This window comes from Clavelina lepadiformis, chromosome 5 (assembly GCF_947623445.1).
Source record: "Clavelina lepadiformis chromosome 5, kaClaLepa1.1, whole genome shotgun sequence".
Taxonomy (NCBI): Eukaryota; Metazoa; Chordata; class Ascidiacea; order Aplousobranchia; family Clavelinidae; genus Clavelina; species Clavelina lepadiformis.
The window spans coordinates 13,452,157-13,569,456 of record NC_135244.1 but is presented as its reverse complement, the minus strand read 5'-3'; the positions used below and the strand labels follow the sequence as shown (position 1 = coordinate 13,569,456).

Genomic DNA, 117,300 nt, shown 5'->3' with positions numbered 1-117,300 from the left:
GTTTTACGCATGCAACACAAAATCACTTTAGAATGACCCTATTTCTGCGTTTAGTTTGTTTATCTGGTCCAGTTAAAGATACCCTATGTTTAGACATCGTGGCCAGGCGCAAACTATCTGTCAGAGGTTCTGGTTTATGTTATGGTGACCATTCTTGGTGACTAATTGCAACTTGTTGGCGAAAACTGAGCCAATTTGAAATGCTAATGTGTTCTGTGATCACTGTGCGTCACTGTCACTCTCTGTATCGGAAACGCACCCTTTCTTGAGTTGATAAAACTCCGCCAATTGCGTACCCAACTGATAGGAGCGCACACGTTCCTTCATGCATTTAGACCTAAGTGAAACTTGTCAGAGTTCACTTAACCTTCAAGAGGCCGTGGCAGCATCTTGTCAGTTCATCTAAACTAAGCAGTACTTTCGTTTGTTCCCTTTTCTTTAACCGCAAACTTGACCTGCTCTTTAGTAATACTTGAACATAACCTTAAAACCAAAACTGGGTTAACTGTTCTGATTGGAAAATTTTAAGCTATTGAACACTTAAGTACGATATGTATATTTTTGTTTACTTTACCTTTGAGACATAATATATCTTTGCCCATGATGCTGGGAAAAGGTAGCTATGTCGCGCACAACCCAACCGTACAAATTAATTGAGCCATTGCGAGTAGCTGGCTAAAAGTTTTGTTAAGATGTGGTCAACGCTCTTTTTTCTACGCTTTTGGCTGGCGTCACTCATTACTGCAATAAAGAAAACAAACGTAATTACTGGCCTCCTACGGTTTCTTCGTCGCTTTTTTCGGCAATGTTATTCCAGTAAACAACAACAAGTGACCAGGACTGTTCGTATGATCAGCAATTAATGTGTTCCAGAGAAATACGACATCGTGCGTCATGAAAAACCTTAAATTTACGTATTTTTAACCAGCCAGTAACAAGTCGATTTGATGACACATTCAAGAAAATCATCATTTTTTGAAGCAAGGTAAACTTTCATTTTCTCAGGTTTTTCGTCTCACCTATAAAATGGCATGTTTTTATGTGGCGTCCAGCAAGAAATTAAAATGTATAGAAGGTATTGGCGACGATTTTAAAATGACAACGCGTTAATACAGTATTAAAAAAAAGTTAAATTTTCGACAGTCAAAGAAGCCGTGGAATACTCTTGTGGAATAAAACACCTTAAAATAATTTAGAAATGTTTTTATATTTTAATGATTAGGACAAAAAAGCTTAGGGATGTAATTTTAACTCTTACCGGAAAACCGTGACGAATTAAAATTTTTTATCCCGCTGTACGATATAGATTACAAGGAAGATGGGGTGATGGGTTAGGGTCGGGTGTGAAATTACAACTTGTATAAACGAACAAGGGTTTGAAGTGGTGCTTCGAGTGCCACGCTATTGTCTTGTCGGCGTGTGACAGCGCCAGGGTCTACCCAACCTGTCTTTTGGGTGTAGTTTAAATGTTGTTGAACAAAGGGGCCCATCTTATTGTGTATTTAAACGAATGACGTAGGCGCGTTGATGGGAAAGCTACTGGAGATTTTTGTATCCTTTAAGCGACTCCCTTTACCCCAATGGCAAACGCATGCCAGTACTTATGTTACTATGATAGCGTCAATTTTTCAGCGAAATCTTTCTCCTTTCGAAAACTTAAACACTGGCGCCGAAAAAATAACGCTTTGCTTTCTACGATGCGCTAAAATCCTCGCAAGCAGTGGAAAAAATCAATAAAATACTTTTTGAAACCTTAGAATGAACAAAACCTAAAGCTAGCCGCTACATTTAAACATGAATTTACCTCAACTGGGCTTTACAGAAATGGAAGAAAAAATGCGATGTTTTAAGCCATCGATACAATAAAACAATTTAACATTGTTAAAAAAATGCTTATAGCTTATTAATATTAATAATAGAATCAGAAAAGTTTTGGTTTGTTGGTAATCTCTTTGACTGAAAAGACATGACAGATGACTGAAGATATAGACGGAAATGGGAGAAATTGTTGCGTGCCAGACACATCAGTTGATCGACCCCAACGATCGCTAAAGTCTTTTGTATGTGAAAAAGCTGTTGATTAAATCTATGTTGTATAACGGATGAAGTAAACTGACTTGTCATCGTCCATTACTTGGTGTCATTTTAGATCAGGGTAGGACAATATGGAAAACATGACAAATATCAAATAAATATAGCATTGTTCTCGACAATGTTGAGAATGAAAAGAAATCGTTTTGATTTTAACATTAGTCGGATCCAGAAGTAATCCGGCAAAATAAACCCAAGTGGATTTAAGGTTCCCTTCATATTATTATAACATTGGACATGAATTCATTTTGCTTTATTTCACTTTTTGTAAATACAGCTTTTTATTAAATGCATAGCAAACGTATCTTTATTACAAATATTTAAGCTTTTGTATATACAGTAGGTTGTTTGCCCTGTCATTTATCAACTATCCTAAATACGGACTTGTTTGTATGAAATAAGGCATTATTGGCTTTATAGAGAATCTTTTACAACATAATTTTCTAATTACTGGAATAATGAGTTAATGACTTTCTTATACAGGTATGTCGTGCGAGCAATTACGAAACTTATTATAGGCTCGGAGTGAAAGCAATAACATTCCATCTTACTCGAGTCATTATTCCATTCCATTCCATTATTCATATCCAGCTGGGAGCAGCGAATTACTTTGTTTAATATAAATGTAGATATATTCTCTCCGTCGGTTTTAAGTTTAACCTACGAAATGTTTGCAAACATGTTTTATCTGGTAATCTGGCAATTTGTTTACTTATGTATTTCCAGTAAAATTTGATTATTTTGGGTAAAACGAGTTCAGTCGCTGCCGCATTTGACTCCTTTAATTATGTTTATGCTTACGCAGAATGGTGTATGAACGCGGCGGCAGTGGCAAGCACATTTTGCGGAGGACACGTTTTTTCTTTCCCGTGGGAAGGTGGGCTAATTCCAGACTTAAAGGCGCGCGCTGGATTCAATAGCAAATAAGTTTAAATAACTGTTGTGATTGTCCAATTGCTAGAATAACGTTGGGGGAGAAGACAAAACCATAGTAACAAATGCCATCTGTTTGATGATGGAATCTGTGGAATAATATGATATTTTCTTTCATGGTTTTAGATGAACTTGATATGCGGCCCAAGAGTTATTGAATGCGCAAGCTTTTTTCCAGCAGGTAGCTCAGCTATGAAATGATTTCACAAGAGATAGGATATACGGATGCGTTCTCTTGCGTTACCCAAGTTTTGTCAACATTTTAGATCTCTGAGAAAGGAACAGTTGCAGCATTTAATTCCGTTTGTCTAAGGATTATATCACTCTGAATGGTAGCCTAAATGTTTTTATAATGTCATCGATTTCGTTATGCGAGAGCAAAAGTTTGACATTTTATGGAAAGCCATTCCGTTTCGGCATTCTGCGTTAAATCACTCACGTCTCTAATCGTATCATTTGTTTAGCTCCGGATTACACTCAGATTGTATATTGTATACGACGTGTGTGGCAAACGTCACAGAACTCGAAAATATTAAAATGTTCTTGACTAAAGCCCGCATGTAATTTCTCTGTCCATTTCTATTTAACAAGCAATACGTAATTATCCGCGTAATTGGCAATTGTCATTCAGCAAATCTCATACTTTAATCGAACCTTGGAGTTCACTTGCTCTAATAGCGGCCTTTCAGCACCAGCTAATTTAACAGCGGTAAGACGACTGCGGATTGTGCTGGAATGGATATGCAAAACAAATTTATCATTTTAAAAAGTCGACCGCAATTGGTGTCAGTCACTGATTTCTCCAGTAATCTTCTCAAGAACACGGCATTAATTTTCAGTACCTGAGTAGCCACGACCTCTGGACTATTACAGCATTGTACGAGACAACTGACAGACAGAACAACCGCAGAAGGTGGGGCGCTATTCGTTGTGGGTGAATGCCGACCAAGCTTAAGACATATGGTTACTTTGTCAGCATGTTTTAATTTGGAATTCTTCTCAAAACATTTGAATCATATTATGAATTAAACGCAAATAATGCATCTATCTCACATGTTATCAAAGTCGCAGGTTTACATTTGCAGCAATAAACTATCAGATTTCGTGGAAGGTCTTGGAAAAGTTAATTCTATGTGGAATTAATCATAAATGGAAAAAACGGATGTTGCTGTGAAAAAATTACTGGAAATTGTAAACGATAAAGTATGGCGACTATGGACTAATTAACTCTAGCAAAGCCGCAGAAAAAGGCTTAATTTTCCTGTTGGACATTTCGAAGATGCGGTTTCAGAAATTAGCAAACTTTAGCAGATTTACTCACCTGTAAACAATTTAAATTGGCACTTTTTCCGTGTGCGCGCAAGACTGGTATAATTGCACGACGGTGTGAAACGAAAATAGAAGAAATCGAATTACTTCAATCGTCTCCCAACAATTTCATAACGAAGTTGCCCACTGAAGCACGCTACGAATTAAAATTTTTCATAAAAAGAACAACGTTTCAGCAGGTTACACACAAGCCGGTAATTCAGCGAGATTCGCCATTAATAAGTTGTCTATTTACAATGGTTTGTAATCGTAAATGACATTTGATTTTGATATTTTTAAACCCCGTAAATCGTACAAGCTTATGGAACATGTAAACAAATGTCACTTTATCCACTCGATTAGTTGAAAGGAGGTTGCTTGCATAATTGATGTGATATTTCTCACTGGTATTTACCAAATATGCAGATCATAATGACGACGCTTAGCCTGTGTCAGCATATTTCAATAAATCGCTTGAACGTAAACAAGAAGACATATATCTTTATTTCATCATTTGCACTAATCATGATACCTAATTAATTTAAATTTTCTGAGACAGAGACTTCTTAAACGATAGTTTATTGGTCCGGTCTTACACTTAGCAAAGTGCCGTTAAGGTGTAATTGACAAAAGGTGGCATAGGACATAGGGCTGCGCGAGAATGAAATACATATAAATCAAAGTGATATTCCTTTAATTATACTCCGGAACTTAAATAGGGACCCGGAATACTGACATGCACACACTCCACCGAAAACATCTTTTTTCAGCGACAAAGCAATGACATCAGCTTCGAATTTCCTAAACACACAATATGCAATTGTTTGTTGCGAGTTGTGAACAGTGGCGAGGTAAACGACTAGCCGTCTAGTCCGCGCTATTGGTACTAATATAGTTCAAAACACTTAGCACGATCTTAATTGCGTTCGGGTATACGCGTGGCGCGAGATTTTGGGGCTTGCTAGTATCCAATGACATGAAAAATTGTCAAGTTTAGTCAAGCGGAACCTCATCAGAGGAAGATCTTTGGTTTAAAACGTCTGGGTAGAAATCACGGCGACTGCTTAATTTGACTGACAGGCATTCATAGTGGTCATCGTGTAAAACAACTGGACAGTACAACGGTCAATGCAAGAAGGTGACTGCCACAGTGAGCAGAATAAACTGTGGTGAATAATAAACTAGGACCTTGTACCTTATCAATCAATTAATACCACATCGCCACTAACGTGAATTAAACACTGAGCTTCATTTTTAGCCAAACTTTCTTTCAAAACACAATGTGACGACTTGTATGATGTCAAAGCGTTGCCACCAAGCGCCACAACGTGGGCACGTATTAATGCATTTGTCTCCGTCAGAGAGCGCGAGACAAACCAGCTACAACCTGTCCCATGCGCCGGTTCAGCCGATGGGATCTCTTCATCAGAACCACGCACAGCCGTTGTTTCCCGGATTATAAACATATTGAGAACGCCAATATGGCGGACGGTAGCTCGGTCGCACATGTATGACATGGGGGTGATCTCAACCGGCTCTGATGCCTCGTTTAAATCTCGGTGGTCGATGTCCGAGATGCTGCTTCCCCCTTCACTAAAATGTCGGTTTCTCGCTGCTGTCTTACTCGCCCCGCTGGATGTTGAATCGTATCGGTTGCGACTTCCAACGGTATTTGTCCTCTTCAACTTCCGATAGAGCGGGGAGAGCGGCCTTGAAATGAAAGATGCCGAAAATTTCCTCGCATCCAGACCAAGGCTTAGCATGGCTCCTTCATCGTTTGATTCAACGTCATCTTCTTTTGCGAGATCCGGTTCTTGAAGCAATCCGCTCTTCGCTCTGACCGGAGCTGAATTTCTAAAAGATATTTTTTTGTTCGAATCTTTAGGAGCCTTGGTGTCCGGGATCAAGGCAGCGCCAGTGATCCAAATCTAAAAGCAAGAGAAGAAAGTTTTGTACCAACTTATTAATCTGTATAATCTCACAAAAACTTAATTAAACCTCTTTATTGTCGACTTAGCATGAATGTCTGCACGATTCTATTCATGTGGCAAGGACTTACTTACGGCTTTTTCAAGTCGTTGTGGGACAAAGGCTTTAATTTTGGTTTTGTAAATGCTTTTGAAATTACGATGTACTTTTTTCTCATTTTTATGAAATCTGCGTGATCATCAAATTACAAGCGACAACTGACAATTACTTTCTATAATAAGCGAACTTACTTGAAGTTCGTCATCATCAGCTAGAACGAGAAGAAACCTAGCCTTGGCGATGAAACAAACCGGATTGTTCCTGCGCAAACGAAACCACAGAGTCTTCATCGCTTGTTCGCAACATCTGGTCAAGCCTTCGTTAAGAGTTTTGTCATTTGCGTCATCGTCATAACGTACCCGCCACAACAGTGAAAACATCTGAGAAAATCACATCGGTGAGATATATGCACAATACAAAACTGTAACACTACCATACAAAATCACTATTACCTAGAACGAGTTACTTAGGGACTGGGGCCTGTAGGGCTCTTCATATTCAGGGCATGTTTAAAAAGTTTAAATTAAGTAGACTAATTTTATTCTGTATCAACAAAAACTAAACTTGCAAAAAAAATTTTTGAAAATTTTGGCTTTCCGACCCGGTTCATGAGCCCCAAAGTTTTCACTTAAAATATTTAAATCGCTATCGCTAAACTTCGGTATTCCCCCCAAATCGAAAATATTGAAAAACTTAGATTTATCACGCTGTGAGAAATTTAAAACAATTTTTAAAAATTCTTGTAAATGTGAAATCAGTGAACATCTTTAAAAGCATCTTAGTCGTATTTAGTTATAAAAGCATAATTGTACTTCAAAAAGAATTGCCCATTTTATAGCCAGTATACCAGATTTTGGATTTTGTTCATCATAAATGTACGGTTCTGAAGTCCAATTTGTTACTTTCATAATACTGAAAAATTGTATATACAGCACACGATGAACGTAAGAACACAGGGAGATAAGAAAATGGTGACACAGCTTTTGCCGCAAACTCATCCCGACAATACAATATACTGTATTTTACAGAAATGTGCCACGTGGACGAAATATTCGGGCTCGTGCGAATCCGAATGTCATAAAGCTCGACACGAGTAAATTCCGAATATATTCGTATCGGCACCAAATGATAAAATTTCGTCAAAAAGTTACGTGATATAATTGTTAAAAATTAATGATCAAAAGCCGATTTGAAAATCAAAATCCTTACGTAAATGACCTTCAGGAAGAAATGTTGACTCATCATTTTCTAACAAAGTCGAGAAATTTGTCAGTATTTTTGTGTTTAAGTTCGCCGTTGTCAGAATTTGTGTCCGCCCGATTTTTCCACAAAGGCGAGAATCCACGAATCTATTCGTGTTGGTTCGTATTGGCTCAACCCTAGTATTTTATAGTGGGAATGGTGACCTCAGTTCTGTTTTGGAAAACTTTGCAACTTCCGTTTCTGTTCCTCTACTACTTGAAGAAGATTCTCCCTTTGTCAAGGATTTTTAGTTAACCCATTGGGTGGGTTAGCCTGTCATTAGCTGCATTTATCTTTCCGTAGCATCAATAACAATTTTCACCAAGCAAACGGAAGAGTACCTAGGCTAAACGGACTGGTATGAAACAGCCTCATTCTGCCAATACTTTGCCCAACCGCTCATGCATCAGACTTGGGCAATAAAACTAAACCAGGAATCTGGCCCAATAAATTCTGCACATGTTGTTGTATTCCTTATTCTTTTTGCTGTGACAGTTATTTTTAGACTAAACTCATTCTGCTTCTGCAAAGAAAACAGTTGTCCTTCTATCTTTTGTTCCATGCAATCAGTAAAAAAGTCACTTAGATTTCAAAAAAAAACTTGCATATTTCTCTCTTAGGCACTACGCTAGTTGTGTTTACTCAGTTAACTAAAATCCTTACAAAAGGAGAATCTTCTACAAGCAGTAGAAATTCTCAAATTTAGCAATTTTTAAGTGAAAACTTGGGGCTCATGAGCGGGGTCAGAAAGATAAAATTTTCAAAACAATTCTTTGCAAATTCAGTTTTGGTTGATACAGAATGGGATTAATCTATTTAACTTGAAGTTTTTAAGCATGACCTGATTACGAAGAACCCTAGGAGCCAAGGAACAAATTAGATTCCTTCCCTTTACAAAAATATTTTTAGTTAAGTACAGTATTTCTTGCCCAGAAACCGTCATATAAGACAACGATAAACCTGCGTGAGGGTAAGCGATTCGTTTAAACCGGGACAAATGTCCATGTTGCTGATATAGCAGTGTGGAGGAGGGAGGGAATCATTCAACAACAAATCGTGGAATTCGTCGTCATCGTCGTGCGGAGAAAACTCATCGATCTAAATTTATAATGCGCTTTTGTGAAGAATGAAAATAAGCTATTTTGAGCAATGTTGTCAAAGGGCCTTTGGTAGGAATATGAAAAGTTGTTTTACCCCAATCACCAAGGAACGTTTGTCATCCATAGACAGACTAAGGGGGCTGCGTGGACTGGGAGATAGATGAGGGTGAGCGTTCGACGTTGGGTCGCATTCGGCTTCAGTCTGTGTAAAAGTGATAAAAAAATAAATAAATTGTTCAATAATTACCACTGTTTGTTATAGTTACTGTGCTTACAGTTTGCTTCAATTGAAATACTTCTACGCATTGTCTGGTAAAACTTGTGTAACGAGCTTCCAAAGAAGAAGTGGATGGTTCTTTGCTTTCTACTAAAATAAGAAACATTTCGTTAAACTTATTGTCACACACCTCTCTTCAAACTTATTATAACCTTGAAGATCAATTCTTATATTCGTCTTTACACTGACCCACACTTGTTATACGCGGAATCATTTAACAGACATCATTAGTCTTACCTGACGCAGACTGCTGACATAATTTAGGCAGAGCAGCCAAGCAAACGGCCGTGCCTGTGGCTACTCCCACAACGATATTTTCACCCAAAGTTATTTTGCTTTCTAGTCCAAAAAGTGCGTTCATGCCGCGAATCTGTAAAAACAGATAAGATTATGTAGCGGGAGAAATGCATTTCAGCAGAGATAGGCGAGATCATGAACTCACCTTTACTTTATTATAAAGACGCTTGTGAAGCTCATATTCTATGAAGGGAAGAAATTCACTGACAAGCGCCGCGTTTGGTTCACCTTGACCTTTCTTTTTGCTTCGGCAAAATCTAGTAAAGAAATACTCTGAAGCTGTTTCTTTATAGGAACACAATAACAACATTTTAAAAAAGTTTATGAACCTGGCCTGGACAACAGTTCCCTTCCCTATATACTGCACATCGTTCGGAAGATGCACAGTTGTAAAGAGCATGTCTGGCACTAGAATGTTGGGATTGAGCGGTGATGGTTGACATTTCATTGGACAGACTAACTCTGTTAATTCTTTGGGAACTTCAAATAACAAAAGAGAGTTTTCTTTGTCTTCGTCTAATGATCTAAAACAACATCATTCTTTGACACTATCAATGGACCTAAACTGATCCAGTTTTTAGAGGAATGAACAAAAACAATGATCAGGAAAAGAATACCAACATATGTTCAAAGTCAAAAGGCTTACTGTACAGTTGATTCTGAAAAAGTAGAATTTCGCTTCGACCCTGAAAAATTTACTTGCAAGAAGTGATCATCACAGTTTTCATCTTTGTCTGCTGTACAAAGAAAGCGACGCAATTATACTGTAGAAAGTGCTTACTTCACCATGCATGTGGGCTAGCACTACTTATCTTAGTATGAAATAATGGCTGGTAAATAATAACCATGTTGACCTACCTTGGGATACAGGACAAAATAAAGGATTGACTGTTGCAGCAGTACCTTGCGCTGATAAGATAACAACATCATCACTGGTAAAAATATAAGTGAAACGTTTTTTCTTTTTTAATACTGTAAATTATTTCTATGTTTATAATAGTATAAGATGGCATGTTACATGAATATTATACAAATTAAAATGTACAGAGAAGTGTCGATATTATGAAATAGTATTGGTAATTTAATTAGAAATATCAGTCTAATATGAAGCAAGTTTGATGTATGAAATTACAAAGTACATAATCTTAAGACCAAATGTAAAACGATTGTTAATCATTACCATATTGATGCATGCTCAGTATATCCAATCACAGCATTACAAGCAAGGGCATGACAGTGTCCTTTGATTTCTTGTCGCAATTCATTCCACCACGAATCACGCGTTTCTACATCCTCTGTCATGTTCAACATGACAGTTACCTCGGTAAAACAAATTCAAAAAGTTTCACACCAACTAAGTGCAAAAACAAACAGGTACCTGAATTTCCAGTATGAATTTTTTCTAATAGTTTAACTGAGTGAGCATTGACTGCGATAGATAATCTGGATAGAAATCTTGGGGGAAATGATTTCATTGTGTAAAATGGAAACTCCTGAAAAACCAATTTAAACAATTTATTTTCAGAACGCTTTCACTATAACTTCTTTAACCTAACAATTATTTCCTAGTTTTCCCAGCATTGCTTCATAACAGAAGTAGTACTAACCTTAGTAAGTTTATCTGGCGAAGAAGAAGCTGACCTAGGAAAGCAAAAAATCAAGTACCTTTAAATATCAAATCTCGATTATTCATCTTTTAATATTTGCTAACAAAAAAAATTGAGAAAAATTGGTTTTATTGCTGTTACAATTCAGGGAAAAGTTAGATAACTGATCAGTTGCACATAACGCATATACCTGATGGTTGATTTCTTTCTGGACTTTTTCCTGGTTTCTATAGTCACTGCAGTACCTATTCCTCTCACAACAATACCAGAATCTTCCTCAATATCAAACTGTTGCTGGTAACCTAAAACTGCATTTCCACCCATATTTTCCACCTTAAATCATAGAAAGGTATTTTTTGGAGAAAACTTATAAAAATAGGATTCCTAAAATCAACCTTTCTTCCAATTCTTCTTTGAAGTTCACCGGTCATTTTTGAAAAAAGACGCTGTCGAGCTTCATTTGTTGCTCTTGGTGTTCTTAATTTATCAATCCATTTGTACTCTGGGTCCTCATTAACCAAAAATTCGTGAACAAATCCATGAATATACTTTATTCTATAGCATTCTGGAACTGTCACACCTAAGTAACAGAGTTTCTGTCAACAATTTTCAAACAGAAATAGAACTCTAACTAATTAAAAAATGTTAATTTGCTAATTGCTGTGGGACTTACCACAAATAAATTTAAATCCACATGATGATTGTTTAAACTGATTTGCGTCTGCAAATAATTCCAGTTTGACGGTAAGCAGAATTTCACCACGAATTCCTGAAAAGTGTTGCGAAATGCAGGATGTAGCAGCTGTTGCAAAAGTATTCACCGCTAATGTATTTTACTTGTACAACTTTTTTCTTTTTCTACCAACCATGCATGGTGTCATATACTGGAAACCACCCACAAAGAACATGGGAAGATTCATCATCAAGAAGTGGATCAATATCAATATAAATTTTTCCTATTGCATCATGTGCACTGTAAGTATCATGATCAAGGACACGAATTTGCAATGGTTCATCTTGTAAATGTTCATCATCTACCTGCGTTAAAGTTAATTGAAAAGACTACGAAATTCCAAGTAAAAATCGTATAACAACATCTTCCATCATGCCAGGAAAAAGGAATGTCATATATACTTAGCTTATGGACTATATGACAAGCTTAAATACCATTGTATATAAATGTTTTAACAATACGTGATAACAGATTTTCAAACCTCAAACTTAAACCATTCAGAATTCCAAGTGGGATTCAGGGATTTTGGAAAAACCTCAGTTTTATAAGTAAGTGACCCAAACTTAACCTGCATACAGAATAATATAGTAAACCAAATTAACCTACAAATATATATATGCAACAAGTACACATATGTCAAAGACTAACAGATAACAATGAATTAATCACTAATAATAAGAAATTACACCAGATATAAATAATTGAAATTAAACCAATAAAATCAAATAACAACCACAAAAAATGCATACAATATAAATAGAGTATAACTAGTGTTATATATAAATTTGTCATTACTTCAACAAAGGCATCAGTTAACTCAGAAGCACGATCCATAACTGGCAAGTGTCTTCCAGCTATAATTCGAACCTTCAACCTTCCAGGCATTGCTGCAGCAGGTGTTCTGTGTCAGTTAGCTTCACCAGTTTAACACTACACTTAAATTTATAGGATATTACTATCAGCTTTCACTAAGTCACCTACAAGAATTGTGTATATGTTAGGCTGCCACTATTTCACCGGAAAAAAATCATGCAGTCAAAGCTCTTTCCAGAGTCTCTTGTTAATCTAACTCAAATGTTACAACATAGTCACTTAAACCTAACCTAAGTCTACTGTACCTACTAATCTAAATCCAACTCCAATAAAACCATATATAACTAAAATCAAATTTTTGCATACGCATACTCCTAACCTAACTGCCTATTTTTCATAACAGGCTGCGTGACCTACATAGGGTGAAATAGTCACTTCGTTATCATAATGATTAATTGGTGTATTTATTTGGAGGACAGAAAGAAAACTATCCCAAAAGGCACAAGATTGAACTGCATTTCCTATTAAATCGTACTCGAATATTTACGACGGATGATGTAGACCTATGGTATAGTATGATAATATAGTATAGTATAGTATAAACCTGGCGATGCTTCCTCATCACTGGAACCCTGGTTACCGAGTTAGACTTTGTGCAAGTTCTGATTGTCAGATATTTTTTTTTTGTTTCTTGACTTTTTTTATAGTATTGCCCGAATTTACAACTGCCCACCAGATCCACTGTGCAGTGCACATATCAACAGGAGCAAGTGTTGTTAAGGCCTTGCCATAGCCCAAGGGCATCACGATGATATGGTGCTGCTGGGTATCGAACACGGAACCTGAGCTGCATTTATTGCCAGGCCAGCGCTCGAACCACTCGCTTACTCAGCCGACATGTCTTTGAAAAATGCGTTACGAGCTTCCTGAGATGGACTCACCTCACCTCATGCACTCCCAAATCTGCAAACTGCTGATTGGTTCACACACCTGACATAAGCCTAAACAATTTAAGTACAGGAAGTAAAAGAAAGGATTGGTGCGTCCATCCAAAACTATCCATTAATGCTTAACTTTGAGGAAGCAGGCATCACCATATGAAAACCTTTCTTCAGACTGTCTTTCCGAATTTCTATTGACTGTGAGTCTGGTCACGGGAAGCAATAGTTTAATCCAAATCAATCACAAGCTACAATTGTAGAACTGTGTTACATTACTTTGCAATATTTACTTTGAAATTATTTACTTTGGATTATTTACTTTGAAAATAAACAATGCAAGCAATTTTTACATTGCTTGCCGTTATCGCACTATTCCAGGGAAATACCCCCACACAAAACCTAAAAAAATTGGAGAGCTGAATAGTTAGGGTTAGGGATAGACTGATGTGATGATAACTACCGGTATACTTACACCGCCCTACGTCCACACGTAATTTATGTGTTGTACTTTATTAACGCAAGTTATTGCTGCTTGTGTCATTCTGTTCAGACAGAAAATTTATTTATTTTTCTGAAATACCTATTTGAAACACTTCATTGAAGCAACCAACCCTTATATTTTCAGTTTGTCATCCGTCATCGGGATCTTCTTTAAAAAGTAGGTTTCAAGAATATAAGAAGAATGAAACCAAACAGTAGGTACGCCGAGAAACACTTTAAAACGGTTAGGTGGTACGGTATGTCTGTCTACCTGTCTTGTAATTAAGCTTTCTACTTATTCATGTTTCATAATAAATTGCAGTTAAAATCAGTTTGCTCACAGCTTTATAACTTTGATTTTTCAACTTCCTAGCTGTAAAAGTTGTACAGTATTGTATCACAATACCTCCTAGTTTGCTGAATTGCGGCCGCCGGAAATTTGCTTCCTTTTGTTGACAAGATCTTATTAACAATCTGCGGAGCCAGACAAAGAACCGAACATTACGTTCTTTTTGCTCCAGGAGTGTCACTTCGATTGCATATTAATTGGCATTCAAACACATTGTACATTTTTAGCCTATAAACCTATGTTTAGCCTATATACACAAATTGTGTACAAGGGTTTTTATCATCTACTTGCACCATTTGGATCGCATCACGATCACATATATCGCATGTCTTACCAAGCTAAGCCTATGCTTATACATCTTATTTATATATTACCATGATACGACGGCTTTTAGTCTTTGTTTTATCCCTGCCCTCAACTGAGTGTATAAGACATCAATATTTCTGCAATAATGTCGGAGGTGGTTTGTCAGTAAAAAATCGAAGTTTTTACCTTATCAGTCTGTTTTCTGATAATAAAATATTGATTTGACCACAAGACGACGCACAAGATACGAAAGTTAAATTCACAAAGAACAAGTTTTTTGATGTCATAAACAGAGAAAACTAAAATTCTCGGTCGTTCATGATTTATGGCTATAGGTTTATTGCATTAAAAAAGTTTTATTTTACTTTATCCTAATTGAACTATTTTCTGTCGCTCATATAACGATTAGTGTTAAACTATAGCTAATAACTTAGATTAAAAACAACTAAAGTAGGCATCAGGAAACAGTGGAGGAGCACCTGCAGAGCTCGAGGCCCCGAAAGCCGTCGATTCCACATCAAGGCTCCATCGGCAGCGTCGTCAAACACGATTTTATTCCGATGTTTAAAAACGAAAGCTCCCGAAGATGGAAGGCAGCTGGGAAGGGGATAGTGTGCAAAAATATTCAATTTTGATGTTAACATTTAACTTTATTTAATCTTTAATGCATTAATTAAAGCTTAAAAACAATTTATTTTGTTATTTAGGAATCACTGTGCATTTTTGATGTGCCCTATCGTGAGCATAGAGTTGTTCAACGTTTGTGTTTTTTACTGTGCATGTTTATGTGATTGAGTTCGATTGTTTGTTTATATATGGTGTGCGTGTATTTAGCAATTATGTTTCGGAAGTTGTGTGTTTGCCAATGCTGTAGCTTGTGTCGTGCCACTCGAACACTATGTTTGTGACATAACCCCCCGGGTTGTTGTATTGTCCAAGCTGCAGTGTTTTCCCTGTTTTTTTTTTTAATTATGACGTGTTACTTGTGTTTTCTCTACTGCTTTACGGTAACAACAGCATTCCAGATTTAGGCTGTGTACTGAACAGACGCTCTGTTGAGTTCACCGTTGGTGTTTTCGTTTTAGCTTTTCATTAAGATGTGCCTCCCATGTCAAGAATCGTTTTGATGTTTTATCTGCATCTCGCAGATTAAATGATAAGATTCGGCCAAGCGGTCTAGCTGTTAATTCAAGAACGAACCTGGCAGTTCTAAGTGATAAGAAACAACACGTCACATTATGACAGCATATTGAAAACATCACTTCATTTAGCTTTAGTCACTTTATAGGATACTTGTTTACAGTAGGTTCTAGTTGCTTTTTTTTCACATTGGTGTCAGATAAATTTGTTCATTTTTAACGATCAATACATTATTTCGAAATAATACTTTATACATCTATATAAATGCAAAAATCCCTTCAAATATATAATTTAAAGTTCGGAAATGACTAATCAAGCTTTAGGCTATGCTGTTCCTTCCTCCTCAATGTTTAAAACTGAAAGAATAAGATGAAAAATCAAGTATTACAGCGTAACGTAGTATGTAATAAAGTAAGGTAATATTAAGATCACTTTCTCGTGTTGATGTGATAAACAGATATGAACAACATATCTCCTGCACGAAGCTCTACTTATAAATAGATTCGACGAATGCATGTGCCCGTAAAAAGCAGATATTTAAGCAAAAGTCCTGCCAAACGAAATACAACAGTTTATAATAAGTTATACGGTTAACTTTACAGGTCAAAAACGTAAAAGTATAAATATCAAGTTTTAGCCGATAGTACATAAGTATAGATCAAAGTAAAACGAATTGTTTTTAGAACAGTGAATAAATGGGAGCATGCCGGTTATAATTATAAACGTAAACCTAATGTAACAATAAATTAGAGTTTTTATATATCCAGGCATTGTATATTTTCATGAGCACGCCGGCTTCATCTGTTTTGTCCGTTAGTCGAAAAACAAACTTTTAAAGGAGAAAATGTATCCATCGAAGGGCTTAAGTCCTGCTTTGAGTATAAATTTCTTGCCAAGAATTGAGGATTTATTGGTGTATGCTACGATATACGCCACGTTTAGGACAAGGTAACCTAAGTGCCAAACCTAGTCAAACTTGATGATTTGAGCTCATTGAAAAGTACAACTTTATCAATATAAGGTACAGGTATATGAGAAATATATAAACCCCGCCGGCCGCCACTATATAAACTATATACAAAGAAAGCTTTCTAAGACAAATGTTGTACTTGAGTCAGCACTTATTTGCATGCTATATAGTATACTGTACTTTCCATATTGACGTAGGCGGTAAATTGCGCAAAACTATAGTGATAGAAGTTTTAGAGAAGTATGTTGCTAAACGTGAGAAACGATTCGGAAGAAAAAGTTCTTTCAGGTACAAAAGTCAAAATTACAGGAAGTCATGATATGTCATGACATATAAGAAAGGTTAACAATAAAAATAGTTGTTTTATCATGTAAGGCAAAATTATACTGATCAACTCTATTTACGGCTTAGGCATGTTTTATTAAATAGAAATAGTGCAAAATTTTTAAAACATTTCGGAAATTATTGGTGGTTGTGTCTTGACGTCTAAAGCAAAGCATTTTGCACACCGATAAAGCACGCATGCATCAAGCATAAGGCTTGGAAGAAGTTTAAAAGTTTGACATTTCGTGAAATTTTGCTTGCGGCAGCGCGTTCTATATAGGAGAAAGTAATTAGCAGATGTTAAGTTTAGCTACAGACTCTAACGCTGTTTAATTCTGTTGATTTTTAGTGTTAGTTTGTGCATGGCATAACACATTGTCATATGTAAGTCGCCAAGTCCGTATTTTCTAAACACTAGTTAAAAGTGAAAATTTACATCCTGCCGTCTGTCTTGAAACTTTTTTATAGAAAGTGATTTTGTCTAAATTTTATAAAGACTTATGTAATATGAATAGAGTATTTTTTTTTTTTACATAACATATCGGCATCAGCTTCATTCTCCAAACATTTATTGAAAAGTTACTGTAACCAGTTTTAGTTAAGGCCAGTTACAAATCGCTAGTGGCATATGGCATACATGCTACAGAACTTACGTGTAACTTTGCCAGGTAGGGCCAAAATTAAAATATCCAGTATATGATGTCACATCAAGTCAACTAATTATAACATTAAGAATGTCACACTCGACCACTTAAAAGCAAAATTCGTCTTTAATATGCAATCGTTGAATGAGACCGTTTATGTGAATGCTTGTCAATGGAAGCTCTTTTTAACAGAAACGTTTGTATGATTTCAGAATAATGACGTTAAACTAAGGTAACGCGCCCAAGGCATTTGAAATTTAGTGATAAATTCCGATTCTCTTATTTCTACGGCGCGTTAACGTCAAAATGTTGTTTAACAAGATAAGACTAAATTTAGAAAAAGTAGCCTATAAAATGTCAATCCACTACGATACAAGCAAAGTCAATCTCGTATAATTCCCGATTATTGGAAAAATATAGCTTTAAGTACAACTGTAACTAACAACTAAATTTGAACTGTACAAATATCCTTCACTTCACTCATTCAAGTGAGACGCGCACTATTTCGCGAAATTCAGTGTTCCAGAGGACAGAAGCCCGACTGCTTTAGTAGCCTACTTCCAACCAGCAGCATTGCATAAATTCGGGATTATTGTGTAATTCTTTGTTTACAAGATAGTATCATGCGGGATATTGTGATCAATGAAAATCAGTTTTCGGGAAGGCTTTGTATATAGACCCGTCAAATGCTACTTCTTGACCTAAACCCGGAACAAAAAAGCAAAAACAGCTAGTTATATATGCTTAACAGCATTTATACCTACCTCTATGTTCAACTTGTCGAAAACTAAAGGTTTGGGATTATAATCTTTAACATAATAATAGCTTTGTATTTGCTGTAAGCAATTTTGTTTGTATATAATTCAATAATTATTTTGCTGTTTAACAATTTTATAAAATCCAGAGCTTCCATCGATAAAGTTTTCATTTCACATATTGGCCAATATATAAATGGCAATAAGAGAACCTATTAATTATGTCTGCTTCAAATTATGAAAATGTCGTTATTTGCGCCTGGCGTGCTTATTCGCATTTCAGTTACGTTCGTTCACATTATTTCTTACCTAAGATTTGTTAAGTTTTTCTCCACAACAGGTTAAAATGATTTGCCAAAAGTGTGTTTACTACTGCCTTATGGCAGTAAGCCTTGGCAGTTTACAAATAGCTATAGAGGAAATATTATTTTTCATGTTTGTACTTGAATTTAGGTTCATTCAAAAAATAGCGGCTTATCCTGTTGAAAGTGAAGTTAGATCCTGAAACTCGCAACTCCCGGGTTCCGTAAACTGCTGTAAGACACTGGCGCTACTGTTGAAAGTTTTCAAGAACTACAAAAACTTTGAAACAAAATAAAAATGCACAAAACAAACAACAGACCCAAAACGCTAGAGAAGATGTGCATTAAAAGCAGACATTTCAACTGCCACGAGTATCATTTTCAATGTGAGTCCTTACTCGTGTAAAGAGTTTGTTCCTAAACTTAAGATGCATTTATCGGAATACCAAATATGATAAGTTCAGTACATCCGGCAAAGTGGTGAGGAATCAATGGTGTGTTTGAGTCGTAGAAAAACTCAGTCCAGAAGCGTGCGTGCAACAAAGCTTGATTTGTTTTTAAAACTTGGAGGCAAAGTCTCCTGCAAAATTGCTGAAAATATATAAATACTTCGGCAGGCATTACGGTGACAACCTTTTGTAATTGATCAGCATCCGTTGGTGTCGCAAGTGTTTTATAATGTGTAAAGCAAAACATTAAGCACGACCGTCCGCATTCCTATTTTGCTTTCGCAATTGGACGGCAAATGATGCAGAAAATTTTCATAAGTATTAATGTTGTTTTATAGTGCTGCAAAGTTTTTGCTTAAGGAGCGTCAGGTAGGGATGACTTTTTGTCCAATTTCCACAAAAAGTATACGACATTATATGACAAACGATAGGGTTATCGCAATGTTCATCTTGCAATTTGTTATCAACAGGGCGCATCAAAGGGCGGGTGTATACTAAAAGCAGCTCTGCGAACAACTTGCATACAAATGGCATACTAGACTGTTTATTTATTTAATAGAGTTTGTTAACACATTGCTACCACGAAAAGAAAATTTATAGGTTAGTAACTTCTTATTACAAAGTCATCTATAAAGTGCAGCATTATTTTCTATCTGGCCCTTTCACAACCTGGCATTAGAGCGATTGAGCGTCCAGAAAAGACCAACTATCGGATCAAGGCCACGTACATGGAAACGTATGTTAGCGTCATACAAACGCACTAAAACCTAGTTAGATATTCTAATCTATAACATGCTTTCAGAACAGTTGAGTCGTTTGTCAAAATCCATTGTTAAAACATAAACTCGGAGGTAAAATGAAAATACTATTAATTAGGCAAGTTAATTGTTCAGTAATCAAAATTAATCTGGTAATGTAAAACTTAAAGTTAATGTATTGCATGATATAACGGTATTCATATAGGCTACTGGTTTTAACTTGTCCTTCACTTATAGTTTTCTACGCTTTATCTTTGAGTATAGTGGTGATATACCTGTGCAAGGTATTTCTAACATACAACAAATTACAAGGAGAAAAAAGTTCGACAAAACAATTTTATTGTTACACGGAAACTGTTAACGTTGTTTTGAAATGAAGCACATTGCGTTGCCTTTTTAGTGCTTGAGCAATAGCTTCCTCACGCATTGTTGAAAGTTGTTATTGGCTTAATTACGAAGGCAATAAAACCTTTGGCCTCATATCACAAGCCACTATAAATCGGTTGATTAGCTCTTAAACGCATGTTATAAATTATGCTTTGAAATATTGTTAAGGCCATGCTATACTTCTATTTAGAGCCTGGTGACTAGAGGCAACTGATTCATTACGCAAGGCCTATAGATAAGTAAGTCAACCAGAGCTAAAAACACTATACAGTACTATTGTGAATTTAAACATTAACTGAATTTACATTGAAGCTAAATGACGTCTTTGAAACCGCTCACCAAGGCTGATGTTGCTAACTTTGTAAAATAATAATCTCGGCAAATAACCATTTTATACACTATACTATGTTATTTATCCAATAGAATTCCTTGATTAATATGCAGACATTGTCATGTGTCAATGTGTCATTAAGTTGCGGTTTTAAGGTCTGCGTTAAACTTGATATTCGCGAACCCACAAGCTTCACAAGAAGTGGTTTAAGCGAGTTTTTTTCTTCTGGTCTCGTGCTGAAGAGATCAATACAAAGCAGGCAAGAACAAACTCGCTGTTTATCAAACTTTAGTTATACCTTCCTTCTAAGAAGAGTAACCGCCTATTTGACACGTCTTTTGAGAGCTTTTCTTATTGTAGGCTACTGCATGTGTTTTGAATTAAAGATAGGTATAAAAATAAATGAAAGTTCGTGTGTATTGGATAGTAAGCTATCGAGAAGTTTACGAGTATATAATGTTATAAGGTGGGTGAGATAAAATACATATAAATATACCTTGAAAATAATTTTTTTCTCTGTTTCACAGATACATATACGTACGGTTGCAACCCTTACGTTTAGGCATCAACAAATGGACGTTTCTGTTTTAGGGGAAACTCAAAATAGATAAGCAGGAAAAACAACAAGCAATTCTCGACTGCATTATAAGAGTAGGCTGAAAGAACCAAACATGGAAAAGAACATAAACATTAGTCAGCACCATGCGGGAAATTTTTTTTCAATATACATCAAGTCGAAGACCAGATTGGGAATGCTTTTGGCAGCGTTGTGTCTCATTAATGTATTGAGCATTCATGTTGAATCTTGTGTGGTTCCAGAAGCAAAAGCTAACTTCGGAGATTTTGCAAAAAAGTAAGTTTATTTCTTCATGTTTTATCATAAACAAAAAAGCTCCTTCAGGCGGGCGTGTCGTCGGTAATGAGTAAAGCCAAAGTGGTATGTTAATTGATGTAATTATTTCATTCATTTGACTAACATTTTATCGAACAGCTTGAAAGAGTGAAAACGATAAATTTGTATTTTTCATTGTGCACCTAATTAAAGTTATTTGAAATGACACTCCTTCACTTCAAAGGCGACAATGAAAGCTCTCAACATAAAACTTTGTACAAAAGTTTTTTTTAATCAACTGAATGTTTCAATTAGGCCTATAACAATGCCGCCAGCTAATTGCGTTGCTAGAGTGAATGATGATAAACTATGTTTCTTCAAAGAATTATTTGAAACGTATTAAAATAAGTAAATAAAGGAATGGACGAAGTAAATGAATTAAGTATATAAAGTACGATTGCGGAAATTAAACATCGGAATATATTTTCTGTACAAACAGCATATATAATTGCCATTTTAAGTTATTTCTTGCAAAAATTGCATTTTGGAAATAGCCGAAAGCAACCAACAATTTTGAAGCAAAACACCTTCGATGTATATGGAATAACGCAAAGACGGGAACTTTTGGCTATACATTTTTAATTTAATGTAAGTACTTCAACCTTGGAATTAAAAGGTCATATACATTTGCTAAAAGAGCTTTTAATGCTGAAATTGAAAAAAATACATCCCATATAAGTTAGTTCATACAGTACAGTATACAAAAATAATTTGAAATGTTGTTTGCTGCAGTATATGCCATGATTAAGACAAGGCCCTGCTTTGGACTAAGTTTTAAAAACATGTAATCAAGTTATCACATTAGTCAGTTGTAGTGTTGCTGAAGTAAACCGTTTCAAACTCGTCTACACTTTGACCTTCATTCTGCCGTGGCAATGTTTTGTATTATATTTAGCTGAAATGCACGCATTTTTACCCAACAACAAATGTTATAGCTGATGCTCAACATTAGTCAAATCCAGTATGCCGAGTTTGTCTTGGCAAGCAATATGATGATGAAGATTCATGCGTTTACGTATTATTAAGCAAAAATATATCAACAAATAGAGAAATATTAATGAAGGCATCAAGTGGACATGAAAATTCTTCCACTTTCATCAGTTACATACAGTATACATCGAGATACCAAAGTGAGAACGGAGTTTAGATTTTTGGTAACATTATGAAATACGTAATGCGTTAGTGTAAGTGATTTTGATTTAGATATCTCGGGAAAGATAATTTATGCGTTTATCCTTCTTCCCTGTCCATTGCAGTTTTGATTACAGCGTATAGGCCTAAAACGGTCATCTACAGTCTAATCGGAGAATACCAGCCTGAATCAAAAGAAACATGCAATATAACAACGACCTTAAAAAGTGTTATTACACTTCTGCAATTAACCTAGTAAACAAGATATAGCTTTTTGTTGGTATCACAAACTTAAACCTCGGACTCAGGAAAGTATTTGCATGATTTAAACTCGGCGATGATTTCTCACCGGGTTTAAGCCCCGGTTACCAAGCTTATCATCATGCACGTTCTGATTAAGACACTTTTTTATTGATTTGTTTATACCGTATTATCCAAGTGTGGAGCTCTTCATCAGATCTGGTGGTGGTGATTTATACTTTGTCCATGGTATTACAGCTGCAGCGCAACTGGGAGTCGAACCCTGTAAACCTGTTTTACATGTATTTTCAAGATAGCTTCTTCTATATCCGCTCAGTTATTAACTAATTGATTGTTCAGCATTTTCATTACAGGCAGTTCTTGGAACTTTCGATATAAGTTGTGCCCGCAATTGCCAAGTTGTAGGTCATTTGTATTCAAATGCCTTTGATAACCAGCACGCCATCACAAATTAGCAGTCAATCACCAATAAAATTACACCTTGAAACTTCGCCTAAAGCACATAATCTTATAAGGTCGGCCTATATATAATGACATGTGTGCCATCTGCTGGGAATAAGCAAACTTATAAAATAAAATTTCCAAGCATCAATAATACGACACTATCACAAAATCTCAATATGAAAACTATGAATTCCAATTTCAAGAAAGTGTGGTTTAACAATTATAGTGATTTTTTGCTTTATTTATCCACAGCGCTTTTCGGAAATTGTTTTTGTGCAATTAATAAGTTCTAAAACAGAAGATAGTAAACAATTAAAAGATAATTTTCAGCAAGTATACCGGAGAAACACTTTTTCTGTTATACTGTATGTAATGGTCATAAGCGCCAGCTTTTACCAAAAATATGTTGCAAATTTGTGTTTTATGACGTAAGCGGCGGCCATGGTGATGTCACAAGTTGTAAAAGCAACATGTCTGATGGCTGGTTCTTGAATCAACTCTGGTCGCACTGCGAGGCTAGCTAAACTGTTTGCTTGAAATACGACTTTGCAAAGATAGAGATTAGTTGATTAGATTAGATGGCGATTAGACAGTACATGTACTAGTGAAGGATTCGTGTCTTTACGGCAATCATGGCGGGCGCCATGGGCGATCTTGCTAGGGCAGCTGTCAATACTTTTAATGACACACCGTCGGCATCTATCTTTGCGTTTCATCTGCATTTACGTCAATTTTTTGACTAAAAATATATATGGAAACATATCGAAACAGTTGTTTTAATCAACGGTTTTTGATATATGGTAACAAATGATGATATTTTGAATATAAAATATCGGTGGTAGCGTAAATATGTTACCATGCAGTAAGTGGCTATTTAGCTGCCGGCACTCTAATTTATCGGCTCTTGCGAAAGCATCAAGTTGTCTGCATCATCGCGTTGTTGGTGTAGCGCCGTTCCTGACTGCAATTATAGATTACTGGTGCCAGCCTTACGGAGTAGGCTATGATACCAACAGTCGAGACTGAGCTCAGTGAACTTTAGCTCAGCATCTAAATTCCTTCACCAACACCAACTGTATAATGTAAGTTTAAGTGAGATCGAACTTACGCAAAATGTTCCTGTGACGCTCTTAACCATGCATAAGCTATTGCCAAACTATATCCTAGCTCTTGCACGAACCGTTCTTTTCTTACTGATCTAAACACCAGCGTCATACAGATGAATATTACAATGAGACCTTATAGTTACCACTGCATATGACATTCCTAGCGCTAAATTTAGCGTATTTTGACACGTATTTTCAACAATAATTGCTTAATCACTAAATATTATAAAAAAGTTTTTGTCAATGCTTGCTAACAAATCTTCTTTGACTTAAGGTTAACTTGTTCAATGTAGCCCGCGGTTCCAAAATAAGAAAAGGTTCCTCATTGTATGACTGCAAACTTGATATATGTAGGCATAATTGTTTAACAAATAGTTTTTGTTGTGAAACTGTACTTGTGTTACCAGTGCTGACGTGGTTCTTCGTACCGAAGTTGTATTGACAGGAGAACCGATCCTCCCACGAAGAAGATACTCTGCCACTTTCCGGGTGTCTGGATCCTTTTTGGCCAAGACTGGAAATTTTACCAGTGGGGACACAGTCACGTAAGTTGGGGTTTGACCTAGCCTAGCTGCTTGTATTTTTCTTTTATATTATCAAGAATTATGTCAGATTATATTAATTTTAGCCTTGGACGATTCGGGCCTTCACCACTTTGCGAGCCTGTTAAAGAGAAGTCGAAATATATTTTATTTCTGCGGAAGCATCAACCTGGTGACTCCCGTGGTCAGTACTCGCTGAGATATAACCCTGTTCCACTCTCTCACAGAAACCTTTTCTTTTTCGGTAGAGTGCTAGCAGGTATATAGCCTAGTAAAACAACAATACCGTATATGAATGATTTCATGGAAGTTTTTGTTTTAATCTCGATGCACTTTCGAAGGTATAATTTTTCTACTTGGACTTAGGTAAAATATCTGGTCGCCATACCATGAAGTCAGGATGCCGGCAAATGTTTCGGCCACGTCATGGAAAGATCCAATGCACTGCTAGAAGAGATCGATGCCGAATTATCTGCAAAGAAGGATACAAGTTGCCGGGAACCATATACAGGCGATGCGATATGGAAACAGGAAAATGGCTGCCAAAAGAAAATAATGCATGCAAACCGATCAAAAAGATAACTTTACAAGCCCCGGCAGCACGTGTCTGGAACCCAAATAGTTGGTTAAGAACAAATATTCAACCACCAGGTGAAGAAGAGGAGGAGGAGGAAGAGGAGGAGGAAGAAGAAGTAGAGGAGAACATTAATGAAAGTCTTCCGCCAAAAGGCAAGCCAACGCTTAAAAGTAAACCTCCTCCAAAAGCACCAAGCAATATTACCGTAAAGTCTCCGCCACAATCAAGCAATGAAGATGATTTAGCTTCTACTGTATCGACCTTAACACGTTCTTTTCGGATAGAAAATGCGACTAGGGAGAGTAAACCAGCGGAATCAAACACCGCAGAAGAGGAGGCGAAATTGTTAACATTAAACAACGTTGAAACCGATGGCAACGAAGAAGAAGGAGAAAGCGATGCTGATAAAGCAAACGTAGAAATCTGGGGAAAAGGAGAACCTGAAAAAACAGATGGAGCTAAACCTAATTCAACAGAATTTTCTTTGTCGACGAGAAACGTTTTTCCTCGTTCCACCACATCTACATCAGATCAAAACGACAACGAGGATGCTGATATCTTTTTCGATCCCACGTTTGAACTAAATGATGACGTGTTCACCAACAGAAATGTCGACCCAGACACATATCAGCCGCTCGCTGGGTTTGGTAACACCATGGGATGTCCAACCTTCAACGGTACTGTGAGCATAGACAGCGTCTGGCGAGGAGGATTCGGTGGACAAGCTTACTTTTCTCCACTGCCAGATGCAATAATGGGAGGTTGGATGGTGCGTGTCTTGTTCAGTGTTCCTGTTACATTGCTCGAAACATATACAGTAGAAGTTTTGGCCACATCACACAGTCAACGGGAATATTGTTTAATGCCCAAACCTTATGCAGCAAACCTCTACAACAAGCAAGTAGGCCTTTACTCTTTTATTAGCTTTACTACTTCACGTTTGTAAATCTTAAATTTATGTTAGATTTACGTACATACCAGGGATAATTCGCCAACACAACGTATATTTTTTGCTTCTTTCTATTAAATATTGTCACTCGTTTTATAACTGATAACAGGATTTGACAGTTAGCTTTGTCGGGACTGTTCCGTTCAAGGAAATCGTACCCATTGAGGGTCGAACCCAGTTATTAGGAGTATGCAGTAAATATGAACAGCAGGGGAAAATTGTCCCAGATCTTCTTCCGTATGATGACCCGTCCGGGAATTTTACCGAAGCATGGATAACAAATAAGTAATTTTAAGAAAATCGAAAGTGTAATAAGGCTGAAGAGAAACTCTTTGCTAAATAATCTTTCGATTTACCTTTCATTCTTACAGAACTGAATTTCGGACTTATTCTAACATTCCCTTTCCAATAATTGACTCTCAAGCACCTGTCCGAAATTCTCCGGAGCTCGTTACCTTTAATACCAACCCAACAAAGCCTCAGATGACGGCAACAACGCCAAGACATAACCGGACCACCACCGAGTCACCAACCAGTGAACCTCTGTATAGGTGCGATTTTGCAGCTCCAAATGGCATCGATGGCATTGGGGGAGAAACAGAGATCAACTGGATACCTTCGGAGGACAAAAGTTGGTTAAGGACTGAACCGTTTTCTAATGTAAAATATAGATATCGAACTCTAGTCTATACTGTCACCCAGGTTTAATTCTCAACCATTTAAGGATAATTATATTAGCTGAATGAATGTACTCGAACCATGTTATTTTAAAGGCATTATTTTTGATGTTTTTTTTAACAGCAAGCAGTTTTGACTACAACGAAGTATTGCACAAGTCTATTCTTTTTTATGAAGCTCAGCGATCTGGAAGATTACCAGAAGACAATCGGATTCCTTGGAGAGGCGATTCTGACCTAAAAGATGGTTGTCTTACAAACGACGACTTATCTGGTGGATGGTACAATGGTGAAATATATGATACGTTGATTGGACATGAAATTAAAGTTTGCTCAGTTGAGTGATGTGTCTATATTCTTTTTAAAGCTGGAGGCAATTTGAAAACGACGTTTTTAATTGCGTTTTCAACTACTTTACTGTCATGGGGAGCTATAGACTACAGAACAGCATATGAAGGTGCTGGAGAGATGGAGAACATGTTAGCGCAAATCAGATGGGCCACGGATTATCTTATAAAATGCCATACCGCAGAGCAAGAACTTGTAATTCAGGCAAGTTTAATCTGATTTATTACACATACTTTCTGCTTATCCAGCTTATATTTTAAAATTACACGTAGCAAGGCTTCGTTGATTTCGCTCGCTAGTGTACCGGGCAACTGATGAAATGCTGAAGGCTTGTTAATTATTTTGCAATTCGCATCTTTCATAAAACTATAAACTTGCCATTACTCGTAATTAAGAGTGTTTTGTTGCAACCTAACGGCTCTTGTGAAATTATTACAAGTGTATTGTGCGATCAAACAAACAGATCGTCCTCAAAACGAAGTAAACTAGCCGATAATAATGAAACCATTGCTAACATAAACTATAATAAACATCCACATGGACATCAAGGTAAAACGTAAATTCTTGTCAATCACCGCATAAGGTCTAAGATAGAAGGGCATTCACCCGCAGTTGATACTGAGGCTGTAAACAGTATTCTGTGGCATAGCTGAAAATAACTTCCCGTGCTTTGAGGTTTGAATTACGTTAAAGTGAAAATTCCGATTACTTACAAGTTATTACTGGAGGGCACAACACCAGTAACGTAGGTTAATGTAGCGAAGTATACTATTGACGTATTATTATGGAAAGCGAGTTTGTTTACCACTTTTTTGGCGTTTGTTGTTTGATTGTATTTCTGCATTTTCTAAGCTCCATACAATACTTCCTTAATCATGTAAGTTCCGTAATCTATATTTGTTCCCCTTTTCGTTTTACAATTAAGTACTAGCAGTAAAAATTACATACGCTATAAGTTCTATGCGTTTATATTTTTATTTATTATTTTCTGATACGTATGAGTGATATCACCTTGTTGGTTTAGATTTAGAACATAATGTGTGCAGAAGTTGGCGTTCTATTTGTCATTATCGAAAGACTAGTGTGTCTAAAGTATTTATTTCGCGCTCTATATCACATTCTGTTTATTTTATCCTTGATGTCAAATGTCTGCATATTGAATTTTAACCTTTAGCCGTCTCAAATTGCAGATTGGAAATTACATTTCATCTACTGCTGAATGGAAGAGACCTGAGGAATCAAATCCTTATGTTAGAAAAGTCTACAAGGCGAATAAAGACGACCCAGCTACGGATGCTACTGCTGAAGTTGCCGCAGCACTAGCAGCGGCAAGCATCTTGTTCAAAACTACAGGTTTGTAAATTAAAGTTCTTACATTCTGGATGTTCGCTTTTTTAATGAATTGCAAGTGATCGTGAACAGAATTGTCGAAAAGTGATTGGTCTTTTAAATCACGTTTCGGAATTCTATCTTAAAATAACAACTGACTTCAAATGTCATATTTATTAAACAGACCAAGCCTATTCAAGCCTTTGCCTCGAACATGCGGAAACACTTTTCAAATTTGCCGAACAGTACAGCGGGATTAATACGAAACTGGCTGACAGCGGAGACGTTGAACGTACTGGAGCAGAAGACGAATTGGTAATAGCCTACAACACTTCTGATTTCACATCACCACTATCAAACTCTACAGTTTTTTTATTATACAACCTCCAATATTTATCAAACTTGTAGAAAGCCGAAGTTGTAAAACATAATATATTTGTAGACTTGGGCTACCTTGTGGCTCTACAGGGCGACTGGGGAGGAAAAATATTTGTCTTTGTCGGAAGACTATTATGCAATCCTTGATCAAACTAAGAATTCTTTTTACTGGAATGATAAAGTTAGGGGTGTTACGGTAAGCTATGGCGTTAGGTTTGTTTATCACAATACGTTTGTCCAAACTTAATTTGCTTTACATAACAAGAGAAAAATGTAGTCAGTAAATTCTTTAACTGAATTGACTAACTGATTGTAGATTGTAGAAGTACGTTAAGCCGTTCGTACTACATTTTGACTTAAAAAAATCTGTTTTTGAACATGAAGCACGAATAGTTGTGCGTCTTCTAAAGGCGGCATAACTGGTAGATTAATTCAAACGGTTCCGATCTACGAAAACATATAATTCGTTAGAATTAAATCAGACTGAATTTTAGCTTCTAAGGGTAATCAAATATTCCTTTGATGAATGACAGCTTTTCAAAATATGTGATAAAACGCTACTATAGCCTACCTTGTCTAAGTATTTTGTTTTAATTGGATTACAAGCCTCTCACAAATTTAAGAATTTTCAGCGCTTTATCAGCAACAGTAAATTTGCTAATAGCTTAATCGCTTATGCTACACTATGTAATAAATATTCCACTTTCGCGTAGGTTTTACTTGCAAAGTTCAGTAAACGACCAGGTTTATACCGAAAAACAACAGCAGAGTACATGGAATGGCTCCGGGACTCTAATCATTTTACCGCATCTGGATTACTTTGGCTTGACCCGTGGGGTCCCACCATGCACGCAGGTCCGTTTTTGTCTTTGTTAAATTGGTTTATTAAAACTATACAGCTATTTTTGTATTTAAACAATACTGAAAACTTTTTTGTTAAAAAATGTTGCAGCCAATGCCGCTTTTCTCACTTTGCAAGCCATTGATTTTGAAGATGACACGAACACTTCGTTAGCATACTTCAAGTCGGCAAGAAATCAAATGGACATAATATTGGGAAAATCTGGGCAGGGTTATGTAGTTGGAGTTGGCCCCAACGCTCCTAAGCGGCCACACCATCGAGGAAGGTATCGTTGATATAAAACTTTATCAATGTTAGGAAAATATAGATAACTTTACCACGATTATCTTAAATCAATCTTAGCAACGCACTTTATTATATTAAGATACACGCAGTGAAAATAACATACTCGAGTGTTTATTTTAGCACATGCCCGAATCCACCAACGCCCTGCTCGAGGAACGTTCTTTTAGAAAATAGGATGAATAATCATGTCCTTTATGGTGCGCTTCTTAACGGGCCTAGCCTAAGGGGAAGGTTTGTTAACTATGACAGATAATTTAATCATCACATTTTCAAAAATATCATAGAAGCAATAAAACGTCTTCGTGGCATTAATACGTATTTTTAATCTATTTCTAAAGTAAATTTGTTTTGTCAACATATTGTCATAAATAAGTAGGACGCAACATCTTCCGGCCCTGCTGTGTCAAAATACATGTGCAGACTTCTTCTTTTCTTTATATACATACAAATTATTTTCTTCAAAACTGCAGTTACACGGATTCTGCAAATGATTTCATCCACAACAAAGTTGGAATCGACTTCAACGCTGGATTCCAGTCACTTGCAGCTGGTTTGAAGCAGTTTGAACTGAGAAAGTGGCTTTCAATTAACAACGCACCCGTTTCCTAAAACCTGAAGAAAAAACTTTTCTCATTTGTTTTGACTATATTTCATACATCCCTACAAAAAATCCATGAACCGAAACGGTATAACGAACATAATCAACCCACTGTGCTGGATACACTACATACAGTTATTTGGTGCGAGGCTTAAATCTTCTAATGCAGCATAACTGTGTGTTTGTAAGACAACGCTGCTATTCTAACCAGATCTAAGAGCATTTGGCTGTAATTTGGATAATCGTATACAGTATTGTGCAAGACATGTCAACATCGACTGTAGCGTTATTGTATTTTATGCAAACATCATGTAATATGCAAAATTGTGATCGGCTGCTGCATAGCACAATGAAACTTTGCATTTCCAGTAACCAATTTTTATAAGAATTAGAACTACAAGTGCAAGTTAGCGTCAGACTGGCACGTTATATGCATGGTTATGTTGTGAGTTAAACTTTTTCGTTTATTGCCGACATAGAGATTACTCTGACGATAAAGGCTATGCGCATTCCTATGAAACCCTCTTCTGCTGCTGTCGCATTTAATTCTAAAAGGTTACTAAAAAGGTCAAACCTAAAACATACAAAAATATGAAAAATTCATTTCTGAAAAAATTTAAACCGGTTTAACAATTTAAAAAAAATTTAAACCGGTTTCTAACATCTGAAGACTGCAAAACAAATTTTTTGCTCATAGCTAAACAGAACACTTTGCCGATTTATTTTAAACATTGGAAACGTTTGCTTTGCTGTTCGACTTGCACCAATCAGTTATAAGTCTGCCCTTTTCCTCGTACATTTGTACAAGCTTTATTTCGTTCCATTTTTGTGTGGTTTCTTGCGCATTTGGTGTATTTTTCAAGATACGCTATAAAGCTCTTTCAATCTTTCGTTACCTTTATTTTGCTGTAAAAGTTATACTGGATCGTACGCAAACACTGTAAAAGTGATAACTTTGTATATATATTTACAATAAATACTGACGGTACTTTGGGTTGTCACCAACAAAGTGAAATTTTTGTGATGATTTAAGAGATTAGATTTTGAGCAAAGTTTGAAATAGGAACCTATATGGGAGAAAATTTGAAAAAACAAGCAAATGGAAATGAAAACATAACATATGAAGTGATTTAGTCTTTTTAGCAGTTTTGCAGATGCTCCTTTTAAATTTTACAATACTTTTGTGGTCAGAATATAGAATATTACATACTTTCTCTTTTTTCATCCTGTAACTTTCCAGTTTTGAAGTAAATCATAATCACATTCAAGGCAAATGCAATACAGTACCTGCTAAGAAGCACAAAATCAAAAAGCGTGTAATCGTTATTGAATAATATCCTTGTTTCTGGCTAAGTCGACTTAATCCAGAATGACTGCACTAAATTCGTTTTGACCTTGAACGGAGAGCTACTAAACGTAGCCTACAGGTTTCCTATACTGCTGCTGGAACCGCAATAAAAGTCCGAAGAAGAAAATGCAACACAGATGCATATGTTATATCGCTTTTTTATCATAACTTAAAAGGTAACGACTATTCTGTTGGTTTTATATCATAAAAACATAAATATTTACAAACTACACCAATCTGAAGTAGAGAATAAGAGGGGGTGTATAAGATGATGCCGAAGAGCTTCGCCTAAATAGCCTAACCCAACAACCGCGGAATGTCGATTTAAGCGTCCCATAAACAAGCTTTTTTCCTATCAGGAAAAGAAAGAACACAGGCAGAGGACCGAATATGAAAATGTCATAAGTAAGCTATATTGATGTGAAACATTAAATTATAGGATAAGGGCGCTGACGTGACAAAGAACAGTTATAATGTGAAACAATGATCAAAGAATAGAAATTTTAGAAATTTATAGAAATGTTATAAAAAATCAGGTATTACAAAGAAAATGTTTACGCAACCAGTTAGATATAGAATATGTATAGGAATATAGTCGTTCATAATGATTTCACTTGCGAGCTTATATTATGGATGTTCAACTTGACTTTACAATATGTGTATGCATATAATCAGGCTAATAACTGTGCACAGCTTAAATGTGTAAGTGAGGCAACCAACATGCACTTCATACTCTTGTTAAGTTCAACTTGTTTCATGCACTTTCTTGCTGTGGATTTCGTGTCATCATGCGTCACGCCTGAAAGAGATGCAACATTTGGCGATTTTGCAACGAGGTAAGATTTTCGCCGCTTTCGATACAGTGGGTTTAAGTAGTTATTTTTAAAACTGAATCGCTATAACAAAATTCATAACGAAAATTGTTTTAGCCCCTATTTTAGTTGTTTTATTTTTACTGAAACTGTTTTTGTCCATATATCACTGGGTAAATAGAGGATACATTGTCTTTAATCTGTAAACTTACACATAGGTAGTTTGGTCAACACAAAGCAAGTTAAGTCGACCATATTCAATTTAGGCCTATTGTGTTTCCTATTTTCAAATTTATGGTTGATTTGCTTTCAGTTAAGTAAAAATGCGTATTGCGTGTATTGTGACCAAGTATGCGTTGGTTTAACCAGCGTTTAATTGATAAACGATTGCCACAATAAAACATATAGGCTACAGCCTGTTTAAAATACAGATTTGATATCCGTGTTCGAAACTGATTAACCTAAAACAATTCTAAATACCGAAACATTTGGACCATAAAATAAGCTATGCGTGGTTTAATTTTTCGTCATCATACACACTGAATATAGGCAGTCTAAGAAGCTAATAATCTGATATATGAAATTATACTTAACAAATGCTAGAATTTTAAGTTTTTATATGAGTAAGCAGATTAATTAGTTAAATTTTCATGTGGTAACTTTATCAGCAGAACATTGAAAGACCACAAGTTGATTTAAAAAAGTTCAACAAATCCTTTTATTGACGTAAATTAATGTGTGCATGCTTTGACGAATGAAAGTTTGTAAGACGCGCTTATGTAATGCCTGTTCGTTTGCGTTTAGTTTAAAATACAGATATAGGCTATATGCCAAAAATTACACTTAATACATATTTTTCAGCAAAAGTGATAATCTTAAATACGTAATGAAACTTAGCGTAAACTCTCAGAAATCCTTTTTAGAAAATGTGAGAAGGTGTTCAGAATTTCTCCAAAGCATGCTTTGAAATACAAGTTGATATGACGGCGAAAGCTTGTTTTTAAAAACTTCATACGATGGCTTGTCCTACTTACATGATATTTCATCAAACAACCCAAGTCTAACGTTTCGGAATTTTTTTAACTCAATACCTAAAATAACAGTAAAATATACTCTAAGCGTAATAGGCTACTTTCATTTTCATATCATTCAGACTTTCTCAAACGAATAGTATAATTAGTTTTTCAAACCTATAACTACTGCTTCAGTCTTTTTAAAAATAGACCTATACAGAAAGTAGTTTTAACAAAAATCGACTGGTCAGTCTTCAAAACATAAATGGCTTGAGTTGGCAAGTATAACTATCGGGTCAATGAAGATCAATAAATTTATATAAGCTATAAACTATAACCCTTGGCAAAACGTAAAGAAATTCAAATGATGATCGCCACTAATGCCTACTTTTAAATGTAGGAAGTGGAAATTCGAAAAGATTGACAAAAAATATCAGTATCAAGAAAAAACATTGAAATGTATTTCAAGTGTAAGTGTATAGGGTATATTTATAAGATTACCAGATTTAATTATACTTGCAGATCAGACGTCGTTCTCCAAGCAAAAGTGGTCAACGTAGGAGCAAGGATCAGTTCTAAAGGGATGTACGCTGCAAGGTTTCAAGTGACCGGTTTATTTTTAACTAAACGGGGAGATTATGCTGTGGGAGATTTTTTAAAGTAAGAAAAGCAATGATGTTTTGTACCTTTTGCAAACTACTCATATAACTAACACAGTTAAATCACACAAAATAAATTTGTTTTCTTTTCAGTCTGTGGCCTTTTGGAAATAACCCTAATTGCGTCGCTGTAAAAATAAACTCTCAACATATCTTATTTTTGAAAGAAGTTGAAGGAAAAATAAAAAACAAACCGTTATATAAATTACGTTACAATCCCGTCCCACTTATTAAAAGAAACCTGGTTTTCTTCAGCAGATTTTTGGAAGGTACGTACACGTTGGTTACATACATCCCAAATTAACATGCTTGTTGTACCACAACAGCTTTCCGATGGTTCTAGTTTGTAGCCTAGTGGTGGTATCGAGTTCAAAACTAATAAAGTCTGCTTAATAATTTGGTAAATTAACGTCTAGTTGGGCGGTTCATTTGCCATCATTCACTATATTACATGACATGGAATCATAAGATATAATGATCTTGAGATAAGCCGCTACCCAGATGAAAAGTTCACCGAGACGCCATATTTATACAAGATCCGCTTCCGCGTAATGACAAAAATTAAATTTTTTATCCATATGAATAAGGAAAAAGAGAAGCACTACTGGATGAAGAAAAGCTAATTTCGCATAATGAGCTCATAAATGGTTCTGAGAACTTTTCCCTAAAACAAGAAAAAGACATCCCGACGCCTCATGCATTCATATCAAGCACAGTTGGTCAACAGGTGACAACAACACAAGCTGCTCAGCAGCAGCAAGACATATCAGAAGAAAAAAAACTTCCTCTTTCATCAGATTTGTTATTGGGGTGTCCGATCTACAACGGGACAGTGTACATTAACAGCATCTGGCGTGGTGGGTTTGGAGGCTATGTATATTTTCCTTCGTCTTCGCAGACCATAAAAAATGGGTGGTTGGTGAAAATAGACTTCAATATCCCCGTTACTGACCTGAAAACATACACTGTACATGTCCGTGAGGCCGAAGAAAAATTTTTTGAATTTTGCTTAACACCAAAATATTACTCAAGGAACATTTATAAGCACCAGGTATAAAAATACTTTTCACTCGATATGTTTCCTAAATAATCTGCATGGATCTGTCTAAAGTGCACAGTGTTTTCTGTCCAGCTGCTTATCATTCGACTTTAATGCAGACAACAACGATCAGCTTTGTTGGAAAATATAAGTACACGGACTCACTGCCACAAATATCCGGCCAATCTAAACTTTTTGGCGTGTGCGACAGCGCTAAAACGTATGAAGTTTACAAAACAATGGGTTATAATCAAGCATATGTCATCGATAACGTGATGAAATCCTGCTTAGGCGCCAGGTAAATTTGTAATATGTCACTTTTTCATATTGTATATACATTCGTCACTTGTAATCTTCCTTGCAGTAAAATCATTAATCACTTAAAAACGTGAAATGTCAGTCGGCCACTTTACGCTTGGATAATTGTAGAATGACTTCGACACAAGTGCAGGAAGAAACAAAGACAACCACCAGTTACCTGAATAATAGTGATAAAACAACAGAAATTTTGACAACTGCATTCGTCCCTACACCTTCCAGTTCATTATCCACTACGGTCATGCTAACCACTGAACCAGAAACGGAAGTTTCACCAGAATTAGAAACGGAAGCTCCAATAGAGTTGCAAACGGAAGCTCTATCAAAGCTAGAAACGGAAGCTCCAATAGAGTTGCAAACGGAAGCTCCATCAAAGCTAGAAACGGAAGCTCCAATAGAGTTGCAAACGGAAGCTCCATCAAAGCTAGAAACGGAAGCTCCAATAGAGTTGCAAACGGAAGCTCCATCAAAGCTAGAAACGGAAGCTCCAATAGAGTTGCAAACGGAAGCTCCATCAAAGCTAGAAACGGAAGCTCCAATAGAGTTGCAAACGGAAGCTCCATCAAAGCTAGAAACGGAAGCTCCGTTAGAGTTACAAACGGAAGCTCCATCAAAGCTAGAAACGGAAGCTCCAATAGAGTTACAAACGGAAGCTCCATCAAAGCTAGAAACGGAAGCTCCAATAGAGTTACAAACGGAAGCTCCATCAAAGCTAGAAACGGAAGCTCCAATAGAGTTGCAAACGGAAGCTCCATCAAAGCTAGAAACGGAAGCTCCGTTAGAGTTACAAACGGAAGCTCCATCAAAGCTAGAAACGGAAGCTCCAATAGAGTTACAAACGGAAGCTCCATCAAAGCTAGAAACGGAAGCTCCAATAGAGTTACAAACGGAAGCTCCATCAAAGCTAGAAACGGAAGCTCCAATAGAGTTGCAAACGGAAGCTCCATCAAAGCTAGAAACGGAAGCTCCAATAGAGTTGCAAACGGAAGCTCCATCAAAGCTAGAAACGGAAGCTCCAATAGAGTTACAAACGGAAGCTCTATCAAAGCTTGAAACGGAAACTCCATTAGAGTTACAAACGGAAACTCCATCAAAGCTAGAAACGGAAACTCCGTTAGAGTTACAAACGGAAGCTCCATCAAAGCTAGAAACGGAAACTCCGTTAGAGTTACAAACGGAAGCTCCATCAAAGCTAGAAACGGAATTTTCATTAGATTTAAAGAGATGCAATGAATCATTCCCTAACGGCATCTCACCGGTTGGTGGTGAAACTCTGGTGAACTGGATTCCTTCAAAGGACAAAAGTAGTCAATACAACACATTAGTATTTAAAATAGTATAAAAACCTAAATTATCAAGAGCGATAACAATGTGAGCTACAATAATGTTCGCTTGTAAAGTTGTAACAGAAAGTCCAATTTAAATTGATTTTTTCAGAAAATGACTTTGACTACAACGAAGTTCTGCACAAATCAATTATTTTTTACGAAGCTCAGCGATCTGGAAGATTACCAGAAGACAATCGGATTCCTTGGAGAGGCGATTCTGACCTAAAAGATGGTTGTCTAACAAATGACGACTTATCTGGTGGATGGTACAATGGTAAACATTTATTGCAATACTAAAACGTTTTTCGCTTAACATTATAAATGAATTAAAATTATATATATAAAAGCATGGTAATTTTTCACTAATCAAAGTAAACGGACGGTTTGAAATCGACACGTCGTTTTCAATATATTTCGGTTTTGCTCCGCTCATGCAAACGTTCTTGAAATATAGCTGGGGGCAATGTGAAAACTACATTTTTAATCGCCTTTTCAACGACCATGTTGTCGTGGGGTGCGTTAGACTACAGCGCTGCTTATCAAGCTGCTGGTGAGATGGAAAACGTGCTTGCACAAATCCGATGGGCCACAGATTATCTCATGAAATGTCATCTAATGAAAAACACACTTGTGGTACAGGTAAATGGAGTGTATTCAATATAGGGCTATGACATAAAATAAACTTGAATCCTACGACTCTAATCTAATTATAAAAGGTAGGAAGATATATTCCAAATTCACTCAGCTGGCAACCTCCAGAATTATCGGATCCGGAAATGAGAACCATTATAAAATCAACACCAGAAACTCCAGATTGCAAAACTACAGCAGAGGTTGCAGCTGCTTTTGCAGCCGCGAGCCTTGTTTTTAAAACTCATGGTAAGTTTATTTGATTTAATTCTGTCGAACAACTCTCAATTCTTTCGAAAGCTACAAATTTTGTATCAACTATTCAATCATTACGATCAAAGGCTGAAAAATTCAAAGTGCGACAACGAGCTCCAAGGTCAAAACATTTTCGTGTACACAAGTTTCGTGCATGTAGTGTCAAAACCAATAACCGACTTTTAAAATATTGTATTGTATATACCATCTTTTTGTTCAAGCTACATAAACTCTATAACCATTCATGTTTCAGGACGATTTAAAACATTGCTCGAGCTTGGAAATACACTATACTTGTCCAATATACCTATTTCAGAATAATTAAACAAGCTTACCTAAAAAATAAATATATAATGCTTACAAGTACAGTAACGTTTAAAACGACTTAAAACTAAAGGTTTGTTAGGTTCCGCAAAAGATACAACTGGTTTGTTAGGTTCCGCAAAAGAAGTCACGTTACAAGCCAGCATCACTTTTACTTGACTTACCTGATCTTTTATCAGATTTTTGTAAAGTAAACCACTAAATGTGTATCTCGAAAATTCATATTCATATTATACTTCGATCATATTCATACTTCGATTAAGTGCAGTATATTACGACAGTGACGGTAAGCAAAGCCTTATAGGCTACATACGTTTTACGTAAAACAATATCAGAAAATTATTTCAAACACTGAAACGGACCAGGTATAGTTTGTTTTAAATAGGCTTAGGCTACACAAATATATCAGCCAGATATCTGAAATTTCTGAAGAACCGATTTCACATTAAAACCATAGAGTTTGTCCAAAGATGAAAAGAAATACAATTAAAATTGTGCACACGGTTTACTGGTCGATAATAAAACCAAATGTCTAATTCATTAGTAAACGGCTAAGTTAAAATGTTTTGACGTCATTGAGCAATATTAAGGGCTTATTCAAGCTTTTGTTTATTACACTATGAGTTATATGATTTATAGATTTGTCTTACTCAAGAGAATGCTTGAATCGTGCCAGAGAACTGTTTAACTTCTCCGAAAAATATAAAGAAATAAAAGAAACTCACAATATAAACACATTCTACAGAAAAAAAGAAAATGGGACTCTGAAAGTAATCGTAAGTTTCTGGTACTGATACTTGCAAACATGAAGTCAACAAACTTCATGAGATATCTGTGGTGACATTCCTTTGCCTTGCTTGTTTTTTAAAGCATACATTTAGGCATGGGCTGCAACATGGCTGCACAAAGCAACTGGAGATCAAAAGTATTTGGTTCGAGTAGAAGACCTCTATCGGACATTCCGAAAGCAATCTAATATATTTTCTTGGGATGATAAGTCACGTGGACTGGCGGTGAGTAAGAAAACATCATCTATATAATAATGGGAACGCATACTCAGAATAAACATTTTACAAAAAATAGTTGTGCATTTTAATGCTATGTTATCGATTGATTTTAATTGAGACCAATACCTGGAAATTCTGCAGGTGCTTCTCGGAAAGCTAAGCAATAAACCACAAAAATATAAAAGGATAATATCCAGGTACATTAAATGGGTACAAGATACGGCAAGAAAAACTCCCTCTGGCTTGCTGTGGATAATCAGGCGAACTCCTACAATGCACGCTGGTAAGCAGCCTACACAGAACATGCTCTGCTTTATTTTGTTACTTAACTGTTACATTAAGTCTAATAACAACGATTTTACAGCCAATGCAGCCTTTCTAACCCTGCAAGCAATAGAACTGAGCGAAAACCAAACAATAAAGCGTCAATACCATTCGTTTGCGGAGAAACAAATCAACTTGTTACTTGGGTTGAATCAAACAGGTTATGTAGTCGGCATAGGTTCCAATGCTCCGAAACGACCCCATCACAGAGCCAGGTGAAGCAAATTTTGATTTATATCTAAATTATGGCCTTTGAATACACAACACAAAAAGTATAAGCGCAATTCGTTTCCAGCACTTGTCCTTTACCACCAGCTAATTGCTCTCGAAGTGTATTGGATCAAGAGCAACCCAACGCACACATCCTATATGGAGCATTGGTCAATGGACCAGATAGGAACGGAAGGTAGGAATCCTGTGCAAGCTATTTAACACGAACTTAACATAACAAAACCTCTACAGTATATTTTATGCATATGACGTTATGAGATGTGAGACGTTATGAATTTTTGTCCTTGGACTAACGAAAGTCTTAACACGACGTAAAGTCGGCAATGATTCATCATTCTTCTAGCCCCGGTTACCAGCCTATATTTGTCCGATTTCCTTGCAAAAACATAAAAAAAAAATTTCTATACCATATTGCCCAAATTTGGAACAGTTCATCTTAACTACTGCACAATAACAAGCGTCGTTAATACTTTGTCCAAGCGCATAGCAAGTGTGACCCTATGGCAAGGCATATTGGACAAGAGTGAAAACCTTTACGTGTAAGGTATTGGGTCGCCAAGTGAGACATAAATGCGCAATTAGGCGTTTACAAATAGTGGAATGGTGGGTTGGGGTCGTTGTTGGTCAAAGTGGACGAAACCGTTTTAATCTGCGAATTCTGGCGGCTGCAATGTAGGCTACTCGTATAGATTGGGTTTATTTTATAGGCAGGAACTGTATAATCCATAGACGCAAGTGTAGCACTTGAGATTCATAACTTTGCACGTCGATCTTTTTTATCCCTACACGAAATGTTTCGGTCCACTTTGTCCAAGAATCCATCTCAACCCATCACTTCACTTTTTGTTAACGCGTAATCACCCGCGATTAGACGATTTTTGTCCCACTTGGCCAACTCAACTTGGCTTACTCGTACTGATTTTTATTTTTGTCCACTCTGGCTTGCCATATAACCCTGCTGGGTATGAAGCACGGGCTGCATTACTGCGCGCCCAGTACTCCAATCATACCGCCACAGAGCCGACAAAATGTATTTATTGATGCCGTTAAAACTACTTTAAGTTGCTGTATTGATAAGAGCTGTGACTACATGTGTGCAGGTTCCCAGACAAAGCGTATGATATCGCACACAGCAGAGTTGGAATAGATTTCAATGCCGGATTTCAATCTTTGGCCGCAGGACTGAAATACTATCAGATGTCGCTGCTCTAGTTTTTTACTAACTTGAAGAGCTGTTTTCATGAAAACGGCAGATTTGTTACATTCTGATTAACAATTTCCCCTGAGATAACCGAAATGTTTAAAAACCATCTCATTCAATGAATACAGTAGTTGTTTTCCTAAATCTGCCCATTTAAAACATCAACAAACTCGAATACCGCAAACTCTATCAGCAGCGCATCGATCATACTGTATATTCGTAAATACATTGTTTCGATATACATTTGTAAAATTTGGTAATCATATTTTACAGATTTCTTGCATCCGTTTTTTCATTTTTTCAAATAAATTCGCTTTGCACTGTCTTTATTGTATAGCGAGTAAAAAGTTTGTTTCAACACCGACTTACGTACGATAACTTTTTCGCAATGCCATTCAATAGAGAGATTAAGTCTGCTTAAAATCACAAAGTTTTTGCTCGATTGTTATTGAATCTACAGTAGGTGCCTTAAATAGGGCTCAACAAGTGGCATTACTATAGGATAAATCAACAGATAGCTAGAAAAATTGAAGCTGGAGGAACCGCCGCTTAGCAACCAAACTCAGTAAGCTATATAAGACCAAGCCTGGCGTAGTTTCTGAAACAAAAACCAAGCGTATAACAAAACAAAAAGAATGTTAGAAATAGGCGAGGAAAAGTATTTACCGCAAATTCAGAATCTGTCCTTGAGGAAAGCGCAATCAACTTCTTCGAGATATGCACAAATTTATCCATTTCTCGGCAGACAGAAGTTACCCAATATCACAGGTTCAGCTAATAATTTTCGGCAGCCTAGCAACAATACCAACAGCTCGTGTGTTGTCAAGACTCCAGCTTCTTACGGTACTGTGATGAATTATCAGATACACAAGATTTCTTCACCTACGGACAGGTTATCAAATGTTTTAATATATTTTATATTACCTTTTAAACAAAGAAATACATAGTTTAAAGAAAGAACTAGAGTTAGAAAGCATCAAGATTTTCATAAAGTCAAACGGATTTCTTTTTTTGCATAAGTAGCCCCCATATTTTGTAGTGAAACTACACTCCGAAATGGAATATGCATCCAGGGCCTGCAGCCAGACACGAAGGTGGCAGAAAGACACAAAATGGATCGAGATTCTGTCAGCACTCAAAATTCCGCATGGAAGTCTACGCTAGCAAATCAGGATTCAATTGAAGATAAAAGCAAACGAATCGGAAACGGTGGTCAGCAACAAAAACAATGCAAGAGACAAACAATGCAAAACAAATCCTATGAAACCTCTGTAAGCAGCGATAATAAAATTCGAAGCTCACAAGACTCTTCTAACTATCGGTCTGAATGTGACGAAGAATCATGTGAGCAAAATGGCAAATCTAAAAATGAAACATTTGCTCTAAAATTATCATTAGTTGAAGCAAAATTGCCACGGAAATGCTATACGGGAGATGGGATTAATTCAATCGACGGGAAAAAGCAAGTGAAAAAAAAAAATTTAATGAAACCAAAGATGAACTTCGAAGATATCAAAACCAGTAAAGTTAGCTTTTATTGCAATCACAAAACCGACACAAACGCACAAAATTCTCCCAATCATGAACTCCAAAACTTCGCAAAAGTCCGTCCTAAAACTGAAGGACATTCCGACGGCAAACTTCACCTCAATGTTAACGTTTACCGTCGGGCTGAAAGCACTTTAACCTACAATGATCTCAAAAGATACAGACATATGTATTACAGGTACATCGGTAAAGCAGCGAGTTTTGTAATGATATTTTGCTATACCGTTTTTTGTTTGTACATAGTTTATCTATATTGGTTTACTTTCATAGAACGACAAACAAGGAGAAAAGTACTGAAGTCATTTACAAGGACAAAACATGGCATCAAGCAAGAAAGACCAGAATTAGACAGAGAATAGACGAAATTAGAAAACGCAAAAACCTAGAAATGGAAAATGCAACCCGACGCAAATTAAACGAAAATCAAGAAGCAGCGGAACGGTATTTTATTTAAACAAAGAAAATAATTTTTTGGCTTGTTATCTGTTTTTAAATACTATAGACTGGTATAGAGTTTCTTGGAAATCTAGTTCCGATATGCTTTTCGTGCTAAAGATACTTAACTGTGATTAACAGTGTACGATGTTAGAACATTTGAAACTGTTATGCTGGAATATAAATTAGCAGAATTAAGGATGAATATTATGATATAATTGTTTTTGTCATGCTGTGGTAGGGTCGCACAAAGTAATTTTAACTTTCAACTAATCGTTTCTCACTTGCAGACAAAAGCAACAACTTCGCTATGTTCGTAACAAGCACACCGTAGCAAAAGAGAAGCGATTTGCGACACAACATGTAAAATGGAAATTTGTAAAAAAAGATTCTGTTAACAGAAGCATGTATGGACTCCCTAATGATGCGTAGGAACAAGTGTAACCAAACTTTTCCTTAGCCAGGAATCTTCCCGCTCTAACGGCTAGTCACTTAGCCGGTTTTGCCTTGTTAACTTTTAATGGCATTTTACTTAATAAAAACGATCATCTCTCACTAAAACCCAAAACGTAACTGCCGACAACCGTCGCCCAGCCGAGCACAGTGCTACACCAAACAAATTCCACGCGATGAAGGAATCAACGTGGAACGTAAAACACGATACTAATTTAGCCTTTGGGGTAACTACGTGAGACGTCACAAGAGATTTGATAAAAACAGGTGTACAAGAACAAGTAAAAGAACATAAACAAGTAAAATACGGCAGACCGTGAACATGCATAAAAACAACACAATGCAAAGAAAAGACGGTATATAATGTGGTGTCTACAAAACAGGTGCATAAAAATAATCCCGTGACACAAGTGTGTTCACAAGATATGTTCATGATATTGTGTGTAGCACTTATTTTTTGTATCCACACTATTGTACGTTCTTTCAATGGAATACTATACACAGTGTTAACGTTTGCAAAGAGCAGACGATTGTATTATATATGTACCTTGATTATTAATCGAATTTACCTTGTTCAATATTTTTCAAATATAAGTTCGATCTTATATTTTTTTGTATCCTTCGACATTGGTGCTTACTAGCCTACTTAGATTGCATCAGTACAACAAAGGGATAATTCAAGGATATGCTTAAATCTCGTTTGATTTTACAGCCCCCCATCTATATATAAAGATTTTCTACGAGTGAAAAATATATCTTGCTACATTTCGTCGCCTATTGTTCGGTCAGTCACAACGGCCAAACTACCTCGTAGCCTAATTCAGTTAAGCCCACGAATAAATCACTCCTGAATAGAATAAAAGCATTGGCCTTTTAAGCTTTCATAAAATCAGTGTATAAGTATATCAAAAATCGCAGATCAATCGAGCATCTCAACTCAGCTAATCAAAAAGTAGACAGATTCGTTACTCGTCGAATATTCGGCGGTTCCACCAAGCAACGGTGCTTTCCTCCTATATAAGGGAAGTATAAGGTGCAAATTTCTGCTTACAAAGTGAAGAAACAATCACGGTACGAGCACGGTATCGTGATAGAATTAACAATAAAAGTAATGACATAATAAAAACGTACCAAAGACACAGAAAACATTTGTAAATATCATTGATCCAATCACCAAGATACAGCACCGACCTATTGGCTAGCAAATAAAAGGAGCACTTGTCACGATGACAGCAGTTCCATTTCAAAGCTGTTCTAAATTTATCAAAGCAAACCAGCAGGCTTTCCTGGATAGGTTGGAAGAGTCAGAAAGCAGGTCCATATTACCATGAAGTTAGTCCTTCCAACATCGTTCTCCATTTACCTCGATTCTGTGCACCTTTTTTCAATCCTTTTGTACCCGTCCAACACTTTCGGTTGCGGTGTTTATGTTTAGTCTCCCTTTTCTCGATTTTCACTTAGTTTACCTAATGGAAGACAATTTTTTAGTTTTCATCCACCTGTTCTTAATGTACAGTATATCACAATTATTTTTTTTATCCCGTCAAAAAAAGAGCTGTCTGTTACTTTAGTTGTTTCCAACTGCTGTGATTTATACGTTTAGTTTTCCATGAGATATAAAGCATACCACATTAGAAGACGATAAACGGCTTTATCTGCGTTTGGCCTTTTTTTTTGTTGTTGATGGAATACCTCTCTTTTCGGGACCCACATCATTCTCTCAAGAGGGTTGTGGGTGCAGCAGCCTAGAAGCTTCCTAAACAGTTCGACGGCCTTTCACCACGTCTGGCAGTTCGGCTAAAGTGATACCTAGATGTCGTGACCAGGCCAGTTCAGTGATGTAATTTATACTATATCGTCTTCGTCGAATTGGTCGGAGGACAAGCATGACTTGATTTACAATTTTTTCCTGGGGCATTCTGATGACGTGACCAAACCATCATAAAGTTGAGACTTCTTAATTCGAAGAAGTATAGGGGTGCAACATTTAAACATTTAAGAATTCGATTTATGCATTTGATCTAGAAACATTACGTTATAAACCCTTCTTAAAAATCCCATTTCTGAAGCTTGCACCCATTAGCGCACTCTTTCGGTCATTATTCAAGATTAATCACCATTGGTCAAAACTGATTCAAAAACTACCAATAAAAATCGAGAAGAATCAAGCCATCTGTAAAGAGGAAATGACTGATCCTACTGCTTCCAACCATGACATACTTTTCACCAAGGCTGTGGCTGTCAATCAAATTCAGGCAAACTTTGAAAAGGAGAGGTGACAGTATACATCACTGGCAGAGTCCAACATTCAGAGTGAGTTGTTTTAACTTAAGACTGATCAAATGAACGCAAACTTTATAGCTGGTTCAGTAATTCAATAGCTACTGCAGTATAAGCTACCATCACTGTCGCACACTCAAGAGCTTATCCCGAGGAACTTCATCATACATTTTTCAAAGTCAACAAAACAGGTGTAGATATTTTTTGCGTATTCTTAAGACATTTCAAAAATTTGATCTGTTATGCTCTGACCCGGACAAAGACCACTTTGTGTGTCCTCAAGTTGTGACTCAACTATTTCATGGCAGCGCTTTCCAAGACAATATATACATACACTTCACCAGGCAAATTAAGCAGAGGTATGCCCCAGTTATTTGAATAGACCTTCATGTGTATTGGAATGACTTTCCATATTTAAAGACAAATGCCATCACAACCAACCGCCTTTCCAGCTTGTACAAATCTTACAGCTTGCGTAACTTCAGTCTCGATTAGATTACTTCCTTCTTCAGATGTAATGACCTTGTGTCATTTGATGTTTTTGCGACAGGGTTTAATAGATCTCAAGGTTATCTTTCTCCTTAGTTAGGAAGCCACCCACTTGGTCTTTAATAGACTTAGCAGCAGATCATCTTTTGTCTCGCAGTTTGGAGATCATTTGCCAGAATACTTTATTGTCTGCTCTGTAGTCAGTTCTGCAGTCTGACTTCAACTTTAACCAAAATTCATTCCAGGTCTGCTCTTTGGACAGTTTCACTGCCAGTGCTACGGCTTTTCGCTAATCAGTGTACCGAGCTCGCAAAGCAGGCGACGACCTGTCATCAATCCATGTTATGTCAGCCGTCTTCTTTGCTTGAATAGCTTCTTTAACCCCTTGGTTCCGCCATGGAGTTCTTCGTGCATTCTGGGTGTTCTTTGAACTTGATTAACAATTTAACTCTAACGCGTTCCTTGTTAATCCGGACGACGAACGATGTCGTATGACTGACAATCTTATGTGTATCCATGATTATTCATTTTCGATCCATTTTAGTCTGATCTCTTACTTTCGACCTGACTCGGTGTCCCTTTGGAAAAAAACGTTTCCTTAAGTTTAACTCGAAAGTTCATCGAAATACTCAAGTTGTCCTTCCACGACTAGGCAGTAGTCCGTAGAGAAGATGGAGTATGCTTCACATACGTAAATTACTGGCCACCCAAGTGGTTTCAACAAAAAGGCCTTCAGTCAAAGCCAAAATGAAATCTGCGTGGTACGCGCAGGTGACGTTTTCTTGTCAACAGTTTGGTGATGAATATAACAAGCTGGTTTTTAAATTTGTAAGAACTACAATTACAAATTGTTATAGTACTATAAAGCAGAGTAGCGGATTAAAATCGCGATTAAATTATATGTAACATAAGGTATTGAGAAACTCATCCGAAAGAAATTTCCGCATGTTGATTTGGTTTGCAGCATGAAAAATATTCTGAAGAAGTTTGCACAAACAAAAATCCACTGCTTGAATCTATAAAGATGTAAATATAAATGAATCTTATCAAATTTTTGAAATGTAGAAATGGAGAAACTGGAAACTATGAATCTTAAAGCACCATCGGTTAATCAATTTCACTTTGTTTTTAAACATCATCGCGGATAAACTGCTTGTTCGTCTTACTCTTATGAAGGTTATGATGTTAACATGCACTTTTAAGTAATTTTATAGCTGTTCTAGATATCAATTATGTACATTGTGTTGCATAGAAACTGACCCGTAAGATACTATCAATTGATTCAAGCTTCTGCATCCAGAAAGAAAGTTGTTTACAAAAGTTAGTGAGAAGTTATAATTTGGAATTTGTAATCATGTGGTCATGTGTATACATACGACAGCTCTCCTATCACTTCAATGCTACTAGAACACTAGAATAAACATTAGAACAAGCATTAAAAATATTTAAATTTTCAATTTACTGTAAGCTATGTAATCTCGTATTATTTACTTCGTTCAGCAGCTGCTGACGACAACTTCACAAGGTCACAAGGGAAAAAGTAACCTTAAATGGAATTCAGAACTAAATTTTGTTTAAGTCACCGCAAAACAATAGCAACAAACGTTTCACAAATCGCAGCTGATGGTAGAACTGGATTGTGGCGACACCTAACGACTTGGTAAAAAATTAAGGAGATACGCTAATGGCCTTGTTGGTACAAATGGCGAACACACGGAAGATTTAATCTGAAACCGTATGTAATGAAAACAATATCAAATAGGGTATGTAGCTCCATATGCAATGCTTTTTGTTCAACATTTCTTTGCACCCATTAATTATCGTTTACTCTATCGTCTAGTCTGTAAACTCTAAATTTCGCGTCCTTTTCCCTTGCAGCTACTTCCGTACGGAGTCGTTACAAATATTTACACAACTTTGATTATAACATTTGCGTCCGTTCCTCACTTTGATGAAGAACATATGTTCATGTCCAAAACATATTAGTTCTTGTAAATTGTTAATAAATTATGTTTCCAGCTCTAGTTGCTTTCTTTGCAACTCTATGGTACTTAAAGTTGACTTATAAGTTACTCTTCCTACGATATATTTGAAATAGTTTTTTCATAAATCAGATGTTTAAAATTGCAACCATCGACATTGCTGTAAACCTCGAAAGTAACTCTGCTACATTATCAATCATGGGTAAGAAGAAAAAATAACTTTTCCAATGTTTTAAATTTATTTTGTACAAGTTCAAAAAATAATGTTTTTCCTGCCGATTGGTGACATGGATGTACCGCATGAAAATTTCAAACAATTGCATTGAAAAGACACATTTAGCCGAAAAACATCATGCCACGGCAAAACTCTAACTTTCCCAAATTTAATTTAGAAAATTACCCCAGTTTGCCTACGGTGCCCTTCTTTGATGTATTATCTGCATTTATAAAGTACACGATTAAGCCATGTACCGGCGCCTTTGAGCTTTTGTGTGATTTCTCTTTGATTAAATAGATTAGCCGCATTTAGAGAAACTACGTGATTTACCCACTCCCACGAACACAGCTTGATACCTGATTTTTGGAATGTACTCGCGTGTTTACTCTATAAACACGTTCTTAACAATGTCGCTACCTTTCAGTTCATTATAACGGCAAAGTGTTTAAGATCGATAAACCTTTGATCAATGTAATTAGATCCGTCAAGCCTCAAATGATACAAATTTCATTCGCGTTATTTCTCAAATACACTGCTACAGATGAATTGAGCACCGGTGATTGCGAGACAGCAGCGGACCCGCATGTTTACAGTATAAACTAGAATGACAATAGCCTAGCTTCCTTGCTATGATGAATCGGTTGAAAAATGTGAAAGATTACGCCAACTCAATGAAAGTCTCTAAATATATTCTACTTGTTCTCATGTAATGATCCAACTGATTTTCCGTTGACCGCAGGGCCAACAATGGCGTGGTATGAAACAAAAGGTCTGTGCAGAAGTTTACCAAAACGTATAAAACACGTTGCCTGCGTTACCACAAACAGATCACTGATTGGACAATGTTGGACTTTCTTTTGTTTAACAGCTTCGGTTTTCTCGCTTCTGTGTGCGATCGAATTCGTCTGCCATTTATCGATAAACAGCTTCGAATAGTACATAAACATGTTAATTTATTGTGCAACCAAACATACAAAAGTGTTACTGAACCGTTTACCCTTGGTACCAACCATTTGTCCTCGACTGTTACCGACAACGCAACTGAATTTACAGAAACTTGTAAAGATCAGTGTACAATGCAGATACTAGTGATGTGTAAATTGACAGTTTGTATTTTGGTAGCGGGTTACGGCCATTTTAACCACCATGTCTCACAACAAACATGCTCTAGAATCACTTTCTTCGCGTGAAACTTTAATGCTTTGGGAATTGTTTGAAAACATACACACAGCCGACTATAACCATGTTGTGCACAAGAAAGTTTAAAAAGCTTGGAAGTATTTATTATGTCATCGTGGTTAACGTAAGTGTTTGCTGTCGTAGGAGCTTCACAAATGGAAACCATTCTACGGCAGGAATGCGTCTTTCCTGATAAGAACTATCTCACTGCGAATATAAGAAGCGACGTGTGTTTGCAATCATTACTGTTTTATGGAATGAACAGAACCAGGCAACATCACATTTTGGAAATTTGTAGACAGCTCTTGCCCAAGTAAACAAGATGAAAAAGGTGAGACCAATTGATTAACGTTGTTTTGCTACATAGAGGTAGATATATGATTGTTTCAACCTTACGTCTATACCCGGTATATAAAACTTATTTACGCCGTACTTAGAATATGAAATCATACAGCAGCAGTGGCAAAATAGCGAAAGTTAAATTCGGTAAGGTTTTCGATTTCACCTGGTGTTAGATGAATAATTATAAACTGCATTAATATTACATCTTACGTCAACATCCACGTATTTTTGAAGCACTAACGTTATTCATGGGCAATTTGCGTACGCAACACTTCCATTGCTTTTTTCTGAATCGTGGGCAAAAAAAAAATAAAACACTTTATGTGTTAGCCTGCGCCAGAAAAGTCAATGATGTGACGTTAGGCTCCTTGAAAAACAACAACTTTGCCATAACGTTTAGAGATGCAATATTAGGTTGGCCTTTACCATACTTTTATACTTACAGCATACGGTATGTATAGAGTAGCTTTCGCGAAATCGAAAAAGACCGAGTAAGTCGTGTAGTTAATTATTCATCTCCTGGGATCCTCAAAGCGCAATTCCAACCAAACCCACGCGTGACGTCGCCTTAATGAAAGTTAACTTTGTTCATCCTTCACTCCTCTCTCGTGGCAGCCGCTCTAAGACAGCTGAACGACCCTCTACCATAAAAGGATTCGGCGGAATCACTATAATAAGATAACCCCATGACACATCCATAAATATAACTGGCACATCGGCAAGATAAGTAACGATCTTGGTCTTCTCTACTTGTCTTCTGGCAGTCATTTATCAGTTGAAGCGATAAGCTTTTAGCACTGGAGCTTGGCATTAGTACTTTGGTTATTCACCCAGCCCGAAACCCTCTCAAAATAAGTCAAAATGGTAAGTACTGGCATTGGTGTCTGCAACGTGTCAAAAAGCAATCGAACTGACTGAAGATTACTACATTGTTGTATCTGCATTTTTTAACAGTTAAAATAAACTCATCATGGATAAGAGAGAGTAGAAGACAGACTTAAACCATGATTATTCTTTCAGGCCAGTCGTAAGACGAAGAAGAAGGAAGGAACTAAGCAAAGATCACAGAGAGCAACATCCAATGTTTTTTCTATGTTCGATCAATCACAGATCCAGGAATTCAAGGAGGTAGGCTCATTGTGTTTGTAGCAACAAGACGTTTTTATATGAGTAAACTATCAAAAGATTTTAAAAAACGAATGATCGATAACCCGTCGGCGCATTCAGTTATTTTCTGTTTACCGGTTTTTAACATTACGCACCGAAACGTCCTGTTCACGCAGAAATGCACCTTCCGTTGTTCGTGTGACTAGATGACGACATTATACGTGCAATCATGTCGTGACTTGGTTTTATAACCATCATAGACATCAAATGAAGCAATCCATGTGGTTTAGACAAACCGCATCGTTATATAAGCTTGCAGTACAAAAAGGCAACTTAATCACTACGTCATTACATCTATGGTTTAAAACGCATTGGTAGATTTCGACCGAGTGCAACGAAGTTTCAATAGCAAGCTCACCGTAAAAGCGCCAACAAATAGAGTCGCAATCCAGAAAACAGATTATTGACATAATGTAAACAATTGCATGAAATGTTTACATTCGGTCTGATGTGAATCAGGCTTTTTACGTGGAAGTTGCTGACAAACATGCATATGATTTATTCAATAAATCAAACGTAACTGCCGGCCTGACTAACTACAAATGTTGCTCAACGCCTGGAACTAGCTGGTAAACAACAAACGCGATAGCAAAATGAAAACTTGAAATAGGAAGAATCTAATATGTCACTTTCTGAAAACGTTAGTGAAGAATGTATTAATGTCAAATAACGTCTTTTGCAAACTATGTTTATTACCACAACACCACCTAAAGCAAAATTTAACTGATATAAATTGTAAACCAACTCGCTTGTGTATGTCACATTATATTGTTTAGCGAGTGACTCCGGCATCATCATTTGAATAATGATACTGTATTTGGAAAATGGAAAACCTAGTGACAGCATGTTGTTTATTCCCATTGGTTTACACAGGCATTCACAATGATTGACGCAAACAGGGATGGCTTCATTGATAAAGAAGATTTGAAAGACACATATGCGTCTTTGGGTAAGAGCGGGTGCTTTAATTGCTTTCTTTCGTAAACGCATTCTTCCGTTGTCAGCTGCTTCTCTCGTTAACCTATTTCATGTTCTACCACACAAGCCTATTTGGTATAGACCATATACAAATATTGGTTAAACTACTCGTACGTAGTCTTGTGTATTGTATCTAATTGCTTGCACGAAAAGTAAATTTAGCTTGTGTGATTGTTTAGAATTTTTAGAAAAACTTAATTTTTCACAAATTTTTTCGTGTAATAAAAGGGCGGGTGATACCAGAGGACCAAATTTCTGCCATGTTGGCAGAAGGCAAAGGTCCCGTCAATTTCCAAGTCTTTTTAGGAATGTTTGGTGACAAAATTTCGGGTACGAACTCCTCATGCGCAAAATAGAAACGTCACGCTGCATGAGCCGAGTTCAAACGTCATTTACATGTCATCAAATCATTCCATTCTTAGTGTATCCAGTGACGTCATAGTTAAATAAGTAGCATGACAGGTAATGTGAGAAGCGATAAAGACCTCGATGAGATGTTACAACAAGCTCCGGGCCAACTCAACTTTACTGTGTTTTTGTCGATGATGGGCGATAAAATTAAAGGTGACACAGGCACAAGACACAGCGCACGTTCGCACTTCCACTGCCTTCCGGAGATATCCCAGAATAAACCCAAATCTCCCTAAAATATAACTGCACCGTGCTTACTACGTATCCACTTTTATGCTACATTATTCTCCGTCAAAAAGGATAGCTATTATAGAAAAATTCCTTTTAGGTGTTAGCGCATTGCATGCTACAAAATAAATCTTTATTTAGCATAGAACACGTGTTTCCAATGAACTACGGTTTTCAAGTTGCTAACCTTGACATGCCCATTACCGTCATAAATTGCACATTGCTTTGGTCACTAAACTGTCTTAACATGTATTCATATAAATACCTATATATCACATTGTAGATATTTATATGTCAACTAATTTAATGTTGATCTCTGCAGGAACCGATCCCGAAGAAGTCATCGTGCAAGCATTCAAACTACTCGATTCAGATGACAAAGGTGTTCTGAATAAAAACGTGTAAGTGTTACTTGAAATGTACACTTTTACATAAACGTGAAAAAATAATTGTTATAAACATTACGGCTGAGCATCATTTCCTCACAGGTTGGCTGAATTGCTCACTACACAAGCTGACCGTTTCAGCAAACAAGAGGTGAATGAAGTTACAGTTTTTTTTTAGCTTAACCAGATCTTTGTGTTTAACTTCAAACATCAATTTTGTGAAATGAATAGTGTGCCATCTGTAAAAGCTACGTATTACAGCGACATTATTATTTTACCAATGTCGTACAAAGGTTATTATCTAAACGGTTTCGTTTTCTATACCTACAGTTGCAACAAATGTTTGACATTGCCCCTATCGATGCCGCTGGAAACTTGGATTACAAGTCTCTCTGCTACATCGTCACACACGGCCAGGAAGAGGAGTAAAATGCATTATGCCAACTTAATGGACATTACTATCTTAAGACAGTTGTTGTTTTTGTTGTTAATGTGCGTTATACATACTGTAACACGTTCATTTAAGCTGAGGATACGTTTCGAGTACAAGTATATGCTCTGTTTTATCATCGCACAATGTGTAGGTTTTGTGACTGTTGATGAAATCGTGTGGCGTCTTTTGAACAATGTTTGTCTGTACAACACCGCTTAGCACTGAGCATACTTACAATGGATGAAATAAAACATGTAACTGTGGCGATGTGCAGCAGACAAAACTAATCATTTCACGCAGCAAATATCGGGAGAAATCGGTGTATTCTCCACTCAAGTATTTTAAATGGTGCAAACGTAGAAATGTTGGACACGCGCAGGTCTGACAACGTAAATGACAGGAGGAGAAATTAGGAAATAAAGCGCTGGAGCAAGAGAAAGAAAGAAATAACAATGATACCGGCAAGAGAAAAAAGACTCGACGAAGCACTTCCGTTGCGCGAACGCTTCCGCTTTTTCCGTTGACAACGATTGGGTCAGCGTGCTGCTTGCCGAGTAGTGCATTTAGATGGTACTAACTCCAACAAAGCATATACGACAATTGAAAAAATAAAGCAAGACCCATCGCCGTTTTCACCTTTTAGCTTGGACTATCATTTGTAATGAATAACACATCCGACTAATGCAAATCATCGATTCAAAAATGCCATTTCAAGCCTGCATTTAGCACCATAACATGTTATCACACCACCAGATAGAGTTCGAGCACTCATCCAGGGCATATTACGCAAAGGAAATGAGTCGGAGTGCGATGTGGGCGAGGAACCAAGCTGCTGTTCGGCGAAGAAGCGTACATGCACAACGATACGTAGGTAAAGAAGAATTTTTGTACAATGAGCTAGCTCTAACCGGACGCGTATTTGTCAGAAGCGTAGGATATAGACACTGTCATACAGATAAGATGTGATTTTGTGATTGTTAGGCGAGATAATTTAAAAGCGAAACGCATATATAAGAGGCTTTGTGCAGTTTTCCTTTGTCTGTTGCTTACATCACTGAATTAAACGTATTTTGAACTGGTCAAAAACGGCTGCTCCTAACGTTGAGAAGCAGCTATATGATAAGTGTTAAGAATATTTTTCGATTAACGTTAGGGGCAAACTGATTATTGCAAATACTTGAATACTTTTTTGAATAAGATGCCACGTTGAAACTGGTCACTCGCTTTATAAACTTTAGTCAGAACAACACAGAACCAGGTAGTCCATATTCCGTGATATAGTGTGTTGCCCATCATATGTAGGAAGGTATTATTCATTTTATGAAATTTGCAAATGCAGCAACAGTAATGTGCAAAATAGTAATTCATACGCTAAACTCTGGCATGGACGTAGTCTGCAGCGTTTTGTTCCTATGATAGGATTTCAAACGCTCTATTTTTATAATGGATGTTATGTTGTTTCTTAGTCAACATAGACAAAAATATGTAAATAAAGTTTGTAAAATGCGATAAGAAACGGTACATTTTAAACTAACTCAATGCAAGGTGCAATAAACTGGTACTGCAACAGAACGGACAAGCTTTTTGCACATTGCAAACATGGCAGAAACAGCTGCGATATTTGACTGTTACCACACCCTGAATCCAACATCAGCATGTGGCAGTGCTATCCGTGATGTGAAGGATTACAAAAATTTTTCCTACCACAAAGAAAACTTTGCGCATAAAAACGATTTAGAGCATCCGCAGCAACATTTTGATACAAATCTTCAAAATAAAATTTTACCTGGCATGAAAATGATTCAACTCGGCAGCGTTCGTCACGAACCAGCGCGAAAACAGTCGCAGGAAATAAACTTCGCTTACCCCGATGAGCAAGATAACCCATTCAATACAGCGGTTGCCATGGCGGACGGTTGCTTGGAAAAAATTGACATGAGCAACAGTTGTGCTTCTCTACAAGCCACGTGCAAAACTACCCACTTTAATTTGATGTCAACAGAAGATCCTCATAGTATGTCGAAGATTGTAAGCGAAGCCTGTCCGTCATTTTTACCATTTCCACAGCAGCAGAGTGATAACCGGTTGGAAAGTCATATTGAAGTACGTGCGTTTGATATTCACAACGGGCAACAGGTAACAAGTTCTTCAAACTTTTTCCATCACATTAACAGCGCCTTTGATGTTACCAAAAGCCATAACGTGCCGACAAACACCTTCCACCATTACAACGCAACGGTAGGTGACAACAACGTGCTTGACCATTTGGATCACTATGCGAGGCGAAACAGTTTGCAGTCATTATCTTCAGGAAGATCAAACTCCAGCTGTGGGTTGACTCCTTCCTTGTCCCCAGAGCAAGATGCGCAAGTGCAATCTTACTATCCATTTTCCGACCAGTGGAGCAAGGAACCAGCATGTTTATCTCCGCTTTTAGAAAATACCGCATCCTTATCGGATCTTACTGTATCTGCCTCTGCAGACATACCGAGCCCTGTCGTCAACAAAGAGGAACATGCCAGAGGGGATCTGGAACACAGCATGTCCAACTGTCAAAACATGTTTTCATGGGAAAACATAGATTATTATCAAGGCGATAGACTTGCTTCTTTTGGAAAGATGGACAAATATATGCCGAGCTATGATTACATGGAGCAAAATGACGCCATTCAATGTATGGACAATGAGCGTAAGGTTTGGCCAGAAAAAGACTATACGATATACCCCGGTCATAAACAGCTGTATCTAGATGTAGATCAGTTTAACAATGCATGGGGATCAGAAGAAGAAAACATTGCGCTGGACAGTAATAAAGCAGATACAGATTTTTCAAGTAGCCTCGCATCAAAACTTCCTTTGCTGTCTTATGTAGGAGATAGCAACACATCAACAAATGTAGTACATTCTGACAAAAATATCCATCTCGAAGATAGTGCGTCTCTCAGCTGTAGTAAAGTTTTTGGTCCTCGGTGCATAAGAGAAAATAGAGTGTCGCATTTGGGCAACAGCAGACAACCTACATTGCTGGGTTCTTCAACACACGGAAAACGTAGGGGAGGAACATCTACACCCATTGGAGAGACATCGCCCTTGAAACCTACCTTAAAGCCAGTACACAATCAAACTAGCGACTTAAGCAACCGACCACCGTACTCCTATTCAGCTCTAATTGCCTTGGCAATTCAAAACAGTCCAGGAAAACGTATGACGTTGAGACAAATATATCATTACGTAGTTACATATTTTCCGTTTTATAAGAACAGTAAGGCAGGCTGGAGAAATTCTATTCGGCACAATCTCTCTCTCAATGACTGTTTCAAGAAAGTTCCAAGAAATGACAATGATCCTGGAAAAGGAAACTATTGGATGTTAGATCCTGGAAGTGAAAAAATGTTCGACAATGGAAATTTCAGGTAACTGATAACATATATCAGCAGGCTACATATCTGATTTTATGAAAAACAGTAATAATTAATCGTTGCTATGTTCGTAAATAGGCCTAGTTTAACTTATTTATTCGTTGATTTCGCAGACGAAGGCGTCGTCGTAGGGTGGAAATGAGGGACATTAACAGCTTGCGAGAAAGGGCCGTAGAGCCAGCCGGAATCTGCCCTAAAAACTTAAGAGCAGAACGCAATGGACGTTATCGAAACGAGGGAGGTAGTACCAATAAGATCAACAAAGAGAAGCTTTCACTGCATGGAGGCAACCTCTCCCCAGATGCTCCTCAAAAACTGCCTACCTCAGGATTGTTTGATCCTAGCAGCAGATTTTCCGCATCAAATAATTCTGTTGAAGAGCGGGTAGGAAATTTGGCCAAGCACGAAGCCAGCGTCCATGTGGCGACGCATATTGACAGTAAAGCGGAACTGCAACATCCTTCAAAGGAAGAAGACCCGTTACAACAAAGCAAGACAAATAAAGCTTCAAATAAACAAGGCGTAGTAAGTTACAGACCGGGTTGATCGAAGCTCTGGAAAAAATAGCATTTTTTGCTTCGTCCTAGCTAATAATACATTTATTGTACAAGTATTACCCAGTTAGTTGCTCAAACAGTTTTACCTTTTGTATTTAACTTTGGTAACAGCATATGCACTTCAAAAGAACAAGCTCTAGTTATTTAAAGCTACAATTTTTAACCTTGTTTAATATAAATCACACGTGTATTGCGTAACCACTATATACTGGCATTATTAAATCTGTAATCTTAAAATAACCGGATTAAGCTATATTTATGGTAGTAGTTTTCAATTAATTGCTTTTTCTTGTAAAAAGTGTTTCTAACATTTTTGTAGTGTTATGCGAAATAATTATTTGAAATCTTTTAAAGACATGCGGTTTTGCACAGTTTTCAGCAATCATGTGAAAGCTTCTTGCAACGTGTTAATTGTAGTTCGCATTTTGCAACATATCATGAAATTATTGTTTTCAAGCGAAACGCTCTTGTGTTTGCGCGTACTTGCTTTTATGTTCCACTTTCGTTATTAATAGGTATTACCTGAGAGTATATATCTTCTACTTGTAAGGATTTTCCGCTTTTTGTTGTGGAGAGTTTCCTTTTGTGTAGTTCGCGCAGAATACCAACATAGGTATCATTACGGATTTATGTATGATTCCTATTAAAAAATTGCAAATTGTTTTGCGAGGAAATATATTTAATTACGTTTTACCATTCTGTTTTGTTTCTTTCAACTTTTGTTTGTATCATTTCCTCTTAAGATTTACTTATATTTAGCGGAGCACCAACGCATCTTTTTCAGTGTTATGCTACAGTTGTACAGCAATATGCATATAAATGTGTTTATAAATCAAAGTTATGTTATGAAACCTGTGCTTTAATGCGTGTGGTGGATTTTCAGTTTAATTACCATTGGCATCTATGTGTATATAAGAAGCTACATAGTACATTTCTTGCTACTTCATCATGGTTCTAAATTTTCAAGTGTTCAAAGCGTAAAAATACAGGACACGTCGCATTGCAAATACATTATCTCTTTACCGTGCTATATTATACTGATATGTTGTATGATATGTATTCTTTAATATACAAGAAGAACTTCTCCACAGTAACTATGCCAAGCTATTCTTAATTCCTAAAAAAATAGACATTCATAAAGAAAGTTATGTTTTACCAAATTATGCAGGTGGTATCTTTAAACCGACCAAAATAGCAACATTTACCAAAACGGTTGAGTGAAAAAGGCGTTAAATGCGTCCGGGACAAGCATAAAATAAATAGATGCATTTCCTGCAACGTATGGGAAGCTAGCAAACTTTAAAGTCCTCCACTGCGATAAAAGCGGATATGATCACATAACGTCGCGTCATCGTTATATGATCCGTCCACAATTAAGCGATGCGAAAATGCCTTACCTCCTTCCCCAAGCTTAACTAGACACAAAAACTCACCGTCTATAGACCCTCGTCGCGATTATAAAGATTAAAATAGGTGGCACGTCTAAGTGAACAGGTAGTTTTGCTAACTTTAAGCATTAGCCAATCGTATGTAATCTATAATAACACTGACACAAGGGTGGGCGTGACAAACCTGCTGTTTAAAGTATTGTATGGAATCATTAACAAACTTTGTTGCTTTTGATCACACCGAAACTTTGATATTGCCGACCATGTGCGGGGGAAACTTTCGGTCTGCTAATCGACTTCTGCTAATGGAAATGGTTATCTATTGACACTTCTGCCGCAAATTTGTCAAAACATGTTCAAAAAAGATTATCTCATGGTGTTATTTTTTTGTGAAGGGCGGCAAGGCAATCAAAAAATCCCCTCGATAGCGTTACGGTAGCGGGAAAACTAAGCGTGGGAGAATTTTTACTTAAGGATAGCTGATTTTTCATCTTCTTAAACTGTTTAAGCAACTTAAAAAATCATTCATGATGAGGTTATGTTATAGGTTACAAAAAGCTAATCGATGCTTCATAAAATATTAAACCGCAATTAAGCTTAACTAAATTTGTCAACATATACTCACTTAGGCCTACTTTGAGAAAACACTATTTTTATCTTTATAGTTAACCAATAGCATTATAATTCAACATTTTTTTAAATCGTGCTATCCAATTTCACGAAATATGAAACTTTCATCCGCATGCTGGCAATACGGCGTAGATTGCGCTGGTCTACGACATTAAACTTTTCTTGATCATGGCAATATTGGATGAGATGCCGCAGCTTGGTTGAAATTGCAATAACAGATCATGCATGAAACCCACTGAACGCCGACTTTAACGATGTGGGTATTTTGAATAGCACAGACTCTCATACGTTCACTAAATTATGGTCTATTTGATTTTGAAAATAGTCTGCTATAGCAAAGATATCAAATGTCACCCCTTGTGCCACAGTGGGAAGCAAATCAAGTGGTTGGAAAAGAGAAGGGAGAAAACAAACTTATAAAAGGTGATTTGAAAATCAATCGACCGCAGTCTGTCAGAAATAGCCAAAGCGAAGGACGTAATTTGTAAATTATACGTTTAAAATTATTGTAGTCCTACATGAGGGTTCGCCAGCACATAGGTTTTTAAAGATGATGGAAATTAATACCAACTTTGGTAATATTCCAAAATATATGTAATAACTTTAATTTTTATTGCTAAAATAAGCAGCTATCCTGTAGATAACCGTTGTAAAATATGGTACTAGTTGATCGTCGTCTAGTCCCTGCATCAGCCATCATGAATCCTTCGTTTCCTTCAGCGCAAACACACGCGCCCGCGGCGCAAGAAATAGTAGAAGTTCCATCGGTTTACGAAAATTTATACCAAGCTGGAAATGTTCACATGCATGGCACAAGGTCTTCTCACCATGGTCATTACCCACTGGAATACTCGAATGGGGCATCAACTAATCCATACTTGTGGGCGGCCGCTGCTAGTAATCCCTACAATTCGTCATACTATCAAGGCTACGGTCCTGGACATCATCACGCCGCCGCCGCTGTGGCAGTGGCAGGCCAGCGTAATTTTTTTGCACATCATCCCACTCATCATCATTCTCCTGGATTCAGCTCCGACTTCCCTTGGCTCTCATTATCGAGTCAAACGGAACTTTTCAAAATGGTGAGGCCACCATATTCTTATTCTGCACTAATCGCCATGGCGATACAAAATTCCAAGGAAAAGAAACTGACGCTAGCTGGCATTTATACCTACGTCGCTGAAAATTTTCCCTTCTACAAGCGAAGCCGAGCCGGCTGGCAAAACTCCATTCGGCACAATTTGTCGTTAAACGATTGCTTCAAGAAAGTGGCCAGGGATGAAGACGATCCGGGCAAAGGAAATTATTGGGCTCTTGACCCAAACTGCGAGAAAATGTTCGACAACGGAAACTTCAGGTGTGTAATAAACAACTTAGTTTACTTCTGTAGACAACTTTTCTTAACATGTTAACTGTGTTTATATATTTGTCAAAAACTAAATACTGTAATGATAAAACTCAATGCTGATGACTGTAAGTCTGAACTCGCGACGCCATTTTGTCTTTTGAATGAAGGTGACGTAATAATTTGCTTTCAATATCAAAATCGACAGAGATAGCGTTGTTCAAGGATAATTGGTATATGTGAGTACCAACCAACAGGATTATAAAAAGTATATAATAGATAAAGTTTGATTAACACGAAAAAGTTAAACAACAACATATTAACACCCGGTCAAATCCGGTGCGCAATGTAGCAGGAACGCGACATACTCGAGCATAGCGTTTCCTGGGGCATTTGTAATGCAAATCCAATGACAACTTTGGTGAGCGTAAACTCGGCCATAAACAGTAGTGGTGAGCTGAGGAAATTTATCGGTAAACAGTTTACGACGATACTAAGCGGATTAAAGCTCACCTAATCGTAATTACCGACGGTGACGCTGCGCCCGACTTAAAAACAGCATATACATTAATAATAATCGTGAATAGAGAAGTTCGTTGGTGCTTCGTCGAATTATATGATAACGATCAGCTGGCTAATTTCTTCTACACTAATAAGGCGACAGATAATTAACTTCTTGACATCTCTTTGCACTTTGATTTACGTTAGAGTCGGCCCCTTGTGTCATGAAATATATTAGCGGACAAAGTTATGGTAGGTGGGTGTTTATAAATTTGTCTGGAAAAAAGTGAAAACCCTTTACGATGTTTCGTAAAGGTTTTGGTATAAATTAATCAAGGCAAAGTTTTTATAATCATAAATTAATGTTATTCGGTTTTACATTTTTTGTAAAAAAGCGCGATCGGTTTTTGTGAGAAAAATCAGAAAGGTAGCCGCGTCGCGACATTTGGTTACAACACGACTTCCTAACGCTATTGGCAATCAAACTCCGTAACATAGTTGCAAAATTCAATAGCAGAAAGGCACAGAAGCAAAGAACTCAGCCTTCCGGATTTACTTAAATGACAAAAACCTTTTCAAAACGTTTTCACAAAAAAACATTTCGAACAGGACATGTTTAACGTTACCGTGGAAATTTAATTAATTCGCATTAACTCTTATCGCCTCATCACAGTTTTGACTTTCAAATATGGCATCGAAGTCTGTTGTTTGTTTACAAAATAACGTCCGTTAATTGGCTGTAAAACCTTTCAGATAAAATGCCTCCGGTTGGAATAGCTAAAAGACTGCGACTAAAATTGCCAAAGCAGAAGATATTACCGAAACCACCAAAAATATTTGAAGTTTTGAAGTAAAAAGTATAAAAAGCAGTTTGGTTTGTATGGGCGAAATGATAACTTAAAAAAGCAGTGACAGAAGATTACAATTATTAAACATAATATGGAACACTTATACTTCATTCAATAAAATCGTCGCCGAAAGTTTTCTAAACGAATCAATTTGACCGCATTATTTATGCCGGGAGCAGGTTTGTGTACAAAATAAACGGTGCAGTTATCGCAGTTTACGCGATATCTGGCCGAGACAAACACATAAATCCAAAGCGTAATCGCGATATCTACGCAATACGCCGACTCTTGTATGACGATCGTGTAAGCTGTCCCGTCACGGCGTGACATTGCATGGGGCGAGTGAACTTTATTTAAACCAACGCTATTTTGCCGACCTGCGTCAATCTTTCACCACGAAACTTGGCCGGCTCTTTAACACTGTTTAAGTAAACGGAGTGCTTAAGCTGATTAGGTTTGTATTAATTGAAGCTAAGTCAAATTTCATCAACACGCCTGACAATGACCCGAGCAAACTTTCTTACGTAGACGAGCTGATTAAGCGGCACGGTTTCCAAGAAAAGTGCGACGCGGTGCATAGTTTAGATTATATCTATCGACTTAATGACTTATGCACCGTTTGCTGCAGATTTTACAATGCCGATGATTGTTTTTACAAAAAATGACAAAAACTTGTATTCTTTTCTGACAGGCGACGACGAAAGCGACGCGATCAGACAGGGGAAACGAAGGGAGACCGACCAGAAGATTTTAATCTGCCCCGAATACCTCATTGCTATTCTACCGCGGCATCCTACGCCGCATCCTCATTGTCACACAAGTTTTCCGATGATGACACAGGTTACAGTAGAACTGGCGATCAAAGACGCGACGAACTTGGTTTGTTGCAACCTACCCATGAGCAACACAACATCGAGCATCCGTCACCGATGCAGGATGCGGAGGTAACCAGCATGACGGAAGTCAGCGGGGTAGGAGGATATACCTTAAACCACGATTTGAGCATGCAAGAACATCAGCAAGCGCTTTCGTCTCCTACTACGCACACAAAAGAATCGGGTTATGACGTAATGCAAAACCAAATTGAACAGCAATATCAGAGCCAAACGAACAGCAAACAACAACAAAATAATCATTCGAGCCTGGTTGGCGAAGGGGAAATCAGTAGAGCAGTTACTTCAAGTATACTTCCCGATTTTCGAGCAGCATCAAACCAAAGCCACCTGGACATGATGCGGTATGCAGGTTTCTCAAATAACTCGTCTTATCCCAACCCTCAAGTGGGCCAAGCCACCTCCCACTACTCCAACCCATATGGTTTCGGTCATGGTCTTTCAGCTTCAGGGATATCGTCATCCGTGACGTCTCCTCCTCAATACCAAGCTCATTTGCAAGCGCAGCACACTCAGCAGCGTCCGTTCAATTTTAGTGTAAATACTTTAATTCATAGACAATATCCAAAGATATAAATTTGCATTTTATTTATTTCTCGCGCTTTTTTATGTTCAAGTTATTGGCGGTCCATAAGTTTTATCTGTAATTTGTTTGTCTGTAACCTTTACATGTTTCGTGCTGCTTGCTATACTGCAACTTAATGATTGCTTGTTATTACTTTTAATCACAAAATAAATGACCGCGTACTTGCAAAGAGGTTTAGCTAATTGAAAAATATGAATAATCAACAATGTTTATCATACCAGTAAAGCACATTTGCACAGAAAACTATGTGGGAAAAACCATGGGCGTTTAGTTTACCTAAGCCAGTTTTTTATGTGTTCGTTAACAATAGTCAAACTATGGTAGAACAAACTTTAAACACTAGAAAAAGTTTGTGGTATAAAAAATACAACATTAAAGTCAATAATGTTTTCAGGCAGTAATATCACATTGCAAACATGACCGTTACCAAGCTTTACACTGTTGCAATGACATTAACGCGGTTCACCGGGTTTTAGTGATGCCTTTCTAAACGCGATTTTAGTGACATTTTAATAGCAACTTGTAATTTAAAAGCAAAGTTAGTGGATAAAATCACTCTTGAAAATCGTCAGCGTGCAATGAAAAATCACCAAAAATTCAACAGAGTTCGCGTGCGGCCATTTTAGTGTTTGTTGCATTGCATCACGCGACATCTAGTTTTCAATATAGTGGAACGTTTGGCAAACACTAACTGGAATGTACTCAGCAGACATTTAAAAAAAATTACATGGTGGAAATATCATGACACATTTCTCAGCAAACATCCGATGAACTAATATAATCTGACTTAAACTACAGAAATTATTATCTATCGTAAAAGTTATTATACAATGACGTCAATGTATAAAGGACCAGCGTTAACTCAAGAATGGAATGTCTGTAAAAGAACTGAGCGAAAAATTATCAAAACCCGAAGACAGCAAAAATGCGTGATTGCTGTACAGATGTGCATTAAGATTTTGCATGTTGGGCTACGCAGCATTGGGTTTCTCTAGGTCTTACGATAACAGAATATTGAGAGAAGATGAATATCAATTCAAATTCAAGACATCACAGAGCTTGGGTGTAATTCTATTATTATTATTGATCGTGTTTCTGAAAGCAAAGTCGTGTCAACGCCCATCACTGCTGCTATATAACTGCGCTGAACAAACACTAACGAACAGAAAAATCACACGAGATTATTTATAAATTGCAAAAAATATCGAATTTCTGGCATTTCATCCTATAAGAGTTGATTGATATTAAATTGTAAAATTATAGCAAAATTATTTCAAAAGTGCAGTTAATTGGCTTTTCGTGGCCTAACAAAAACATAAATAGCAAAAAGTAGTAAAGATAGTAAAAACACCAACAGTATGAAGCAATGTTTAAAAGAAATACACAAACCACATTTTTAAAAATGATGAGGTAAGCTCTGATGGGAGTAAAAAATTCAGTTTTATAAATCCACACTACAAAGCATATATCGTGTTAAAACGTCTATCTACGTCTACGACCTATATGTTGTATGGCTATCTCAGCGGCAATCTTAATGGTTTGATGGAAGCTAGTGCTTTATGACATGTAGTGCAAATTAACAAAGGCATTTGTGAAAAATCGTCTGAAATCAATTTATATAAAGCAACAGACGCTGTATGTAAAAAATAAATTTAAGTGGAATGTCATTGGTATGTGTTGTCTGAAAGATTGAATGACATCTATATAGATGTGATGTATGAGTCTTGAAAAGCTACCATTTGTTGCTATCAGTCTTTTGTAATGCTCTAATCTTCAGGTACACCTGGTCAAAAACGACTGAGCGCAGGTGTTTTCACAAAACAAAACTTTGTATTACTGTCAATCCTAGCACGGTATCTATCTGTTGTGGGTTTTCTCATGCAACAACTCATCAGCAACTATGTGTTAAAAATTGTAACACCGCAATATTTACCAAGTAATTCTTAACTTCCATAAGCTTTTTGTAGTGTTGTGCGATAAACAGCAGACAAATGGGCAATCTTAAACACCCATAAAACTGTAGAGCATTAACAATCAAAACAACTTTAAACAAACAATGATACTTTGATTTCACTTATGTTGGACCGAATCTAAACGGTGGTCATGATTAAAAAAATGGAGTAAGTGTAGTTGGCGCTATGATAGGCAATTGTGGTCAGCAAGAACGGAAGAATAAGCATAAGATGACATAATGACGTATATGGGCGGGTAACCAAATGAAATAGGATTAACAACAAAAGCTTCGTCACAGCGTTATGCAGCTCCATAATCCAGCTCAATATAACGCCTGTTGATTGTATTTGGACCTTGTAAGGCTTTTGGTAAAAAAGTGTTTACGAAATATCACTCAAAGTTCATTCGTTAACGCGCCAAGTTGCACAACTTTGTCGTGATTACGGTTTTATTTTTGACAGTTTGTTTAGCTATACCTGGAAGCCACGGCCACAAGCGTCGTTTACTTGTAAATTCGTTTGCGAGCGATCATATTCTTCGGCCAAGAAAGCATTAATTTATAAGACATAAGGAGCGCGTAATACCTATGCGCGGCTACTCATATATCACTTAAGCGACAGTTTCAGTTAAATTTATTTTGAGTAAACTATGTTCACAGAAAGCTTTAGATATTGTAAACTAACGTTTGTCAGCTTAGTCTGGACAATAAAATATATACACTATACTGTACATTGAAAAATTATATTACCAATCGGACAGCACTTATCGGAACGCAACACAATCTGCGATCTATCAAGGTCATAATATAAAAGAAACTATCGCAAAACTTTCCCAAGATTTCACTCAAACAGGAAATGATGATACGATTCATCCCTTCTCAGCTAGGAAAAGCTCACAACGCGTGCAGTCCAGGCGAAAGATTAATAAAAGCTTCGTCAGTCGAAAAAGAAAAAGTTAACTAAAAATTGTTTTTATTGAAGGTCACTATAGCAAAATAATAAAAAAAAACAAACAAACGAAAGTAAACACAATACTTTTAAACGAAGATTTAAAATCTAAAAGTTCATGCAGGCAAGCTGCAACGGACATGTCATTAAACAGTAAAGAAATAGCGCACCCAAGCAGGTGCCATGCACGTAGATTTACGCCATGCGATGGCGTCAGTTTGAACACAATTTAGAAGGTTAGTACTCTGAATACTTCTAAAACATTGCTTTAGCATTAAAACAAAGCATTTGCTTGTTTCCAATAATCTTTTTTTAAATAATACACAATACCTTAAAGGTAGCATGGATTGGATTTGAACAAAATATGAAATTAAAGTCCATCTTTCTGATTTCTTTAATCCTAAATAACATAAATTCTAGTGATTGATTAGCTGCCCGTTGTTCTTCCAAAAACTGGCATTTTGCAGGTTTGCCTAAATACATTTAATTTTTGTCTGGTAAACTATTTGACCTTTGTATTTTCCGACAAGCACAGTAATAAACAGTGAGCCACGATTTACACATTACTGACCTCCAAGTCAGAGGCGACAAAAATGTTTCCCTTAAGCATACTTTTAATCGCTTGGCGCCACAACGACTCTCGGCCAGTATGTTGTTCTAAGCGGCATAACCCCAAATTCGAATTCGATTAAACAGAGCGGCTTAAGGCAAGATGCGCCCAACGTATCGGGGAACATCGACATTGTTGATAACGATAAAGTAAACACAAAAATTACCGAGATCTGATAATCTGAGATTGATAATTTCTTGCAGAGGAAATGTAAATACTGAAAAAAAGCGCTTAGGTTGGAAAGATTAGCTACAAAAATCTTCTGAGTTTCGTACATTAACGAATATACTCTCTTTGCATGTTCGGGGACAAATTTGCAAATTCATAAATCTAAAATTCACCAAAATAAGGATTTATTTATCAATTTCATGAAAACAGCAAAATTTAAGAAAAATTTTATCGAAGTTTTGCCATCAACAAAGACATCAGTCATAGGCTTGGTTAGAGCCAAGACGAAGTAGACTTAATATGGTAAGGTAATACAAGAAATGCCGAGACTGCATGCCCGAGAACAACATCATTTAATCCCTGTCACAGTAAGCATGTACGAAGTGTTATCGCTTTTGATGAGGCTAAGAAGAGTGATCGGATATTGACGTAAAGTCGCTGTTAGAAATCTGCTCTTTCGCGAAACCTGAAATGCGTTCTTAGATGTCAATGCACAGATAAACAATGCGACGTCAGCAGCAAAGCAACTGTTGCTCGAGATGCAAAAACGGATTTCTTAAACTTTAATCCTCTCAACGCATATCGTTAGAAAAGCTCTTAAATTATGGCAACCGTTTTGAGGAACCACAATTTTTCGTTATAAAAACTTACTTTTGGTTGTATTTCTTACTAATCTGAACTGGAGAATGCAGAAATCAACTTTAGATACCATATCTGATATGCATAAAGTAATTGATATTATGAATTGTATGATGGACAGAAATAATCGTTCTTACGATAAAGACATATAGTTTACACCGGCCTTCCGCAACACAAGCCAATGTGCACGTGCTCGAGCTTACCATAAACTTGACTTTAATTCACTGCCGATGAGGTGAGTTTGCGGCCATCTAAACCATTACATTACTGTCGTCTGTGTTTGCTCATTAAGTCTTAACCCACTAATAAACGTCATTTAGCGCAGAACGATGACCGACAGTTAGTAAACATTTAATTGAAGTTTAAGGAAGGCTAATGCGAGTAAATGAGCATTGGCAGTGACTAGAGGAAATATTTATTGTAAACATGAAACGGTGGTTTCGCACATTTATATTTGAAGTGCAGAGTGATGTTTGACAACAAATAAGCGGACAGATGAGCTTGAAAAGCAGTGAAAATTTACAAAGTTTACAAACAACTTCTGACTGGTGAACTTCAACCGCGTAAATAAATTCTGTTTCATATGCATTGTTCTGTTCCCTGCAAATTGATTACGTAATTGTGCTGCTATGAAACAAAATTTGGGAAAAGATTCGTTGTCAAGAAATTAGTTTTGAAAACAAATTGATGTTTTTATCCGCGAATTTATCGGTACAGGTAATTAAACAACGATAAACATCAGCCAGCCTTGTCAAACTGACAAAGGCATCATACTCTTCATCTTGTAGAAGATATTTAATCACTTTTTATTTCTCATCAAGCACGTACTGATGTACATGCCGTGACTGCAACCAATAGATTGATTGTGACTCCAAAATCAAAGCTATATTGACAAACAATCTAAATGGCAATACCATAAACAAGTCAATACAAGAATGTAAGATATAGGATGTCGTGATCGACAATCTTGCAGTAAACTTGGAAACGCGTCATAACGCGTGATAGACCATATCGGGCAAGGCGTGCTTGCAAACTGTAAACAGATTCATGGGCTGCGCGACAAGTCGATCCGAGACCGCGATCTTAATCTTCTTACTCAGGACAGATTATTGTGACAACTGTTGAAACAAAATGTCTCACCATGTTCCCTGCACCAACGTAATCGCTAATATTTATGAGAAAGCTAATGAATGATAATACTTTTTAAAGTCTGGTAAATGCCTAAACAGAGCCCAGCAAATCGCAAGAAGGCGGCGTGAAAGATGGCTGCTTGCATAAAGCCGTCTTTGTGCGCTTCGAAATCAAGCGCCAGTACGCGCTAATCGCAAATTATAATTTAATTTACACAATTTAATTAAGTGACATAATTTTGTTACCTTTTTTACTTCTGTAATTGATGCGCTCGTAAAAAAAGTTTTTAAAACAGAAAATTAAAATCTTTACGATGATAAGACAAAACTTGTAATAATTAACTTATCAATTGTTTATACGAAACTAAAAAACTATTTCAAGAAAGTTCTCGTCAATCATTGGGTTGTAGGCATTCAGTCTTACACAAAGCGCACCTGTCGTGACTTTTGCTTACAAATACGCGACGGTCGCCAGACATGTAAATGATTAGGTGGTTGAATAACATCCCAAACAAACTACTTGCCGTTTTTTTTCTTTACATGTCACACATAATGACCGATTATAAATAATTTGTTAATTGGATTACAGGCATTTGCCAGATCCGGTCCAGCTCAATTGATTATAAGCAAACCGTTGAGCAGTAAATTAAAGAAAAAAGGAATTTTTCCCAAAATTTAATGGAAAATCAGCATTTTAAGAGGTGGTGCTGTATCACGGCGGGTTAAATGAAACGTAGTTAGTAATGATGATAAATGACTTGTCAAACACTCTCTCTGTTCAGTCACCTCAAACTTGTATATGACTGTACGATCATAGGATAATGCATGACGAAGACTAGTTAAGGTAAATTAAACTATGTATTGGCACGAAAAATCGATTTTCCGTCGGCCGACGTCTAGTTTGCATCAAATGACCATTCACCACGAAGGCCACCTGCAAGCGTGCCAGCATTCAAATGAAAGACCAGTTCCTTTCTGACATTTGACGAGTTAATCCGCTACAGGCTAAATTAAATTTACATGTGAATGCATGTTTGGTTTTTCGAAGCAGAACAAGATAAGTCAATTTTATTTCAGAAATGTACGGTACTCAAGCTTCTCACGCCATTCTTCACTCAGTATGAATTAGCAAATGGCGAACCATCGCCATTTTGTTACAGAAAAGTTTTGAAACAAAGTTCGGCGGAAAAAATTCCGAGAAAATTTGCGAAAACAATTTAGTCGACGATGCGACTAAAATTTTATCAATTTTACATGGCATTGAGCAACGACATATTTGCCCTATCTCTGACACAACTTACTGTCAGCAAGATAAACCTGGCACGTTATTATGATAAATGACTTCCAAAATTATTCTTCTCTTTAAATGCGCTCAAAAAAGGAGAGCTAATTAATGGAACAAACTACCCCTTGATAGCTAGCTCTCTTTAATTACACAAAATGAATTCAGTCAATTTACCACAAAAACTAACGAGATATTTTTCCTCTAAAAGAGGTGATTATGCCATTTAAACAGTTCAATAAATCGCAATGTAAATTAAAATGTAGTTTCGTGTTCACCAGGACTATTTAAAAACAAACTGTTGTATCTTTACGATAATCTGAGATAATTATTATGAAGCTCCACACAGCAGGCTGCGAAGAATCTAAAATGAAGAAAATGTGTTTCAAGTAACAACATTCTGCTTTGCTAATTATTGTGTAAAAATATCCAAATGTGTGAAAACATAACGGCATATTAACACGGTTGCGGTGGGTATAGGGATGCGTAATTGTGTGTATATATACAGAACATATTTTAATGCAAAACATCACAGGAATACAGTCGTTTAGACCGCCCATTTGGGGTATATACTATCGCTTCACTGACTGCACACAAATCATCTCGTTTGTGCTAAAACATTGAAGCAAATTTAGATACAAGAATTTCTGAGCTGTCAGTAAATAATCAAGATGTTGAATGTCAACAACAAGCACCTTCCTATAAATGCGACCGACAAAGTCAAATTAGAGCACTTTTAAGCCAGTTATCAGGCGCTATAGAGTGTCCTTGCTATGAATGAAGGCAAGGTGAATTGTTGCTGTGCAAGACAAAAGGTAAAAGCATTTGTTAAAAAGTAAGGTGGTCGGAAAAGAGTTTGTCTTGGCTAATTATAGGCCCACGATTCTCACGCAATGTCCAAAAGAAACATTTAAAGCCCGGAACTACGGAATCGCTCATCTAATTTTTGTCTGGTTCCCGTGCCGGCTTCTTCCATTGATCGTTCTTCGCGACAACCATCAGCGCTTCTTACCTCGGCTGATTGTTTGAACAAAAGCTGAACCCGAAACCTCACAGTTGCCAAAATTTTCCTCTTCGATCCATACGAGCGCGCACCGACCCAGCACCGTAAACAGACACGAGAGGCCGAATCATTACCCATCAGGTCGACAATACGTTAAAATGCTGAAATGCGCAAAGCGACCGCTTAGCTCGATGTCTATAATTGCTCGTGCTTGATGAAGTCATCATAAATCAATACACTGGAAAGTATTTGGGCCGAAATGACGATACACGGGGACAGAAAATTGCGTGTCGAGCAATCAGTTGCTTGCTCATGCGGATAAAAATCGCGGAACCCATATGGACAATCCGTGAGTAAGGTAACCACATAAACCGACCTGACACAGATGATAATTGAATGGAAAGCCCAAGAAATATCTTGTCGAAATTCTTTCCATTGCTTTTCGACGCCATTGAGTATCCTGTGGGAATGACGACAACGAATAACGGAAAAATTCAACGTATGGAGTCGATGAACAATGCCGTAGCGGGAAATCTAGCTCGCGTCATCAGTTCGAAGCTGGTTTGCATGCAAACACTGTCGGGTACGGTTACAAGATATATGATACAGAGGCAAACGGAATGGGGGCGCCTCACCAAGCGGAAAGAGGATTGGAGAAACCTTTTACTGCGAGTTCCCGAATAACAAAACTGCGAGGTTTTGCTACGATTTCATAAAATGTGAGACTTGAAATTTTTGTTAGATATCTGAACGAGGTTAACACAAACACTGTAAGTATATGTAGGGGCTTAAGAAACATCTTTCTTTCTTTTTCCATTGTGCTTTTAAAGACAACCATTATGCTATCGCCACACAATTAAATATAAGTTAAATTTTTTTTATATCTTTCTGCAGATTGGTTGACTGAAGATTTTTGCCAGATATATCCCATCACTTAGATAACAAGCCATGTAAAATCATAAGAGATTATAAAAATAATCCAGGTGAAATACTTAATAGAAAAACTAGTTAAAATAATTTAATTGCTTAACGGAAAAAAACTGTAACTGAAACAAAATCAATGGAACTGTTGAATAAACACGTTCGTTTACCAAATATTATTACTTGATGTCAAAACTGGAAACCCCGAAAAGAATTTTCCAATGACAACACCTGGAGTCAGTATAGTTTGAAGTCAAACAACGAGGACCAAACGATAATAAGCACCCACAAAAAGTCTGTTTGATCACCACACATTTGCTTTATCGTGGGATAATCTTACAGAAAGGAATAACTACGAAAATGTATCGTAACCGTGGAAACCTTTGAAGAATGAAATCTTGAACGCGTAAACAAAAAAGAAAATGTTGGAAAAACCGAGCATGTACCTACAAGAACGATAAACACAGATTCAAAGGAAGAGGTGGAGCTGGAACCAGAAATACCCTGTAAAGGCGTGGAATTATTGAGTGGAACTCACTCCCACCGAACTGCGACTGCCTAACATAATATAAAATCCCTACAGTTTATTCTTACCCTCTCAGTAAATTGTTAAGGTTGTCTGAAGAATAATTAGTTTTCTTGGGCAAGGTGTGTTTTGATGCATAATAGTACAAGAAAGAAAGAGGCTAAAACACAAAAACTACATAAAGGATAAGACTTTCTCAAATGGTACAAGTTTGTATTGTAAACAGCGAAAGGTCTCCTAATGGACTGCTACTTTCCAACCCAACATTCTTCACTCTAATTTCTAGAGTAAATGAAAAGAAGCATTGACATATCTATTAACACCAATGACTGTTAATTCTTTTATCCTAATTGCAATTCAGCTAAATACAAAGAAAAAAAATTATGAGCATATATTACCAAATAAAGTTAAAATCAAATTATACAATTCAAAAATGGGCATCTGATAAAAAAAAACAGATCAATAACTATAAAAATATGGAAGATGCTAAGATTAGTCCATGTAAATTGGCATTAAAAATTTTCAACACGACTTTCTACAATCTTTTGAAATAAACAAGAAACGGAACATATGCTGAATGTAGTGTCGCTATGGCATTGAAATCTGTGTTTTTACTGAGAACAATCTTATTTACACCATACAGTTACGGAGCAGCGGAGAACCGGGGCAAACGCTCTGCGAAAAATAAAAACCTATTAAAATTTTACCTATTAATAAGTAGTGCTAATTGGATTATTGTAAAAACAGCGTGAAACGACAAGAACAAAGAGCGAAAATCCATACTGGAAAAAATCGGAAACAGCATGCACGGCCGAGCAACTAAGATCATAAGATTATTATCTTTAATGTGCTGATACGCACGTAATGAATATTGTATGACACGTCCAACTAAAATAGAAACGATTCATGACGTAAAATTATTCATATACACTGCCCTACTGAATAAAACAGATTTAGGTATAACTGTATAACGGTATAACTGTACACCTAAACACTTAGGTGTTGCGAGTATAGCAGTAGACTGGACAAAAATTAAAAACTTGCGTTTGGAACTAAAATGAGATTGACAAAAATTGATACTTTGTCCTCTGTCCTGGCAAAAACTATCACATTTACTGAGGGATAAATATTTAGAAGTTCCGCATAATAAATTTAACTGTGCTATAAAACGCATTTGAAATTCTCGTATTTGTTTTATTCGTCGTCGTTTTTTGTAAATCACCTGTGTATTTAATCATTCATGAAATAATATACGACGTCGGCTGTGGAAACAATTACAAACTATATGCTGAATTTGGTATAGAGATAAGTATAATGCATGTTAAACAAGACTATATCCACCTGTCCATATCTGTGCCATAACAAATTACAATCCGTTACGTTTTCATAGCAAGGAGGCTGATTTCTTTCGAAAACTATAAGAAGGTATATCGTATTACAACATAAGCTTATGAATAAGTAACAACTTAAAAAAAGACGCATTGTAACCTGAAGAAACTGTTACAAGGATTTCAAGAGATGTCAAATCCATGAGACGATCAGTCAAAATTGTTTACATAAACTGCCATAAGATTTCTTGGTTGCGTCGTGACACATGTAAACCTATAGCAACTGCGCGGGAGTTAGCATATAGTAAATGTGACACTTACGGCAAACACCATAATCAGGCAATGTTTAGAAAAGCAGGAAATGACAATAGTTTACGATAAAATACCTCGTTTAAATGCGCATTTGTAATGCGCAACTCTCTATGATTGGTCGCATAGATTTACTGGGAGAAGATACAGCTTGTGCGAGTACAGTGTAAAAAATGAAACGTACATAAAGCGCAACACTCTTTTCCGCGAGGATTTTGTATAGTTTAAGGTAATTAGTCACAGGATGACGGGATAAGTAAAGTCATAGCATCTTTGAATGGTCAGTCCGTCAGCGACAAATTTAATTCAGTAAATCAGCTGTATTTGTATTACTATATAGACTGATTCCGTCTTTTCTTATAAGAAAAATACGGTAAAAATATTTTAATCAATTTTGGCAAGTCGCGCGTATGACATCACTTTAAAAGTTCTCATAACTGTCATACGTCAAATGTTAAGTAACGACACATTACATTAATATCAAACAACCGAACTATGCAAGCGCGATTTTTTTCAATTTTGCAAAACACATTTTGACGTCACCTTCTTCGCAGTTTAAAACAGTTATGAAGTATACTTCCTAACTTTGCACTTTGAACGCCTCGCTTATTAGACATGATTTTATTGTTTATAAAGTCGCATACCGAAAATATGATTTATCTATAAACTATACGTGAAAAGATATGAAATCAAGATTACCTTAATAATATTACATAAATTCCCCCAGGCGCCAGTTACAGCTTACACGGTTTAATCTCAAACTAACTTTTTGTCTTTCCAGCTATAAGTTTCTGCTATCAACAAGTACAAAAATTAAGTTAATTATGTTAAATCTAACCCATTGCTAACATTTACATGTTACCCTCTCAGTAGGTTGACTTCCTTCGTATTAAAACGTATAGGCTATTATAGCACGTATCAATACACCATCCTCCAACATACGTGGTTTTGTAAACTTGCAAAGACACTAAACCACGCAGGTTGCGACATAGGCTTGTAAAGATAAGTGTAACCAGTGTACAGTTATAGCTGAATTAGCAAAGTTTGATAGTGAACTTAGCAAAAGAAGTGTTGATGATCTGCTAAAAGAGCAGAGTTAAGAAAAACTTGTGGAAATTTTGATGTTTATGACCCAAACTGTTTACCGGTCGCACGACAAATGACGTCGAAAGATAGCCGAGGCAAGCGAACGACGAAAAACGTCAACCGAGCTTTGCGAAAAAGCACTCGCTTATATCGAATGGTTGTCGAAAAGTGAAGCATACGCGGGTGAGAGATGTTGCGTCCAACAACTTAACTAAAGTTTGTTACCGCAACCCCAGTTGGTTTGGGGTTAAATAGGAAAATTTTGAATGAGCACGTTTAAGAATCTTACCTTGTGCAGGTGGAAAATTTTGTTGCTACAATATATCAAATGTGAATGAATGTTTGGTATTAAGATCAAATAAAAATAGTTGGTAGATAAGAGAGTATAAGATACATTTTGAAGATGATTACTGCAGATATACTTGAGACTAATTGGTTTTAAGATTAGATTTTCAATAAAATGTCAGCGTTTAAAAATTTTCTGTTAAATTCATTTAAAAATAAAAAAATTAACGTCTTACAAGCATCTTCGCTGTGTTTGTTTTCAAAAAACACTGAATATGACAGTAAAATTTACTAAGTGTCCCATTTTTTAAATGAGAGAAATCGAAGTCTTGCTATGACGTCGTAAAATCTTAATGTAACCGACGCTTACAATTGTTTGTTTGTTTGGTTCTTTTAGGCGAGTGGGCACTTTTACATTCAAAGTATTAAGTGAAATCATTAAATTTCTGAATTTTCTGGAGAAAGTTAACCAAGTAAACATCTATGCTGTCCTGCAACGAAAGAACAGCTCAGTACAAAAATTTTTTTGCGGAAAACAATAACTTCGACAATTTTTCCACTCCTGATCTCCGCCGCAGCATGATGAGTTCAATTCAGCCGCATCACCATCACGGAAACAACCAGCAGGACATGATTGATGGGCCAGGAGGAAGCGGAAGTGGCTCCATGTTTCATGACACGTTTTACAATCAAAATGCGATCGCCGCTCAAGCAGCTGTTGCGGCACGGGGTGCACCTCACGCCGCCGCCACCGGCCATCATTATCCGACATTAGACTATCCATCGGGCGCATCTTTTAACCATCACTTATGGCTAAATGCAGCCGGGGCTGGAGGAAATCCATACAATCCGGCGACTTCGTACATGCAGTCCGCTACCTACGGCGCAGCGGCGGTTGCTGCTGCTGCCGGACAACGGCAGTTTTTCGGTGCTCCCGGATTTGGTTCCGATTTTGCTTGGCTGTCTCTTTCAAGCCAATCCGAGCTGTTTAAAATGGTAAGACCACCTTACTCCTACTCTGCACTCATCGCCATGGCCATCCAAAACTCTCCAGAGAAGAAGTTAACGCTTTCCCAGATTTACCAATACGTTGCTGAAAACTTTCCCTTCTACAAGAAAAGCCGAGCCGGCTGGCAAAACTCCATTCGGCACAATTTGTCGTTAAACGATTGCTTCAAGAAAGTGGCCAGGGATGAAGACGATCCGGGCAAAGGAAATTATTGGGCTCTTGATCCAAACTGCGAGAAAATGTTCGACAACGGAAATTTCAGGTGAGCAAAATCGAAGTTATACGCGTACAACGGGTCCGCCATTTTGTTTCAATGGCAATGAACTAATGGGTTGAGAGGACAAAGAAAACACGCATCTAAGCTTATTAGCAACAACCAAGTGCATATAGATGGGGAAAAAGCTTACAAAGATTGATAGAGCTTGAAAGTGAAATAACAGTCTTACGAGCAATAACATGTAAGATTAAACGGTCGAAAATGTCATTTAGGGAGCTATAGGTTTACAGATGCGTAATATCAATTCCCTGCTCGCAAACTTTCTTTTTTTACACTTAAAACATAAAACATTTGTTTAAAAAAATGAGCATATTGATTTAGATCTTAAAATGTGATAATCAAAAAAAACATGTACGTGCGCAAACGATATTATCTCCTTGCTCTCAATCAACCAGATCCGCCATAACGTATAAACATCAGTTCGGTTATTAAACTTACCACCGAAGCTTCACTACGTCATTTACCTTACAAGATCAAGTCGCTGAAAAAGCTTTCGGAACATCTTTCAATGAATCCTTTTTTGTATTACGAGAAACTCTTGGTGATTATCAAATTTTAATGATCGTTTGATTTTTGCTGTTTAAATACCTTCTAACCATACACAAATAATTTTGGAATTTTCCATTTTTGTTTAAAAAAAGTATAAAAAACTATTCAACGAACATTTGCAGTGTTTTATTTAGAATACTTTTTATGCCATGATAAACAATTATCTCTAGTACTGATAATAATGTCTAATAACTCAATGGTTAGGTCAAAACATGAACAAGTACAAACGGGAAATTTATTTTATGTTTTAATTAGAAAAAGAGCGATGCTACTTTAAATCTTCTAGATCAGCACGATTTTTACTACTTTCAAATTTTGAGGACGCATAAACGAAATTCATGTTCATTTTCACATTTAGGAGCCTAGGTTTTAAAACTAACAAATACCCAAATTCTCTTCAGAACTTCACTTGTCATAACACATACATAAACAATCAGTTCCCCCTTAGATTCGAGTATTCTAACACTAATGTCACAAAATAACTTCAAACGAAACCTATATATTCTCTGTATTAATTCATTTAAGACATACACAAGTGATTTATGAAAGCACATATTATGTAGAAATCTATGGCTGTTATTTAAAGCAAGTTTTGGGCATATTGGAGCTTTAATTTTGTTTAAAATTGAAAAACCATAAATGAATCAGTAATAAATTCTTGTTGATATTAAAATCAATCGATGTACATTTTTCGACCGACCATTTCATAAAAGAAGAATCTCTAAGTAAGAGCACTGTATGCGACTATCAATCAAAAATGGTGATAAAATTCTGTTTTTATGTGCTAAAAAGAACTGCATTTTTTTTTAATTCAGTAGATTTACAAAGGCTTCATTGTAAACTACATTTCAAATATAGACTTCTTACTTGTCTTAAAGTTACGCAGGGGAAGGTGGGCTCAATTCTGCGTTATTACTTCATTTTTACAACCGTAGAAAAGAAATTTATGCACCACATGCATTAAAACTCGGTTGCTCAAACACAATCTAGTATTTCCGTTAGATTTTGCAATATTTTTATAGCTTTCATAGACGGATCTTTTACAATTAAATATAGCATTAAAATAAAACAAATTTTTACTTTTAAAATCTACGGGTTAGCTTCAACAGTACCTACTGGAATAGAAACCACCGGAAAGATATACTAATTGAACCTAAAAGCAAACTGTTTGTTTGCGCTCGCGATTGAATTTTCATAATGGGCTTGGGCCTAAACGAGATTATAAAAATGCAGTCTACACAACAGGCTACAGTTTTCTGTCAAATTTCAGTGACTGCGAAAAATAACTCTATGAAAAATTTCTTTTGATCACATCAACAAACAGTTTAGTTACCGATTGTAGTATAATATAAACACGAAAAGAAGTCTAATTAAGTACAACGGTCCGAAAACCGTATAGCCTAAAACAGTAGTAACGTTTTTTAAAATACGGCGTCCTTTGGAAAATGTCTTTTGGTGCATCAGCAAATTACAGTATTCATTTTCAAAGTTCAATTTAAGCTTTTTAAACGTTCAGTTTCTATTAAAACAATTCTATCGGCTGCACGGTTTCGAGACAACAGATATAATAATGACGTAATGCAAACACAGCGAGTCACACTGCAAACGTTCTACAATTGTTGAAAATTAATTAGGATCGAAACAATCAGGAGTAAGAAATCATGGACATACCAAGCTACCATGCGTGGCGATTTTGATGGGACTGGAATCCAAGTTTTAGATTGTGCATAGCTGTCTCGCCCGGTTTATGCTTTGTGTTCTTCTGTCGGGACTTGCCCCAACTTTTAAACAAATTTTCCCAGACGCAAACCTTTTAAAGTTTATTACTGTAACTTTCAAAATGTGCAATGATCAAAGATTTACATGCTTAATGAATATCGATAATTGTGGTCCAGGGTGGAAACTCTACCAGCTAATGGCCGCGACTTCTCTCCACTTCATCGAATCGTCAAATAAAATACACTGTAGTTATACAATACACTTAATTAATTCACTTTTATGTTCGGCCTTGATAATATGGTATGCCTGTGGTAGGGTAGGCTACATTCCTTTCAAAGCATAATATATATTTTCTGATCTGCTCCATTACACTTCTAATACATACATTTAAAAAATTTTAAATTTTTTTCTCTGTGCTGCCGGTCACTTCTCGCACGTCACTGCGCATAGTTTAGGAATCAATAGTCTACAATGTTTTACGCTTTTTAAACCACAGTTTCACGTCCTTAAAAACAATAATACCGTACACGTTCAGCTGTTACCGAACACCAGCAACAATGGAAAAGTGGTTAAAAATTTAAAACGTTTAACTTAAAACAGAAGACTAACTATTTTACCGAACACCGTAACTAGGTCTCGTAGCCCATTACCTCAGATCTTAGATAGGCAGTTGGATTAAAAAATTGATTAGAGAAAATTTGATTTTCGTTATATAAGATTAAACTGAAGTTAGATTTACAGTAGATTAGATTTTAGAAGACAGATTCAAGTTACTATTTATAACTTCCGAGTAAGATTATCGAGGAACTAGTAAAGTAGCTTCAAACGTACAATTTTTAAGGTGAAATAGTGACGGCCTATAAAACAAAATACTGTATGTGAATTCTGGGTCACAGTATTTCTTGCTTCATTTTGATCAGCCAAGGCAGAAGAATACTACATACGCATTAGGCAAGCTTAGACGTCTTCATTTCAAGCCCTTAAAATATTGCTACACATCGCATGGCGCAAGATGAGCACACAAAACATTCGTGAATACAAAAATTCTTACTTCGGAGCTGGAACAATCCCATAACAAATACTCAATGTGTCAGTGTCTTCCAACATAAAAAGACAATAAGCAGAAATAAACGGGCGAAATTAATTCAGATCGATTGATTTGTCACAACTTATTTCACAACTGTTTACAACTTTATATTGCTTAGTTAGAGCCGTCTGGCATAGACCCTCATCTAATATAATGAAAGCCCGGCACTTATCAATGATAATAAAGCAAAGACAAACGTGTCAACTCCAAATTTTGTCAAATTACTATGCAACCTTACCAGTAACTTGTCACAGCTTGAAACAGGGGTACGCTACTCATCAAACTTTCAACCAGTGTGAGGTAATCCACAAACTTAACGCGCAGCAGCGAAAAAATAATTACAAGCTCGTCATATGCATTGTTCGAAGTAGGCCTAATATTTCTTGCAAAACTTTTTAACTTACCGCACCACTTAAAACTTTTTCGACCTCCACCGACTTTTCATAATCATTACAAACACATCTTCCGTGAGTAACGAACAGTAAACTAAAACGTGACACACTTCTCAAAACCTATATTAGCTTTAATTCACAGTACACCTGAATGAATGATGAATTGAATGATTGAATTGAATGATTTTCTCAGTACACCCGAAGAAGCAAGCTTATGCTTACGAAAGCTCGTGTCAAAAAATATAAAGTTAACCTTAAGAGTGCCAAAGTATATCGTGTTTCTTATTTTATCTTTAATTCAGCAAGACTTCCACACTGGTTAATTAAATTGACTTGCTTCACACATCTTAAAATATTAGCATCAAGTGCAATCGACTTAACGATGCTACTGTTGCTACACGTGCTCAACTACGAAAGCGAACAGGGTCAATATTTCAAATTTTGCGTAAAACTTCTAATATCGTGTTGTTACGAGACAAAGTAACACTAATTTTCTGAAGACGTTGATTAAAAGCCATGAAAGACAATATAAGCATTTAAGCTGAATACTTGATTGACTGATAAATTGTAGTTTGTGATGAATAAATCCCGGAGTTTTATTCATGGCAAAACATGCGATTACCGATTCGTGAGGATCGAATTTGCTTTTCTTTTCGATTTTTACACTAAATTCAGCCATAGTTCTTGGTTTGCAAGAATAACCTATAACACTGTTTTGTAAATCATAAATTTAAAACGCCCTTGTTTTTATTGCAGAAGGAAGAGAAAACGTCGTGACCAAAATCTACTGGGCAAAGACTCAATGGATCGACCTTCAGATTTCAATCTTCCGCAGATTCCTCCACCAATATCGCTCATGAATTCAGGGCATAACCATCAGGACAACCGTATAGTCAGCAGTCAAAACCCTCTACAAAACCAGCACGATGCTTCTCATCATCATCAGCAGACAAGTACATCTGTTGGCCTTGGTGGTATGGCGGTGAAACAGCAGCAGAACACCAATATCTACGGCCAAGAAACAAACGGCATGGTAAGTCAAACCATGCATGTGAAGCCGGAGATCCAGCAACAGCACTCGGTTGACTCGATTGAAAATGGCAGCCACGCGCGAAGTCCCCTGACCCCAGCAGTTAACCAAAGAAGCCCAAGCTTAGGGGGAGGTAGCATTATGGAGGCGTGTTCACGATACGGTTTAACAGGAAACGGCGCCATTTCCTCGCCAACTGGCACCCCAACAAGTCCAGGATGTTCTAATACTAGTGGTTTCGGAGTGGGAAGTGCGTCAGCTATGGCAATGGCACAAAATCCTCAAGTGCACAATTCCTACGCACCAGCAGGTCGATCATCACACGGCTCGCACTGTGTACCACACCCGTTCAATTTCAGCGTTAACAACCTCATCCATCGAAATTACTCAAAGATATAAAAAATTTACAATCGCAACCTGTTGCACAGATTTAAAGACTGTAGTTTGTGTTTAATTGTGAGTCGGTTACGACATTGAAGTTCCTGTAGCTTGCCATTACTCTTTGATTTTAAGCGTGGCTTTTTGAAAAATGTTTTGATTTACTATTTCGTTCCGTGGCTTTTGCACAGTACGACGTACAATAATAATCAAATTAATCTAGCATATTTATTTTGTGAACTTGATTTCAAGTAATTATGTTTTTCCTAAAATAGTTAGGTTATTGTATGTTATTTAATCGCTATAGCTTGTACGACTGAAGCGTGATTTCTGTGTTAGAGTGAGTGCTGTGGCGATTAAAAGATCGAAGCAAAACTCGTGATGACAAAATTGTACTTTCAATACTACAAATGATACATCTTGTACTGAAGTGTCGAAAGCACTGAATGCAAATACAAAAATGCGTAAAGTACATAATTAGAACATTAATACCCACATCCACGTGTCACTTAGTTTGTAGAATCAAGATTGACACGCTAAAAACCAGTTCGGCGTACAAAATATTACAAGCTCGAAAACAAACAAGAATGAACGAAGGCATTTCGCGTATTAAGCTGCATGTGATCGAGCAACCACAAAATATAAACACAAAACTAATAAGTTGAACGAACGGTCACAAGTGGCAGGCGGATTTATTAAAAGTAATACCTCGGCTTTTCGCGAATTACATTCCGTAATGGGAAAGTTATGCCAAAATCATTGGCATTTAAGCGGGAATTGCTGAAGCAAAAAAATGCTTGTGTTTGCGAAAATATATACGTCACGTCAGGTAATGCACTCAATCAAAACGTTTTTTTTTCTTAACTTTAAGCGCACCAGTGGTTGACAAACGCAAGCATCGTGCATTCTTAAGGTACAGTCTGCGTCATGTGTAATGGAGTAATCATCTCAGCAAATTTGGTCCCTTTCACGTTGCAGCCACGCAGGTTGGCCTCGCATAAATCGCAGCCTGTTAAGTCGCAATCCTGGAAAACAAAAAACATCAGTAACACTTAACATTACGAAGTTAAGATATCGACGTAAAACAGTGGTAATTATGAAAACGAAACAGGCAGGTATCGGTGCAAGGATCGCATTCTTCTTAATAAAACTTATCACACTCAAAGCTCCAATTCATCTTTTACAAGTCAGTAGGCAAAGCAACCGCTAAAATTTGCCAGAGCTTAAGTACAATGTAAAACGATTAGTGAAGTTCTTTGATATCTTAGCCTGAACATGCTCACCGCTACCAACGTAAAACAAAGCGTGGGAAAGCGCAACTTTAAAGCATGACACCCTGAAAAGGGGTGATGCGTGCCCGATGTATTGCTGATAATTGGTAGCAGATGATTTCCTTTGAGTCATAATTAAAACAAAGACAAGCATGCTCATTCGTATTACACTGTTCTAATGAAAAAATCTCATTGCTCAAACGTAGGATTTTACGTGAATGGTCTTTCTACTACCATCAGCATGGCACTCAACGCTGTGATTGTTTTGCAAAAATAAAATGGCAACGGCTTTAAGATTTCCACACCATGTTAAAATCATTGATATTTCAGCACATATTTAAAATGGCGATATATGATCATTGGTCAAAGACAGACAGATCCAACATAACACCAAAAAGATGCCGCACTTTGGTTGTGAAACAAGACTTTGTTCTATTTGGTTATTGTCATTTACTGACTGGAACCCTGAAAGGGTACATGTCAAATCAGACATTTGTTATTAGACACTAGTGTCTTTCTCCTGATTAATTGAAACTGGATATGGTATTTAACTTAAGTAAGCTTGAATATACCATTTCTTTTCAAAACAAACATAATTCGAAGACAATAAAATGTCACATTAAGTAAAAAAGTTCAGTTCAAATATTTTCTCTCAAAAATATCATTGCAATATATAATTTTACATGTTTGTTTGTCATTCTGAAGGCTTTTAACTTAAGCTGGTGTACAATGAGCATCAATGGGCCACCTGTGTTTGAAATATGTAATGCTGTTGGGTGTGAACTATGAGTTAATGAGAATGGCTAAACTGAAATACATTACACATCAAACAAGATTATAGTTTGATCTCATTCTTACCTCGAGATCTGTCCCAGCTAAAATAGCACTTCGCAGGTCACAGTTTTTCAGATTAGAATTTTTCAATGTAGCTACACGAAGATTAGCTCCAGCCATTAAACTGCCTTCTAAGTTCACTGCCTTCATATTAGCTCCTAAACACAACATAGTTGCCGGCTATCATTCAATTTATTGTTTACTTTAGTAAATGTCAATTACAAATGTAACAGCTAACTAAAGATGTCTTACGGTTTTATAATAAATTTCTGTATGTTTATAGTAAACAGTACAACAGTCAACAAAGACATAGCAATTGAACTATTAAGTGAAAATGAACCTTCCATGTTTGCCTTTAGGCCAGATGGATCGTCAAAATTGCATCCTTTTATCGAACAACCTTCAGCATTGCAACAAATCATTCTTGCACCTTGCAAATTGGCACCCTAAAGTTAATTGGAAATTAACATGATTATAAAAAATTATTATTGATTGAAACTTGACTAGAAATATGGATGTAAGTTAAAACACCGCAAAGGGTTTCAATACAATTTAAAACAAAATATTCAACAATGATACTAATGTGTTGAACAGCCGATTTAGGAAATCTTTTTAGGTAAATATCTGATCCTTTTCATTAACTTGAAAGTAACAGCTAGATATACAATTCAATGTGACTTAAGGGCGACAACTAGTGGTAATGGTAATAACAATTATAACAAGTAAACTGCAAGCGAAGACAGACTGATGTAAAAACAAGCACAAACTAATATGGAAAATAATTTTATGATAGAGATATGAATGTGATGGCAATGTATTTATCATATGAGAACAATAAACATCTTATCATGGTGCATCTTTCTTATCAAACAATGAGAGTATACTGCATGTCTTTACGGTAGTTTCTTAATGTACTTATTACTTACATCCATTATTGAACCGGATAAATCTGCTCGTTCCAAAGAAGAACAATACAAATTTGTTTGACTTAGATTGCAATTGCGCAAGTTGGCAAGCTTAAAATTTATATAACGAAGATCTAGACGTGACAGGTCAGCTCCAGAAAAGTTGACACCCTTAAAACAGGAACTGGCCATTAATATTAACATGTAGATACCTGAAAACTGATGGAAACAAAAGTAAATAAACATTAAAAACGTAATGAACGACAATCAATAAATCCGAACAGGGTAAAACAAATAACTTAAATGACCTTGACAAACATTTGAGAAAATGGCATTTTGTTTCAACATATCATATTTGAATAAATTAAAAACATGTTGTAAAGATAAAAAAGTTTATTGAATGAAGACATGAAGAATGTTTAAGAAATATTACTTTACAAAACAGAGTTTGAACATACCGGTATGCTCCCACGCATATTATATTTGGTTTTATAAAAAATACCTGAAAGCGTAGTTCACATTTTGCTGGAGTTGAGAGAAGCGCTTTGACTACCATGCTACGTGTCAAGGGTTCACTGTATTCTTGTCTTTGTTGCTACACATTAAAAGAACAAAATTATTTATTTGTTGAAGTAAAAGATTGAAAAATATGTACGGTACTGACATCTATTGTTATTTTAGTTCAAGATTTGAAAGTAGTAATTTTAGACTTGAAACAATAAAAATTTGTCATTTCTGGTCTGGTCAGAACTTAGCTACTTCCAACAGCTAATTGAAAATGAAATACAATACTACCCCACAACTCGAGTACCTTAAAACTCAAACCAACTTTAAACTTAAGCAATTTTTTGGAGAAATTCCAAACCAGAAATCAATTGTTTTCCAAAACCAAACATTATTTATCAACAACTAAGTAAGTATATACAATACCATTATCAAGGATATTTTCAATAAAAATTCACCAGTACAACTTATGGCATTTACTTTATTTAAATTACTTATCTTTATGTGGCATTTTCAGTATCATTATTACTGTTCATATTGGACATATATTTACCCAAGTTTTTGTTGTCTAAAACAGCGTGGTCCAACTTCTTTTCATCGCGGGCCAAAATCAGAACATTTTTTTATCTTGCGGGCCAATGTTTTTAAATTCGAACTGAAGAGCTTAGCTATTTAGCTACTTAGCTATTAAATGCTGATCAATGTGACATCTGCGGTCGAGGTTCTTCCTCGACAATAGCGACTATCAGTTCGTGGGCCAAAAAATCGGTGCTCGCGGGCCAACTTTGGCCCGCGGGCCAACAGTTGGACCACGCTGGTCTAAAACATAGGTTTTAAAAATCGGATATGGATGTTAGTGATATTCTGGGAGAAGAGTAATTTGCTTTAAAACGTTTAAATTTTTTCAAACACAAATATTATCTCCAGAAAAGACTTAAGTTTGGGTTCTGGGACTGTATTCTGAACAAGTGCAAAGATACATTCTAATGCACAATGCTGTCTAGATGAATTCAAAACCACATTAAAAACTAAAATTGTACAAGAAAGCCGTATATAAGTATGTTTACATTTATACTGCAAAGCAATATCACCACACAAGTGTCTCAGATTTGCTACACAAAGCAGAAATCAAGTCTTACATCAATGAGTTTTTCCAATTCATCAATAAGTGCAGTTAACCCGAAGAAACAAGCTTCTTGCAACACACCTGTACATTCAGTGTTAAATCAGTTAGTATCTCATGCATTGGACATTTATGATCCACAAAAAATTTTAGTAAAAATTGTGAAGATGACTAAGTAAAATTATTGTTCCAACATATTTTTTTGTAAAAAACACTGCAAAATAGTTTGAAGACAATACTGCACCAACAGAGATTCAGTTCGGTGTTATGTAATAATTATAATTCAATAACAGGAAATCTAAATGTGGTTAGACTGTAAGCTAATAATTATATTACGTTAAAAAAAACTGGCAGTGCTACGATGGTTTTGAAAAAACATTAACAATAATCTCTAATCCTGTTAGTAATTCTAGTGAATATGGACAGGTCACATAAAATGGGTCCAGAAAAATGCAAGTAGATAATATGTTTATTGCTCAATTTATGATAATTAGATTTTTTTCTTTTTTGAGAAAATATGATAAGGTTTAAGTCAGTGGTTCTTAACCAGGGGGGCGTTAAGCATCTCTCAGGGGGGGGGCGAGCTCTACAACAATTTCAATTTTTTTTAATTTCTTTAATGTCCTACGACCTATGCTGTTCGTCTTATTTTGTATTTTATCTTATTTTAGCTCATTTGACGAAGAAGAAGTTTGTGATAAATAGAACTGCTAACTACAGTAGGTGCAAAAGATGATTGACGAAACAACAACAAAGGCAACCGCCACCATGCTGTGCACAGTGCACTGTCACCCTGTCAGAAGTGTCAGTCAGTGAGAAAAAAGATTTTCTGTCTGTTTTTCTCATTCTCACAAATGACAATGAAATAAAAATAATAGGCTACGGCGCTATGCGTTGTGGCAATGCTCATGCCTGACTTTTACTTTTGTTTATGGCAACACTGGTTGTCATAGTGAAATTTATTTAAAATCTAGGGGGGCGCGAGGCAAATGACCATTATTGAAGGGGGGCTTGATAGAAAAAAGGTTAAGAACCACTGGTTTAAGTGATGTAAAATTTTCCCAGTCCAAAGAAAAACAATCTAAAACTAAACTTTTTGCAAGTAGTTGGCTGTTAGAAGAAATAAAAATAGTAACAAACACTGCACCTCTAGGATTTACATTTGAATCCAAGATAATCTGACCATGTCTCAGGTAACCCAATAATGGTTCAAAATACAAAGGTGAACGATCTATCATTATGGCACCAGTACTATCTCTTGTGTGCTTCCATTTACCTATAAAATATTGTTATAACATAGCTTATGGTTATGCATATGATTAAATCATAGTTTACAACTTGGCTGGTTCATATCATTATCACTATCATTATAAGGTATGCCTTCATGCTCTTAAACAATGTGCCTAATAAATAAGAATGCCATGTTGAAACTTGACTTTAATAGTTGCCAATGATAGAAATTAATTTGTTTGTTACTTATGAAAAGTTTCTGAAAATTCTCCTAACAATTTTACCATTTAACAACAATGTATTATACAACCAAAAGCTTTAATTTTAAATTACGCTACTACTATCTTATTTTATGCAATATAAAAATTCAGTCTAAATCTATCATTAAGACTTGCTCAAAAGCCATAATAACTATCCATAGTTTTAAAACTTACTGTCATCTTGAAACATTTTCCCCAACATACTGTCATGGTGTCGACCAACTAACGTACTCCTGGAGAAAAAATAACACATCAATATACAATATTTCCATGTGCTGACAATTTCGGCAGCAAGATTTAATTTCATGTTAATTACCTGGTGGTGGTGAAAATTTTACCACCAACATTTAATGTGATCCAATCATTTGGACAATCATTTGGTTCATCATCAATAAAAAACCCTAAATCGAGAAGAACAAAACATCCGCCATTATTGTTATATTATATACATATATTTTAACATAAAACTTGATTTTACTGAACTAAAAGCAAATATAAACTCAGTTTCTACAACACACCAAAGAAAAAAATGCAACTACGTAAGCCACACAAAAAATAGCAGGCTTGCTGCAAATGCTTAAAACCGAATACACCAGAATGTTACACAATAAAAGCAAGAATAAAACAGAAACTTCATAATTATCAAGAAATTTCTGTGAAATGTTCATGACTTATTTTATAACTTATATTTAATTTAAATTAGTTTATGATGTACATTATTTGGAGTTTAACACTAGAAGGACGGCAATTTTCGTATACCTAGAAGGACAGAGTGCGTCAATTGACGCAAAAGGTCAAAACGGCGCAAATATAACGTTTTTTGTTGAGAAAACTGTGCTGTTGCTCCGAAAAAACTACTTCTATCGCATGTCCGCTTTGTGCATTTTAATTAACAAAAGCAATCACATTGAAAATACAAGCACTCGTGCCTAAACACTTCTGTTTCACGCAACTCCTTTTTCTTCTTGCACTCTTCCGGGACTTCTCTCCTGTTCTGGCGCATTGTCCCTACGAGGCTGCACTTCTTTTCCGCAAGTCCCAACGCCAGGTCAAGTGAGGTGAAAAAATTATCGCAAGTGACGTTGTAACCTCCTTCAAAAAGCGGAGCCATGAGTTTCAGTACAACGTCGGTGGGCACACTCACGTGGGGGCTCCTTGCGTCATCTTTTCCAACGTAAGGAAAACCGTTGAATAAATATTTGTTTTCAACGTCAACTGCCAGCCAGAACTTTAGACCAAACTTGTCTGGTTTATTGGCCATATATTGGATGAACTTGCAGCGTGTCTTACACGGCAATAGTTGCTCATCCACAGTTATCTTCCACTGTGGAATGAATGCTTTTTGGCAGTTTGATATAAAACTGTTCCAAAGTTGTGAAGCGAGTGCAAATTTATCATGCAATAGATTCCTACGCCTTTCCGTCTTCAGATCGAAGCGAAGGAATCGTATGAGCTCCAGAAACCTGTCTCTTGCCATGGTTTGGGAAAACATCGGACATCCCCACGACCTCCCCCACAAACTCTTCACAGGGAAGTTGCGCCCTCCTATCACGCCACGAGCAACCACCAAGCCGACGAATTTATCTAATTCATCTAATTTATCTAACTAAGAAACTCTTACTACACTTACGCTTCGATAAACTTCAAAAATTCCGAAATTAGGCTGCGCTTGTGACGAAACTACTCTGTTTTGCGGAAAAGTCGACTTGCATAGTTTGTCGACACGTTTGTCACACCTCTGTGTTGGCAGCTGTGACCTAATTCGATAAACCTGTAATTATCAGCAGAAAGAAAACGATGCTCTCTATCGCGAGAACTGGTTTTTGTACTGTGAAGTAACAATGCGTCAATTGACGCACCCCGTCCTTCTAGGTAGTGACCACGTTAATTATCTCTACCGGTAAAATAAAAACTTCATATTCATGGGTTAGTTACCTAACACTAATGTAGGAAAAGTCAGGAAATATCACGGTTTTGCGATGCACCACTTAAAAGTTATAGATGCACTTAGGTTGAAAATGTGTCAATTGACGCGCCCCGTCCTTCTAGTGTTAATAAGAAATAGGCTACAACCACGACAATACAGATATAGGCCATTTATTTCTTAATACGCTTAATATCAGCAGCAGAGTAAAACTGGAAAATATTAACAATCTCAATATTGCGCCTTTGAATGATAAGGGGAATAACCATCCATGTTATTTTGTGGGAAGTTATTCCATTAAAATATTTCCAAAGTCACAAGTGCAGAACCAAACCTAACTTGTATCATAAGTTGTATGTTAATTCATTATATACCGATTATTTTTCAAAAAAATTCTTTGCTGACATTCTAATGAGCTTTATAGAAGTACCGTATAAATTTCAATTACACCTTTTAAAAAATTTAGGGTGTACAGACACATAATCACGCGACACATAATCACTTGAACAGTTAATCACGCGACACTTAATCACGTGGTCAGTTAATCACGTGGACAGTTAATCACGTGGACAGTTAATCACGCGACAGTTTTTCGCCGACAGTACGCGAACTCTACCAGAAAAGTCGGTGCCAGGCTCGTATAACAATCGAAGGACCTGCCGCTGTCTTACCGTTGTAAATCGAGATTATCTTAATTTAACGGACATTGCTATGACTAATAAGACAGTGCAGTTTAGCTTAACATCGAAAGGGAGACAATCGGTGCTGCACAAACAGTACGAGTTTGTCAAACACCGTGAGTACGCAAACGGAACCATTCAGTGGCGTTGCAAACTCTACCAGAAAAGTCGGTGCCAAGCTCGTATAACAACCGAAGGAGACCAAATCATAACTGATGCTGATGCTGAACATAACCACGGCGGCAACAAAGAGTCGGCTTTGGCAAGACAGGCTATCAGTCAAATGAAGTTGAATATGGGTGAACTGTCAGCCAGTACAAGCAACGTCATCGGGTCTGTAAGCAGAGACTTGGAACCAGGTGTACTCATGGCGCTACCAAAAAAGCAATCTTTGAAGCGGACCTTGCAGAGAAAACGTCGCAAACTGCAGACTGCATACTGTACGGCCGCTCTACAGTCTCCGATGGATACTAATTTCACAATACAAAAAACATTCCAGCACATGATTTTGCACGACTCTGGACCTGGAAACAATCGTCTGATTCTTCTTGGTAGCAGGGATCTGCTAGACGGTTTGGCCAGAGCGAAATTGTGGCTAGCTGATGGAACGTTAAAGGTTGTACCGTCTTTGTTCTTTCAACTGTACACAGTACATTTTGAACTTGTTCCGGGTCTTATTCCTGCAGCAGTTTATTGCCTCGTTGAAAATAAAACGCGAGCAACGTACGATCGCATCCTTGATGCAATTAAAACAATGATCCCCACTGCTGCACCGGAATGCGTTTTGCTCGATTTTGAGACTACCGCAGTAAGTGCTTTCCGCACAGCATTTCCTACTGCAAATGTTAGGAGTTGTTATTTTCACCTTACGCAAAGCGTCCTGCGCAAAGTTAATGAAATTGGCATGAAATGTGACTACGAGTCTGATGACGAATTAAGAACAGCTGTTCGGTGTTTACCAGCCTTAGCCATGGTCCCTTCCTCTGACGTAGTCGAGTCATTTCTGATCTTAGCTGATAGCATGCCCGATCACGAGAAGATGCCTGAGCTGCTTTCATATTTCGAACACACATATATCAGAGGCAGACGACGTCCGGGACGTGGTGAAAATTACGGCTCAGCCATCTTTCCAATCGAAAGTTGGAATCATTACGAAGCCGGGGCAGGTTGCATTGCAAGAACGAATGCAGTCGAAGGTTGGCATTTTGGTCTCCAAGCGCTTTTTCAATGCCACCACCCGACATTGTGGACTTTCATACAGGGAATTGAAAAAGACCTTCAAATGCAACGTGTAACGTTTCTGCAAGGAATGGCTGGTACTCAACCTTCTATTCCAAAGCGGTACAAGGCACTGAAACTGCGCGTGCAAAACACAGTTGACCGTTATCTGTCAAGTGAAATTTTAGTTTATCTTCGTGCAGTTGCTGACATTTCCCATGTGTAGACATGCAATTTTCGATACTGTAAATGTGTGATTAAATGTCGTGTAATTAACTGCCCAAGTGATCATGTGTCGCGTGATTAAGTGTCACCAAACCAAAATTTAGTTAGGCTATATTATTATCAATTGCATTAGGATCCTAATAGAATACAAACATTAAGGATTGCATGCAAATACTAGAAAACATGTGTTAATACAGCAGAATTCGGACTTGGTTATTACATCCCCGTTAACACAATCAACCACTTGCTAGTTGCTACATCTAAATTGCTTGCGATAGAATTTTCTCATTCATTATAAATAACCCAATAAATACAAGCAGCCATGGCTTAATCTATTCACTTTTGATTTCCCATACAGGCAAACAGTACTTTATTATGTTCAAATGCTGACTTAATACAAATGAAAATTTAGTGTGGAAAAGCAATTAGCCGATTATGAACAAATATCTAAACAGAAGAAGATAACCGTCTCAGAAAGACTTTCCACCGATTGAAAATTATAAAATTGGCCGGACCCGAGGTGGATGTATTAACCAAATTCTACTCTAGACCAGTATGTCAAAAATGAATATCTTAATAAAACTGCTTGTATTACCCTGTAACACTAGTACATTGAAATATAGCATATGCAGAACACATTCAGAATATCATGAGTTACATATCAAATTCTGTTACCATTTATAAAATAAATAGGAGACAGTGGTACATACTTAGTAATCCTGCATTCTAAATATAGTACATACAGAAACAATATAAATTTCTGAGCATTAAATTTAGTACATACAGTTACACATTATATACAAACAGTAAATAAGACTATTCTTGATTATTTTAACAATATTTATTATGTGGCAGGTATAAAATACAAACTAACCTTTTTTACTACTAGTCCATTCTTTCCAATCACCCATTTTCAATCCTGATATATTTAATGTAATTAATCACCGGTATGTTGCTTCATTGATATGGTTCATTATGCACCCAAAAACTTTTTATAGAACAGATATATACTTAAGAAGTACTAATGAAATGCACTTGCACCTGCAGTGATTAAGCAAACAAATACTACGGAGCAATTGTTACATCTAAAAATATTTTTTTTAAATATTAAGCTAACTTTTAAATCATTTAAACTGAACTAGAGCATCTATTAGTAAGTGTGCTTTAAGCACACCAGAAATATACGCCAATAAACATACCACCTAAATGTGCATTGCAACCAGCGGTGTATTCCAAATAAAGAGGTGGGAGTTCGCTGTCAAGCAGATGTGGCATTGTATCCAAATGTATATATATAAAAATGGGAATAAATAAAAACAAAGCAAGAAAAAGTAGGGGAACGGCGATCCTTTTCCACTACACCACTGATGGTGTTGTAACGATCATAAACTTTTTCACCCATAAACTGGAGCATAAGTCAACTTTTTTGGTCAAATGTAGAATGATCAGAAAACAAACTTTTTAACAAAGCTTATATTTATCGTGGTACATTTCTATTGGAAAAAATTATACCACTCCTTTAATTTGAAATATGTTTGTCTTCGAGTACACTGTTACATAATTAACTAATCATCATAATCTGTAATAATACAAAATTATAAATATCTCTAATGAAATAAAACCAAAAACTTTTAAAATTATATGTCTAAAACATAGCTAGTAGTCTTAAGATATTTGCATGGATAAGGTAGTTTCAAAAGAATCAGAAAGATACAGCCAAATTAAAATGGTTTACAAATTTTTTTGTTCCCAGATTTCTATTGAGATGTTTTGAGACAATCAGATCAGGGATTGGCCCTTCGCTCAAACAGACTAACAATTAACAATCACAGTAAGTATCCTAGGTAATAGTAAAGACTTTTGGTCTTTCATTTGGGTTTAAAATTTTAGTTGTTTTGGAATTCACATAGTTGCAAACTGCAAACCTATTTTTCCAACTTGCATCATCTCGTCACAACTTGGACATATAGCTGGCGTCTAAAAGCCTAACCATGTTGTTTTTTATGATTAATTATAATAATTATTTGACATAGTCACGTGGTTGGTTTTACATTTCAAGACAAGTGTCTTGGGATTAGGGGTCAGAAAACTTGTGTATCATAACACGTAATTTTATTTAATCTGAAACATATTTATAACAGAGATTACTAAAGAAAAGATCTAATCATATGTAACTCAAACTAAGCGCTACTATAATGCAAGCCCAAGACAAAGCACGAAACAACACAACAGCTTGTTAAGAATAAAGGTGCACTCCTAAGCCCTGCGTGCAATTGGTCCAAGGTTCAACACAGGAGCACTCCATAACCAAATACAAAACAACAATTAAACTTACAACAGAGTCTCTCCAAATGACATCATAGTGTTGTAATAATATCAATTACTAATTGTCGCATAACAATGTTTTAAACAATCGCAACATGTATTCACTATGCAGTATTGGAACAATGTACAGTATATTAATGCATTTGGTAGTTAATCGGTGCTTTAATGCTCTGAGTACTGTTGTTTCTAACACAAAAATTATTAGAAACTTCTTCAGAAAAATAAAATATTAGCTCAAAATAACAAAGCTTCATTTATGTCTATTCCAAGAGAAAGTCTGGAGTTTGGGGAAAATTTATTGCACTGCAAAGATACAGAGAAAGCGAAATGTAAGCTGTGTCAAACTGTTCTAAAAATTCCTGGATCTAGTACAAAGGGACTGATAAGTAATGTGAACTCAATGCTTGAAATAGCAGTGAAGTTATACAAAGCTAGACTTCAAAAAGTTCAGACAAAGACCAACCAAAACCAAAGTTTCAAAAGCTTGGCATCTATGAACTACTTAATCAATTAACAAATTGACTGCCAAAGCCTGATTCACTAATCTCATTCCAGGCGTCAAGCAATATTTGCCTCATTTATTTGTTTTAAATTTTTGAATACATTTTTCCACAAAAGTGTTTTTTTTTCTGTTGCCAGGGTTTTTTCCGTTGTTGTCCAAGAACGCATTTTTTGCCACGAACGCATCTTCTTGTGGATGTTAACTGTCAAGGTGTTAACTGCCGTGGATGTAGCCTACTAACGTTTAAATAAATTGCCTCAAGTGAACGAATACATAAAGCATTCAAAGCTGATGGGTATCATTTACTTAGATCTCACAAACAATTTTGGGATTTGGTGATTAAAAACAATGAAAAAATTTAAAAGCTTGTCCCAGAGGAGTTTATTGCAATCACAGTGGCTTTCGATCACTGGGTCTGATTCGCATTGAAGAGAGTATGAATGCAGCTAAGGCAATCACACTAGTAAAAGAACGATTAGAATGCTTTGACCTGTATGTAACCATATATGTGATGGCAACAACCACTGTTTGGGCAAACATCATGGTAAAATTTGAAAAAGAAACTGGCCCTCACTATGTTACCTGTTATGCCCACGCGATCCATTTAACAGTCTATGGCAGGGCTTCCCAAACTGGGAGTCGCGACCCGGCAAGGGGTCGCGTAACGAACGTCAGGGGTCGCAGAGCGTATACCAATTTTACACGAAGTACAAAATACAATCAAAACAAAATATCGTTCCAGCCTAATCAACATTAAAACCGCCTTGAGACCAGCATTAGCAGATGTTGAGCCACGGCTGGACTTGCTTTGTAGCAGAAAGCAGTCGCACCAATCACACTGAATAAATGTGTGAGCTTTTTTTGTTTCCAGTGGCCTACATATGTGTAAAGTAGTAAGTAGGCTTTGAGTACTGGTTGCTTGAATTCAGTCTTTGCATCTCAATAAATGTCACTAATGACAAAGGTATATTTCGCACTGCTAATCAATTTAAACATGAAGGGTCGCGGAAAACTTCAGAAGTTTGAAAGGGGTCGCGAGCAAAAAAGTTTGGGAAGCCCTGGTCTATGGTGTTCTGTGTAAGACACCGATGTTTACAACAAGTGAAGCTGTTACTGATGAAAACAACTATGAAAGTGACACTGAGCCCAAGACCACTGCTGAAGATGGAAAAGACTTTGAGCACATACACTACTTAAAGAATCCCTTTTTTGTCACCCTAACCTGCAAAACGCAGTGACAAAAGTGCAAAAAACTTTAATCAGCGTTCTCCTGTAAAAATTATAACAATCTCCAGTTATATATCAAATTATAATCATTTTTGAGACATTTCGGAAAGAGAAGCAAGAGTTTATTTCACCATTCCAAATTAAACTAAAAAGTATCATAACATAATTGATTGGTGTGGGGCAGTGAAAAAACCTCACGGTCATCTGCCTCAGATTCTATTGCAAAAAAAACAAACAATTAAAATGGATAGAAAAAGTGAAACTCAATTAATTAAAAAAACACTGCAAAACAAAAACAGAGTCACACCACAGAACCAACAGCAGAACAAAAATGGAAAATATGATTTGTGATAATAAGGGGATATTATAGTATACAGATCGAATACAGTGTAGAATTCTTGTTTTCGGAAATCTGCTTTGCGAAGCATTGCATTGAATGGTAATGACTTCCTGTTTTCCATTTTAATTCGTAACATAAATGTTGTGCCTGCCTATCCTGTGTGTATTAATTAATTATTATTCACAGTTGTTCAATGCATACAGTCTACTAAGATAATCGCTGTAACATGGACGTCTTTATGCTGTTGCCGTGCCAATGTTTTGTCAACGATAATACTAATGCACTAATGTTTATGCGTCAATATTATAAAAATAAATGAACGCCAATTAATTTGGCTAGCCTATGTATGTAGTCGGTACATTTTAAATTTTGTTAATCCCGAAAAATCCCAGGATTATGGAGTTAAAATCAAGGGATTTTTTATGTTGGTACCGAAATCTCAACCTAAGCTCTTACTTCTAGCAAACTGCTGTACAGAAAAAGGACAAAAAAATAAGGGGATTTTGTGGTAGCTTAGAAATGCAATTCGACTTTTCCTTACCGTAATTATATCTGTACAGGGACTTCCCTGAATACAAAACTTGCTTTAAAATAACAACTGTGTCTGTACCCAGAAGGTGCGGTTTTCATAGAACATCTAGAAATGTTTTAATAATAACCTACATTTAAAAAAGTTATCACGTAGAGAAAGGATCAAGTGGGATTCCTTAAATAAACTTTTTTAAACTAGTTCACGGCGACGGGTAGCTTTTCATCTTGAAAATATGATTTAAAACTTTAAAGCTATTGCTAAGCTGCAATCCTAGTTTTTCATAGATCGCCTGAAAATTTCTGCTGAACATAACGCTTTCATTCAGGATTGTTTGGAACCAAATCATTTTTCTGACTTGAATCAGTTTAAGGCATCATCTTCCTCTTTGTTAAACACTCTGTGAGAATCAGACCAGAGCTTTTAATAAAGAACAAGGTCGTTTGTTCTCTTATCCAATGAATCCAATCCAATCTTGGTGAGATACATAACTTTATGAAAGGTCTGGATTTCACCCATAAGTGAAACCAAATTTGAACTGGTATCGATAATTAATCTGTAGAGACAAAATTTTTGTTGTTGTTAGTCTTCATTATTGAAGGTCTTAAGTTTCTTTCAAGATATAAAACTGAATTATTGTTTAGGCTCCTGGTGCCTGAAATTGGTTACTGTATGTCATGGCTGTGTCAAACCTAAGTTTGGTTGATATTTTTTAACTCCTAATGTTGTGGTTACATTTATTATGGTTATAATTTGACTAGGTAATTTTGGACACTTGATTCAAATTAGAAAGTGTGAGTCATGGCAACACTGTTCCATTAAATATGAGACATCGGATTAAACTATGTGCAAAATGTATAAACCGTATTTCTTCAATAGTGAGGCATACTACAGATAACCAATTTATGCATAGTCTTTATAAACTAAAATATTAGCTAAGAACAGAGTTAGGCATACATGAATTATTTCCTTTTGTAATTCCAACACATCTTCTAATAAAAACAACGTGTTAACGATTTTCTGGTGCGACACAAAACAAAAAACGCACGTCCAAATAATTACCTTCTTGCCACTTAATTTATAATTTTCTCTTGATTACGAAATTATTTATAACGCACCAGCAATGAATGAGAAAAAAACAACTGGAAATAGAAAAACCTCGAACAGTTGAAAAAGAAAAGTAAAAGTTGTACAGCAGCAGCAAAACGGATAGAGCAATCTGATCATGTAACTTTGGTCAATAAACCACCTTAAGGTGCTCCATCCCCGCGGGCAGAAGCACGGAATATGATGAAATGTTCAGCACAATAGTAGGAAGAGAAAAATTAAAAAGACCAACAGTAGTAAGTAGTGCTTTTGTGATCAAAAGAACTAAAATTATTGCATAAAAACTAACAAAAATTTAAAACCTTCCGTTAGTTTGTTCGAATTGCTCAGAAAGCAATGTTCTCAATATTTATATAGGTTATTGTAATGGCAACAATTGCCATGTGGTGCAAAATGCATGATAAAAAGCGACGCATGATACTAAAACAATGAAACTACAGTAAAACCGAGTGTAAGGCGCAATTCGTTGATACGGGTGTGAGACGTAGGCAGGACAAATCGGACCAAAAAGAGAAGGCTTGAACTTTTGAAAATAACATCTAAAACAAACAATAACAAATTACATATAGTTTTGGCAGTTCAATAACTGTTGATTTCAAGTTTTATTAAACTTTGAAAAATCGAACGAACCTTGAACCTCGCATGTATAAACAATGCTTCTTTAGGTTTCATTGCTTCGTCTCCTTCTATACAACGCTGGTGCAAACGGAGATTGCTGTCCAGTTGAAATACGGCTAAGTATACCACCCAGACCGGGGGAATCAGCATAATGACCTCCCAGGCCTTGCGAGTGTTGCCCCACATACGCACCAGCTTCAGGGCTCGGCTCAGGCGAGGGCAAAAACTGACCACCATCTCGTCTCAATGCAGGCACTGGCGTTTGCGGATCACCCTGTAAATGAAAAAAAAAGTTTGTAAATGTCCATTTAAGTGTGCTGAAGAAACCTATTTGATACTGAATTTAGCTCCAATTACAATTTGTGTATAATTTCATTGCTTGCTAAAATCAAGTCGTAAAGACATATTTGATCTACATAACAACAAGAAACTCACGTTATGATCACAAGGAGAAAATAGGTTTAAAGCATACAAAAGTCTTCTTGTCATGCTGGCGTTGGAAGAAGCTAATTCACTATCACTTTCACTTGCAGATCGAGGACTGTCAGCAAGAAGGCTTTCTATCAAATTATTTCCTAAAAGCTGAAGTTGGGTTGGTGAATCAGCTCCAATACTTTGCTTTGCCGCAGCAATAGGTGTCAAACGAGAAGTCCAAGGTTTCGGTGCAGTACGCATATTTTCATTAGCTAAAAACAAATATTTGTTGTGATTTACCAACTTGCATGTTACAATTACCTCATTGTATATACAACAGATACTGCTAACAATACGACATATAGGCAAGTATTATTGTGTACCTGACAGTATATCAAATGTTACAGGGCAAATACAGGTGCTAACCCACCTTTGGCTACACTGGATCCAACACTATTAAAATGTGGACGAGGGATTCTGGAATCAAGCTCTCGCTGCTGGCTTGAATACAAACTAAAAGCTGACGACACATCCCTTGGCAATGACAAGGATCTTTCAAATCCAACGTGGGAAGGTTCCTGGGTAAATTAATAAAAACCCTTTAAACTTGCCTTCAAAATTGAGTTTTGGACTGACCCCGTTTATTATTCAAATTGCAGAAGTTGACCAATAAAATAGCATTAAAATATTTAACTATTTACTTTTCCCGATGCAGATGGAATTCTATAGGGTGAAAATCGGCCACTGGATGTTACTGGGTTTCCACAAGATTGTGAGAACGATCCATAAGCATTACTGGCACGTTGTTGGTATATTTCACCAGCAGTTTGGTCGTTTTGTTGAATTTGAGACAAGGGAAATCTCTGGACATTTGCTGACAAACTGGATTGACGATAGTGCATGTCAGTAGGATATCCTGTGTTAAGACCATCGTGATGATACCCGCCATTCTGTATCAAATAAAAACAATTAAAAACAAAAAGCAGCAGTAAAGTCATTCTTCTAAACGTCTAATTCTAATGTAACAAAAACAACTCACCTGGTATCGTGGATGTGGATTAACTTTGCTGGATGAGCGTTGTTCTCGGGGTTGAGATGATGGCAAGGATTGCTCAGATGCATTGCTCCCTTGACTGCCACTATATGCTGAATCACCACTTTCACTTCTCTGTCGATACAGTTAGACAGGAATCAGGGTTAGCTAGTACACAAAGAGTACACGACGTCACACTGACATCGGTTAAACGGCAGAACCAATAAGAAACTATTGAGACTAATTTCAGCATTTAGAACAAATGAAACCATTTTGTATGCCAAACATACTTGCGAATCTTCACGCAGCAAAGTCAGTGGATTGCATAAAGTCTGCACCAAACGATGATGAGAATCACAGCTTCCCATAACATTACTTCGACTAAAATGAACAAGGAAATGTATTATCCTGCATGCTGTACAATAAAATTTACTACAGCAGATGTTGTAAACTCACCTCATCTCAAAAGTATTAGAATAGTGATGTAAACCGTCAACTTTATCGTGACTTCCTAATGCAGGAGCAAACCCTGGTTGGTTTGGATCCTACCGAAAAGTTACAAGATGCTTTTAGACAACATAAAATAAAAATGAACCACAATAATTTTCTAGTATCATAGCCACAATCCACATACTTCTTGGCTCTTTCGCCTTGTAGGTTCAAAGACATCATCATCAGCTTTGGCACCAGAATCACACGATGACATACTTCCACTTCTATTTCTCAGCATCAAATGGGATGAAAAGGGATTCATTGTCTGGTGTTTTGCAGCATCCATCCACACAGTTTGTCCTAATACCCAAGAACAAGACTAATTAGTGCTTATAGCAGTTGGTCTTTAACAGGAATTTAATATTCTAGACAAGAAACAAGCAAACCTTGAACTTGTGGAATGTTGTGAGATCGTTCATTGGAATAGTGACCATGTGACCACATCATGCTCGTGTTTGGTTGTGTGCTTTGCAAGGCAGGTTTTGGAATGGGCTGATGCAAATTACTGTCCATTAAATGAGTTGTAACTGCACTGAGTATCGTTGGTGGCTGTAACAAAATTTTAACATTCACAACATGGAATTAAAAATGATACAGAATATTCAAACCAGCAAATATAGCAACCTTACATGTACATCTTGAGCAACACAAGTCCTTTCAAGTGGTAACAAGGATCCTGGCATATCTGAGAACATGCACGGAAATTGATATAAAACATTAGTTTATGTAATTATCTTTCAGAAGACAAAATTAAGGCTGCCACATAAAACATGCTCTTGAGATATTTGAAATGAAACCATAGCTAATCAGCCACCTTTTTTGTGAGATATCAAATTGAATCCATTGTTGTAAGACTGGTTGTTGTGATCTAAAAGATGAACGGGTGTGGGGAGAAGTCCACCAGATGGGTTGGCTCGCTGCAAATCTCTCGATGCTTTTAGAGCGTTGAGAACAACAATTCCACATGGGCCAGGCACACAGAAAGAAACGTTGAGAGAAAAATTACCTAAAATAAAAACAAATTATATACTAGATAAAGACAGCTTAAGTGTTGTTCCATTTTAAATTAAGCAATGAGAAATATTATGGTAAGATATTCTTCTGAAAATAGTTACCCATTCTGTATCCATTCATCCTTTTCCATGTCTTTTCACTTATTATGGCATTAGAATACTCAACAACTGCAAATTCACTGCTGCTGCAATTGGCAAGCTAAAAACAAAAATATAAGCTTCAAAACAAACAATCGGCTTTCGGAAACCTAGCGATATATCAACACCGTTATAAAACCATCATGCAAAAGATATCACATTTTGAGTTTGGTTTGCTTTGGTCATTAGCATAATATTGAATAAAATAAAATTGCTAAGAATTCTTAGTTAAGATTATTATTACAGAGTTTGGATTATTCTGTCATTGGGTTAAAGTAGTAAGTATTCCCCAAATAATCATACGCTCACAAGAATGGTACTAGCAATTATAGTTATTTAAAAATATTATGAAAATGCTTAAAACCTGGCTAAACTTGGGAGTTGCAACTGAGGAAAACAAGTTTGTCAGCAGGTAAGTATCTCTAAAAGCTGGCGGAAAATTTTCTACCAACAAACAAAGAGATGAAAGTCCAGAGTATTCAGATGGTATGGCGTCAAGCCAGTGAACCTGATAAATAAGACTTGAGATCAATTTCAATTTATAACAGTAATGAAGTAGGGTCATGAGTTTTTAATAAAAAAGCATAACATAATACGCTGGATATATTATTTTATTTATATAAATGGTATATTTAACTTCACAAAACTCTTCTGCTTGGAGTGAGTATAGGAGCTTCTACTGTAATTGCTTGGCTGATAATGATATGTGAAGCTACAGCTTAACATGAAGTCACCAATAGCACAAACCTTAGGGGAAATCTGTATAGTCTGATACCTTCTAACAAAAAGGTGAGGAAGGCAAATAGTATTCTACCTTTGAAATCAGTGCAAATTAAATTAAATGTACATATCGTATCACCTGCAACGTATTAGAATCAATTCTAAAACCATTTAATTGGTTTTTAGCTTTAATAGAGGATTCCTTGCTGGTGAATTCCACACAGCCATACCCTTTACTCTCTCCAGTGATTTCGCTGTTGCATGAAAAATAAACAACATTTAAAGTCGTAAAGATTAGATACGTTAGTATGGGTAACATTTCCATGAACTCCATCTTGGTATGTGGAAGAGAAAAAATACCACAATGCAAAAAGCAGTAAAATTATAATTGACATTATTTATACCTAATGTAACATTATATACATTGCATATTAATTATCATAATCATGTGAAACATTGCATTAATACTGGTACTAATTTACAAAACACTGACAATGTGAAAAATAAACCATACTATATATGCTGTGTGACATATACCATGTAAACAAATACTGTAGATATGTTAGGACAGTTCTGTTTTATTCACCATTCCTGGAATTGAAATTGTTTGGGGTGGCATCTGAGGAAATACTATTTTCTAGTTTTTCAGTGTTTTGAGGATTTCATTGGTTGTGGAATAGGGGGACTCCCCAAATTATCCTTTTACTTATCAATCAGATCTTTTCTCTTAACAGAAGATGATGAAAAGTTGAAGCTAATTTCAAAATGAGCATATGATTTTATTACAGATTTTGCCAAGCAACTTGGGACCTTTTAATAATGCCTACAGCCAATGTTCCCTCTAATCTGCGCGCGTGCGCAAATGCGCACTGTTGACACGGTCTCCGCGCACAGAAAATCTGTGTTGCGCACAAGAAAATAAGCCAACCTGAATTAAAAATAGAATAAACGCATAATAATGGCCACAGTGCGCACGTGGCACGTCTGATGTTGCTCACAGTGGTCCAAGGGACCGCTCAGGGAGTTAGTGTGTTTGCTCAGACTCGTGAAAATTTAGAGGGAACATTGCCTACAGCTATACAGTTTGTGTCATATAAACAACGGAAATCATTGATATATTACCACAAAATCAGCAACATCTGGCTTTAATGAGCTAGAAAAGGCATCATCTGTAACTTTTTTCACAAGGGCCAGACTACCATGACCACTGACTAGGACTAGGTTGGACGCTCACTATGTTCAATAGGCTACAATGCGATAAGTTCATTTTGTGGCACAGTGAGGCGGGTCAAACAATCTAATGTAATTAGTCGGATCCGGCCCGTGGGCCACAGTTTGATAACTCTTGAGCTAGAAGATTCATTGCAAAAGCGTCTCAGACTTTCTCAGACACTGTCCCACACCTTTTCAATTTCAGGAACAATGAAAAAAATGAAACATTTATAAATATAAATTTTACCTCTGCACTAAAAAACATCGTTCTGGAGTTCCAAAGGGAGTAATTAAACTTAAGAATTGATCATATGTGTAGGAGAGTGGAAGTTGGGTAATGCATAACATAAAATCGCACGATGCGAGTGAAACAGATAAATACTGCCCTCTAAATTGTTTTCCATTAAGCTCTTGTATGCATTTAGCAGCAGACGCACCATCAAGAAGTACAGCTTTACCTACATATATAATAATACCAGTATCAACATTGACCATTATGGTAAAATATCACTTTAGAAAGCAAGGAGAATATCAGCATTTCGTTGCTGTACAATGGCACACTAAACTTACATGATTGACTGTTTTTGTCCACATGGATTTGTTGATAAAAGTACGGTTTCAACAATTCCAGTATGTCCTGTAACAAGTATAAATCACACTGTTAGTTCATCTGCACATAAGAAACTGGAACTTTCTTCAGAAAATCTCATAACTGCAAAAGTACTTCAGTGAGTCCGAAGACTGGATTCAACTCTCAAGCACTATAAGCAACTTCTACTTCTGTAAATAAACTTCGAAATGTCTAGTTTAACCCATTCAAATTAGTGATGAATAACAATACATAAACCTATCAATTTGTTCATTCTTGTTTCTTCCAAATGCTTGTTCCCCATACATAATTAAAACTATGCCTGGGCCTAATTAACTCAATGAAAATGAAACGAAACAATAATTTGCATTTAAGCGTTTTGCACAGTAACTTGGCGATTGAAAAGTGCTTAGATACGTAGGCCAATCGTATATGAGAGCATCTTTAGTGAAGACCATTTGCTTTAACTATGCTAAGAAACTCGTTAATGTTTACAGTTTAAATGAAAGTAGGCATATTTTTCTTGGGACAAGTTGGAAAGGTAGGCCAGGTTACTTCACAAAGCACATTGTGATAATGCAATACACAACTACACAACAATGATAATGTTGTGGGAATCTTATGTTCTCACAATGGGGAAATCACAAAACTTTAATCTGCCCCGGCCCATTTTTTCATTTTCTTTTGAAAAATCGACAGGCCATTATGATGACATGCTAAAAATTGCAATTTGCATTTTAGTATTATTTTGGGCTGCAAGCTTTACCATACTTAAGACAAGATGACAATTTGCACCCTGATTTTATATATAAATATATATGCACATTTAACTATAGCACTTTATGTTTTAATTGGCCAAACCTGTGTTAAAACACCACTTGGAATGTTTTTTATAGAAATTCTTCTACATTTTTTGTTGAACTCTAACTTTGATGCTTCCAACAGTTGAAAGTCTTTTGAAGCAGCAGTTGAATGCATTTGCATTAGATCCCAATTTATTATTATTGATTCCAGTGAATAGTTTATTTAAATACACAACTTAAAAGTTAAACCTTGGAACTGAAAATGAAATTAAACATTACTGTACTTTAATTGCAAGAAGTGGCTTGAGCATTGCACCATCTACACATGTAGTGACTGTTCCGAAATGAATATGATTTGTACAAGAACAAGTCCTGCATCAAACACCTTGAAACAACTGAACTATGAATTCCTTCATTTTCTATACAAAAATATGTTTTCTATCTGGAGCTTCATTCTGATTTGTTCTTGTATCATTAAGCGATCACTAATATAAGTTTAAATACATTTACAAAAAATAAATGGGTTGACATTTAAGAAATAAAACTAACATTAGACTTTAACAATAAGCTTAGAAATATTTCACCTATTGTAAGAAAGCAGCTAGATTAGATCTAGGTTTGTATTTTGTTTAGTAACGACATAGTTAAAAATAAACTTAGTCTAACTCCAGTGTAGTTTTAGTTCCAGTGGCAATTGAAACGATTTCTTCATTCAAAATTAGCCTTTAATAGTGTGGGTGGGTTCAGAGTTGGGCAATAAGGCTGGAATGAATTTACAATAACTCGAGTCCAAGTCTTTATCATTAAGATTCAGATGGGGAATTTGGAGTCAGTACGTGATCTTGCATATTGAAGGTAAAAGTGGTGCTTTAAGCGGCATTTACAAGGAATAAAACTTAATTCATTTTTGCATTAGAAATCAATGCATCACTCTCTAACTACAGTTCCACGGTAATATTACAGAATCTCGGTTTAGAAACTACAAGATTGTCACAACGTGCGCAAACTTAGACAGTGCCACGTCCTAGCTTGTAAAGTCTAATTTATTTACGATATAAAGTCCTGTTTAAGCTTAAAAGTAATTGTACGCTTTTACTTAATAAAATTGTGTGGAAATGTCAACGCAACAAAACTCATACATTTTTGGGCTTTGGCAAAGTCTCCGAAGTAAAAACTTTTTTGTTTATTAATGGGCACATTAAATTGTGGGTTAAAATTTATATATGCCATGAAATACTACAATTGCTTATACACACATCTTGTTCTTGATCGCATCTGCTTAACAACATGCTGCGTGTTGTTATGTTGAACCCTGCAACTGCAACCCTGCTTATAGTGCATTCTGCGTGAGGAACGTGGTTTCTTCTCTTTGCCTCTTTCTTCTGGAGCCTGTTTTTCTCTTTTAACTTCTTGGCGAGCGTTGTGTTCTCTGCGCAAGGCACTTGAGAGAAAGATTCCAAATCAACCGCTAACAAACCAGATAACCGTGTGGTAAAATACGATTTATCACATCCGATTTTATTTTGTCTTTTTACTTCGCTTTTGAAGACATGGTAATTTAGCACAGTTGCAAATCTTTTTGCTGCACAAAGAACGGTGCAAGTTTTCCATTGCCACTAAGCACTGCAATGTGATTGTTCTTTTCTAAAAATTCGACAGTGATGGAATGACAATGCAGAGTCTAGTATAGCCAACACGAGACACTTTTTGCCGGGAACTGCACGTTAAACTGCATTCCCGAGAAGGTACTGTTTATATTACAATGATCAGTTTAAACAAGGATGAAAAGTCAAAGCGAAACACTTCAACGCTAAAGTAACCATGATAAACAATCTACATCATTTTACCAAGGAATTAAGTCAAATTGTGGTAAAGCTGCAAAAACTTTCATTGTGCCAAGCCTAAACATAACTATGCTGAGAAAGCTGCGTTGCAAACAAGTGAGCTTTAATGTCAGCCAAAAGCAATTCAATTGCGTTTTCAGTCAACGAATTTCAACAACACGACAAACAGACTTCAACTTCAACTTTTGTCATTTTAAGGATGCAGAGGTGCGTTGTTTATCATACCCATGGTAATTTGGTCGATGAAACGTAAAATGTTTGACCTGACTTTAAGTCTGGCGTATAAGCTACCTCACATTGCTTGGCTCGATATTTTTGTCTTGAAAAGGGGCTTATATGCGCATAAATACGTGGTTCATATCGCATTCATTTACCATATATACTCAAGTATAGGTCCACCTCATGTATGGTCAATCCATACTTTTTCATTTAAAATCGAAGGGAATTTTATTCTCTTGTGTCTAAATCAACTAGCTTATTCCCTAGCTTGCCAGTACTTGCGTAGCAATTGCATAACTGTAAACTTCAGCAGCACTTCTTTAAGACAAGCCTAAAGAACTCGCGTGATGCAAGACATATTCGTCTCGTTCATGAAAGCGTCACGTGATATTCGTCTCATGCAAGCAGCAGGAGTGCAAGTTGTTGTGAAGTTAGTAATTCGAAATGGCCAGTAAGCGCAATAAATTCACGACAAAGGTTAAGGTTAATGTCTATGTTCATTAATTAATTATAAGGCCTATTAAACACTTTCAAAGCACCTATCGCTAAGTTATAGAAATATGGTAATGTGAAGCAAATAACCAGCACAAGAAAAATATTTGATGATATGTTTGTTGTAACAAATAAAATTAGTCTAGAAAAAGTCAAAAAACTTAGGATTATTAAACCATCTACTTTTATCCATTTCGGGAGGATATTTGTACTAAAACTGGAGCAACGAGCAGATAACTTTTATAAATAGAGCGCTTGTGGTTTTGCTCCAAATTTGAAAAAAGAGCATCGCTCATAATAAAGGGAGTTGAGCACACATGTGCCCAGCTCTGGGTTTGATGCAATGGAAATGAAATTGGTTCTGTTGCCAGGTAGAGACTTGAAATCTAGGGTAGAGTAAGAAAAAAAAACTGAGTTTTGTTAAGAGTAATCGGCGGTTAGGTCAAAATAATATGTATGCAAAAAGTCGATTTAAGCTATTTAAGGCAGCAACCTTCATCCTTTTTATACCAAGATCAGTTTTATGCATATTGATTGTTGTGCAGACTTGCAAATGTAGTTTGAACAGATAACAATAAGACAGGCACAAATTTCTTGTTACGCTAACTCAAGTCCAACCTTATGCAATGTTATTTTGAATTTACCTGAAAATTTTTACCTAACGTAACCATATACTTTTAGTGACGTGCTTCACCTTTATAGCAAACACTCAGGTTCTTTGTGAAAAAAACACCATCAAAAACCACTAAAACACACTCAGAGAAAGTGTCACAAACTTTCATGAGTCTTTGTGTAGTTACCATGCCAACATGCGTATTAGTTGCATTGCATTTTGACGTTTTTAGACGCAAATTTAGATGTATTCCACAATGTGTTTTTAGATGTATTCCACTCATAGTGTGCCATTCTTGTGCACATTGCGTGAATTTTTGTTAATATTTTGCTGATATGCCACTTGTGATGTTTTCTATACATGTACACGGTTTATGCCATTACCGGCAAATTTTTCCCAAGCATGTTACGCAATTCGCGAATTTGAATGTTGGCTCATACTTACAGTTGATTGCGCTGTGGTTTTGTGGACAAGAGGTTTTCAAAAAAAAAACAATATATACTTTTACTACGATATATGATGAGCAATATTATTTCCTATGATTCCATATGCGAGTTGATTTCATTACAACCTTGAAGTACAAATGTTGGTTATATTTAACTAGTCATATAAGCGGGGAGAGCTCCACAAAAAGAACTTGGCATGAAAAAAAGCGTAACTCCACCGAGGCTGCATATCTTGATCTTGCCAAAAGAGCATTATCGTCTTGGACATTGTTTTATCACAATGCCTTTTGATGCAACTAGATGTAAATGATGTTTGGTGCCAGGCGAGATTTTACGGCATCTCAGGTGTGCGGCTGTCATACTCTGCAGTATGGCCCGACCCAGAGAAATCGCTCATTCTTTATCTCCCTGTATGTAGTTTGGCGTAACCGGCTAGCCATTTACCAAAGTAGCTTTTTCCAAAATGAAGAACCGGCAGCTGGTGAAATAGACACTGCTTTTAGAAGGCTAATTTTACAAATGGACAATAAAAATATAAAAAAGTTTAAATTCGGCTGTCTTATTAAGCTTCTAACCTAACTAGGCCTATATGAACGGTAACAATTTGGAAATAACCAACAACTTAAATTTAAAACTATTAATGTCTAAATCATGGAAAAAAAACATTATATAGGAAAAACGATAATAGCAAACTTATTTAGCATTGCAAACAAAATTAAAACATTTGTGCTAGCCTAAGTTCAGAAAGTTAAGGCAGTTGACCATACATTAGGCTTATGTAAACCAGCACACTAAAGCAAACTACCGTTACTAGCCTACTACTCATACCTAAAAACAAAACAAAACCCTAAATAGTAGATTTTACAATGTAAGACGTAGCCTAACTTTGCAATTAATTTTGATCTAACTCAATGGACCGTGCCATTTAACTGGTCTTTCAAAACATGCCGCCCACGAAGAATAATCTCGAATCAGCAGACATAGCATCAAGCACTCAAAAAAGAAGAACTTGTTGGAATCAAAATGTGCAAAGAATCCGGAGACTTAAGATGTTTGGTATGTGTTCCATATTTAAAAGATACTAAATAATAATATTATATAGCAGTTAGTATGTTTTACCTATCTAGTTACCGTTTTCGACCAAATATGTTACTCGAAGTTTGCAAGACTAAGTGCACAGTAAGTGGCGGCGCCAAGTTAGAAAAGGGGTCTATAGACCCCCCCACCACCACCACTTATTAGTTATTACTATTGCTAAATACAGGCTAATTCTATTAAAGACATAATTGAATTTTTATGAAAAAAATTATGCTCGTTATTAAGAAAAGTGTTTTAGCATTAGCAAGGCAGCATTATTCGAAATCAGCGGTTAAGAGAGATGGCTTACAATAATGTGGTCTGGTGTTCTGTGTCCGATACTCAGCAGCGCTACCGCTGTAATGCCCTTAGGCTTAGTGTTAACTCTTTGGTAGAATAGAAGCAAGTAAGGTACCACGAAAATGATCTAGAGTTTACGGCAGTTGCACGGTGCTCATTGCATCTAAGGTTAGTTATAAAAAGTTTTAGTTGAATTTGTATCCTGAGAGCGATGTTGTGGGTGATTTGAGATGGCAGAACTGGACAAGTAACCTTGACAAAAGTCAGGTCATGTGGAGTTTTGTTGACGCCGACCGACTCTTGATGTCGCCTACCGATCAGGGATCGTTGCAAAATTATCAACATGATAGTTTTGCAAGATTTGCTTTAGCTTACATCAGACTGGAAAACTAGCCAATCAACAAATCAAAAAAGTTTAAATTAAATGGCCATTTTAGTTATTCATATTAATTTTTTCTACGTGAGCTCCCCGTCGTCTCCAAAAGTCACGGGAACCAGAGCAGAGGGTCCGCATGCCGCTCCGAAGCCGTGAGTTGCTAACCTATGGTTTAGCCCAGGGGTCAGCAACCCTTCGTATGCAGTGTACCAGTTTATTAATAATGTCAAAATATCAACAACTCGCGTGCCAAACATTTTTGTAAGGCATTTTTTACATTTTCTTAAGGTGATATAACGTGCACCGGTGGCAGCAAATTTCTGCTCTCAACCTCAACAAAATTACTCAAACAGTATAAGTTATATGATCATGGCCAGCACGTTCATACATTTGAAAAAAGAGAAAAAGTAAATGGCGACCGCGACTTCTTAAATTGTTTTTTGAAACGACGAGATTGTTCCGCCGTATAGGGTAATTAATACACAGGGTAATACACTTCACGCCAAATAATTCTGTTTAAATTTCTCCCACTTTAACGCCGAATCATAAAACCGTAAAGTGCCTTCTCAATATTAAGTCACTTACCTCACAAGCCAGGTTGTAATAAAAAATATAATAAAACGGTTTGATTGAATTAAAACAATTCACGAACAGGTAGATGTAGCACGATCCAATAAACACGGTAAAAAAAATTACGACTTGCTTGTTCCAGCGCCTAATAGCATACAATAACTTAAAATTTCTTTTACGAGCCATTTTAATGATTAAATAAGAATAAAACGAAAGCGTTTCTTGCTTCGAGTAAGTATGGCTCGAAATGCCCACACAGCAATCTTACAGATAAACAACATAAGCAAGGAATAGAGCATCACGCTATAAAGTACTTGGTTATAATTTAAACAGCACACGTTATAGATCACACAACTTGGCTGATACTAACTGACAAGTGCCCGATTGACATCACGCACCACATCATATATGCATATGCAAAACCAACCACTCATATCATGGATGAAATATCCAAACGGTAAATACATCAAAAAACGATAAAGACTATGCAAAGGAACCGCATAAAAGAAAACAGATTTAGTCACATCCGCAGATAAATCTTTTACCCACAAGTGCAATGTTCCGCAGTATTTAGAATTTTGCAGGGTTTTTTGTTTGGTTTAGAATTTTATTAAACTTTTATCTGTTTGTTCGAAAAGCCAGAGCGTATACCTAATACTTTTGTCCAATATTTCAAAAAAGAGAGGAATATGTTCAGATACAATGCCAAAAAATTCCAATGTGCCCGCCGTAGTCTTATAAAATTTTACCAAAATTTTTGTACTCACCAAATTTTGTTTTACCTTAAGATAGCTATTTACCCAACTTGGAGTCGTTTTCAGTATTGCGCGTTAGTTATTTCGAGCATATAAGTTTTCTTTTGAAAAGCAAAACACTTACAGCACTTGCCCTTTTTCTGTAAAACGATAGAAAAGCATTGTATCGCACTTGCCTGCAATATAACTTATGCTTGAATGCAAATAGCATGCAAGTAAAGACGTCTATTGAACTTTATCAGAATAATAGTGGCACCACGCTTGAAAGCAACCTTTATACTATAGAATGATCTCTGAAATTGAATAGGTATAGACCAATGCTAAGGTCGACTCGTTCTAATTGCAACAGTGTGTGGAACGTTTTTATTTCCGTCACATCCTCTTCATGTAGATGTTAGTAATAGCAAGATCTTACACCTTATTTGTCCTTAAACATGAGCGCAGTCAATTCTAACCAGTAAGATATAACAAAGGAACCTTAATGTAAAAGTGTAAGGTATTATAACCGATTTCATATGATTGCTACGTTCAACTTGCATGCCTTAGGATATACAGTAGCTTGGGTACATTTATGAAGGTAAGTGTGCATTTAAACTTGGTATGAAGATTAGGAGCATTATTTAGCTACTCCAACTTTATTCCAGAACTGTTTGCCATTTTGATAAGATAAAACAGGTGAATTAGAATCAAACTAGTGAATTAAACTAAAATAGCCTATTATGAAATGACTGTAGTTTGTGATAATAAGGGCATATTACAGTATAAAGATCGAATACAGTGTAGATTTTCTGTTTTTGGAAGTCTTCTTTGCGAAGCATAATATTGCGTACCAATAACTTCCTGTTTTCCGTTTTAAGTCGTAACATTAATGTCGTGCCTGCGTATCTTGCGTGCATTATTATCATACACAGTTGTTCAATGCATTAAATCTACTAAGATCAACGCTGTAACATTGACGTCTTTATGCTGTTGCTGTGCTAATGTTTTGTCTGAATGTAATTGTTCAAAGAAACTTCAATATAATCAATATATACAGGACAGTTGTCATTTCTGTGTAACCATTGTTAAATTCAATTTGAAGTAGTTCGGTGTTAAGATAGACAACTTTATTGTCATCTTCACAAGACAATAAGCCGTAAAGGTGAACATTTAAATCTGAGGGTAAGAAAAGCAGACGACGACCTCATGATACTCATATATCATCACCCGCAATAAACATTTCAACAAGTAATTAATGTAGTGGAGTGGGTCAACCTCTCAAGTTCAGGTGCCATATACCCACTTTTCATTACAAGTTTTAGAATTGTCAATAAGCGTTTTAGAGATGTGGTCTACCCATACGCGACAGATTCTGTGTTAAGATGAATGCAACTCGCCTTTCGATAAGTAATATGCGGTGAAAGATGCCAAATATTCAATTAAATGTATTCACGGGAGATGAAATCTTAAACGTGGCGCCTATGTGCAAATAGGCGGAGTGCAAAAATTGTAAAATCACATTGAATTTTCTTATAAATAGGTGCAGTGTTGTGTGATAAACCAAATAGCAATTTGGCAAATAAGTACACAAGATAACACGGAAAATAAGAAGAAGGTTAAAATTTTTTATTGGTAGCCTACTGTACCGTATCGAGCCGGACTCCTGTAAAACGCTTAAGGGGTCAGGACCCAACTGAATGAGATAGGCTTTTCAATGCAAAGTACATTAAATCAAGACGCTACTGTCGCAAATTCACATCATAAACCTACACTGAATTTTGGCTTGCAACGACATCTAGGTTATGACTATCTGCAGTCTTAATTTGGACAAAATCCATGTACTCAGTTTTCTATAACAGCTACCTAAACTTTACAGCAACTTTTAAACTTAAAAATTTAGCACAAATTCTCCAAAAAAGCATAAACTCAAACCCACAAAAAATGTACAAGTTAGCCTAGACCTGCGACCAGCTACCGCCAAAATAACAACAAAACTTGTTCACAGCGACGTCACATGCGCATTGGACCGGAAAATTTATTACTTTTTTTAATATGACGCATTGAGTACGAACACGTAATAATCACTGTGTTGCCGGCTCAAAATTGTCTTTATATAGGGTATTGAGCCCTTATAGCCAAAAATTTATTATGAATGTAAAACTCAGTTTTTAGGCTTACTTAACTTGCTAGCTTGTCTTTGGGCTAGGCTATTAACTAAAATTTGATTGCACACTTTCCAGAAATACTTTTGGCTGGCTTTTTTGTATTTAACGGCGTTTAATTCTTTGTTTATTCATTTTATTTGCAAAACTGGTAGGACAGTTATTGTTTTCGTGCTATAATGAAGTGTACGTATTTTTCTGACAGAATGGATGCGTTTTAAGTTAATAAAAGCATAAAGCACTAATATTTTATTAAAATGTACGCAGACAAACGATGAAAAAGCCGATAGAAAATTTAACAAAGGACATGGTTCGGCTGGCTTCTAACGAGTCTTGTCTCTCTGGATTAGCACAATGACCGATAACGGAATGGTAGCATCAACTTTGACGGCCAGGGGCTGGGCAATCATTGACTGACATATATGCTAGTAGTACATAAATCAATTTTACCGCTTGCATGTGATTTGCAAGTAAGTCATTTGCGGCTTTGCGTCGATCCATATCGCTTCATTTTAGAGCCAGCCGACGTGAACATTTCAAGTTAGTGATGCAACCATCATCAATACTGTTTTGGCCATGATGTTTTAAAAATTGCCTTTACAGGCTTTGGGCATTAGGTACTACAATAGTTGCTATGGTTATTTTTGTAAGTTTCTACTACTGTTCCGCCTAAAGCATGCTATTTCAATGGCCCTTTGTTTCAGAATTTCCGTCTTCGACGAGCGACTGCATCCATTTTGTTGCTGGGAAGCCTGACTGTAAACGAAAGCCCTATGCATCGCAAGCCATTGGTACTGCTGATGGCGCTACCAAAACCATTGTTTCGACATAAAGCTGCAAGCTGCAATCGACCAGGTATTTTGTTTTCAAAATGGCTGCCTGTCGGCAGCGTTTTCGAAAATGTATCGTTTACACTTTTGCATTTTTTGGTGTTTTTACCTCAACATATTACACCCAAAATTCATTGATTGAAGTATTTGGCAACGGTCTGTTTGCAAAGCAATTACGATTTGTCATTTAGTACAAGACGTATTTTGTTGTTGTTCCATAACAGTGGTCGCGATTTACCACGGCGAACGAAAGAAAACCGTCGACATTCATTCGCTGTGATCATCTTGCAGGCCGGCTAAAACAGCTTCTGTTGCGTTGTTTAGCAGACTTGTCACAGTTTGAAGATCCTTTTCAAGTGATTTTCGATGCAGGCTTCGTACTGAGCAAACAACCTCGACTGAAAATGGATGGCAAACTTTTTTCGCGAACGTGCTTTCATCGCGCTGCTAGTGTCTTCTTTTGTAAAGAACTTACCTATGCAAAGCTTTCGAAAACGCCGACCAAGGAGTTGAAAGGTATGGAAACAGCTTGTCTCACGTGTTACTGGTTGTTCTTGAGTTGATTGCATTTGCTTGGAAAAGCCGTTAAAAACCTTTAAATCGTTGTCAGTTGTGAGAACGTTAACGACCAAGCCATCCCTTGCAAATCTTTGGCAAGCTTCTCCCCTACGTCGCGCTCCATGTTGATTTACAAAACGGAAATAAATACGATCGCAGTTTTTATGTTACCAGTAGGTGTGTCTTGTCTATATTACTGCTAGACGTCGTCTTCCTACGACTTTCCTGCGAGCGCTCCTAAGATAATCTGGCAACACATAAAATCGCCTTTTTGCCAGATCCTGCTAGCGTATTGTTGAATTATAATCTTGTTCCAGGCTTCCTGCGTTTCGCCATGTCGTACACAACGCATAGATTTTCAATGGGACTAAATTACTTGTGGCTGGTCCAGAATTTTAACCTTAATTGATGTCTTTTAACCAATTAAGGATGTCTGTGCTCGAATGGCCACCTAGCGGTTAGTGTAAATTTGCTCTATTTGATAAACGTTTGAGCTCTCTTGGATAAAGGTGACCAATCTTTCGCGCACGTTGGACTTTCAGTTGGTATGTTCTAATGCAAGCGTCTTTAACCTTAGACAGTCGGATTAAAAAATTCCCTATAAGGGCTCAATACCCTATATAAAGACAATTTTGAGCCGGCAACACAGTGATTATTACGTGTTCGTACTCAATGCGTCATATTAAAAAAAGTAATAAATTTTCCGGTCCAATGCGCATGTGACGTCGCTGTGAACAAGTTTTGTTGTTATTTTGGCGGTAGCTGGTCGCAGGTCTAGGCTAACTTGTACATTTTTTGTGGGTTTGAGTTTATGCTTTTTTGGAGAATTTGTGCTAAATTTTTAAGTTTAAAAGTTGCTGTAAAGTTTAGGTAGCTGTTATAGAAAACTGAGTACATGGATTTTGTCCAAATTAAGACTGCAGATAGTCATAACCTAGATGTCGTTGCAAGCCAAAATTCAGTGTAGGTTTATGATGTGAATTTGCGACAGTAGCGTCTTGATTTAATGTACTTTGCATTGAAAAGCCTATCTCATTCAGTTGGGTCCTGACCCCTTAACGGTGTTGTCCTTACTCATCATTTTCGC

General features: G+C 36.6%; 10 protein-coding genes and 1 long non-coding RNA gene across 17 annotated transcripts; 8 read left to right on the top strand and 3 right to left on the bottom strand.

Moving 5' to 3' along the window:
• Positions 1 to 4,895: 4,895 nt before the first annotated feature.
• On the bottom strand, positions 4,896 to 12,589 carry LOC143458797 (C2 domain-containing protein 5-like). Of its 3 annotated transcripts, none has more exons than XM_076955667.1 (19): positions 12,412 to 12,589; positions 12,098 to 12,184; positions 11,750 to 11,921; positions 11,557 to 11,652; positions 11,279 to 11,463; positions 11,074 to 11,216; positions 10,884 to 10,917; positions 10,655 to 10,769; positions 10,457 to 10,571; positions 10,135 to 10,208; positions 9,923 to 10,013; positions 9,606 to 9,800; positions 9,422 to 9,533; positions 9,217 to 9,349; positions 8,978 to 9,069; positions 8,797 to 8,904; positions 8,563 to 8,700; positions 6,552 to 6,740; positions 4,896 to 6,260 (listed from the first exon to the last, which is right to left on the bottom strand). In XM_076955667.1, exons 1-19 carry the CDS (start codon positions 12,499 to 12,501, stop codon positions 5,532 to 5,534), a joined length of 2,898 nt encoding a protein of 965 aa, XP_076811782.1. In that variant the 5' UTR covers positions 12,502 to 12,589; the 3' UTR covers positions 4,896 to 5,531. The 3 variants fall into 3 exon arrangements, with proteins under 3 accessions (XP_076811782.1, XP_076811784.1, XP_076811783.1); XM_076955669.1 differs by having other exon boundaries at positions 8,978 to 9,066; XM_076955668.1 differs by having other exon boundaries at positions 9,923 to 10,010.
• Positions 12,590 to 21,080: 8,491 nt separating this feature from the next.
• LOC143459421 (uncharacterized) lies at positions 21,081 to 31,959 on the top strand. The gene is made up of 15 exons (XM_076956575.1): positions 21,081 to 21,418; positions 24,807 to 24,944; positions 25,028 to 25,200; positions 25,308 to 26,419; positions 26,577 to 26,752; positions 26,839 to 27,098; positions 27,269 to 27,433; positions 27,512 to 27,696; positions 28,683 to 28,845; positions 29,006 to 29,136; positions 29,264 to 29,395; positions 29,913 to 30,054; positions 30,152 to 30,326; positions 30,467 to 30,577; positions 30,817 to 31,959. Exons 1-15 carry the CDS (start codon positions 21,237 to 21,239, stop codon positions 30,953 to 30,955), a joined length of 3,384 nt encoding a protein of 1,127 aa, XP_076812690.1. The 5' UTR covers positions 21,081 to 21,236; the 3' UTR covers positions 30,956 to 31,959.
• Positions 31,960 to 32,927: 968 nt separating this feature from the next.
• Positions 32,928 to 41,758, top strand: LOC143461127 (uncharacterized). Of its 2 annotated transcripts, none has more exons than XM_076958920.1 (15): positions 32,928 to 33,128; positions 34,640 to 34,777; positions 34,870 to 35,045; positions 35,364 to 35,827; positions 35,935 to 36,113; positions 36,245 to 37,437; positions 37,625 to 37,735; positions 37,916 to 38,100; positions 38,178 to 38,340; positions 39,310 to 39,446; positions 39,552 to 39,683; positions 39,819 to 39,960; positions 40,042 to 40,216; positions 40,297 to 40,407; positions 41,333 to 41,758. In XM_076958920.1, exons 1-15 carry the CDS (start codon positions 33,013 to 33,015, stop codon positions 41,442 to 41,444), a joined length of 3,534 nt encoding a protein of 1,177 aa, XP_076815035.1. In that variant the 5' UTR covers positions 32,928 to 33,012; the 3' UTR covers positions 41,445 to 41,758. The 2 variants fall into 2 exon arrangements, with proteins under 2 accessions (XP_076815035.1, XP_076815034.1); XM_076958919.1 differs by having other exon boundaries at positions 37,571 to 37,735.
• Positions 41,759 to 42,019: 261 nt separating this feature from the next.
• LOC143460113 (uncharacterized) lies at positions 42,020 to 44,404 on the top strand. Its single transcript, XM_076957505.1, has 4 exons — positions 42,020 to 42,325; positions 42,473 to 43,159; positions 43,252 to 43,422; positions 43,707 to 44,404. Exons 1-4 carry the CDS (start codon positions 42,069 to 42,071, stop codon positions 43,846 to 43,848), a joined length of 1,257 nt encoding a protein of 418 aa, XP_076813620.1. The 5' UTR covers positions 42,020 to 42,068; the 3' UTR covers positions 43,849 to 44,404.
• A 5,785-nt stretch (positions 44,405 to 50,189) lies between these two features.
• On the top strand, positions 50,190 to 54,224 carry LOC143460949 (myosin regulatory light chain, smooth muscle-like). Of its 4 annotated transcripts, none has more exons than XM_076958646.1 (7): positions 50,190 to 50,347; positions 51,379 to 51,486; positions 52,399 to 52,474; positions 52,966 to 53,067; positions 53,465 to 53,543; positions 53,631 to 53,679; positions 53,859 to 54,224. In XM_076958646.1, exons 1-7 carry the CDS (start codon positions 50,339 to 50,341, stop codon positions 53,955 to 53,957), a joined length of 522 nt encoding a protein of 173 aa, XP_076814761.1. In that variant the 5' UTR covers positions 50,190 to 50,338; the 3' UTR covers positions 53,958 to 54,224. The 4 variants fall into 4 exon arrangements, with proteins under 4 accessions (XP_076814761.1, XP_076814763.1, XP_076814760.1 ...); XM_076958645.1 differs by lacking the exon at positions 52,966 to 53,067 and adding an exon at positions 52,732 to 52,833 and having other exon boundaries at positions 50,191 to 50,347; XM_076958647.1 differs by lacking the exons at positions 50,190 to 50,347; positions 52,966 to 53,067 and adding exons at positions 51,062 to 51,222; positions 52,732 to 52,833.
• A 1,182-nt stretch (positions 54,225 to 55,406) lies between these two features.
• Positions 55,407 to 58,967, top strand: LOC143460238 (uncharacterized). Its single transcript, XM_076957672.1, has 2 exons — positions 55,407 to 57,374; positions 57,494 to 58,967. Exons 1-2 carry the CDS (start codon positions 55,561 to 55,563, stop codon positions 57,924 to 57,926), a joined length of 2,247 nt encoding a protein of 748 aa, XP_076813787.1. The 5' UTR covers positions 55,407 to 55,560; the 3' UTR covers positions 57,927 to 58,967.
• A 1,478-nt stretch (positions 58,968 to 60,445) lies between these two features.
• On the top strand, positions 60,446 to 64,391 carry LOC143459449 (uncharacterized). The gene is made up of 2 exons (XM_076956617.1): positions 60,446 to 61,312; positions 63,341 to 64,391. Exons 1-2 carry the CDS (start codon positions 60,612 to 60,614, stop codon positions 64,116 to 64,118), a joined length of 1,479 nt encoding a protein of 492 aa, XP_076812732.1. The 5' UTR covers positions 60,446 to 60,611; the 3' UTR covers positions 64,119 to 64,391.
• Positions 64,392 to 76,716: 12,325 nt separating this feature from the next.
• LOC143459447 (uncharacterized) lies at positions 76,717 to 83,123 on the top strand. Its single transcript, XM_076956615.1, has 2 exons — positions 76,717 to 77,586; positions 82,105 to 83,123. Exons 1-2 carry the CDS (start codon positions 76,799 to 76,801, stop codon positions 82,775 to 82,777), a joined length of 1,461 nt encoding a protein of 486 aa, XP_076812730.1. The 5' UTR covers positions 76,717 to 76,798; the 3' UTR covers positions 82,778 to 83,123.
• Positions 83,124 to 83,132: 9 nt separating this feature from the next.
• Positions 83,133 to 95,805, bottom strand: LOC143459448 (uncharacterized). Its single transcript, XM_076956616.1, has 10 exons — positions 93,805 to 95,805; positions 89,200 to 89,284; positions 89,058 to 89,116; positions 88,541 to 88,669; positions 87,410 to 87,477; positions 86,269 to 86,361; positions 85,788 to 85,937; positions 85,202 to 85,307; positions 84,886 to 85,019; positions 83,133 to 83,781 (listed from the first exon to the last, which is right to left on the bottom strand). The coding sequence occupies exons 1-10, from the start codon at positions 93,839 to 93,841 to the stop codon at positions 83,665 to 83,667; spliced, it is 978 nt and encodes a 325-aa protein (XP_076812731.1). The 5' UTR covers positions 93,842 to 95,805; the 3' UTR covers positions 83,133 to 83,664.
• Positions 95,806 to 98,811: 3,006 nt separating this feature from the next.
• LOC143459446 (uncharacterized) lies at positions 98,812 to 106,268 on the bottom strand. The gene is made up of 18 exons (XM_076956614.1): positions 106,051 to 106,268; positions 105,171 to 105,237; positions 104,848 to 105,058; positions 103,528 to 103,642; positions 103,033 to 103,176; positions 102,633 to 102,729; positions 102,332 to 102,523; positions 102,147 to 102,202; positions 101,904 to 102,066; positions 101,660 to 101,817; positions 101,482 to 101,570; positions 101,316 to 101,406; positions 101,032 to 101,160; positions 100,694 to 100,942; positions 100,423 to 100,570; positions 100,014 to 100,264; positions 99,591 to 99,852; positions 98,812 to 99,499 (listed from the first exon to the last, which is right to left on the bottom strand). Exons 1-17 carry the CDS (start codon positions 106,171 to 106,173, stop codon positions 99,622 to 99,624), a joined length of 2,514 nt encoding a protein of 837 aa, XP_076812729.1. The 5' UTR covers positions 106,174 to 106,268; the 3' UTR covers positions 98,812 to 99,499; positions 99,591 to 99,621.
• An 8,593-nt stretch (positions 106,269 to 114,861) lies between these two features.
• LOC143459445 (uncharacterized) lies at positions 114,862 to 116,156 on the top strand. The gene is made up of 3 exons (XR_013117761.1): positions 114,862 to 115,442; positions 115,530 to 115,680; positions 115,880 to 116,156. It is a non-coding gene; the product is annotated as an uncharacterized LOC143459445 (long non-coding RNA).
• The last annotated feature ends 1,144 nt before the right edge of the window (positions 116,157 to 117,300 follow it).

Excerpts from the sequence above, each read along its gene's own strand:
- LOC143458797 (XM_076955667.1), bottom strand. The coding sequence starts at position 12,501 with ATGCCTGGAAGGTTGAAGGTTCGAATTATAGCTGGAAGACACTTGCCA. Across the intron at positions 11,653-11,749 it reads AGTATATGACACCATGCATG|GAATTCGTGGTGAAATTCTG; the intron begins GTTGGTAGAAAA and ends AACACTTTTCAG. Across the intron at positions 10,014-10,134 it reads ATTTTGTCCTGTATCCCAAG|CAGACAAAGATGAAAACTGT; the intron begins GTAGGTCAACAT and ends TTCTTTGTACAG.
- LOC143459421 (XM_076956575.1), top strand. The coding sequence starts at position 21,237 with ATGGAAAAGAACATAAACATTAGTCAGCACCATGCGGGAAATTTTTTT. Across the intron at positions 26,753-26,838 it reads GAAGCATGGATAACAAATAA|AACTGAATTTCGGACTTATT; the intron begins GTAATTTTAAGA and ends TCATTCTTACAG. Across the intron at positions 30,055-30,151 it reads GGGTCCCACCATGCACGCAG|CCAATGCCGCTTTTCTCACT; the intron begins GTCCGTTTTTGT and ends AAAATGTTGCAG.
- LOC143461127 (XM_076958919.1), top strand. The coding sequence starts at position 33,013 with ATGCACTTCATACTCTTGTTAAGTTCAACTTGTTTCATGCACTTTCTT. Across the intron at positions 39,447-39,551 it reads ATGGGACTCTGAAAGTAATC|GCATGGGCTGCAACATGGCT; the intron begins GTAAGTTTCTGG and ends GCATACATTTAG. Across the intron at positions 40,408-41,332 it reads GGACCAGATAGGAACGGAAG|GTTCCCAGACAAAGCGTATG; the intron begins GTAGGAATCCTG and ends ACATGTGTGCAG.
- LOC143460113 (XM_076957505.1), top strand. The coding sequence starts at position 42,069 with ATGTTAGAAATAGGCGAGGAAAAGTATTTACCGCAAATTCAGAATCTG. Across the intron at positions 42,326-42,472 it reads ATTTCTTCACCTACGGACAG|TGAAACTACACTCCGAAATG; the intron begins GTTATCAAATGT and ends CATATTTTGTAG. Across the intron at positions 43,423-43,706 it reads AATCAAGAAGCAGCGGAACG|ACAAAAGCAACAACTTCGCT; the intron begins GTATTTTATTTA and ends TCTCACTTGCAG.
- LOC143460949 (XM_076958646.1), top strand. Across the intron at positions 51,487-52,398 it reads AGATCCAGGAATTCAAGGAG|GCATTCACAATGATTGACGC; the intron begins GTAGGCTCATTG and ends TGGTTTACACAG. Across the intron at positions 53,544-53,630 it reads GGTGTTCTGAATAAAAACGT|GTTGGCTGAATTGCTCACTA; the intron begins GTAAGTGTTACT and ends ATTTCCTCACAG.
- LOC143460238 (XM_076957672.1), top strand. The coding sequence starts at position 55,561 with ATGGCAGAAACAGCTGCGATATTTGACTGTTACCACACCCTGAATCCA. Across the intron at positions 57,375-57,493 it reads TTCGACAATGGAAATTTCAG|ACGAAGGCGTCGTCGTAGGG; the intron begins GTAACTGATAAC and ends TTGATTTCGCAG.
- LOC143459449 (XM_076956617.1), top strand. The coding sequence starts at position 60,612 with ATGGTACTAGTTGATCGTCGTCTAGTCCCTGCATCAGCCATCATGAAT. Across the intron at positions 61,313-63,340 it reads TTCGACAACGGAAACTTCAG|GCGACGACGAAAGCGACGCG; the intron begins GTGTGTAATAAA and ends CTTTTCTGACAG.
- LOC143459447 (XM_076956615.1), top strand. The coding sequence starts at position 76,799 with ATGCTGTCCTGCAACGAAAGAACAGCTCAGTACAAAAATTTTTTTGCG. Across the intron at positions 77,587-82,104 it reads TTCGACAACGGAAATTTCAG|AAGGAAGAGAAAACGTCGTG; the intron begins GTGAGCAAAATC and ends TTTTTATTGCAG.
- LOC143459448 (XM_076956616.1), bottom strand. The coding sequence starts at position 93,841 with ATGGGTGATTGGAAAGAATGGACTAGTAGTAAAAAAG. Across the intron at positions 87,478-88,540 it reads TTCAAATGTAAATCCTAGAG|GTGTGTTGCAAGAAGCTTGT; the intron begins GTGCAGTGTTTG and ends CTGAATGTACAG. Across the intron at positions 83,782-84,885 it reads TAGCTGGGACAGATCTCGAG|GATTGCGACTTAACAGGCTG; the intron begins GTAAGAATGAGA and ends TTTGTTTTCCAG.
- LOC143459446 (XM_076956614.1), bottom strand. The coding sequence starts at position 106,173 with ATGCAAATGCATTCAACTGCTGCTTCAAAAGACTTTCAACTGTTGGAA. Across the intron at positions 102,524-102,632 it reads GATGAATGGATACAGAATGG|GTAATTTTTCTCTCAACGTT; the intron begins GTAACTATTTTC and ends TTTTTATTTTAG. Across the intron at positions 99,853-100,013 it reads TTTCTCCTTGTGATCATAAC|GGTGATCCGCAAACGCCAGT; the intron begins GTGAGTTTCTTG and ends TTTCATTTACAG.